Raw genomic sequence first — 128,145 nt, 5'->3', positions numbered from 1 at the left:
TTTTCGGTTGAAGGAGAAAGTTGGGATTTTGTATATCTTGTAATGTTTGCTTGAGGGGAATGTTTGCCTGAGGGGTTGCTTCAGGCAGCTGTTGTTGGATTGAACCAACCCAGGAAACCCACCCCCACTGGAACCCAACCAAATTCCTGCATTCGTCGCCCTTTGCTTCCTCCCCATCATCGCTGGCCTCTACCTCTCCCGCGTCCACCGGCACGGGCATCGACACTTCAGAATCCACACCCTCCACATCTCCTCTGTCTGATTCCATCTCCAAAACCCAATCAGCCATTCAATGCCGCCTTCAATGCAACAACCAATACAATATCCTAATTTTAATGCCCCTATACCCACTGGAGCTTCAAACTTACCTGAAGTTACATCTCCTATGGCTCCTGCCAGATCAAGAGAATGAAGGAAGAGAGAGAGAGAGAGCTGGGAGAGGGACGGAGAGAGAGAGAGAGAGAGAGAGGCGCGTAGAAGCAGAAAAGAAAATGACCCACGTATGGCCACGGCGGCGCCCTCCGGCTAGTTCACGCCGGACCCAAGCTGGGTCACTGGGTCTGGCCAGTCTCTTTCCTCTTTGTGCAATTTTTCGGGTGTATTTGTTTTAGGGGAAACCTCGTTAAGTAGCTCCAAACTTCCTCTCGTTTTGAAATGCTCTATTTGAACTTCAAAATCTCTTAATTTAGTCCTATAAATTTTCAATTGCTCTCAATTTAAACCCTTCCGTTAATTTTAACAGTTAAAATTTTTTTTAAAAAAAGACCAAAATGTCTTTGATTTTTTTTTTTTTTTTTTAAATAAAAAAAATTTTAGAAGTTAGAATTTTATACAAAAGTCAGGGGTATAAACTTCATGTGACGTTTAAAATCTGACGGAGGGGTCTAAATTGAAAGCAATTGAAAGTTCAGGAGACTAAATTGAGAGATTTTGAAATTTAAGAAAGGTATTTCAAAACGGGTGAAAATTTAAGGGTCCTTAGTGAAGTTTCCCCTTTGTTTTATAGTGTTTTGTGCAATTGTTTTGCTTTGTTTGAGGTGACAGCATATCATTGGATGCTGTAAAATAGTCTTTTTGCGCCTCATTCGGACCAAAGTTAAACTTATAAACATTCAAGACCGTTGAACTTACTATATTGAGTGAAAGCCCCTACTATACAATTAGTGCATAAAAAGGGTGTTTTGCAGCATCCACTCACAACAATTACATTTTAACAAAATAAGATCCAAAACACTAGATAATAGCCAACCCAAAAAACCAGACCCGGCGCTAGCAAAACCAACAATCAAACCACCGGCGTGACCCACAGCTGGGTCACGGCAGACCCAGCCAGACCCATAGCTAGGTCACCATAGCCGTGGGTCACCATCTCCGGCCAATCTTCGGCAGAAAACACCCATCTCTGGCCCATTTTTCTGCGAAACTCAGCCTCAAAATCAGATTTTAATGCCTCAAAACTCGATTATAATGCCTAAAAACTTATTTTTGGATTCAAAACTAAATCTTTGAGGGGAAGGTTAACTCTTTAAGGATTTTATCATCATAAAGGAACTCACTGAAGATGGAAGCTGCCTACTGTGACCTAGACATGGGTCACGGTGGTGTTTTAGCAGACCCAGCCACCTGGGTGGCTGGGTCTGGCCAGCCGTGACCCACGGCTGGGTCATGGTTGCATTTCTATGGCTGAGTCTTTCTTTCTCTCTCTCTCACAGCATCTCTCTTTTCTCTATCTTTCTCTGTTAAATGAAGAAGAAATGGAGGATAAGGAAGAAAAAAGGGGACTTGTCGGCAGATGAGTAAGGAAAAGGAAGAAGATGAAACCCTTAAAAAATCTAGTGTTTTAGGTTGTAGGTTAGTTTTGTGAATTTTTTGTGCTTTTGGTGAGGTGTCAATCTCCTATTGGGGGCTGCAAAAGTGGTGTTTTGCAGCCCATCTGCATAGGAGGTTTATTGACGTTTAATTCTTAGAATTGATGACTTAATCTAATACAAACTTAGCATCGGATAATTACATACCAAGGTATAATTATATTAATTACTAGTTTTCCTAATAAAGCTGTCTGATGTTTTTTTTTTTTTTTAAATATATCTGCAACAAAGATTAGTAGAGAGCGAGCAATTAAATATTAGTTCAAGTTACCTAATAGATTCTTTCTCATCTCGTCAGGCATGGGCCTATAGATATTTTTTAGTAGTTATTATCGTTATATTATGATTGCGATTAAAAGAAAATCCCTAATGCTATAATTTCTTATTAATTCTCTCCATAATTCGCGTGGGTGAAACATTTAAACCACAAGAGCTTTTCTCCCAATTCTTAATGGAATGCTGAAAGTGACACGTCCATTCGTAGTCCCCAAGTCAAAATGATAAACACAATGATAACTATTAACTAACAAAACAAACACGAATTGAGACACCTTGGAGTCCTTAATAGTTATCGTGATTGCAGCATTGGTTGGTATATTGTTTCTTATCTTCCTATATGCTCACCCATGAATGTAATTCTCTAGCTACCTAGTAAGAACAATATTTGTAGAAATCCAAATCCATGAGGGCAAGGCACCCATTTGCCCCTGGAAAGTCCCACGAAAGGGTCCCATATGCCCAGGGGCCAGAACATGTTCATCCCACAGCCTCCCTCTCTCTCTCTCTCTCTCTCTACCAGATTGCCCGAGTTGCAAGCCATCAAGATATTCTAAGTACATGGGATCCTAGTTCAACTAAATAGGTACTTTTCCATGAACATAAAAGAACCAAGTACGGGTAGAGACTAGAAACAACAATTATTTCAGTGGAGTAGGAACATCTAAAAAGCATAAAAAGACTCAAAATAATCCAAAATTAACCTGATCTATTGGCTTCATAACATGCAAGTCTTTAAAAAAAAATGCCGGAAAGTGATTTCTTTACTGTTAGAAGGGCCTAAGTGGACAAACACATCCATGCGCCTTCCAATAGCCACTTGATTGACAGCTTCTAGGTTAAGATAAACGACTGCCGCAAGTTCAGAATTGGGTTTCATGAGATGCAGAAGCACCAAATTGGATCAGACAACACTGACACTTCCAAAAACATCATTGTCTAAGCTTTCAGGGTTGCCTTAGAACACTTTCACCTTTTACTATTACCCTTTTATCTAATGAATTTTTTGGTCACCTAATCGAAACAAATTATAGCTGTCAAAACTTGTAAAGACAGGGATATGCAAACAACGCAGTATTACTACAAAATCTTTACTCTTTGGGAAACGTCATCAGCGGCAAGAGATTGAAGAAAGATAGACATTTAAGTTCTACAAAAATAGCAAAAAGAAGATACAGAGACATAAATCTTGTAAAGACAGGATGGGATATGCAAACAATGCAGAACCACTACAAAATCTTTACTCTTGAGAAACGTCATCAGCGCCAAGAGATTCAAGAAAGACATTTAAGTTCTACAAAAAGGGGATACAGAGACAGAAATACTGCACCAGAGAGAGAGAGAGAGAGAGCAGTACAAAGTTAATTCCTGAACTCTTTGGAGCACCGCTCAATCTCCTAGACCCACATTGAACAGGCTGTATAAAGGAATAATCAGAAGCAATTCCAAGCAGCACCAGCAGCCTCAGACCCACCTAGGGAGAAGAAACCTTATATCGACTACGGCAGAACTAGTAATCTTGCTTATTTGGGCAGTCCGATGCCCTGTGCCCAGACCGTCCACAATTAAAACAGGAACCTCCAAAGGAACCTCCAAAGCTTCTGTAATGCACATACATATAGTAGTGAGTTTTATTCGAACAACCACTATCTTGTATGACCTTTAACTTAAAACAGACAAACTTGATAATAAAAACACAACCGAAAAATAAACTCTTTAGAGGTCTTACTGGGTCTTAGCGGGGAAATAAAATAATCAATGGCCAACTCCACCCTTGTAGACAATGTCACCTCATAGTCAATGGAGCTTTGATTTATGAAGCAAAATACTAATTTGAATTCTCTTCTTGCTAATTAAATAACCAGCCACTTTAAAATATTTGAAGGTGATTGAGTTCTTAACAAATGAATTAAAAGAAAGGCAAGGAGAATTTTGAGAAAGGGTTCCATCATAGAAAACGAAATTCAAACTGGCAAACAGTAGACAAAATTGCAGGGACTAGTGCTGCTGGCTTGGTAACATAGAGAAGGTGAGCATGCAAGAGCATCTTTGCATACTCAATCTCTAAAGAAGAACATGAGATCTTCTGCCTCCTTTTCCCTCTTTAAACTATAGAGTTGTTAAGCTAAATATGTTACAATCTCAAATGTCCCATATGAAGCAAGTGCAATCTTAACCATGTATGTATATAAACTTTTGGGCACCTTTCCTTTACAAACTGGTGTTCAAGCATAAGTTCTACCTAAGGTTTGCATCATTTGCTATTGGACACAGCTTGACGACTGTAGGATTGAATGGGTTGTAGCTTTGTGGTCAAATCAGACAAGGGGAAACCTATAGGCTGGATTAAAATGCATTGGTACTATCTTTGGGCATAGTTTTAAATTATTGAATACTGATAAGTGAGTGGAGCTGCCAAAAGAGAAAGACCTATTATTGGATCAGTGTCGATAGAGTGGCGTGGACGTTGGCTGCAAAGTATGGTGGTATGTTACGACACCAAGTGTTTTACATAAGTTAAGTGCAATCTTAACCATGTGAATATAAGCTCTTGGGCACCCTCCCTTTACAAGTCGGTTTTGAGTTCTACCTAAAGTTCCTTTATATCACTTTCAAAGCTAGTTAACTTATGAGTTTCAAAAAGAGAGAAATTTTTAAGAGATATATACCTGTCCCGTGTTCTTGACTGTCTACCTCCAATTAGCCAATCATCCCCACTGCTTTTTGAAAACCGCGACCTGTTGTTGTCAGCTCTATAACTCCGACCACCACTCCTAAATAGACCATCATCACTAGCAGAATCTCGACCACCATCCCAACCTCGTGAGCTTCTAAAACCTTTCCGATCCCCAGATCCTCGTCTGTTATTCCGATCCCTGCCAGAAAATTTGCCATAGTAATCACTCGGAGGCCCATCATCTTGCAAAGCAGGCAACTGTCATTAAAAAAGAAAGGAGAAAGATTTATGTCTGTGTTAGTAGTTAATCCAGGGACAACCTAGAGAGAGAGAGGGTAAAGTACAAAAATACATGGGAAAACTTCAAATGGATCAAATCATAGCCAGTACAAACAACATATGGCATCATGCAGAAACAAGTTAAACTATAATGAGAAAGGGACCAAATCTATAATCAACCTTGGTGATCTTGGAAATAGTATTTCCAGGTGGTAGTTGCCTATTCAGCAATTCTTTTGCAGCCTCCTCTGGAAGATCAAAAACTGCTCCTTGAACCTGATATAAGCAAAGTCAACTACGTATACTAGAAAAAAAACAATGCATCAACAAAGAGATACTAGAGCAGAATAATCAACGCATATTGTAGATACAGACCTGTTCATCGGCAATTAAATGTATTTTTCCAACTTCATCAGCAGCTGCAGGATAAATATCTGAAAGAAAACCAGTGACAGATCTAGCAGACAGGTATCTACTAGAAGAAGCTGGATCTCGAGTCAACTGCAGTGTAACCCATCCCTGCAATACAAGTATCCAGTACAATGAATTATCAGACCCCAGTAGAAGGCACTAAATAACACTATTAAATTTGAAGGTTAATAAAAAAAAATTAATAATACACCTGACTGAAAAATCCTTTCAGAACAAATATTTTTTTTATAAGTCCTTTTAGCACAATACATATCTTTGCCTATAAAATTTCGGGGGGAACTTTACTTAACCCTTCCCAACTTTCATCATTTTTGCAATTTTCCTCATAAAGTTCAAAAACGCTCAATTTAGTATTTTTGAACTTTTAAAAATTAGTTATTTCACCCCTCCCATTAGGGTTTGTGGTTAAATTAGACAGTCAAAGAGTAAGATGACCATTACACCCTTGTAAACTTTATCAAATTACAAAATTACCCTTAAATTACAATTAATTTTTTTAAAAAAAATACAGAGGTATTTTGGAAAATTTTCGGGGGGGGGGGAAAGGGGGAGATTTGCAAAAGCGATGAAGTTCAGAGGGATTAAATGAAGTTTTTCATAAAATTTATATATTGACAAATTCACCATAGCTGAATTATGAAACTTCTAATATTGCAGGCAATGGCCCAAGGTCTTGGCACTCGAGGATTCAGCTGATTCCACTACTCAAGTAGGCACAAATTCTTTCACAAACATTTGGTTAAATTAATCATTATTTGAAGACAAAAATGAACCAACTACATTTCAACACTCAAGTACTATCTATTTCCCGGAGGACAAAATGCTGACAAAAAATTTTGAGGACTTGTAAGCTTTGAACTGAAAACATAACGCTCATCATTTAACTGCTATTATTGATGAGAGATCATTGATAACTTGTTAACTTCAAACCGAAAATAGAAGGCTTATCATTTACCTGCTCATGATTGATGAGAGACCGGGAGGAAGGAGGTCGGGAGAATCCACTCAATTGTGCTAGTGCAGCAGCAAGAGCACTTATTCCCTGTTCTTCAATCAATTTTTGAGCAGTTGGGGTGAAAAACGATACAGACTCCGCATGAACTCCACTAAGAGTAGCAACCACATGCTCAGCAGATGATTCCAAAACCTCTTCAATAGCTGGTGGGCTAACAAACTCGAACTTGCATCCCACATCACGCTCAAGGGATCTCACTGTTCTCCTCTGGCTACTTGTAAACATAAGAATGGCATTACCTTCTTTTCCTGCACGTCCAGTTCGACCAGAGCGGTGCACAAAAGTCTCCGGATCATTGGGAAGCTCATAGTGAATAATCTGGAGAATGGGATAAATAGTGAAAAAGAGACTTTCAATACGCCAAAAGAATTACCTGGACTGTAATACTAAAGAGAAGTGTAACGGGTTGCAAAGAACTTTCACTAGAAGCAAAATCTTAAAACTTGTAGGTGCAACAATGAATTACAAGGAGGGAAGATTTCCTATATGAAGCATGGCTCATGAATCAATAGAGTGAAATCTTTTGTTTTTTTTATAGGTAAATCAATGGACTGAAATCTCATGTTAGATTAATCTGAATTGTAATTTCAACCTCAGATGCAACTGAAGGAATGTAATTTGCAATTAATTTCCAATGGAAAATATCATTACTACATGAATTTAATTGTAGATCATAAAGCAATTCCACAAACTTACTAGATCAACATTGGGAATATCAAGCCCACGAGATGCAACATCAGTGGCTACAAGCACTGTGAATTTCCCTTGTCGAAAACCATTTAATGTTCTCTCCCTTTGATGCTGAGATATATCTCCATGCAATGCCTCAGAAGCAATGCTATTTGTTAATGCCATCGAGACTTCATCAGCATCACGTTTTGTCTGTGTGAAAACAATGGTCTTCCCACCCTTTGCATAAACCTGAAATTTATCAAAGTACAGAGCCGATTTTATAAGTTGAGAAGTTTACACAAGGGTAACATGAGTATTCTAAGTATCAGTACACCAAATACGAATAAAAGAAATATAGATACAACTTCACAGTTCACACACAAGTATGAGTGTATAGCCATGTCTCTTTAAGCATTCCTTAACATTACTGAACACATGCTAAAATAAGACTAGTATATGGCCCCCAACTCTTACCGTTATAAGGTCACTAAGAATGGTCCGCTTTGAAGTTGCAGTGGCTGATATAGCATAGAGCTTGATCCCTTCTGCGAGCTTTTCTTCTTGGTCCCCAACCTATGAAGCAGAAGAGAAAGGAATAAAAACAAGATTTGGAACTTATTCTATTCTAGCTTTAACATTGACATTAAACATGGATTGTGCCTTTGTACTTTTTGAATTCACGATTACTTATAAAGAAAAATGGACAGTCTTTTTTTAGTTCTTTTTTTTTTTAATATCGCAAAGAATCATCAGAAGTATGTCATACTAAACTACTTAATACCAGATGAAGAACCTTTGCGCTAGACATAAAGCCCAACAGGAAAAGGTCTCACATGCCATAAGTGAAATCTTTCACCTGGCTGCTAACTTTAACCGTAAAAAGAATCTTTTAGTGGAAGTAGAAAAAAGTGACAATGCAACTTGAAGCTTGCATCAAGCAGCCATGGCACAAGCTTAATGGACCTGACCCAAAAGTTCAGTCCAAATCAAGCTGAGTAGCATATCTCATACCTTCAACCAAACTGTGAAGCAGTGGGTAGGGTTTGAAACGTTTACCCCAAAAGAAAGAGTTAAGCTAATTCCGTAAAAAGAGAGAGGGAGAGAAAGAGAATAATGGCACACATGAACCAAATCATATTCCATATGCATGAGAGTGGTCATGTGAACTTTCATTTATTTATTTTTTTATCACTAAACATCTGGAATATGATTTTTTTTTTTTTTAGAAAAAAAAAAAAAAAATCAGTATGGTCTCTTATCAAAATATTTGTCAAGGCTCATCCATTACGGTATTTGAAAAAGAATGGCATGAACTACAAAATAGGTAAACCTCACACATATGTAAACAACATTGATTGAACACCCCTCAAAGGGTGCATTATAAGGAGATACTTATACGCCTAATCCCATGCGATTCTCTAATCAGGCAACTTGTGGAAACATGAAGGTTATGAAATTTATTCGGGAAATAAAAAAGAAAAGAGAAAAAGCCCAAGGAAATCAGTTTTACCAAATCAATGGTCAGTGGATTATTCAAATATTTTCGTGCCAGTTTCTTCACCCAACCAGGCATAGTTGCAGAGAAAAGCATACTCTGGCGCGCAGATGGAAGCTTCTGTAAAATTACTTCCACGTCGTCCTCAAAGCCAACAGCAAGCATCTGATCAGCTTCATCAAGGACCAAATATTGAACTTCCCCCAGTTTGAGGCTGTTACCATTTATCAGGTCAATTATTCGACCAGGAGTTCCAACAACCACATCCACTCCACGGGAAAGGGCACTCTGCTGCGTAACATAAGAAACCCCTCCGTAAACACAAACAGTATTTAAATAAGGTGCAGACTCTTTAATCTCTTTCTCCACTTGCTTTGCTAGCTCTCGTGTAGGTGCAAGAACCAAAAATCTAGGAAGACGACCAGGCCGCCTGCAAACATGACATACACCAAATGAACAAACAAATTTCAAAATGGTAGCTTGTAAAATATGTGATATAGCAAATACCTCTGAGAACCCCTTTGTTCGTCATCTTCAGTAAGGCGTTTGATAATTGGAATCCCAAAGGCTAATGTCTTCCCAGTCCCAGTCTTTGCACGAGCAATGAGATCTCGACCTTCTAGGGCGGGGACTAAAACAGCTCTCTGAATAATTTAAGGAGAAAATGAGTAAATCATAGGCACAACACACACACAGATAGAATTATTATGGAAAATTTAGAATCTAGGAAATGAAATAAGAAGAGGAAGTTTTATATGCGAAGCACACTATAGTAGACACAAATATCATACGACCAGCAAAAAGAATAGAGAGGGTATTCATCAGTTGATAGTCGTTGAGGATTATATGTGCTCTGTAAAGAACGGTAGCATGACATGAAAGCAACATTTTGCAGCAACTAACTTAACTCGGTTAGATAATCAAGGACGGTGCTCAACGGGTTGGAAAAAAAAAAAACTAAATTAACAAATTGCATACCAGAATATGACAAAGCGATAAGCAATTGCCCTAGCAGTACCGGGTCGCTAATAATCCAGAGAAGATGGGCCACTTGATTATATGTACACTCAGAAGATTTACCATTCCAACTAAAGTGGAGACCACTTGCAGTACTTATTCTAATATCTAATATACATAAATTGTGTCATTATTGAAGTAATAGAAACCTTATTAGCAGCCAAACTCATTGTAATTCAGGCAACACAAGGATAAGAATGAACTGCTTGAGTTTTCCAATCGCCAATGAATCATCCAGACCTAAAACACTAGAGAGAGAGAGAGAGAGAGAGAGAGAGAGAGAGAGAGAGAGAGAGGGTAAAGTACTTGTATGGGGAAGAGGTGAGTAATCCCACGCTTCTCGAGGGTATCGACAAGGCGGTGAGGCATGCCCAGTTTGGAAAGGGCGAGTTCGTCCTGGTCCGCAGAGGCAGCAGAAGATGGCTCGGCCTCAGAGTCATAATAGTCATCCAGAGAGTCTTCTGCGAAACCACCACCAAGGCCTTTGAATGCCTCTTCGCTGAGGACCGAAGAATTGGGGGTAGCAATTGCGGAGGGAAGGAAACCAAGGCTCTGCTGCTTGGAGCCACTCCTAAGAGTACCAGTGGAATGAAAAGAGAAGGTCTTTTGGCTGGTGTTATAGGCTTTCAGAACCTTATTGAAGTGAGACTTGTCGCATAGGGGTAAGGAGAGCAAAGGCGTGGTTGTTACTGCTGTCCTTCTATAGAGATCGAGTGTTGGAGTTTGGTAAATGGAAGAAACGCCTATGAAAGAGGCCATTTTTAAAGCAGAAGAAGATGAGCAGAAAATGCTTGCTCAAAGTACTAAAAGAAGAGAAACATAAAAATATGTTGGAGTCGAGGAGATACTGAGAAAATGAGTAGAGGCGGCGTGCAGATTTCTTTTACAGGGGGAGGGGATAGGGTGAGGAGCACAGAGAAAGAGAGAGGGAGATAAGGCCACACCCTTCTTCAAAATGTATGGCCTTTCAAACCTCCACCTCGGTTGCTACTTGGGGAGCTATGGCCTTTTCCCTTTTCTCTGAAAGAAAGACAAAAGATATTTCTTCTCGGGTGGACCCGAAAACCCGGAGTATGACGTCCAGTGGCAGCCAGGCCCGTCAAACTTCTAAGGGATTGAAAGGGGCCAACATTTAGGCCCATGAGGCCGGCTTGGAAACTTGAGGTAATTTCTTTTCTTTTTATTTATTAACTTTTTCGTATTTTACAGATCAAAATATGAATGAAATCGTGTTCTCCTTGTTTGTATCATTTCCTAGTTATGGATTATTTGTTTAAGCATTTTCCAACTGTATTCCATTCCGTTTACACCGAGACTATAACAGCCGCCATTATTGGCTGCCACTGAAGCCTCTCTGTCCTCGTTCTTGACTGTTCTCACCGTACAATTTCACACGCCGTTCAGATCCGCCGTCTTCGTTTTCTGGCCTCTTTCTACCTTGTTCCTATTTGAATTCCCGATCTCCAACCAGGTAAAGTTCGTTCTATTCCCAAATAAGTGGTTCCACGCCAATCATGTTACAATATGTTGCATTAACCGGAGATTGCGTCAATTCCTTTGATTTATTATCTTATAGTTCAAGAATCAAACTGATTGCTCCATTAGCGAAGACTTTTACTTTTTTATTTTTCATTTTCGGGGACGGCGGGGAATTATGGCCCGGAAGGATTAGGGATTTTACAATTTCGGCAAAGCCACTCCTTCACTTTGATTCGGTTATTCAAATACAATTATTCTAACACTAAAGAAGAAGCATTGTATCTTGTAGCCTATAGATACCGACCGAGGCTTTATCATAAATTCTCTTTTTCTCTCTGTGTCTGTATATATAATTTCGGAAAACAGCTCCTTTGACCCTTTTTTTTTTTTTTTTTTTTTCTCGTGTTATTGCGGGAATGAACTGACTTTTGTTGGAAAATTTGTTCAGACATGGTGGAAATGGTGGCAATCTATTTTAGCATTGTTGCGTTTATTTGCACGGTCGGAGCCATTTCTCTGGCTATTATGCACATCTACAGGCACCTTTTGAATTACACTGAACCTACTTATCAGCGATTTATTGTCCGCATCATCTTCATGGTTCCGGTGAGTGCATTGACGTGGTATTCTCGGAATTTTTATTAGCATTATGCATTTATATGTTGCTTCGAATTAAGGGTCTCTTGTAAACTCCCTGTACATAGGTTGTGCCCCTCTGCCCGTTGTTTGAATATACATTATTTATCAAAAAAAAAAAATGGATGCATTATTTGCTAGAGCTGCGATTTTGTTCTTCCCTGTCCTGAAAGCTTGCCTTGAAACTTTATACACTCATCAGATAGTGGTGTTAGAAGTGCCAAGTTAACATGATTTGAGCTTCCCACGCTGGGTACTTTGACATGGTGTTAGGGTCATTCATCTGTTCTTTTGCTATCATGTGGCTTGAGAGTATCTGATTGTGTGGGACTGCATGCTTTCTTTTCAATGCTTTCAATGATTAACAGAAGACACCTAGGGGTAAGAAAATACTCGACTTTCTAAAGTCAAGATCAAAATGGAAAAAAAAAATCCCAAACTCATTTGGTTAAAAGGCTTGCTTTCTTTGTAGGCAATACATTTAACTCCATTTTCATTTGAGTGAAAATTTGGAATTCTGGAAATCTGGTTTTTATTATTATTAAACTTGGAAGTTTTTTCTTATTGGTTGAGCATATCTACACATTTACAGCTATCTTGACTAACTTAGAAGGAACACATCATTGGCTTCTTCATCTCATTCATTATCTCCTCTGTAATGCATCTCACTTATGATATTTTCCATTTTGGTCTTTATTCATCTTTTCTTTTTCTCTCGCATTTTCCCATCCATTTCCCTTGATACTTGATGAAGACTACACTTTAAAGATGCTAATCTATATTGCATTTTATGTTTTTGCAGTATTCACTAACATCTTAATTTTGTTTTTCTGGACAGGTTTATGCATTAATGTCTTTCTTGTCCCTAGTTTTGCCCAAGGGCTCAATCTATTTTAATTCCATTCGGGAAGTGTAAGTTTGTCTGCATATGTATATAATTTTCATCTCTGCTAGTTTTACTGAAAACAATATGGTTCACGCCAATCTCTGGTTTATTATATATTTATGCTTTTGTCTACCCTTGTTTGGTTTGACTTTAGAAAATTAATGACTGTATTTCAAATGTCAACAATTTCATCCAGATAACGCACATACATAAGATGTACATAGATAATTTTTTGACAAGTAAAGATAAAAATTATGGTATTAAAGAATGTAATATGACATTTTGATAGTAGACAAAACAACAAGCATAGCTAGATACGTATAAGTGCCTTGGTGGCCTTTAAACTATTTAAATTGCAGCATTGAAATCTCTACTTGTGTTCCAATTTTCTGTTGAACTCAAATTCCTGCTGGGTCTTCTGGTTGTCTACATGCGTTCTTGAAATGCTTGTGAAGACATTTTACTGGGTCTTCTGGTTGTATAGATCAACAACATTTTCTTTAGTAATTACTAAAGCAAAGTTTCTTGCGACAAGAAGTTCAACAAAATCTTTTCTGAAGGAATGTGGTCAGTATAGTGGCAGAGGTGCTGGTGATTGTAGGGGTTATGGTGATGGTGACAGTTGCAGCAGTTGTTGTGCTACAGCAGTGGTGCCACTGCCATTGATGGAAATACAACCATGTGAGGGTTGATAAAATGACACCACGTTTGGTGCTATTTATTAGGAATTTGAGCCCTCCGAAATTCCCTCCTCTACTGCCCTTTGGGATTTTGAAGATTCCTTACCTTATCGAACTTTACATGAGAACCCTTAATTTATAAATCTTAAGTCCCTTGCCACCCATATAATATCTCTTCCAATTCTTTTAAGTGCGCCCTGCAAACAGCTCATGTGAAGTTCATCATATTGTTATTTGTGGGGGATTCACTACACTAGATGTAAATTTCTGCCAGTTCTGCTTTGTAGATTGTACTTTATCCAGTGATTTAATTAAAGCTTGTTTTTAAGTACACCAGTGTTGCTTTGCGACAAGAATAGAAACCAGGCAAAAAATTGTTTTCCCCTGAGTCTTCTTCTTCTTTTTTATAAGTAGTAATTGTTCTTTTTTCTTTTCCATTGTCTGGTTTTCTCTGTTTACAGGAGTGAATCAAAGTTGCTTTACTACAATAGAAAAAGGAACTTTTTGTATATCAGTGCCCGATTTTTTAATAGTTTTTTTTTTTTTTTTTTTTTTTGAGAAAAAATAGGGGATTATAAGGAGTTATCTATGTTCTGAAATAATCTTCATATGGTGAAATTCTATAATAATATAATGTTTTATTGTTTCAGCTATGAAGCATGGGTCATCTATAATTTCCTGTCATTGTGCCTGGGGTGGGTTGGTGGCCCAGGAGCTGTTGTGCTAAGTTTAAGTGGCAGGGTTCTGAAGCCATCATGGTATCTGATGACATGTTGCTTCCCTCCCGTACCACTGGATGGGTGAGTTTCTTTACACAACTCTCCACTTTCAATCATCCCATTGCGCGATACTTAATTACATACATGATTTTAGCTTCTCTACACTATATGAAAAGCCAGAGTATAACTCAACAGTTGCTGTGAATTTATAAGCAATTCTTTTACGGTCTTGTGAAGACAGTTGTTTATCTAAAGATTACATCCTTAGACATGTTTGATTAGCTCTCATTTCTGAAATTGTTAATGCAGGCGTTTTATACGTAGGTGCAAGCAGGGGTGTTTGCAGTTTGTGATTTTGAAGCCCGTTTTAGTTGCTGTTACTCTCATACTTTATGCAAAAGGAAAATATGAAGATGGAAATTTCAGTCCAAACCAATCATACCTATATCTCACTATCATCTATACAATCTCATACACGGTGGCTCTTTATGCTTTGGCATTGTTTTATTTGGCATGCAAAGATCTGCTTCAGCCATTCAATCCAGTTCCAAAGTTTATTTTAATTAAATCGGTTGTTTTCCTGACTTATTGGCAGGTACAGCTAGATACTTCCTTTGTTATTTTATGCATGTGTCCTAAAGCAACTTGGGAAAGGAGAATTCTGTAAACACTTAAATGATTTTAGTAGCATTTTTAGGACAGTTTCCCTTTGCATTTCTTTTGTTAATTAATTGCAGCATGGACATTTGGGACTATTTTGTGTTTCTTGTGAAAAAGAATGCTCGAATTGTCCAGCGTATGGTGTTATGCTGTAATGACTTCTCAGATTTTCCCCCCTTTTCTTATTTAAGGTGAAATTGTGGAAAATACTAATTTAAGCTTTTGTAAGTACTTTATTTAGGATTTCAGACATCACCACTTACGATGTATCTCATAAAGCAACTATTACTCTCTCTCTCTTTCTCTCTCTCTCTCTCACACACACACGCTCAAAGACAGGTTTTACAAAATGGAATTGCATGACACTATATATTTGGGAAAATTAATTAGAACTGTGGGCTTTTCCACCATCTTTCTGAATTTCTTGTTTGCATTTTAGGGTGTTTTGGTTTTCCTTGCTGCAAAGTCTGGATTCATCAAGGATGCAGAGGAAGCTGCCCAATTTCAAAATTTCATTATATGTGTTGAGATGCTTATTGCTGCTGTAGGCCACCTCTATGCATTTCCATACAAAGAGTATGCTGGTGCCAATATTGGTGTCTCCCGTGGTCTGACAGGAAGCCTTGCACATGCCTTAAAGTTAAATGACTTTTACCATGACACAGTCCACCAGGTAAGCTGTATTCTATTATTTCTGCCAATAGTGAAGGGCTTGGTATTCTACCTCTTATGGTGGGGGGAATTAATGTGAAGGTGGTTAGGTCTATACATTTCATTCTCTCTCTCTCTTCTTTTAAATGTGTTCCACATGCTTTGCCATAAGGTTTGTCCAAAAGCGTGCGTCAATAATGCTAATAAAATCTACATTGCTCATTGCCTGCCTCTCTTGGACAAGCATGCCTCTTTCTTTTTCTTCTTCTCTTTTTATTTTTATTTTTTAAAGGCTTTACTCTATCCATTCTGATGATCGTATTACCATTTTGTAGTTTGCTCCGACTTACCATGATTACGTTCTTTACAACCACAATGAGGGTGATGAGGGAACCAGGAAGTATCGGTCACGCACCTTTGTGCCAACTGGTCCCGAGATGGAGTCTGTAAGAAGAAACAAACATATTTTTGGAAACAAGTTGGATGATATACAGCTCTCCAGTCTCTCATCTTCTAGTACAAGCACTCCTAAAAATCCTGACTCTGTAACTGATTCTTCACAACCTGATGCGATGAGATCTTCCCTGCTTGTGGATGCCACAAATTCTTTTTCTGTACCGTATGATATGTCACTTATTGATTTGGATATGTCCGGTTACCCTTCAAAGGTTCCTGCCGCAACTGAAACTGGGACTAGGTGACAGCATGAAGAAAGTGCGAGAGGCAGGTAAGAAATGTCTTCTTAAAGGAAAGAAGGGGTTGAGAGAAATGTCAAATGCTGTTTATGATTTGAGAAAGCCTGAATGGCTTAATTGTGTGCTGATATTGGTGTCAATGTACCTCAAGAGTTTTGAAGCTTGCAGTTCGCCTCTCTCCCTGTCACAAACATTAGGCTTCCCACTAAATCGCCTTGAGTGGCCTGTTTGTCCATTGTGCATTGTAGATACAGAAGTTAAACATGAAATTAAACATTCAAGATTACTGTTCCCATCGGATTCCATACGGCTTAGCACTGGCGTTCTAAGTTGAGGCTTCGTTCGTCATTATTTTCTTTAGGGGTTTGCTGGTTTGGGTTTGGGTTTACAACCGATTGTATTGCCAATTATATTTCGCCATGTTGTAAAGCTCTCTCTCTCTCTCTGGCCTTCCTACTTGAAATCTACCACGTGTATTGTGCAGTCTTTTTGCGAATGGCTTGGCTCACATCAGCTTATTTTCACTTTTACATTGAGTTTTAAAATTATTATTGGATCAAAATTTAATTTTAATTCATTTTACATTGAATTATAAATTAAAAGCCGGTCAGGGAGTGGTGAGACTTGATGTGAGTAGCATTATTTGAACAAGAAAACCACTTTTTATGCATCTTAACACTATTTATGGTGGATAATCCCTAGTAATGTTACACTATTTAAGTTTCTCTGCTATTGTTTGCATTTTCAAAACATATAAAATTAGTTATTTTTTGTTAATGCTTTTTTTTTTTTTTTTATTCGAAAAAAATGTTTTGATAATAGTCATTGAGGTAAAGATAAAAATAGTTTGGAGTGTTTTGTATTTTGGGTTTGTTAAAGTTTTTGTTTTAAAAAGAGAAAATAAGAGGGAAAAAGAAAAAAGTTTTATCAAATAAAACCATATTTTTTAGGAAGGGGGGGAAGGGAAATTTCATTCTTTAATATTAGAATACATGGAATATTCAAGTACACGGAAAATCTGAAAGCAATATAAGTGGGGTCTTTTGCAATCATCCGAGGTTAAATCCATACGATCGATCATAACAAGGTACAATCCAAAATACTCTTATTCTCGAATTTGTTAAGATGATGGTATGAAGAAGTTTCTCAAATGGCCTGCACCAAAAATTCCTCCCAGCAACTTGGGAGGGGTAAAGTACCTATGTGTTGAGTTAGCTCAAAATTTTTTATTATTTTTTTCTGAAAACAGTTGATTAGCTAGAGAAGAAATCCTGGCTCCGAAATAATAAGGTAGTTCCTCTGTGACTCTTGGTGTAGAAAATCATGGAAAGCCTTATAAATGCGTTATTGACTCATGGAAAATCTCGTTTTTGAGGTCTTTATTTGAAATTTCTGGTTTTGACAACAATATATATGTTAAAGCTTCACAAAAATATAAATAAAATAAAAAAGTAAGGTGATTTCAATGCCGTAAAGAAAAAAGCGGCATGAACCGCGTAGAAATAGTTAAACTCGTAAGGTTGAACATCTATGCATAGTCTGATCTCATTCCCCCACGGCCCCCACCTACACCAATTGCAAAATATAGCACGCATGGTTTCTTCTCAGCCGAGAGGACCATGCATCTTGTGGGCCTAGAAACGGCCCATATGTAAGTGACCGTGGAGCCTACTAGATGACATCATATTGTCTAATCTAACCATGGGCCACAGATGAAGAAGATATAAAAAGAGACAAGAAGATAAGGGAATCACAAAAGGCACGTGACCAGATTATACCAAAATCCCACTAAATATGTTATAAGAAAGTAGACCAATAAAGTTCTTAAGGTAGACACTTTATGAGGTAGAAGTTACTAATTCGAATATGATATGCAAAAAAATATACCAATAAATAAAAAAGAAAGACAAAAAAGAAAAAAGAAAAAAAAAGGTAGACCAATAAGATGAAGAGAAAAAAAAAGAAAAGAAAAAGAAAAGGGAAAAGTCCACGTAACCCCCTCAAACTACCACTCAATTGCCAATGTCTCCCCCAAATTTTCAATTGTGACAATGTCCCCCCCAAACTACCAAAAATTGTCAATGTTTCCCCCAATGACAAAATTACCCTTAGTAAAATATAAACAAAAATACTAAAACTTCTAGAAAAAAACCTAAAACTAACCAAAAAAAAAAAATCCAAACTTGGCCAATTTTTTCTTTTTTAAAATCAATTTTATAAGAAAAAAATTAAAAAAATTTCGATTTTTCTTTTTTATATAAAAATTGAAAATTTTCGTTATTTTATTTTATTCTTGTTTTATAATTTTATTTCAATAAAAATTTACGTTTTAAAAAATAAAATTTTCACTTAATAAAATGAAATTTTTTGTTTTTTAAAACTAAAAAAATAAAAATAGTTTTTAAAAAAAATAAAAATTTCCGTTTTTAAAATTAAAATAAAATTTTTGTTTAAAAAAATATTATTTTTAAATTAAAATTTTTAGTTTTAAAAAAAAATCATTTTTTTTTAAAAATTTATAGGAATATTTTTGTTTTATTGAAAAATTTATAGGGGCATTTTTGTCTTATTGCTAGCCTTTGGGGGACATTGACAATGTTTTGGTAGTTTGGAGGGGACATTGTCACAATTGAAAGTTTGGAGGAGACATTGTCAATTGGGTGGTAGTTTGAGGAGGGTATGTGGACTTTACCCAAAAAAAAAAAAAAAAAAAAAAAAAAAAAAGGTCCTGACTCATGACTCATGAGTTTGGCTTCCTACTGCGGCGGCGCACACTTCTCGCTTGCAATACAAAGTAAAGCAAACACAATTAATTAAGCAAGGCAACGGAAAAGACAGGTGGGAAGAATTTCTACAGTTCAGACTTTCAGACCCCCAAATCCAGCCCCTCGATCTGCTTATATTTCTTCTTTTTTCACGAAACCGTTCCTTTTCTATTTATTACTGTTGCTCTCTCTCTCTCTGCCTTTGGCGGCCATTTTCAAGGGCATCATGAATCAGACTCATGTTGTGGGTCTAAACCCAATATTCAGGAACGAATCATTTGGGTACTACACAGCGGAGCAGAACTACATGATGATGGAGAAGAGACAACTGTTCCTTAGAAGCTATCAGTTCTGCAGAAAAAGGAGTCTCTCGGAGAGAATCAAGAGGTCCTTGGTCCGGGTGAAGAGGGTCATATGCCTGAGGCTACGATCCGCTTGTAGAATCAGGAAGTTGGTCTGTTCCAGGCTCAGATACGGTTTCTACTACCGAAGAAGAAGATTCCTGCGACTCCTTAACAACCAGAACAAAAAAAATAACTCCACATGCCTCTGGTAGACTTTTGTTTCATATTTATTTTTTCCCTTCTTCGTTGTCTTAAATTTGTTTTTCCTAGCTATGGTGAAGATTTGGGATTAATACCAAGTGCTTTACATGTTAGAATGTCTTGTCAGATTCGCCCCAGAATTTTTATAGTATTAACAAGTTGTTCTATATATATGATGATGATTCCCTGTTGTTAATTAGTGTATGCCTTATCAGACATAAACATGCGTAATTGACCATGTATACATGCATAATACCACCCAAAAAAAAAGAAAAGAAAAACAAGTGAACCAGCTACATGTATACATAGTACATGTAATTTCAGTGAGAATTCCGAAATATAATCAAACGGTTCTCTCTATTTTGGGTTTAGGTTCAGTTTTATGGTTTACTGGATTTGCACTTTGCACAGACAGCGAGGATTTTAACCTCTTGGGAGGGGGGGACTTTCGCTGTGAAGAGGGAAATTGGAATGGAAATTCATTCACTTGTTTGTTCAAAGTTTGAACGGTCAAGGGAGGGGAAGCCCGAAAAGTCAAGCATTTCAAACATCCAAGTCTGAATATATAATAGGCAAGTTTTAGAAAGTCACTGGGGATTCGTGACTATTACTTTGCCCGCTTGTTGAATTTGGATACGCACTATTCTTTTGACCAGGCTACTTTTTTTCTTCTTCTAGATTTGGGTGCTGGGCTCTTTCTTTCTTTCGGATTTGTCCTCACAGTACTTGGTTCTATGCATTTCTAACTCGCGAGCATTTCCAGTTTAGTGGTTGCCTTATACCTCGTATATATTGTATCCTATATATTTGCATGGGTGATGGGAAAAGCAAGGATACATTAAAATGCGTAAGGTAAGACCCACCTTAGATACCATCCAATCGTCGCCCTCTTTTCAAATTTTCTAGCAGACTACATGTCTGCTAAAAGAAAAAATAAAAAATAAAGAGGCAGACTACATGTCTGTAAAGAACAAGAGCTAGCTGCACCTACTTTCAAATGTTTGCGCAAGTTTCTTGACGGCCTCTTATAGATAGGTGTTCGTTCTCCACATATGCATATGTATCAATTTACGACCATGATAAGGTAATATGGTAACTCCACTAATTTGGAAACTACTTGTCCAAATAGAGGTTAGGTAATCTAAAATTTATTTAGACAAGTGTATTTTATATGGGCTCTTCAAACTCCAGCCACCTATCTGCACTAGATGATTCCATACAAGCTCAAGCTCTCTCACATTGAGCAACAAATTAATATGGTGTAAACATCAGAAGGATTATATATATATATATATATATATATATATATATATATCCATTACTCAGTTTCTATAACCACAAAAGGAGCATATAGATTCCACTATCCAGTGTTTCTATAACCATCCTAGTTAAAACTTTTTTTGACGAGCAATAATTTTACATTACAACCATCAAATAAAGTCGTTTTTTTTCTTCCCCCATTTGTGGGTCTTACCGTGGAGTCGCTTCATTCACGTTTACATCGCATGAAGTAATCGGAAATGGATCGTCATCAGGCACAGATCAGATTGAATGTAAGCTGAGTCAGCTTGATTGAATAATGAATATATTAGTATCTTAAGTTACATTTAGTAAACTGTATGGCTTAATTAAGGGTGTATCTTCCGTGTTAGATGCTGACAGATCATCTATGTAGAAACTCAAATGAATCATATTTTCCTTCCATACACAAGTCATCAACATGCATGGTCATCAACATGCATGGTATTGGGGTTGACCTTCGTCATGATGTCAAGAGTTCGTGGAAGTAACGCATCCAGAGGACGCTGCACGTACGTGCCCACACATGCCACCTAAAAGGTACGATTTTCGTTAAGCTCACGTTTGAATTTTGAGTGACAACTGCACAGTCTGCACTTGATAGTGACGACCGAGTCAGACGATGGATGTTTTGAATTGCCCATTGTTAAGGAACCAATAGAGTCTGTTTTATAGTTGTTCTTATCTTTTAGTATTATCCTTATAGTTGTTCTTATCTCTTCTCTTTAGTGTTCTAGTTGTATTTGTTTTACTTATTTTTATTGAATTGGGTCTCCTAGTCTGTATCAAGTTTGGGTTTATCAAACTTGATTACAATTGTAACTCTTTGCCTATATATACAATGAGAACGAAGCTGAGACTTCATTCCGCCAAAAGCAATTTTCTTTGCTTTCTTTCATGGTATCAGAGCCTTACGGTTCATACCCCTCTCAATAAGATCCTTGACCCTCTCAAATTTTTGGGCCTTCTTCAACGGAATCAGCTTCTTCTCCAGGCAAATTCGCAGCTCTTCTTGCTGCCCTCAGATCACCTTTTCTCTTGCCGCACCTGCTGTACTGCACCAACATTGCCGCACTGCACCAGATTGCCGCACCTACTTTCTTTCTTCTTGCTGCACCAAATTACAGCCTCATTGCTGTTCTTCTCCTTGCCGCACTAGACCATAGCCGCATCTCCTTGCCGTGTCCTTGATACTGCACTCATGCCGCAATCCAGCGACGCTGCTCTATCCTTCACAATGCCAAACATTGCGCATCTCTGTCAATCCAAGCTCGATGACAGCAACTATCTCGGATGGGTATTTCAATTTAAGCCCATCCTCAAAACTAACGGCTTGATGGGCATTGTTGATGGCTCTGAGCCATGCCCACCAAAGCTTATTCCATCTTCTCCGGACAAAACTACTCCTGATGTCCCAAATCCAGAATATATTCTCTGGGAAAAGAAAGACCAATGTATTCTTAGTTGGTTCATTGCAACCTTAACTGCTCCACTTGTGCCTACTATTTATGGGTGTAAAACCTCCAATCAAGTATGGAAAACCCTTGCCACTCGTTATGCTTCTCCATCAAGGTCTCACGTCACTCAATTGAGACGCCAACTTCAGACTCTCAGACAAGGTAATAATCCATGTGTTACCTTTATTCGAAGTGCAAAATCCTTGGCTGACCAGCTAGCTATCGCCGGCAGCCCCATCACCGATGATGACCTTGTATCCTACATCATTGGTGGATTAAGCTCCACCTACAATTCTTTTGTCATGACCTACTCCATGATAACAAAGAATACCACTATGTCTCTTGAAGAATTTCAGTCTGAATTACTTGGACACGAGCAACTCATTGAACATCAGGCTGCCATTGATGAACCACAATCCTTTGCCATGATTGCTCAAAAGCCAGGTTACAAACAGAGATTCAACAACCAAAGGAAACATTTCTCCAATTACAGAAATTCCTATCCCTCAAAGAAGACTTTCAACGGATCTCCTGGTATACTCCCAACCCCTGCTTTCTCCCAAGGAAAAACTATTACTGGAAGCACTAGCAACTACACTCCAAGAAGCAATTCTCCCAACAACTACACTCCAAAGAGAAATAACTACACTACAAGGAGAAATTCTCAACCTGGCATCCTCTCATCCAACAAACCTCTTTGTCAGATATGTGGCCGCTCCAATCATCAAGCATTGGACTGCTTTCATCGCATGGATTATTCATTCCAAGGACGACATCCACCATCTGAACTTGCTGCAATGGTTTCCCAATCCAACGATCTACAAGATGAAGATGAATGGCTTGCTGACAGTGGAGCCAATACTCACATCACTAATGACTTGGAAAATCTAACTCTGCAGCAACCATATCAGGGTAATGAGACAGTAGCAGTAGGTAATGGTAATGGACTTGGTATCTCCCACACTGGCTCTTCCTCTTTTCTTCGCTCAAATCAACTCCTACATCTTAAAAATATCTTACATTGTCCTGATGCTACAACAAATTTACTTTCAATAAATAAATTTTGTCGTGACAATAATTGCCATTTTAAACTAACTGATACCTATTTCTTGATTAAGGACAACCTCACAGGGAAGATCCTCCTACAAGGGGCAAGTGAAGATGGTCTCTACCCATTAAGGCTACAACACTTCACCAAAAATAAAGTCAGAGCATTTACTGCGCAAATTGGGATCAGGGTGTCTTCTTCAGTTTGGCACAACCGCTTAGGGCATCCAAGTCATCAAATCTTGCAGCATCTGCTTCACAACTACTACCTTCCTGTGTCTTCAGTTAAGTCGAGTCAATCTATTTGTGTTTCATGTCAATTAGGAAAGAGCAAAAAAATTACCCTTTATTGAGTCAAGTCGTATTACCACTGCTCCATTGGAGCTTATTCATAGTGATGTATGGATTTCTCCTTTATCTTCAATCAATGGAAGCAAATGTTATGTTATCTTTATTGATGATTTCTCTAGATACACCTGGCTATTTCCTCTAAAACTCAAATCAGATGTTTTTGAAACCTTTGTTAAATTCAAGTGCTTGATAGAAAATTTATTTTCCCTTAAAATTAAACAACTTCAAACAGATGGGGGTGGTGAATACACCTCTCATAACTTTACTAAATTTCTGTCAACACATGGTGTTCTTCATCGAGTCACATGTCCACATACATCTCAACAAAATGGAGTTTCAGAAAAAAAACATAGGCATATCATTGAATCTGGTCTTAGTCTCCTAGCTCAATCCCACCTTTCTTCTAAATACTGGGTTGAAGCTGTCAGTACTGCCGTGTATCTCATCAATAGATTGCCTACCCCTACTCTCCAAAATTCAAGTCCTTTCACCAAACTCTACAATAAGGAGCCAGACTACACCTTTTTAAAAACTTTTGGTTGTGCTTGTTATCCTCTCTTAAGACCCTATGCCAAACACAAATTGGAATTCAGAAGCAAACAATGCATCTTCCTTGGATATTGTACCCACCAAAAGGGTTACAAGTGCCTTGATCCCATCTCCAATCGTGTATATGTCTCTAGACATGTTATTTTTGATGAATTGGTGTTCCCTGCACAGAATAGAGCAGCATCTTCATCCCCTAACGGATCAGATCCTTCCCCTACAGGTATTGTTCTTGATCATTCTCATTTTTACTCTATGAATAATTCTGACTCTAATACTGTTCAGACCTCACCCCCAATCACCTTGTCTTCCCCAGCACAAGTACCTATTCTAAACACTCCCCTGACTACCCCTACTGCCGAATTACTACCACCTACCCCTGATCCTATCCCCCACCTAGATCAATCCTTACTTCAGCTTTTGCCTGCACCTACTGAACCAGCCTCTCCTCATATTGTCACAAGATCTATGACTGGAAACTCCAAACCTAAGTCTTTTCCCAACTATCAGCTATTCCTATCCTTAAAATCAACCAAGCATCCACTAAAATCCTTTCATGCTACACACTTGCCTTCTATCCCTACCACATTTGCTCAGGCTGTTTCTAACCCTAAATGGTTTGCTGCAATGGAAAGTGAACTTCAAGCTTTAGTTGACAATGGTACTTGGTCTCTCTGCCCTAGACCTTCACATCGAAACATCATCAAGAATAAGTGGGTTTTTCGGCTAAAGGAAAAATTAGATGGCACTATTGAAAGATACAAGGCAAGACCTCCAAGAATTTAGAGCAAAAGTTCTTCTTCAGCAAAGGGTTTATCAACCAGAACAAGTTGATAGGCAATTGTGCTAACGCTTTGAAGATACTTCTGAGAATCTGTGCCTTCTTGATGAACAGAAACACTATTCGTAGTTGAACAACACGAGCATGGGAGTAGGCAACATAGGATACATCAAGAATTTTTCCAGACTCCATGAGAAGTGGAGAGATCAATGATTTTTTTAGAGACTGAGCTTAATAACCAGCCAAGAATAAGCTGACCCTGACGTTGCCAAATGCCAATGGATGTAGTCAGGATTTTCTATAGAATCGGAGCCTCGAGAAATGATTTTGGGAGGACTGGGAATGGACCCATCGCAATAAACCGAGCACGCCATGACCACGAAGGTGAGGACTAATTTCGTTCAATTTGATGCTGAGAACAGCGGAGTGGGAGGCAGATGAGGGAATACGGGGGTGGTGAGCGTGTTATGGTGTTTTCGATTGTAGCAGAAGAGGAACTCATCTTTGAAGAGAATGGCAAGAAATCAGTGAAATATAACGTTGGATAGATGTTCGAAGAAATGCCAGGGAGACAGGTATGTTTTCTTTTTTTGGCTATATTATATTTTTGGGTAGGTTGGCAAAGTGTTCGATAAAATGCTTCAAAAAATAGTTCTGAAACCATTAAAAAAAACTTGAGCGAGAAAAATGTTTTTTCTATATATTTTATTGATGAACTCGTGATACACCATTTATACTTAGTTGAATGATTAATAAAAGAACAAGTTAATTGAGATTTACGAAGTTCATCTTTATTGAGGATCTGAGAGCCCTGTCTTTGAGGATTAGTTGACGAGGGCTGTTAGACATCTCAAAACTTTTTTTCCAAATTTCCTTTCCTAAATGTCTTTCTTAAATGATCTGAACCCCACATTCATTTAAGAAAAAAAAAAAAAAAAACACAACATAAATCTATTTATTTATTGAATAGACTAGATCATTTGGAAAAATGAATTTAGAAAAATGTGTTGTGATGTCTAGTATTATCCTTAGTTGACATGTATAAGAGGTTTTGAAGGGCTAATCTTTATCTCTAACAAAAGACACCTCTATTGGTGCTTATTGCAATTTTAAGCTTAGGTCAGGTTTGGAACCTAGCAATAGACCCAAAAATGAAATAACTATTCCATAGTTTGGTTGTGCTGCCATTGCTGGAAATAACTATTTCCATAGAATAGATTTTCTACTAGAATGAGGGGTAAGGAATAGCTATTCTCAAGGAATATAATAACCCTAAAAATAATTTTCTCAAAATACTACTTTTTTGTGGGCACAAAACAAACCATTCGTATTTGTCGTCTCTCCATCGCCTGACCTTACCCACCCAGCCACCACCTGACATCACCAATCACCAACCACCATCCACTACAATCCATTGTCGACCATCGTTCGACCTAGACTACCATCGGTAACCATATTCAACGATCCTTCGCCTTCACCAACTACCATCCGTAGTCATCTTCAGCAGCCCTCTGCCATCACCGACCATCGTCCACCGCTAGAGATGAGATAAAAGATCTTATTTTTAAAGAGATTTAATGGTTTCATTTGGCACCTTTATAGAAGATGGATAGATTCCTTAGATGTCAGAATTAGGTTCTTTAACAATTGTTCTACCTCACGATATGTATTTGATGCCCCTTTATCCATATATAGCGACTATGGTACCCAATTGAAAGACTCTTTGCATCACTGACCATTGTATGACACAGTCTTCGGTGCCCCTCCGTCGTTATTGGCCACCGTTCGCATTCATCTTCGATAGCCCTCAGTTGTTACCGACTATCGTTCACCGCTATCTCTAGCGGCACTCCATTGCCGCCCTCCTCCACCCATGGGGACATGCCAAATACGATTTTTTTTTTTTTGTGCTAAAAACAAGTAATGGTTTTTTGAGATAAGTATTTTTATAAGTAAGCGCATTTTTGGAAAAGACAAAAATTTCCTCTAAATTAGTTTGGAAAAAATTCCTTCAACATAGTTTAATAAGTGCCAAATGTCATCTCTCACATGTTTTCTTTAATATTTTAACAATTAGTTATTGTCATTCCACTAATTTAGGAACCCAAATATTAATTTTATAGAAACAAAAAAATGTTAAATGATACTTGTCACTTATTAGAGTAGGTTGAAGGAAATTTTCTCTAAACCAGTTTGGAGGAAATTTGTGTCCGAAAAGAAAATATGTAAGATATGACACTTGACACTTATTAGATTAGGTTGAAGGAAATTTTTGTTCATTAATGTTTGGGTTCTTAAATTAGTGAAATGACAATAAATGATTGTTAAAATATTAAAGAAAGGGAAATGCTAGAATGCAACATATTTCCCACAATTGGCCCATCTGATTCCTATGTGGCAATGAGCTCATGGCCCATTTGGATTAGTTTATTATTTATTTTTTTAAAAAAAATCAAAATCAAAATAAATAAAAAAAGTAATAAAAACATTCAAGGGGTGGCCAGCCACCCCACTTTAGCATAGGGGTGGCCCAAGGGCAAAATGAAAATTTGGTTGAAATCTTATTGGGGAAAGTTCACATACATTCCTCAAACTACCACCTAATTGACAATGTCTTTCCCAAAATTTTAATTGTGACAATGTCCTTTCTCATACTACCAAAAAATGTCAATATTCACCCCAATGACGAAATTACCCTAAGTAAAATAAAAACAAAAATATTAAAACTTCTAAAAAAAAAAACCTAAAACTAACAAAAAAAATATCCAAGCGGTGGCCAATTTTTTTTTAAAATCATTTTTATAAGAAAAAATTAAAAAAATTCATATATATATATATTTTAAAATAAAAATTTCCGTTTAAAGAAAATAAAAATTTTCCTCTCGGTTTTTAAAACAAAATTTAAAAAAAAAAATACTTTTTTTTTTTAAAATAAAAATTTCCGTTTTTAAAAAAAAAAAATTGTTTAAAAAAATTTTCATTTTTTCATTTTTTTTGAATTTATAGGGGTATTTTTGTCTTATTGAGAAATATATAGGGACATTTTTTTTCTTATTGCAAGTCTTGGGGGAACATTGACAATGTCTTGATAGTTTGGAAGGAATATTGTTACAATTGAAAGTTTGGAGGGACATTGTCAATTAGGTGATAGTTTGAGAGGGGTATATGGACTTTACTCAATCTTATTCTACTCTAGGTAAAAAATTTGGTCATTAGAGCATCTCCAGCAGTGTTTCTAAACTAGCTTTTTAGTTAAATTTAGTTATTTTGTTAACTTTTCTTGCTCCAACAGATACTGTAAAATAGAAGGTTTTCTTACTACTGCTACTGTGAATTTTCATATTTACAAGTTACTGTACCAACTTGTAAGTAATATTTTATTATATTTTCTCTTTCTTTCTATTTTTTTAATCTTTTCTCTCTCATTCTCTTTTTATAGGGAAGATAAGGAAATGATAAAAAACTAATAAAATAATATTTAATTAGAGTAGATAGTTAAAATAAATGTTCTTGTTGGAGTGTGTAGTAAAAACCTAGTAGCTAAAATAAAAAAAATTGTATTTTGAGTAATAAAATAAAAACTCTTGCTGAAGATGCTGTGTTGTCAACAAAGGAATAAATAGGAATGATCATTCAATTCTGGCTTATTGTATTAATTCTAATACTTATTCCCATTATTAGGTAATTATCATTTTAACGTACCAAAAGTAATTAATTTTTCTGTGAAAAGCCCCAACGTTCTGCAACGTCTTGCTATTGAGAACCCAACCAACATGGTTCTTGGACTGTCCTTTACAACTAACATTGTTGTTGGAGTCCTTCGTAATAGACACGGCCGGTCTTGTGAACCATGGATGTTGAAAAAGAGCATGGCCCATCTAATGATGTTCACCATATATGAACCTCAGCAAGTGTTCGACTAGTCAACACACAGAGATAGACCCCTAGCCTGAATTAAACAAATATGAGCCGCTGTGTGGGACAAATTAGACCAACAGTCCATACGCCTGACTTGATTACGGGACTAATCTCTGTCATATAAATAAAGAAACAAATAGATCTTTTTTTTTTTTTTTTTTGTGAATTGTGAAACAAATAGATCTGCTTTTGTGTAAAGGTCACAACCTCATACATTTGTTTTTTTAGCAAATGATTGGCCTTGATTTGTATTCTAGTATGGACTTCAATCATTGCACATGCCTCCTATATTCCTTTTATGATTTACTAACTACACTGTTACATTTAAGGAAATAAGTGAGCGAGAGAGAGAGAGAGAGAGAGAGAGAGAGAGAGAAGCAATCACTGAAGTGGTTATGCTCAGTGATGTTGGCCATGTGTTAAAAGTAGAAATTGGGGGCATCTCCATCTCTGTCTTCCTCTATGCTGAGTATATTGGGTTAAAATATAATGTCGGCCATGTGTTATAATGCATCCAAATGTAGGCGATCTCCATCTCTTCTGTTACTAGCTAGTTTGTGCCTGAAGGAGCATTAAAACCAAATTCTCCTATATAGTATGCACATCCATTATCTCCTGTTCTCAACTAGCTCTTCCTCTTTATATATACACATAGATTTGCGTATGGTATGCATAGCCACGCAGAAAGTCCTTGGAACTAACTCAATTTTCATCTCTTACCTCCAATTGGTCCTCACTTCCGCAGATGGGTTTCCAAGACTTACTTAGTAGACGCTTGAGATATTGTCGTTACAAGAAGCTAAACAATGCTGATGAAAAGGTGGCGAGGCCTAGAAGTTGTTGGGTGCAGAAAAGAAATGGACGGCTAAAGGGTCTTCGCTTATCACGGTCAAGGAAGATCATCTTGAAGGCGTTTTCTGTGATGGTATTGCCTATCAGGATTGCTAGGATCTACGCTGATATTGTCAACCGAGTGAACGACGGTGTATGTCCTGCGATCATCTTTCCCACTCAGTGGGGGCTTCCAGTTGTATCTCATCTCTCTGTACGTACGTAGGAAGACTGTCATTTCTTTTAATAAGAATTTGACCTACATTCGGTGACAACCTTCTGTTATAACCGAAACATTAATAATTTTCTCATCTATTGTCTATCTTTTCTACAGCACTACTTTTGAACAAAATAATATGAACACTGTATTCTCCACTACTCCAGGCTTGATTCCAAATTAAGACAGCGGTAACTAAGTCGAGACTTCGAATATGTTTAGGGAACTACAGCACCAAACAGGTTTCTATTTACCGAAAAGAAAGAGTGTGCCGTATCATGTGGTCCTGGTTGCTATATCATCTCTCTCTCTCTCTCTCTCTCTCTCTCTTAGAAACATGCAAGTAATTGCTTGTCTTATTTTACCGCCGGGATAAACGTTCACAACCTAAATAAGAAAACAAGCTTAATAGTTTGCCAAACCTCCATCTATTCGGTGAGTAATATTTGCATTGAAGTTGAACCTGTGCATAAGCCAATTGATCCTGACTAGCATCTCTAAAACATGCCAGTGGAACTTCTTAGAAATTGGATTCTTTAAGTATTTCCCGCTGGTTTCCTCAATTCTTCTCTCAAACTTCCAACTTGGGTAGCCAGTTATTCGTTTGAGAACAAAACTAACAGTTCAACAAGCCTCAACTCTTCTCCAAGTTTCAATAATCAAAGCGTAAATATATAGGGCCTCTAAACTGTGCATTCAGCGCACTGCATTTAAGAAATTGCAGGTCAGTTTGGCTAGGATCCTGGGCTTTATTTCATTGCTGATAACTCTTACTTTTTTACTGTAGTCTATAATAATCTGAGGGGAAAAAAATAATAAAAGCTCCCCCTCCCCATGTCACCGGCAAAGTAAGATACAACCCGTCCATTTTACTTATTTCTATCCGTCTCTCATTTTCCGGGTCTTCACTTGCTTTCTAGTGTCACGTAGAATTATCTTCCTTAAATTTGTCTCACTTTCCTCAATTCTTGTGTATAGGGTCTTCTGATACCTAGTTTTGTCACTCATTCTTCTCACCTCTCCTAGAGCATTACTTCTATCATTTCTGACACATTAACTTATATTCCTCCGTTAGAGGGCAGAAGCTAATGCATGAAAACTGAGAGAGCATAGTTCAATTGTATCAATTACATGCCAATACATGCTTTGGTGGTAGATGTCCAGGTTGTCCACTCTATAATTAGCAGCAATCATTAGGGAATGTGAAATAGGAGCCAATATAACAAACATTACACGTGCAAGGCCCAGTGAAATATGATGCTTGCAGGAATACAGGCTAATACGGTATGTTTAACAGATTACAGGAGACTAAATCATGTATACCCGGCCGCTATTGGCCCATCATGCATTCCCTTTATTGTAGTCCTAATAAACACATCTGTGGGTGTCGCTTTTTAGACAGGCTAATGCATAAGCTTAAGAAGGTCAATATTGAAGAAGCCCACCAAAGCTCCCTTAGAGGCAAACCCTGTCATGAATAGGGCACAAGAATCTTTGAGGCTGAACTGGGGCATGAAAAGGCGTCCCATCTTATACTTGACTCGGATCTTGTTTCCCTTCTTAGCCATGTGATGATGCCTTAATTGGTGGTGTTTAAGTTCTGCTCACACATCTCTGGCTCTTCCATGATCGTTGCAAGCTTGGTCTTGAGTATTTCCTTTATATCCTTCAGGCAGTCAGTTTGCAAACTTTTCCTGCTCGTGCAAGGCACCACCCACCACATTCTCCGATATGCGCTCCTCATTTTGTTGGAAAACTCTGGCCCTTATAATGAACCTGGTCTTCAATTCAAGTCACTAACTATATCTTTGTGCAATACATCTCTTTTGGGTCATTGGCAATGATTGTGTCTAGCATAATTAGCTAGGATGATTTCTAATGGCCTTCCCCTTATAAATATGCAGAGGGAAGAGGGATATAGGTATATAGGTTTGTATTAGTTGGAAAAGTAGTAGCTGGAGCCGGGGCCAGAGAGGCGGTGACTGACTTCAGAAAGCTAGTGCATTCCCCACTTTACAGCGACTGTTCAATTATAATGAGCCAACAAACCTGTATACATTGGAAGACATCATGAATAAGGTGTTACAGAAGTTCATTAGGAAGCGTTCTCTGATTTGCTTTCCGCATATAATGAATGAGCTTTAAAAAAATGCCTGCTACAGATTTCATGGTTGCCACCCTGTTACATGAAAGGCTATGATATCATTGATATTGATTTGAAAGGAAATGTTTCATAGAGAATGTGAAGTATATATATATATATATAAGCTTACAAAAGTATTAATCATTAAAACTTTAGGTCATGACTCATGCATATCATGGGGTAGAAAACAAGTAGGTTAGGAAATTGAAATCAGGTGCGCTCTTTACGTTTCTGGGTTCTACTTGTTGAAGTTCCAAGATATAGTTTGTTTGGACCAGGGCTAAGACCGAGTTCTGAGAAAAACTTGCACAAAATGACTGACCTGACCAAAGGTGTTCGCAGGTTGCAAGGCTTCTCATTGCTCTCCCAGATGGTGGCTTTTCAGTTTTCACGAAGCTACTGCAAGACTTTCGCTTTATTCTCATGATTCTTTTACTACTAACCAACTCTAAGTTGATGATCATCAAATTACAATTCCACCAACCACTATTTTGATTGAGAAGGAAAGCAAGGAAAAAAGTTATCATTCTCTGTAGTATAGAAAATATAATTTGCTTTAAATACTTTCTTACAGTTTCCTTAAAGAATTATATAGTTGAAGAACTCCATGATATTGGTATATTTGGTTAAGGCAACAATGAACTTCTGTTAAATCACCACTTATCCAAAAAATTTAAGTTGATAAGAAAATGTAAATTTAATTACTTAATCAACACTTCAACACTTTTCCTCACGTGTGGACTCAAACTCCCTTTTAATAGGTGATACTCAACGAGTGAAATATTTAATTTAAATGGGGGTAATTTGACGGAGTCAAGGTTCTATTCCAAAACCTTTGGTTCTGATACCATATTAAATTATCAGTTATCCTAAAAGCTTAAGTTGATAGGAAGAGTTAAATTTAATTACTTAATCAACACTTTAACACTTCTTCCTAGTCAATTCCAAGATTGGTGATTAGATGGATGTTAATGTCATGACTTCTTTATCTCTCAGTCACTCTTATGGCATGCATCCTGTAGTCTTCAAACGATGCTCCAAGAAAAGAATGGCAAAACTGAGTATGAAAGTTCCATTCTCTTAAACCGGTCCACATGCCTAATGGCTAATGCTAGAAGATCGGCTGTCTGCCTAATCGTTCATGATGTTATTATTATTATTCATTTTTTTTTTAAAAAAAGAAGCAATAATACATGATATTCAGGCTTAGTTTCTTTCGGCATAAAATGGTTTGATTTCCGCATTTTACCGTATTTAGTGCGACGTAAAATAATAGTCAACGAAAAATATTTTTCCTTTAACCGAAAATTCTTCTTTAATTTTCGGAAAATAACTTTGAACATCTCATTCTCAAATCAATGTACCTTGCCAAGACTCGCCTAGGACCCCGTCGGAACTTGATCGGGACCCGCCTGGGACATGCCCGGGACTTGATCAGAACTCGCCCAGGACTTACACGGGACCTGCCAAGGACTTGATTGGACTTGCCTAGGATCCGACTAGACCTGCCTGGGACCCCGTCGGGACTTGATTGGGACTCGTCAGGGACTTGACTGGAACTCGCCCGAGACTCGCTCGAGACTCGCTGGGACTTGATTTGGACTTAACTAGGACTCGCACGAGACTTGCCCAGGACCCGCATGGGACTTGCCCAAGACCCGCCTGGGACTTGATCGGGACTTGACCATAAATTTAGAGTTTAATGTGATTTAATATATATATATATATATAATTGTGATTTTCCATACGTGCTAAACACCGTAAAATATTTTTCAGGAAATCATTTTTAAGGAAAATATTTTCTGACAGAAACCATTTTACGTCGAAAGAAACGGAACCTCAATCTCAAAAAGATGCCTCGTGCATATCCGGATCGGGTTCATGGTGTTGCAAGCCATGCAATAACTTTAATTTAAACCATCTATTGTAAATGAACGATTCAGATTACTACGACAATATATAAGAGAGGGGGAAGAGAGTAAAGCTAGAGGGGGCAGTGCAGGCTGTGCAGTCACTTTTATGGCTAAATGAATGGTTCAACCACACCTAAAGATTACCTTTGGCTTTGAGGGTAGTTGAACTAGCATGTGGTCAAAAGAAATGTTTGAATTATGTGTGTGGCTTGCTCTTGTGCAAATTATCTTTTTCCCCTTTCTCTTATCAACTGTTGCAATCTAGGTTATTCATTTAAAATAAACAACTCTATTTAAGTTTATGTATTTCATGTATAAGGATGTAAATAAACAAAGCTTTTCATAAATAGCTTGAGCATGACTCGTATAAATTTAACTCGAGTTTAATTCATTTATTTAAGGAATCAAGCTTGAACACAAATTTAAGTTCATTTATTAAACGAGTCAAACTCATACAAGTTCGCATAACTTTATTTTTATTAGTTTTATAGTATTATTTAACTTTGTAATACGATCATCTTAAATATTTAAAAAGATAAAAAGATATTTAAAAAGATAAAAGGACTTCACTTCCTAATATATATATATATATAACTCGAATTATTGTAATTGTGAATGTTAAGATAGATATCTTTGTGTTTATGTGTAAATGGGTGTATTTATGTGTGTAATAAATTTAAATACATAGTATAAAATATATATATAGACTCGGTATTGAATTGTTTAAGATTTGAGTTAATTTATCTAATTGACTTAAATGATAAAATCTTAACAATAATTAATTAGCTAATTATTAGTATGAATTTTTTTTTAAAAAAATATTAATTGAGCAACTCGTTTGAATAAATAAATATATTGAAATTGAACATATTATTTAACTCGAGAGTAAATTGGGCGAGAGTCGACTCAAGTACAGGCTCACAGCCATAAAAGACCGTACATGATAGAATCTCAATCCAAAAGGTGCCCTTGGCCCACTACTTTAGTAGGACGGGAAGGGGAAAGAATAAATTAAAATACCGAATACATCAACTGACCAAAGGCCCGACTCCAAAACTAACACGTATGTCAAACACGTATCTGATTTCTGTGATCTATTAATTTTTTTTTTTTTTTGAAAATAACTTCTTCTATTAATTCATCAAAAAATAAACTGTGATCTATTAATTATAAAATAGAGATTTGCATATGAGTAAAATTTTTTGAATGAATAATTTAATTACGTTACAGTTGCCGCTGCGAGAGGGTTAGAGAGTTTTCCTGTGATCTCTTAAACTGTTCCCCGGACCCGGAGAAACTTCAAACCCAACCCCTATTTCCAATCATTTTCAACTGGGTTTTCTTCTAATTCTTGTCTAATCCCATCTTCTTGATCAAATCTTTTACAAATAATATATTATTTCTTATATTATCAGCGTGGGAGTTTTGCTGCAAGAACGTAAATCTGGACAACTAAAAATTGATGTCTGTATCTGATAAGGAGATCTTCAATGTTGGTGCCAGTGGTGGTGGGATCCATGTCAGAGAAGACGACGGAACGCAGCAGAGAGAGGATAGATATGTAAGTGGTGGTGGATGTACAAGGGATTTCGCAAAGGCAAAGCAGCTGATCTTACATGCCCTCACAAAAGCCGAGAAGCAACTCCTCAGAAGAAGGAATAAAAAGATCTCCTCTTCTTCTGCTTCTGCAAATGCCGGGACTTCAGGTAAGAGGTTTGGTTGTGTTGGTCGTCGTGGTAAAGGTTGTTACTTTTGTTTCACGCAACCCCAGACTTTGGAGTCACCAACTCACGCAAGCGACCCAAATGACCCAAACTTCACCTATGAGATGCTGAAAGCTTTCATAGAGAAGAATGATTTCTATTCCAAAGAAAGCAATACCCACTTAGATTTTGACCTCACCTCACATGGTGCAGAGTGAAGAAGTCGTGTTTAATAAATTCCTCCGTTATTGTTTTGTGCTTGTTGGGCGGTAGTGATTATTCAGAATATTATTAGTAGCTTTGAAGAAGTTTCAGGACATACAGATTATGAAAGACTTTTTTTTTTTGGGGGGGGGGGGAAGGGGGGCACTTTTCGCTGTCAAATGTTCACTGTTACAATGAGGAAGTGTCTCCTTGGTGTTTCAGCCATGTTCCATGTTTGCTGCAAGATTATACGACTACAAACTGGGGATGCGCCGTGCTCAAATGGTGGAGAACCGAGCTTGATTCATCCAATTGTTATTTTGGTTAAGAATTTCGGATGCAAGTTTTCGTTTCTTCTATGACTCATTTGGCAGTCCACATTATTGTTCTCTGAGGAAATTCAATCTTGTAATTGAACGTGGTAGTCAGTTTGTTACCTTGAGTACGAAGTATAGGTGCAGGTGCTTTATTTTGAAAGAGTGCATTGATCCATTACGGAAGTGGAACAGGTTTTCAAAACCATTGGATTCTTTCAATTTGTATAGCCTTTTTGTTTAATTGATTTATTTTCATAATGTATACTTTTCTTAAAATTATATAAATTTATCTTCTCATTTTCTGTACACTATATAAATCAAATTTGTATATCTTCTATGTTTTGTTCCTTGCTTCATGCCTCTTTCCTGCTAAATTAATGAGGCAGTACTCTGGAAATCCATGGCCAATGTCTCTTTGGTGGAGGACTAAATCCCTTGAACTGATTTTTAAGAGGTGTTTGAGTCTGAGTATATTATATTTTGTATGATAAAAGGGAGATGAGTCCTAACCCCCCCTCCCTCTTCCCAAGTTGGTCCCTTTGCTAAGTTCACAAGGGTCATTGTTGTTCAATATTTCGGTGATGTATAATAAAAATACCACTCACACTTTAGGTAGGACGCAACTGGACAAGCTGAACATAGACTCTAGGGAATAGGACCTTAAAGGTCTTAGGATCACACGGAGGAAAATTTTATTTGTTTTATGTTGAAGTATTTTTTTTAATGAAGTAGATTTATGTGGAAAAGTTGTTTAGAAAATGATTTGCCAATTACTTCTGAGAGATACTGAAGGCAAACTTGCGTTTGGTTGAACTAATAGTGTATTCTGGCAATGTATTATCTGCATCTAGGGAAGGTAGTCTTGCTCACATCTGTACAGAGATAACATCTGTGGTGTCTTTGATCTTTCCTTCCATTATTTATTGATATGTACCATTGTTTCCCATAATTGGAGGTATCTGTTGTCTTAAAATATATTTTGTAGCATTTTGGGTCAGATAATGCGACTCTTATTAGTGTACCTTGAGCGTTCCATTGTGTAGTGAATGGCAGATGTTAGGATGTGCCGTTTATTGTTGGCAGCCCATGCCACTCCACATGATATTGGAGAAATGCTAATCAATTACAATCTGCGGCATATTAGACAGCTTGTCTTGCGAATCTTTCCTAAACTTCCATTAATCTTGTTGTAAGCAGTAACTTTTGGAATGTCTTGCTAGTTTCATGGAATGTCCAATTCTTCTGATTTGTCAATCTTGATGGTTTTCGGCTACATGAGTTTTTAATATTTTACCAGGCTTCTGAGCCAATTTGCCATTATATTACTATAATACTTTGGTGAAGAAACCATATAATTTTCCCTGTTATCTATTCCTTGAGCATAAGTTTTGATATCGAAACAGTGAAAATTTACTTATTCTTCTTGGTTCTAGTGGTACTATTTGTAGTTGGTGGCAATTACATTTTTATGCCAAGTAACGGAAGAAACATCAAAGTTTCTATACAATTGACACTTTTCTCTCGTTTCTTATTCTTTCTTGATATGTAAATTGTATGTGGAAAGAATTAAGCCTATAACCTCTTAAATGGTAGCAAACCTAATTTCTGTTAAGAGACGCTAAGATTCATTCAAAGTTTCTGCAATAATCTAGTTTAGAACATGAGACGACTTCCATTGCTCAAATTCCTAGAAAAGCCTGATGAGAAATGAAATATTTTGTTTCTTCTGTTTCTTTCTCTAGCTAGTTCCTTGTAGTTGTTGCACATTCTGATAACTGGCTTATCTGAACACCTCAGTGGTTTCACTGCACATGTTAATTGCCAAGCAATGGCTGAGCCATTTTACTAACTGGACTACCATGATTATCAATATGATGTTGGAAACCTTATTTTCTGTCCTGAGAATTATTTTCCTAGTATGTGGCAGCATCGCTTGACATTTGAATAAGATGGAGAATATTTCCTATGCTAGCACTTTGTTAAGGCATGGGATAACTTGATCAGCAGAAATCTCTAAAAGCCCCATGAGAAATGAAGATTCTAAAGTCTACCCATAGTGGTTCTATTCTTTGCTCATCTTTTTAAAGATCATGTACAGCATGTATGCAATTATATGCCAGAAACATTTTTCAATAATGCTCCTGTCTATGTTTAAGATTCCCTTTACAAACCATACCTTCTGTTAATTCTGACAGCCCCAATGTGCCAATTTAGTTTGCATGACGATATTTTTGGTTTAGAAACTTGAGCTGGTTCGATTCTTACTACCAAAGTTTTAAGACAAGTTGGAGGCTTCTAAAAGAACTGACGGTGGCATGTGGTTAGGAAAATTCAGTTTAAGCCAATTATTTATGCATACCATAGCTGATCAAGAGAAGAAATCACATCATTCCTGATCTGAAAAGGTTCTTTTGACTGGTAGAAACTTTTGGAGGACAGTATTTTTGTTGATGGGGATGTGGAGATGAATTCAATTTCTGGAGCTAATTAACAAATTTTTTCTCAAGTAGAAGTGTGTTATGAGTTATGATTGAAAAATGGATTGAAGGATCCTAAAATTTCGTTTTTATGAGAGCTTAAAGACTCTGACTTGTATCTTTGATTTCTGTTTTAGAGGAATAATTCTTGTACAACTTAGCATGTTGGTTCTAATATATCATATAAGATTATATTTTTATATTTTATTCTCTTGGAAACGTTTGCCAGATGCTTTATCTTAAACCCATCTACCGCAAAGAAGAAAGAAACCACAGAGACTGGGGATGCCCTCAAGCGAAAAAGCAGCTTAGACTGCTCAGCACAGGATTTCTTTTTGATGTTTACTTGTTATTTAATATTTCTTTGTCCATGACTTTAAAACGATCATGAGATGCTTAGGGAAGTACTGTGAGCATAAAAAAAACTGTGTGGAATACTTTAAAGCATATGAAAAAGATATATTTATGCTCAAGAGACTACAGGCGAAAGGTAGGAGCTATGTAGAAATCATGTAACATGTAAAGCACAATATACAAAGGTAAAGTAGTAGTTTCTTGTAGAAAGGAGAAAGATCTGATTGGATGTCTACGTTTCTTGTAGAAAAATGCATAGAGTTGTGGAAATCCTTAATTGGCTGATTGTTAATCCCAAAGCAATTAGCTTAGTTAAAAAAAAAAAAAAAATGTTATATACTATGTTTTTATCGCACAATTATTCTATGATGTTAATATGACAATTATAATCAACTATTAGATTATTATTATTTTTTAACAATGATTAATCTAAAGTTATTTAATACTATTATATTAACATTGTAAGATAAAAATTTAATTTTTAGCATTGCTCAACGAAAAATTGTGCGTATAAGCTAATATGCCACTCACTTGTGTACTTTCTCCTACAGTTTTCCAAGGTGGTGAGAAGGTGACACCAAAACACAGGATCTGAATGCTATAGGCGCAACAAATGCTATAGAGACCATTTGCAGCCTGATTTTAATGTTGGAATCCAAGATGCATGTTGATGCGCTTCAATCTCTTCAGAAAATTGAACGCACAGGAAGCAGGCTTCCTCATGAATTCTAGGCTCTCAGAATTTATCCTACTTGCTTTAATTTCAGAAATGAAACGATATACCAGAAACATATTGTTGATTATGAGCCAAAGGAACCCCCACCCCCCCTTTTTTTTTCCTGAGCAAACCAAAGGATTGCGAACCATTATCTTCAAGCAGGTCGACCTAATTTAAATTAAAGGTTGTTAAATTAAGCCTTAAAAAACAGAAAAAAAAAAAAACAAAAAAACGAAAAAGAAAAAGAGATTTACTCACAATGGATCAAGCGAAAACATAAAAGTAATTGCTACGCCTATATTCATCGGTACGGGCACCAAATCTGGTGTCTGCGTCACATTCCCCCTTGATCCGGAAACTGACCCACCGCCACCTACACTAAAAGCACACATCGTCATTGCAAATACCCATTATCTTGTTCATTCAGTCTGACACACGATTGAGGCCAACACGTGACTCCCATAACTCACTCTCTTGTTGTTTACTTGGCATAATGTGTCCAAAAGCATGGGCCATCCCGCTACTGTACGCTCATCCTCACCCCCAAACAAACCCAACTGTCTCCTTCCTTTCATCTATCATCATGGGTGTGATCCCACTTCTAACTTTTTTCTGTTCATATGCATATATTTTAGTTGGACTCTTTTTTTTTAATGGGAACCGACTAAGCTAAAATAGAAAGTGATCTCAGTACTGTTAGAGCCAGGTACCAGTAGAAATTCGAGATCGTGCTATTTTATTTATGGATGCGATGAACGACCTCCATTATCCTTCTTTGGAAACGGAACCGCCCCCATAAAAATATGGTTTTCTTTTTCCCTTTCATGGTTTGTGACTCCCTTCTTCTCTTGGATCCATGTCTTGGAGAATGTTACATAAATAATTGTGAACCCATCAAGGAAGTTGTCTGTGAGTGTGTATATCTTTAAGAAACACTAATAATACTAGTCCTGGTGGTCCCTGCTAAGTGCAAAGTGCGAAGTGCTGGGATTAAAGGGAGGGCAGAGACAGTGGAGGCAGTGATCGAGATGTTGTGGGGTTTTCCATGAATGGGTCGGGGTTTCCTGGACACACTTTGGATTCCTTAAAACTTTCTCCAAGCTGTTTTCATATCAGTTTGGCCAGACTAGTTCTCACAGAATTGGCTATTGCTTCCTGCTGCTCAACCGATAACAAGGTTAGAATGTTTTCCATTTCTATGCTCTTTCTTGCTTTCTTTTTTTCTTTGTCTTTGTTATTTTGGGTGACAAATAATTCTTCCTCGGATGAACATCAACTTGGGATTTTTTTTTTCCAGAAAGTTTCGTTCTTAGAATTTCTTTGTAGGTCTCTAAATTTGGAAATTGTTGTTAGCCATAGCCCCTGTATGAGTTATTTTCATCTATCAATTTACCAGCTGTAGTACCGCTTCTCTTTTTTGACTTTTGTTTTAGCTGAACTAGAACTATCCTTAGCATATGATTCAAATGCTTACTTTATTAAAGTGTCATATAATTGGCTTCATAATTCATCAATAAAGTGGTGTCTTTTAAGCGATATGCAATTCTGTTGTTATTTGTTGATACTGTTTACTAGGTTGCTGTCACTAATGCATATATACTTCAAAGAATGAAGAATCAGCGTGGGGCATCTTTGTTTTTGTACTGTTTGCTAGGTAATGGAGATATACTTCATGCAGATCATCAAAGAGCATCTTTGCTTTACTACTAATGGAAAAGACGTACTACTATTGCTTAAGCTATGAAAAGACTTTCCCTTTATCTGTCATTGAGTTTCCTTATCTTGGATGCTTCATGTACAATTTTAACAATTGTGACTTTTGGGGCATCATGAAAGTATACTCATAAAAGTTCGCATGCTCTATTACTACTGGACGATGACCATGTGAACATGATTACAATAACAATGATCGCAACCATAACTATGTAATTATTTACCAGCATTAACATTCTGGTAATCCTTTTGATAGGTTTTATGGGGTGTGAGATTATTTTATTTCTTTTGTTTTATTTTTTCAGTTTGCGTAAATGTCTTCTTCAAGGCCCAGCCACTCGTCCAGCAATTCAGGGCGCTCGAGACACAGTGCTAGGATCATTGCGCAGACCACTGTCGATGCAAAGCTCCATGCAGATTTTGAGGAGTCGGGTGATTCTTTTGATTACTCAAGCTCAGTGAGGGTTACCGGTGCAGTTAGTGGAGATCAACAACCTAGGACTGACAAAGTAACAACAGCTTACCTCCATCACATACAGAAAGGCAAGCTTATCCAACCATTTGGTTGCTTGCTAGCCTTGGATGAGAAAACTTTCAAAGTCATTGCATACAGTGAGAATGCCCCTGAAATGCTGACTATGGTCAGCCATGCAGTCCCAAGCGTTGGGGACCACCCAGTTCTCGGCATTGGAACAGATGTGAGAACCATATTCACTGCCCCCAGTGCCTCTGCATTGCAAAAGGCCCTGGGGTTTTGGGAGGTTTCTCTCTTGAATCCCATCTTAGTCCATTGCAAGACATCTGGTAAGCCCTTTTATGCAATTGTCCATCGGGTAACGGGTAGTTTGATCATTGACTTTGAGCCAGTCAAGCCTTATGAAGTCCCCATGACTGCTGCCGGGGCCCTGCAATCATACAAGCTTGCAGCTAAAGCAATTACCCGATTGCAGTCATTGCCAAGTGGCAGCATGGAAAGGCTTTGTGATACAATGGTTCAAGAGGTTTTTGAACTAACTGGTTATGATAGGGTGATGGCATATAAATTTCATGATGATGATCATGGGGAAGTGGTCTCCGAGATCACAAAGCCAGGGCTAGAACCATATCTGGGTTTGCATTATCCAGCTACTGATATCCCTCAGGCCGCACGCTTCTTATTTATGAAGAATAAGGTCCGTATGATTGTTGATTGTCATGCAAGACATGTGAAAGTGCTTCAAGACGAGAAGCTTCCGTTTGATCCGACGTTGTGCGGTTCAAACTTAAGGGCACCACACAGTTGCCATTTGCAGTACATGGAGAATATGAATTCCATTGCTTCTCTAGTGATGGCAGTTGTAGTTAATGAGGGGGATGAAGAGGGAGACAGCTCTAATTCTGTGCAGCCACAAAAGAGAAAGAGACTCTGGGGTTTAGTAGTATGCCATAACACCACTCCGAGGTTTGTTCCATTCCCTCTTAGGTATGCCTGTGAATTTCTAGCTCAAGTATTTGCCATCCATGTGAATAAGGAATTGGAGTTAGAAAATCAAATTGTTGAGAAGAACATCTTGCGTACCCAAACACTATTGTGTGATTTGCTGATGCGAGATGCACCCTTGGGAATTGTGTCACAAAGCCCAAATATAATGGATCTTGTGAAGTGTGATGGAGCTGCTTTATTATACAAGAACAAGATATGGAGACTGGGTGTAACTCCAAGTGATTTCCAGCTGCATGACATAGCCTCATGGCTCTCAGAGTACCATATGGATTCAACAGGTTTAAGTACAGATAGCTTGTATGATGCAGGGTTCCCGGGGGCTCTTGCTCTTGGCGATGTAGTATGTGGAATGGCAGCTGTGAGGATAACTTCCAAGGACATGATTTTCTGGTTTCGATCCCACACTGCTGCAGAAATTCGATGGGGTGGTGCAAAGCATGAACCTGGTGAGAAGGATGATGGTACGAGGATGCACCCAAGATCGTCATTCAAGGCTTTCCTCGAAGTTGTGAAGACAAGGAGTTTACCCTGGAAGGACTATGAAATGGATGCAATCCATTCTCTGCAGCTTATCTTGAGGAATGCATTCAAAGATATTGAAACAACGAATATAAGTACCAATGCCATCCATATGAAGCTCAGTGACCTCAAAATTGAAGGGATGCAAGAACTGGAAGCAGTGACAAGTGAGATGGTCCGTTTAATTGAAACGGCCACAGTGCCAATTCTGGCAGTTGATGTGGATGGGCTGATTAATGGGTGGAACACAAAGATTGCTGATTTAACTGGCCTTCCTGTTGATAGAGCAATTGGAAAGCATTTGCTCACACTTGTGGAAGATTCTTCAACTGATACAGTCCAGAGGATGTTGTACTTGGCATTGCAGGGTATCTCCCTATCCATGTTTATATTCTAACTTCATTAAATTATCAATTTGTACTTGTAATATACATATGCATAAGCATGAGCGAGTATGTGCATGTGTGTGTGAGTGTGTGACCAGTCGGGCATGTGCATAATATCTTATCTAAATCCATGCATGTGCATCAAATTGATTGAAAAGAATGAGAGAACAGGAGACTCTCTGGTGCACTTGTACTGTTAAAAGATAGGAAACTGAGATTGGAGAATGAAAGGCAGGAGGGAGGTCAGTAAGATGAGATTTGTTTGCCATGCATGAAACAGATGGATTCAATAATTTTTTTTTTTTTTTTTAGCATTTATTGATAATGTTCTTTTACCTTATTGTGTGATCAGGCAATGAAGAGCAGAATATCCAATTTGAGATCAAAACACATGGGTCTAAGAGTGATTCTGGTCCCATCAGCTTAGTTGTGAATGCTTGTGCAAGTAGGGATCTTCGAGATACTGTTGTGGGTGTTTGTTTTGTGGCCCAAGATATCACTGGTCAGAAGATAGTTATGGACAAGTTTACTCGGATTGAAGGTGATTACAAAGCTATTGTACAAAACCCAAACCCTTTGATCCCCCCAATATTTGGTGCGGATGAATTTGGGTGGTGTTCTGAGTGGAATCCAGCAATGACGAAGTTAAGTGGGTGGACACGAGAAGAAGTTATAGATAAAATGCTTTTGGGAGAGGTTTTTGGGACACAAACAGCATGCTGCCGTCTCAAGAATCAAGAAGTTTTTGTAAACCTTGGAATTGTACTTAATAATGCCATGACTGGTCAGGAACCTGAAAAGGTCTCTTTCAGTTTCTTTGCTCGAAGTGGAAAGTATGTAGAATGCCTGCTATGTGTGAGTAAGAAATTGGACAGAGAGGGTGCAGTCACTGGAGTCTTTTGCTTCTTGCAGCTTGCTAGCCAAGAGCTGCAACAAGCACTTAATGTCCAGCGTTTATCAGAGCAAACTGCCTTGAAGAGATTGAAAGCATTGGCTTATATAAAAAGGCAGATACGGAATCCGCTGTCTGGGATTATATTTTCTCGGAAAATGATGGAGGGTACTGAGTTAGGATTTGAACAGAAAGAGCTTCTGCATACTAGTGCCCAATGCCAGCGCCAGCTCAGCAAGATTCTTGATGACTCAGATCTTGATAGCATAATTGATGGGTATGATTTTATTTATTTATTTATTTGGTTTTTATTTATTTATTATTTATTTATTTATTTTGGGGTGTAAATACATCATCCATTAAAAAAAAGGGGTTACAAGGAAGAAAACGTTTAAGAGGGGTGGGCTCCTCAAAAACAAACCCAAACAAAAGAAAGAACACCAAATCTGGAAACACCAAACAAGAAATGAGTGTGTTAATGATCCCAAAGGGGTCAAAAATGTCCCGGTCCTTTGTACTTTGGGCAAAAGGCAAGGAATAGACCGCATAAAGCAATTTAAGCACCAAAACAGCGGAGGGCAGGTGCATGACCATTGCGAAACTCTTCAACCCTACCTGAACCCCCAATGAAAGGGGATACGAGCAAGGGTATGACCCTCAAAAGACCTCTCAACCTTACCCTAACAGGTAGGGACATGATCCTTGCGAGACCCTTCAACCCTATCCGAATGGGTAGAGGCCATCAAGAAACCCTTCAAGAGAACCGGGGGAGGGGAGTGACTCACTCCGGAAACTAAGGTCTCCTCCACAGGATAAAACGACCAGATCCTAAGAGACCATAACTAACTAGTAACAAAAGAAGTACAGAAAAGCAGAAAATACATTAGAAAGACATAACAAAAACCAACAACAGCAAGTCACGGAGGATGGCGGAGACAGGCTGCGGCGGAGGAAGACGGGCTGTCTTGGGCATGCAAGCCACGTGTTGGCGCGTGGAGGCCTGAAGGAGATGCGGAGGAAGGCGGCAAGGAGAGGAGTGGCTAATGGGAGTGAAGGTGAGGCACGTCGGTGAGCGGGAGTGAAGGTGAGGCACGTCGGTGAGCGGCAGTGATGGTGAAGAGCAATGTAACACCCCACTTCAATGACACATAATATTGTCCGCTTTTGGCTTTCCCAAACCAGACTTCCCAGGAGGTCACCCATCCTAGTACTACTCCAGATAGAGCATGCTTAACTATAGAGTTCTGATGGGTTCATGTCCATCATGGCTTTAAAATGCGTTGTTGTCATTAAGGGTGTAGTATATATTCAAGCATATCTCCATATCCAGGCGATGTGGGACGTCACAATCACCCCCTCTTAGAACCCAGCGTCCCCGCTGGCGACCCTCATGGGATTAGCCCATTCTTGGCGTCCGTCCCAGCGAGTGCCCGCTAGCGACCTTTATGGGCTTGTGCACACTCCCCCCATCTCAGGCTGGGCTATGACTTTGATACCATTTGTAACACCCTGCTACAAATAGTATGATATTGTCCGCTTTGGGCCAAACCCATACGGTTTTATTATTAGGTTTATCCCCCAAAAAGGCCTCATACTATTTAGAGAGAGTAAATTCCATATAAACACCATCTTTTCCATACCTAGGCAATGTGGGACGTCACAATCACCCCCTCTTAGGACCGAACGTCCTCGTTGGCGACCCTCATGGGCTTGTGCATGCTCCCCCCATCTCAGGCTGGGCTATGGCTCTGATACCATTTGTAACACCCCACCTCAATGATACACAATATTGTCTGCTTTTGGCTCTCCCAAACTAAACTTCCCAGGAGGTCACCCATCCTAGTATTACTCCAGATAAAGCACGCTTAACTGCGGAGTTCTGATGGGATCATGTCCATCATGACTTTAAAACGCGTTGTTGTCATTAAGGGTGTAGTATACATTTAAGCACATCCCCATCTCTATACCCAAGTGATGTGAGACGTCACAATCACCCCCTCTTAGGACCCAGCGTCCCCGCTGGCGACCCTCATGGGATTAGCCCATTCTTGGCGTCCGTCCCAGCGAGTGCCCGCTACCGACCTTCATGGGCTTGTGCACGCTCCTCCCATCTCAGGCTGGGCTATGGCTTTGATACCATTTGTAACACCTCACCTCAATGACATACAATATTATCCGCTTTTGGCTCCCCTAAATCAGACTTCCCAGGAGGTCACTCATCCTGGTACTACTCTAGATAAAGTACGTTTAACCGCGGAGTTCTGATGAGATCATGTCCATCACGGCTTTAAAACGCGTTGTTATCATTAAGGGTGTAGTATATATTTAAGGACATCCCCATCTCCATACCTAGGCGATGTGGGACGTCACAAGCAAAGTCTGGCTTGAGTGTGCAAGCCACACGCCATCGAGTGGGGGCCCAGAGGAGACGTATAGAACAGCAGTGAAGAGCAGGGAGGCCGGTGGAGAAGATTGCGAGGCGCGTTTGGTGGCTGCACCGACGTGGAAAAGCAGATCTAGTTTTTGGGAAACTAGATCTGAAATACCCAGCTAATCCAAGGTAGAGGGCGGCGGTGAGGGGCTGTGAGTGGAGGCTGAGAACGGAAAAAAGGTGGAGGGCAGGAGTCGGCGCTGTGGTGAGACAAGGAAAGGCAAAAAACTGAGAGAAACAAGAGAAAACAAGGGAAAAAGGAAGAGAGAAACAAGAAGAGGAGAGGGGAGGAGGATGGAGACCATACCTCCTCCCCCGGAAGGCACTCCCAGAGGGAGGTGGAAAGTCTCTAGAAAGAGACGGAAGAGGAAAAACCTAAGGGTTTTCCATAAAATCTCTCTCGAGAAACAAAAGAGAGATTTTTGATCAAAGCTTTTTTAGGTTGGGTATGATTATATTTAATCTCTAAATAGTGACTTTTCTTCCCTTTGACATGTTTACAACTACATTCATTTCTCAAAAAAAAATTCTGTAATCTGCACTTTGTTCTGTATTGCTTGATGACAGTGGAGGAATAAATACCTTATACAAGGAAAACAATTAGATAATTTTTCCTGAAACATCCTTACGCTGCTACATTTAATTTCCCTGCAATGATCAGGGTTAGGTTCTTAGATTGACTACTATATCAATTCTGAATGCATTATTACTAGTATTGTAACACCTAGGGTGAGAAGAACTTCTGGTAAAATTATGCATCAGATTTTCTGTCTTTATACACCTAGAAGATTCTTGGTTTTAACACACACATTCTTTTGTAGAAGAGATGCTTGCTATTGCACAGAGGGAGTAACTCTATTTCTGCAGTTTTAATTCTTGTTATGATCTGTTGTAATCTAATATTTTTTCCCCTTTGTTTTATGAATTCTCTACAGCTACTTGGATCTCGAAATGGTTGAGTTTACACTGAATGAAGTACTGGTTGCCTCTATAAGTCAAGTCATGACAAAGAGCAATGGAAAGGGAATCCGAATGGTCAATGATGTGGCAAAGGAGATTGTGAACGAAACATTATATGGTGATAGCCTTAGGCTTCAACAGGTCTTAGCTGATTTCTTGTCGATATCAGTCAACTACACTGCAACTGGAGGCCAGCTCATTCTTGCAGCCAGTTTGACCAAAGATCAGTTGGGGCAATCTGTTCATCTTGCACATCTTGAGCTCAGGTACTAACGAATCGGGCACAAATTGACATAGGAGTTCATAAAATATATTTTTCACTTCAGTTGTGCTTGTGACTAGATGACAAGGACAAATACATGACCTTGTGAATAGATTAAACTTGTATTTACTTGCTTCTGACTTCTACGTTCACATGCACTGTTATAGTCTCTATTTATATTCATCCAAAATCATAGCCTCTTAATTCCTTGGATCAGGATAACACATTCAGGCGGAGGGGTGCCAGAAGCATTGCTGAACCAGATGTTTGGAAGTGATGGAGATGCATCTGAGGAGGGCATCAGCCTGTTCATTAGCAGAATGCTATTAAAACTCATGAATGGAGATGTACGGTATCTGAGGGAAGCAGGCAAATCAACCCTCATCATTTCTGTTGAACTTGCTGCAGCACATAAGTTGCAGCCCTGAAGGATTTTCAAGGAGAAAATGTTGTGCAATCTGTTATGTACAGTTGCAGGGGAACAGAAACTCAAAGCTGTATTTGACTTGCTATGTGATTTTCATTTATTTATTTATCTTCTTGGACATTTGTTTTGGTTCAACCTGTAAATGAGCAGGTGTTGTTATGTTTTATAATCTTCTTCACCATTGCATGGCAAATCTTAGATCGGTGTGATTTACTCTTTGGCGGATTTTTTCCGTGTTCCTTCTCGAGCAATCTGGCTTTGAGGAGAGCTAATAATTTACTGGCTTCAAATACAGCTTCGGTATGGAAAAACCTTCTGCATAAGGTCCAAGATGCTGAATTGGGTGGATGGATGGGTTGTTTCTGTAGTCATTTGGCTGGGGATTGAAAGAAAAGGCTTGCCTTTAACTTTGATTTAGAAGTTTCCATTTGTATAGAACTCGAGCACTCTGCACCAATTGTGCTTCCAAAGAGACTACCTGACCAGCATGGATTACCTTTCGTGGTCTTTACTAAATAATTTTGGTGTCCCATCCCAGCAAAATCTAAACGTTGCTTCTTGGACCCAGATTGGATTTTCCAAAGAGCTTGTTTATGTCAACCAAGTCAGTCCGATAAGTTCGGCGGATAGAAAGGCAATCTTCAAAACTGATATCTACAATTTAGGACTTCGGCTGCAGGGTAAGAGTTTTGTACTTTGGTCGAGATAGTAGCTCCTGTATCTAGAAGTAATGACTGTAAAAACGTGAGACAGACTACTGTGCTTGGTAATCCTTTGGGGGAGCAAACAAGCCAAATCAACGTATGCCTTATTGACCTTATTAATGGTTCTTATATACTTGTTATTTCCTTGCAGCTATACTCCATTGAATCATACATGTCAGAAAATAGGGCAGCTAAGAGTCTGTTTAAAATTACGGTTTTAAAAGGTAAAATTTGTTAGAAAGTGTTATTTCTGGAAATTGAGTACTTGGATTACATTGGTATCAAAGTGTGGGTTTATATGTTCAACTGTTCATAAGGGCAGGGGGTGGAACTAGAATGTTTTGTTTGGGGGGGGGGGGGGGGTTGAGGAGAGGGGCAAAAGTTAATTTTTAAAGGTATATATATAAAAAATTTGGGACCACCCCCCAAGCCAAGGAGTGGTTAGGCTTCTGCCTAAAGGGTAGCTCAATCAGTTAGAGACCACACCTCATGAAGCAGAGGTTACTAGTTCAAATCTAATTCCCTTTTCCCCACCTTGTTCGGATATAATTTATTTATTTTATTTAATTATTATTATTATTTTTTAAAAAGTGTTGGTTATGTACAAATTACCAAAGACATAGTTTATAAATAATCAAAATTAGTGTCTTGGACTGGTTCAGTAACCCCCCCTTTAGCTAAGGAAACTGATTATCTTCATATCAAATGAATTGGAGAGCATCAAGTTAGTGCATTTAGGAGGGCAAAATTGTCCACATTTTTTTTGACAAAATTTTTAGACAAATTTGCCCTCATAATTGCATTAACCGGGATCCTTCTCTTTTAGCCAAAGGGGGTTGTTGGACTATCATTCTATTTTTTATTTTTTATTTTATATATATATATATTATAAGTGACATGTGTTACAATATGATTGGTATTAATGTAGGCACATTAACAAATTTTGTCCTTTTATTTTTTTTATTTTTTTTTTATTGTATTGTAAGTGACACGTGTTACAATATGATTGGTATTAATGTAGGCACATTAACAAATTTTGTCAACTTTTTTAACTATGACTTTCTTTTTGGTTGCTTACCTCAAAGAGTGTTTTGTCACTCTTTAAAACACAACCATTTGTCTCGACCTCAAATCATAAGATCAATTTACCTACCATTTCTTTTATTTTTTATTTTTTATTTTTTTTAAATTTAATTTAATTTAATTTAAAAGAAGAAAGAGTGGTAATTCAATATACCACATTTGTATCTCATAATGCTGACATAATAATCATAACTAATTATTAACTTTTTTTTAGTAAGTATTAGAATTGCCATGTTGTCTTTAAGGGGTAATTCAATCGGCTGAAAACCACGCCTTATAAAGCGAATATCACTAATTCAAATTTTCTCTCCCCCCTCTTGTGTGGACATGTCAAAAAAAAAAAAAAAAAAAAATTGCAATGTTAATATTTTAGAATAATTACAAAATTGATATTCCATTGTTTCTTTTAGGGACTTGTGTATTACTTGCAAAGTTGGTATTCCATTGTTTCATTCAGGTGATACCTTTACTTCCGCACCAAACATGTGATCTCACATATTCAATGGTGGATTTGAATATGTGGTCTCACATATTCCATTTCTTATATTGAGATGGACAAGAGATAAGTAAAAGATACAAAACACACATTTCTCTCTTTCGGGTAAGTACCTGTTCTCTATTCATTAAATAAGACAAACTTCACAGAAAGTCACTTGAAATGGTTTAGGGGAAAAAAGAAAAAAAGAAAATACACGAGCAATGTCGAGTTTGACTCTTGCCTTTGAATTTCATATCCAAGGTCACATGCTGAAAGTCAAGAAATTAATCACGTTGCTTGCATCAAGAATCCCTTGGAGATGCCATGTGAAATTCATGGTTATAGTAAACCCTCACTTTACCGGGATACACTTCTGGCATTTTGCTTAGTCAGAGCCTCAAGAAGCCTGAACATCCAACGGTCAAGCATTCCTGTTGAGGTAAAAGTAAAAGAAAGTTGTAGATATCAAAACAATAAAGACGATACATAACACACCAGGAAGGAAACAAATGAATGAGAGAAGGCTCCCAAGCGCAAGGAAATGTTGAGACTTAAAGCAGGAAGTATCAAACTTCAAATGGCCTAGACTCCAGAAGATCAACTTATTGCAACTCCAATGAGTGGGAATCATAAGAATTTGGTTCTTTAGGTTCATTTTTTTTGACAAAAGTAGTCGGCCAAATAATTAGGATATTGTAGTCATAAACGTGGCAATTTAAGCAAGCTGAAGCCAAAAATTTCCCTCTTGCGCAAATTCAAAACAAGTAAGTAGGCCAATTATATTAAAAATTTCTGAACATTCCATAATTTTCTGTTCTTTGGCATTTCAAAGAAAACTTTTTTCCCATACTTGTCCCAATTGGATTAAACGTGCCTTCTGTTTTCCAAATAATGACTTTGGTGCAAATAAAAAAATAGAGATAGGACACAGACCCGTTAAAGCAAAAGTACCGCCTAACACTGCACAAAGCCGGGTGATAAAGTGCAGAAAACTGCGACGCTCTTCTCTGATGGTCACAGTAATAGGTGACAGATCATACAAGAAGTAGACAGCTGCAAATAATGGGACTCATAATCAATATCAAGAATTCACCCCCAGCCCAGTCTACACCCCACCCCACCCCACCCCAAAAAAGAAGGAAACATTGGAATGAATCACATAAACCAACCTGGCCATGTCCTATCGAACTCTTTCATGGGGGAAAAGTATTCCGTGACAGAGAATTGATTAGTTGGTAAAACTTCTTTTGAGAGATATCTATATTCAGTTGGAACAATCTGCATACATGGGAAGTATTGTTCACATAGAGTCAGAAGGAGAACACAAAATCATTATGGGAACTCAAAATAAGACTTTATTTGAGGCCTTAACCTAAGTGTAGCTGGCGAAGGCTGACATTGAAATGTAGACCACAGATCTACAGGTTAAGGTTAATCAAGAGAAAGCCAGTAGATTAATACCTTTATGTAATATTTGAATGTTCCACTTGTGTCATGCAATATCCGCACCGTCTCATCAAGTGGGTTGTGGATTCCTGGATACTTTGGGCCAAATGACAAATCATGAACAACATGACTGACATTCACATGTGTAGCTCCCTCAAAAATCTGTCAAGGTTAAAAAGAAGAAAGACAAGGTACCTGGTAAGTAGAAAGTAGAAGACAATGAACAAGTAAGGCAGGAATTATCCAAAGTGACTTCAGAAGAAAAATTCATTTAAGTTACTTCAGAAAATAAAAAAATAGTTTCTGAACAAATACAGTGCATGCTTGGCTTAGAATATAAGACTTTTCTATACATGCAAAATATCTAAGCATAACAGATCAGCTTGATGGTAAAAGTTTCTTGCTTCAATTTCTTTTTATCATGTTCAGCCAGGTACAAGGATACAAAGCAAGTTGTTTTCCATTTTCAAATTAATATGCCAAACCCCTTTTTGGTCTTTTGGTCATCACTCAATGTTGGTTCCAATTAAGAGGGATCTTGGAGGGATAACTGGGATACAGTCCTATCTTACACATTTTTTGCACGAAGCAACCACTTAAGTGGCATACAACACTCATGATGTATAGCGTCAAGAAAAAAGGAAACAGTGCTGGCAAGCGGGAAAACCCAACACAGGAAACAGCACAATGTTTTCCCCCTTTTTTCTTTGATAACTAATAAACAGCACAAAATGTTTATTGTTTCAATTATTTTTCACTTGGGTAAAGAATGTAGAGAAAAAATCCATCACTTCTACTGTAGTGATTAGCATGGTGGAATTACAAAACACATGTCCGAGTCAGTAATTTAAATGATTTGACAACTGGATATTTAAATGCAATTGGATGTATGTTTGACTAGCATACTACACAAAGGACACTTATATATAGGGGTGTAATCGAACTGCGTGGAGCAGAGTAATGAATATTTAAGATTGGTTTGTTTAATTTTGTTTCATGTTCAATCCCAGCTTGAGCTTTTCACTGAGATAATTTTTTTTTACAAGTACAAAAAAATTATATGTTCAAGCTTGGTTCATTTATTTTTCGAAAAGATTGAGATTGTTCACGAACTATTCAATTTGGTTATTCATTCCTCATATAAAGTAGATATTATAATCGTTTACACTTTTTCTTAAATCCATGCTAATTATTAGTGATTTAATAATTACTATGATTTTAATATTCAAATTTATTAGATAAACTAATTTTTTATTTATAAACTTATAAAAATTAACTTCACCAACCATGTACTAGTAATAAATCATATATAATATTTCATCATGAAATAAACTATTTATATAAAATCTTAATCTACAATTTTAAACAAATCAATCTCAAGTCAAACTATTTATATAAAATCTTAATCTACAATTTTAAACAAATCAATCTCAAGTCTTTATAAGTAGATTTTTAGTGTGCGCACACACATAATATATATATACACATCATTTGATTAATTAGATAAACTAATTTTTATTTCTAAACTTATAAAAATTAACTTCACTAACCTTGTACTAGCAATAAATCATATATAATTTTTTTTTTTTTTATCATGAAATAGTTATTTATCTTAAATCTAAATATGCAATTTTGGATATGCAATTTTGGATTATATATATATATGTGTGTGTGTGTGTGTGTGTTTACTTATCAAAAAAAAAATATTTGTATGTGTGTGTATCGCAATTGCAAGGATTAAGCTATATCTATCAAATTAGGAGAAAAAACCCATTTATCTTTTCAAATACTTAAAATATTCTTATCACAAAGTTAAACCAATAGTATAAAAAATAATAAAAATGAAGTTATACAAGCTTATATGGGTTAAGTTGAGTTTATACAAGCTTGACACATTCAATAAATGAGTCCAAATTTTTTTTTCAAGCTCAATCTGTTCAACAAACGAATTGAATTTGCATCAAGTTTATATGAGTTGAGATTGAGTTGTTCTCCACGACCTGCTTTCGTATCTTGATTAATGGTGGTCTGCATGGTTTCTTTGGTAGCTCTCAGGGCCTCTACCAAGGGAATTCTCTCTCGCCTCTCCTCTTTGTGATTGTCATGGAGGCTCTTAGTAGGATGCTTTCTATAGCTATGGTTGGAGGTTATTTATCTGGAAACATCCAAAACATTACCCCTAGAAAATCCCACCTTTTTGCAGATGATACACTTATTATGTGTGATGCAGATTGAGATCAAATCTATAATTTGGGTAACATTCTCCTGTGTTTTAAGGCAATTTCGGGCTTGAAGGTTAATCTACGAAAATCTATTTTAGTTGCGACAAGAGATGTACCACATCAGGAAGAGCTAGCCGATATTCCCAGTTTTAGCATCTCTTCTCTTCCCTTGATTTATTTGAAACTTCCACTAGGTGATTCTTTTAAGTCAAGAGCTAGTTGAGACGAGGTAGTTGAAAAAATGGAAAGAAGTTGGCTAGTTAGAAGAAGATTTACTTGTCTTGAGGTGGTCGCCTTACCCTAATCAAGAGTATGTTATCCAACTTACCTATGTACTTCTTATCCCCTTTTCGTTTACTAGTTGGTATAGCTAAGAGGTTGGAGCACCTTCAAATGGACTCTCTTTGGGATAGTCTAGGCGGTGAGCCCAAGTTTCACCTAGTGAACTCTGCTGCTCCTTAGTTCCTAGAGGAGGGTTGGTAGTTAAAAACCTTATGTTGTTCAATAAAGCTCTACTTGGTAAATGGCTTTGGAGATTTGTACAAGAGGAGACTTCTTTATGAAGACATGTGAATGTTGAGAACTATGAGGTCCAAAGTGGGGTTTGGTGTTTAGAGGAAGCCTGAGGGCCTTACGAGGTATGCCTTTGGAGGAATATTAGGAATGTTTGGGGGAATTTCTCCAACTTTGTCTCCATCAGGGTTGGGGATGGGTTCCATATTTGTTTTTGGCATGACGTTTGGTGTGGTGTAACTACTCTCAAATATGCATTCTCACAACTTTATTCGATAACACGTGAGATGGAGGTGTACTATGTAGCCATAACTTTATTCAATAACACGTGAGATGGGAGTATAGTATGTAGCATTACTCCCTAAAACAATACACAAGCTATCCTTGCTACACCATACTCGATACTCGGAAATCTGGACCTATTTGATCTGATTCTGTTGACAACTGTTACCTAAAAAAAATATACAAGCTATTTTGCAACATTAAAAAAAAGATATGCAAGCTACTACACTGTAATTTTATTTAACACTTTAAAATCCCTTTATATTGAAACGTTAATGAAAATATATCAGATACATCAGTGAATTTTTCTATAAAAAAAATGTTCAAGGATATATTTAACATGTTGATAACACCACCAACACCATTTTCTAATCGCCATATGGCACCTAAGTTTCAAGTGACAAGTTTTAGATCATTCACGAGAATTGCACCCTAAACAGGGACGCTTATATCATTTTAAGCTTTTATAAAAACCTAAACTCTTAGAGAATGCAAATCAACCTTCCACAAAAAGTTTTAAGGGCAAACATGTCCCTAAATAATAAATATGGAAAGAACAGCCACAAAAATCACTCAAATGACCACGTAAAGCACACACTTGTATTCCATTAATTTTGCTTAAGGACACGTTGACAGAAGGACAAAAACCCACAATTTGTAACCTTTGGGGTTCTTCATAGGGGGAAAAATGGAAAGTTTTGGGGTGATAAAATTAAAATGGCTCATTTTTCAAAATGGGTCATTGATCCATAATTACTCCCCCAAGAAGAAGATGATATTGTTGTTGAAATTTTTTTTGATAAGTATATCGTTGTTGAAAATTAAACTACACTTATGATCCAGTGAAATGAGATAAGCAAAAGACAAATACGATATTTTATGCAAACATTAGAACTATCAAAGATGCTCAACCTGTTCGCAGGAGATTTAGATTGAACTCTTGCACATATTTGTTATCTGTGCAGTGTTTTGATAATAAAAACCCTAAAATTTTTAAACAAAGCTATATACTTTAAAAAGCCCACCCATGAATTGGAGAGTCAATATCCCCAAAAAAGAATTTTCTGAAATTTCTGAACATGAGAAAAAAAAAATTAGTACAGTGAAAGGTTTGGTGCTCCACTTGGCAAATTCCTAAATATTAAATGGAATCAACTACCTTGTTCCTGATTGGATTGCTTTCTTAGTGTGGCATCTTATCTTTTTGTTCGCTGTCCACTGGTGATATTATAAATATAGATAGAGAAAGAGGCTAAGCTAAGCCTACGTAACGCTATGGGAACAGCTTTTTTTGCCCGCTTTCAGCTATGCTATATAGATGCGCTACCTTGTGAAAGAAAACATCATATGTAAGTAAGTAGCATCTAGAATAGGCAGCTAAGAAAAGAAAATCGAGTAGCCCAATCCTTAATGGAACACTCCCACCAAGTTTAAAGTTCAATGTGAACTGACCATTTGGGCAACATAAATATTTAACCCATGCACTGAAATGTGAAAGTTCCCAGCAACCCTTTGGACATCTAAGACCCCATAAACCTGAAAAAGAAGTAGAACAAAACATTAAGGTCTTTCTTTTTGTAAATTTAACCTTCAAGTTAATGGACTACCCTAGAATCCAAAACATTCAAAATTCTTAAGAAAGAATACCCGGCATCCTTCTCCATGAGCTATTGCTTGCTTCACCTTCTTGATCATATTTTCTGTAGCTTGATCAAAGCCATGAAGTTTCTGGTCTGCATCCTCATGCTGATCTTTGTCACCATCTGGCCAAATTTCTTTATTAAATATTAAACATTCAACTGAATAAGCACCCGTAGAAAAATGTCTAAAGGCACTCAGAAAAAACAAAAAGCTGAAAACCTTACGGACAAATTTTTTTTTTTAATTGTCTCAGCAATATTAAGACAAGTAGACAAAAGACAAAGTTCTAAGTCGGAATCTATGCTATAGGATAAATTTCTTTTAGACCAGAATATATATGTGCACCAGGTTACCATGCTTGTGCGCTGCATGCTCCTTTTCCACAAGATCAGACAAATATTCAGTGCCAATGATATGACCATAACTGTTCAAGCGCAGCTGCAACAACTCTAAAGATGTAAGCAGGACAATAAAAGATGAATATATTCAAAGGTATACCTGAAATAAATGCACATACACACATAGGCATCAGATATGTATTTGTATGTAACAGTCACTGTGTGTGTGTTGAGAGAGAGAGAGACAGACAGAGGCTACAAAAACATACAAGTAGCCTCTCATTTGCGATTAAAACTCACTGAAAACAATGACAAAACTTATAGAAGGCACAATGTAACTGTTTCACCATGGAAGTGTTGAAGCCTACATATTCATATGCATCTAAACAACCACCATCTTCCAGAAAAGTCACAAATATATACTTTACCCAACAGTTCCCAAAAGATTCCGTAATGAGAAAATTAGTAATAAACTTCATAGCTTTCCAAAAGTTTACTCCTATAAATCTATCAAATTTAGATTCAAGCAGGTACTCATTTGGGATGCACAGGCTCTATCAGAATTTTCAAAACTTGATGAGATCAAACTGGACCAAGAACTGGCCCATGGTTCAGCTGCCTCAGCCACCAAATTTTCCCAATCCCCTTACAATTATTTTGGCACCAAATTTTCAAGTTCTTTTATTGTTTCCTTTAACTGCATGCCCATTAATACAATATTCCAGTATTTTTACTTAGGTTTCATATTATTTTATTTCTTAGAATCAACTCAGGGACATCTCAGTGTTAGTGATTCAAAATGTCACAACCAACATATTCCCAATATACGCACATGCAGAACAAACAATAATGGATGAAAGATGATTATTTGAATGTGCACCATAACAGGATAAAAGAAAATTATTATAAAGAACATAGATTTTTTTTTTTCTTCTAATAAGTAAATCAATCTCTATGACTACATCTGGGGCTAAGGGTGCTACAGTAAGCTCCTATCGTTCTCGTGATACTTATCCTTTTTATACTAAATATTTGATTGAAATTCTTACTGCAAGGCGATATGGTGTGATCTGTTAGGGTGTCTAGATTGTTTAGTTGTTCAGTTGGTGTTATGGCTGATGCGAGAAGGTGGTCTGTGGAGTCTAAGAAGTTTGAGCTGCTGATAAAAAGTACAGGGGTGAGGATATTTGAAAGAAGCAGTAGGTTGCAAAAATCCATTTTTTTGAAAAAGGATGAGTTGATGTGGTTGGTGCGCATTGTGGAAGACTTGGTGGCAGGGGAAACGTCTGAGGTTTTTTGGGACCAATCCAGAGCAGGGTTTCCACGGATAATAGCGCAGAAATGTTCCAACAGGAATGAGCGTTTTCTGACGGTAGAAGAGTTTGATGGTAGGCAGAGAACATGTCCGATTATTGTACCAGAAGGACGAGTTGGACAAGGTTGGAAACGTTTCATCTCTGAGGTGCGTCTGGCTAAGTCCTCCCTGTGCGAGGTCAAGGAGGTCAGGGTAGAGAAGAAGTTTGAGGGGGCGGGAAGAAGGAGTTTTGCGGAAGTTTTGGGATCGTCATTGAAACCAGCAGATGATTGTTTTGTTGATTACTCCAAGCCGATTGCCAGGGTACCTAAATGGTTGAAGGAGGCCGCTGCAGTGAAGGACAAGCAATTCCATGCTCACACGAAGAAGGAGATGGGCTCGCACAAGGCAAGTATTAAGGCGAAGATTGGCGGGGGTGGCGTGGAGGGACCAAAGAAAAACCAATCTTCTGACGTGGTGGGATTGGGCAACCTGAAGGCAGGGGAGCCACGGGATGTTCGCAACTGGGCTCCGGCGAGCAGGATACCGCCTCCGGCAAGTAGTTTGAATTCCTCGGCAAAGCTGACAATATCGGAAATTGGAGCTGATCACGTGAAGGTATGGGAGGGGGTAGGTAGGCTCGAAGTGCAGCACTGGTTTCATGTGAAAACTGAACTAATTAATGCGAAGGAGTCGTTGAGTAGGCTGAGGGGAGAGATTGACGTGGGTCTAGATAGGATTGAATTTGTTATTAAATATCTGGGAGAGAAGAATGATTATTCATGGGCTGGAGGGGCGTGCGTCTGTGGTCTGGCAGGAGGGATTTCATCCAAGTAAGGGGAGGCCCAGCCCAAGAAGATGAATATGGAGGGTGATGATCTGGAGGGGAAGGATAGGTCTAAGAGGGGAGGCCAACGGCCCACAAAAAAGCTTAAGGGCAAAAAGAAAGTGGTGGCTGTGTATAGGCGAAGGAAGGTGGGCCTGGGTCTGGGTCAGACCAGCCCAAGCTCGTCAGGTCTTAACTGGGTAAGACCCACGGGGTCCTCTCACCCGTTAAGATCGATCGACTCGCCGGCAGGTGACCCAGGTGCGTCGACGTCGGCGGCGGTAGGGGCGCGCACAGAGGAGATATCGCCGGCTTCAGTGGAAGCTATTACTGATGGACCCGGAGTGTCTTTCGGCGGGGAGAGAACGTCGATTCAGGCCGGAAGTAGCTGTGGTACTCTGGAGGTCGTGCCAAACAAAGCCAGAGAGGCCGGAGGGAAGACTATTTCGTGTCAGACAACGCCGAAGAGGCCTCTTGTGGTGGTCGCTGGTGCCACAGAACTGGTCGGCGATAATCCTAGTGCTTCGGCGGTCGTGATTATGGATAGGGGGAAGTCTCTGTCAAACCAGACATCGCCGGAGGTGAATTTCTTGAGTGCCGCTGGTGAGATTCTCGAGTGGGTTGAGTCCGAGGAGGCGTCTGGAGCTGGAGGATCGCCGGGGAAGGTGGTTTTGGGTAGTGGGGACGCTGCCTTGCACCAGAGGATGCCGGTGATGCCAGATATAGTTAATGAGGGTATTCTGGTGCCATGGTCAGCCGGCGAAGTGATACAGGTTAACAGTCAGGCAAGTGAGGGTCTGGGTCATATGCAGGAACAAGGGGATAATGGCGGGTTGAATGGTTTTTGTTCCTATTGGGATGGTGATCCTTCTAATCTAGGATTCAGGTGCTCAGGCTTGACTGAGTCTCGAGGGGCTGGTCAGATGGTAGCTATGAGTTCTGGAGGGGAAGTCTGTGATGACGCTAGAAGAAAGGAAGATGGGAGGGTAGGAGCGGGTGGAACAGAGAGGCCTTCGCCTTTGAACAGTTATGATCCTAATTCAGGGGGTGAGGCAGGACACTCAGATTGGGTTATTCAGTGTGCCAATGAGATTTATCCGATCTTGGGGATTTCGTTTGTGGGTCATAAGCTGCAGCTGTTAGCATTGCTAAATTCCCTGGAAGAGGAGCGCCGAAATAATGGAATGGTAACTAATTCAAGTAGTGGCACTAAGGGGAAAAGGGAGATGAGGAATTTGGAGTGCTCGGTGAATTATGATGCTAGAAGTGGGAGCTCGACTCGGGGTAACAGGAAGGGGAGGGGGAATGTCGGAGTTTTATGAAGATAAGTATACTTTCTTGGAACGTAAGAGGGTTGAATAAGAGGGACAAACGCTTGAGGGTGAGTAATTTGCTTAGGGGTTGGAATGCAGATGTTGTTTGCCTTCAAGAAACCAAGATACGGAGTACGTCTAGAAACATTGTTCGCAGTTTATGGAGGCGAAATCATGTGGATTGGTGTTGTTTGGATTTGAGTGGAGCCTCGGGTGGAATTTTAATCATGTGGGATACTAGGGTGGTGAAGAAGATTGATGTCTGTATAGGGGAGTTTACCATGGCCGTGTCTTTCAAGAATGTGGTAGATCTCTCGGTGTGGGCATTTGCAGGAGTGTATGGTCCAAATCTTGATAGGGATAGAAGGTTCCTTTGGGACGAGTTGGCTGGTGTTCTTAGTTGGTGGAACTTGCCATGGTGTATAGGGGGAGATTTCAATGTTACTCGATTCCCTAGTGAAAGATCAGGAGGAGCTAGTCTGGATTCTGCTATGATGAGCTTCTCTGATTTCATTTCTGAACAAGGGCTTATGGACTTGCCTCTTGCAGGGGGTGCTTGCACTTGGTCAGTTTCTCAAGATCCTCCGCTATGGTCTAGGATCGATCGGTTTCTTGTTTCTTCAAGATTGGAAGCCTGGTTTCCTGGGGTGAGGCAGAAGAGGCTTCCTCGTCTTTGCTCGGATCACTTTCCAATCATTCTTGAGTTGGGGGAGGTATCCCAGGGGAAAAGGCCGTTCAGGTTTGAGAATATGTGGCTTAAGGCGGATGGGTTTGTTGCCTTAGTGAAACAATGGTGGGATTCTTATGAGTTCCAAGGTACGCCGAGCTTTGTTTTCGCTTGCAAGCTCAAGGCCCTGAAGCTGAATCTGAAGACTTGGAATGAGGAAGTGTTTGGAAACATTGAGAGGAATAAGAGGTTGCTTCTTGAAGATCTTCGGGTGTTTGATGAGCACGAAGAAAGTAGGGCTTTGATCGAGGAGGAGTTAGCGAGGAAGGCCGAGGTTGTGAGAGAATTAGAGAAGTGTACTCTTATGGAGGAGATAAGTTGGAGACAGAAATCTAGGGTGTGTTGGTTGAAGGAAGGGGACAAGTGCACCAAATTCTTTCATTCCATTGCCAACTCTAACAGAAGATTTAACTCGATAGAGACCTTGATGATTGGGGATAATCTTTCTTCGAATCAGGATGAGATTAGTGAGCATATTGTCGAATTCTATCAAAAGCTTTTTACTGAGCAACACAATTGGAGGCCCTTGGTCGATGGTATCTCTTTGGATTCCATTTCGGAGGAAGAGACTAGCTGGTTGGAGAGAGTTTTTGAAGAGGAAGAGGTTAAAAAGGTCGTGTTTAAGATGAATGGCAATAAGGCTTCGGGCCCCGATGGGTTTTCTTTGGCTTTCTTCCAAGCTTGTTGGGATGTGGTGAGGGAGGACATTATGAGGTGCTTAGTGCTTTCCATGCTGGAGGGATGTTTGTAAAGAGCCTAAACGCTTCTTTCATTTCGCTTATTCCGAAGATTCCTGGTGCCACCAATCTCAAAGATTTCCGCCCGATTAGCCTTGTGGGAGGTATGTATAAAATTATTGCCAAGGTTTTAGCAAACAGATTGAAGGTTGTGTTGGATAAGATTATTTCCAAGTCGCAAAATGCTTTCATCAAAGGTAGGCAGATTCTAGATCCCATCTTGATTGCTAATGAATGCCTTGGTAGTAGGCTGAGATCTGGGGAGCCAGGGGTCATTTGCAAAATGGATTTGGAAAAAGCTTATGATAATGTGAATTGGGGCTTCTTGATGTATGTGCTAAGGAGATGTGGTTTTGGAGGGGTATGGTGTTCTTGGATTCAACATTGCATTTCCTCGGTGCGGTTTTCGATTCTGGTAAATGGGTCTCCCAAAGGTTTTTTTAGCAGCTCCAGGGGTTTGAGACAAGGGGATCCTCTCTCTCCTTTACTGTTTGTGTTTGTGATGGAGGTATTGAGTAGGATGATTTCGGTAGCGGTTCAGAGGGGGCTGTTAGAAGGCTTCAAAATCGGCAACACTACAGTCTCACCTTTTATTTGCCGATGATACCTTGATTTTCTGCAATGCTAGGCCTGCCCAGTTACGTTACTTGCGGTGTTTGTTTCTGTGGTTTGAAGCTGCTTCAGGGTTGAAGGTTAATTTGGCTAAAACGATGCTTATTCCGGTGGGGACTGTGGAGCACGTGGATTTGCTAGCCGGTATTTTAGGATGTGAGGCGGTTACTTTGCCAGTGAAGTATCTTGGTCTCCCGTTGGGAGGCTCTTATAAGTCCAAGCATATTTGGGATGGAGTTATCGAGAAGATTGAACACCGGTTAGCCAGCTGGAAAAGGTTGTATTTGTCGAAAGGGGGTAGGGTCACCCTTATCAAGAGCACTCTTGCTAATTTGCCCACTTATTACTTGTCTCTTTTCCATATTCCGGTGAGTGTTGCTAGGCGCATTGAGAAGCTTCAATGCAATTTTCTATGGGGAAGGATAGGAGAAGAGTTCAAATACCACTTGGTGAAGTGGTCGCAGATTTGCACTCCGATCAAGGAAGGAGGGTTGGGTATTAGGAACTTATTGGTCTTCAACCGCGCTCTTTTAGGGAAGTGGTTGTGGCGTTATGGGTCGGAAAGAGATGCTTGGTGGAGAGTTGTGGTAGATGTGAAGTATGGAAGTTTATGGGGTGGGTGGTGTTCTGTTGAACCTGGAGGGACGTGTGGGGTGGGGTTATGGAAGAATATTAGGAAAGGGTGGGAAACTTTCAAAGGCTTTACGAGATTTGAAGTGGGGGATGGGACTAGGATTAGCTTTTGGCATGATTGGTGGTGTGGAGATTCAGCTCTCAAGATAGCCTTCCCGATCCTTTTTAGTATTGCATGTGTAAAGGATGCCTCAGTTGCGGATAACGTGGAGATGCTAGGTGGGTCCATTCAGTGGAATGTGAGTTTTTCCAGAGAGGCTCATGATTGGGAGGTGGAGGCCTTTGCATCCTTTTTCCAGGTGTTACATTCTACTAGAGTAAGAAGAGGGTCGGAAGATAAATTATGGTGGAACTCCTCCAAAAGAGGTACTTTCAAGGTCAAATCTCTCTTTTTCTCCATGGCATGTTCGGAAGGGAGGAGGTTTCCTTGGAAGAGCGTGTGGCGGACTCAGGCTCCCCTAAGGGCAGCGTTTTTTGTGTGGTCGGCAGCTTGGGGGAAAATTCTGACCTTAGATAATCTCAGAAAGCATAATGTGATTGTGGTGAACAGATGTTGGATGTGCAAGAAGAGTGAGGAGACGGTGGATTATCTTCTTCTTCATTGTGAGGTGGCGTCTGCTTTGTGGAGTGCCTTTTTTGACCGTTTTGGGTTATCATGGGTGATGCCTAGTCGGGTTTTCGAGTTGCTAGCCTGTTGGTGGTCTGCAGGAAGGGGGGGGGGGGGGGGGGAGTGCTGCAGTCTGGAAGATGGTGCCTATTTGCTTTTTTTGGTGTATATGGAGAGAGAGAAATAATAGGTGTTTCGAGGATGTGGAGAGGTCTTTTGAGGACACTTTAGCCTATTGTTTCCATACTCTCTATCTCTGGACTGTAGCATATGTTTTTCCAGTTTCGATTAACTATGATGATTTCCTTGTACGCTTTTCCCCTTCTAGTTAGATGTTCCTAGTTGTATACTTCCAGTGTACTTTGGGGCGCCTCACGCTTTTAATAATATCAGTTACTTACCTATCAAAAAAAAAAAAGTAAATCAATCTCAATAGAAAGTGAGAGACCCCTAAAAGAATTGGGGGGGGGGGGGGGGTGGAAACTAGAAAAATGCGGACTATTATATGCCACTGTCCATGTATAAAGAGATTTAAACATATTTTCTTTAGCTCTAAAACCGAAATCTCACGATTTTTAAAGCTTATTGCATTCCGCTCTCTAAATGAACCACATTAAGCATAAATGTGTCATCCTCCAAACTTCTAAGATCAGCTTCCCATCTTACCTCTCCAACTTGCCAACAACTCAATTACATTTCTAGGCAGGTCCCATTCTACACAAAAAAGACAAAAAATCAAAACCCATATTAAAAGAGAGTTTAGGCCCACACATGAAGGAAAGTGTTATATAAGTTAAATTATTAAATTCATCCGTTCCTATCAGCTTAAGCTTTTGCAATAAGTGATAATTTAACATGTAAGCCTTCTCTAAGTCCAATTTACGCAACACACCAGGTTCCCCTAATCTAATTCGACTATTAAGACATTCAATAGGTACTAAAACTAAATCCAAAATTTGCTTCCCCCTGATGAACGCATTTTGAGAACTAGAAATAATCTTCTCCAACACTATATTCAGCCTGTTCACTAGAACCTAAAGAGACTTTTTATAAACACCACCCACTAACTAATAGGAGAGAAGTCCTTAATATCCACGACACCGGCTTTTTTGGGGATACAAGAAATAAAAGTTGCATTGAAGCTCTTCTCAAACTTCCCTCGGGTATGAAACTCCTAGAAAACTTCCACGATATCCTCTTAAATGACCTCCCAACAAGTTTGAATAACACCATGTGAAAGAAAGGTCATCCACTTTTGGCCACCAGCTGAATTGTTCTGAATAACGCTAATTGTAGAAGAGCACAATATGGTGTAGAGTGGCAAGAGAACTTTGGTTGCACAATTCCCTTTTTTTGGTGTAGAGTGGATTATGCCTAGAAAGGTTATAAAGTTATTGGCTAGTTGGAGAGGTCAAGTGGGAGCCAGAATATTGTATAAGTTTGGAAGATGGCTCTTTTGTACTTAATGTGGCGCATTTGGAGAAAATAGATAGCGAGATTTTGGTGGTAAAATGAAAATTTGTGATGCTCAAATCCCTTTATGCATGGATGGCGTCATATAATAGTCCTCACTTTTCTAGTTAGAATGAATTTTTGGATTTTTGTTCATCTTTTACTCCATTATAGGGAATCTCTCATGTATATTTCTTGTGTACACGGGTTGCGTCTCTCTAAGTTTTCTAGTGAGATTAATTTACTTTTTTTCTTTTTTCTTTTTTCTTTTTTCTTTTTAATTTTTTAATTTTTAATTTTTTTATAAAAAAAATACTGCAAAATATGCTCTCTAATTTCAGTAGAATCTGAAGACAATAACCCATTAAAAACTAAAGAATCCGCGTTGTTGTTTCTTCTATTCAAATTTGGCACCCAGTAGAAAAATTTAGTGTTCTTTCCTTTCTCTTTCAGCCAAAGAGGCCTTGACTTCTGCTTCCAACTCGCTTTTTGAGGAGAATAAACCTCTCCAAGTCAATATAAATTTCTTCCTTTCTCAACGTTTCATCCTTCGATAAGGGGCCTTTCCTCTGCAATAATATCGAGGGGGGATCCCCGAAAACTATGGGACTTCCACCATGTTTTCACCAGATCCACAAAGCCCTTTGACTTCACCTTGTTAAGGCACATATTGTACCGTTCACAAACACTAAGCAACTAGGAGAGAAAACGTGATAGAATTGATATCATCCAAGGAGTCCAGATAACAGGTCCTAGTTTAGTTCTATTGTAACTAGAGTTCCTAGTTCTTGAGTAACTAGTATTCCTTTTTTTTTTTTTTTTTTAGTTCTATTGTATCTAATCGTGGTCAATAGATGTTGCTTGTGCAAATCGGATGGGGAGACCATCAATTATCTTCTTCTTCTTCACTGTGATATTGCCTGTGATTTTTTTTTTTTTTTTGATAAGTAATAACTAATCTTATTAAAAGCGTAAGGCTACACAGGGAGTATACAACAGGGATCACATAACTAGAAAAGAAAAAGAACACAAAGAAATCATCAAAGCTAATCGACAACAGGGATAAAAACGCTATAGTCCAAAGATACAAAGTATGAAAACACGAGAATAAAATGTCCTTCGAAGACCTCTCCAAGTCCACAAAGCACCTATTGTTCTCTTCCTCCATAAACACCAAAAAAGGCATGTAAAAACCATCTTCCAAACTGTGGCACTCCCCCTCCTTCGAAAAGACCACCAATAGGCGAACAACTTGAACACCTGTCTAGGCATCACCCAAGACATCCTAAAACAACCAAAAATGGAACTCCCCAAAGCAGAAGCTACCTCACAATGAAGAAGAAGATGGTCCACCGTCTCCTCACTTCTCTTACACATGCAACATCTTTTCGTCACAATAACGTGCCTCTTCCTTAGATTGTCTAAGGTCAGAATTTCGCCCAGAGCTGGTGACCACATAAAGAAAATTGCTCTTGGAGGAGCCTGCGTTCGCCACACACTCTTCCAAGGGAATCTCCTTCCTTCAGTGCAAGCTATGGAGTAAAAGAGGGACTTGACCTTGAAAATGCCTCCTTTTGAAGAGCTCCACCACAATCCATCTTCACACCCTCGTCTCACTCTGGTTGAATGCAACACCTGGAGAAAGGAGGCAAAGACTTCTGCCTCCCAATCATGTGCCTCTCTAGAAAAACTCATATTCCACTAATTGGAACCACCCAATACCTCCATATTAGCCGCAACCGAGGCATCCTTCGCACAAGCAATGCCAAATAAAACTGGAAAAGCTACCTTGAGAACCGTATCTCCACTCCACAAATCATGCCAAAAGCTAATCCGAGTCCCATTCCCCGCCACAAGTCTCGTAAGGCCTTTGAGAGTATCCCACCCTTTCCTGATATTCTTCCACAACCCCACCCCAAAAGCTCCTCTAGGCTCCAAAGAACACCACCCACCAAGCATCACTCTTCGTCCCATAGCGCCACAACCATTTCCCTAGAAGAGCGTGATTAAACACCTTTAAATCTCTAATAACCAGCCCTCCCCCCTTAATTGGAGTGCAAACCTTCAACCATTTCACTAAATGGTACTTGAACTCTTCACCCTTTTTTTTTTCTTTGATAAGTAATGAGAATATAATTGAAAAAAGCGCAGAGGGGCGCAACCCTAATGCAACAGATATATACAATAGAAACCCCTACGGAATATACAAAGAGCACATACTCAAGAACTCATCTAAAGTCGGGACCACGCTCTGATGATGAGCCAACACCCACAAGTGTAGCATAGAGACCATATTCTTCCTCATCCCATCCACTGAACACTCCTTATCCTCAAATGTTAGAGCATTCCTCTCCCGCCAAACACACCACGTGATACATAAAGGAACCATCCTCCAAATGGCTTTAGAAATAACCCTACCCCCCACCTGATTCCAACAAGACAACAAGTTAATGAACCGTTGAGGCATGACCCATTCAATACCGAACAAGGTAAAAACATAGTTCCATAACCGAGTAGCCACTTCACAATGAATCAACAAATGATCTACAGACTCCCCATTCTTCTTACACATACAACACCATTCCACTACCACAATTCTCCGCTTTCGCAAAAATTGTCATGTGTCAGAATTTTACCGAGAGCCGCAGTCCACCCAAAAATTGCTACTCTCGAAGGCACTTTAGAGCGCCAAATACTCTTCCATGGAAACCCCCCACAATCTGGAATGGACAAGGCCTTATAGAACGATTTCACCTCAAACGTACCCTTTTTAGATAAGGACCATCGAATACGGTCCGCATTACCATAAGAAACCTTACAAGAGTATAGCAATTTAAAGAAAGATGAGACCCCATCTAATTCCCAATCTTGGGCGCAGCGCACACAAAGGACATTCCACTCAGCCCTCCAATTCCTCCAACTAAAATTATCCTCCACCCACGCGTCCTTATACCTCGCAATACCAAACAAGGAAGGGAAAGCATGCTTCAACGGTTGATCATCACACCAACCCATACTTGAACTCTTCACCTATCCCGGCCCATAAAAAAATTGTGTTGTAACTTCTCGATGTGGTTAGCAACACTCACCGGGATAGGAAAAAGAGACAAGTAATAAGTGGGCAAATTAGCAAGGGTGCTCTTGATAAGGGTGACCCTACCGCCCTTTGACGAATACAACATTTTCCAATTGGCCAACTGATGTTCTAATTTCTCGATAACGCCATCCCAAATATGCTTGGCCTTATAAAAGGCTCCCAACAGAAGACCAAGGTACTTTATTGGCAAAGTAGCAACCCCACAACCTAAAATACCGGCTAGCATTCCCACTTGATCCACATTCCCCACCGGAATTAACACTAACTTAGCCAAGTTAACCTTCAAATCGGAAGCTACTTCAAATAGCAAAACACACAGTACGCAAATAACATAACTGGCCGGGCATAGCATTGCAAAAAATCAACGTGTCATCGACAAACAGAAGATGAGAGAAAAGCCTCCATCACAAAAACAAACAACAAAGGAGAAATGGGGTCCCCTTGTCTTAGGCTCCTGGAACTACTAAAGAACCCATTAAGAGAGCCATTGACCAGAATCGAAAACCGCACCAAAGAGATGCAATGTTCTATCCATGAGCACCAAGTCCCCCCAAAACCACACCTCCTCCTCAGCAAGTACAACAAAAAATCCCAGTTCACACGATCATATGCTTTTTCTAGATCCATTTTGCAAATGACCCCTGGCTTCCTAGATCTCAACCTACTATCAAGACATTCATTAGAAATCAAAATAGGGTCTAGAATTTGCCTACCTTTGATGAAAGCACTTTGTGACTTGGAGATTATCTTATCCAAAACTGTCTTCAATCTGTTTGCTAAAACCTTAGCAATGATTTTGTAGATACCCCCCACAAGGCTAATCCGGCGGAAGTCTTTGAGATTGATAGCACCATTAATCTTTGGAATAAGCGAAATGAAAGCAGCATTGAGGCTCTTTTCAAACATCCCACCACCATAAAAATCCCTAAACACCTTCATAATATCCTCCCTTAGAACCTCCTAGCAAGCTTGGAAGAAAGCCATAGAAAACCCATCGAGGTTCGACGCCTTATTTCTATTCATCTTTGACACTACCTTTCTCACCACTTCCTCTTCAAAGTCTCTCTCCAACCAACCAACCTTCACCTCCGAAATGGAATCAAAGGGAATACCATCTACCATAGGCCTCCCCCTGCATTGCTTGGGAAAGAGCTTTTGATAGAGCTCAAGAATGTGCTCACTGATCTCCTCCTGATTGGAAGAAGGGCTGTCTCCAATCATAAGGGTGTCCATAGAATTGTGCCTTCTATTAGAGTTGGCTATGGAGTGAAAAAAATTTATTGCATTTATCTCATTCTTTTAACCACATCACCCTCGATTTCTGCCTCCAACTCACCTCCTCCATAAGAGTACGCCTCTCTAACTCTCGAACAAGCTTAGCCTTCCTCATTAACTCATTCTCATCCAAGGCCCTACTTTCTTCATGAACATCAAACACTCGGAGATCTTCAAGAAGGATCCTCTTATTCCTACCTATATTGCCAAACAACTCCTCATTCCGTGTCTTCAAATTCATCTTCAAAGCCTTGAGCTTGCAAGCAAAAACAAAGCTAGGCGTACCTTGGAACACATAAGAATCCCACCACTGTTTCACTAGGGGCACAAACCCTTCCGCTTTGAGCCTCATGTTCTCGAATTTAAACGGCCTTTTTCCCCCTTGCCCGTGAATTATGGTATGCTATTTTTAGTCGCTTTGGGCTATCTTGGGTTATGCCTAGTAGTGTGGTGAATTTTTTTGCTTGTAAGTTGACGGGAGGTAGTTCTCGGAGTGCTATTGTGTGGAAAACGGTCCTCTTCGCCTTATGTGGTGCCTATGGAGGGAAAGAAATGTGAGAAGCTTTGAGGATCTTGAGAGGACTTTGGAGGAGCTCAAATCCTTTTTCTTCTTTTCTCTTTTCACTTGGACAACTGTTTGTTTAGCTCCTTTAGTGATTAGTTTTTCCGATTTTCTTGTTCTCTTTTCTTCTTCTAATTAGGCGTTCTCTTGTGTACTTCCCACGTACTAGGAGTGTGCCCGCTGCGCTTTTTGGTATACACAACATTACTTATCAAAAAAGTATTATAAATATCACTGTAAGCCCCTAGCATACTAATCGATTAAAAAAAAAAAAATGATTCCCTTTAGTCAATACATACCACCTGCTTCTACAAAGAAAAAAAAAGAAACGATGTTTGAATTAATATTACAATCCTTGTATTTCTTTTGCACGACCACCAACACCACCAATTCTATTATTATTTTGGATTTAAACCTTTTTATTCTCTCACATGAAAGGCATTTGATGCTTAAATCCACCAATAAGTTGCAAAGTGATCATGTTTGAATACATGGAAACATGAGAAGAATTTCATGCTTAGATAAAGTACATCGTACCATCAAATACTAGTAACAATAAACAAATAGACCCATAGACTACATTGACAATGTCTTGATAAAGATGGACAAAATGATTGAAATCACGTCTGATTGTAGTCTCATAGGAAGGGTAAATAGAGTGGATATGATGACTCTACTTTTCGAAGCTGAAACTATCTGAACAAAAATTCTATCTCATTTCCCATATTTTGATGGACAAACAGGAGGATTCCTCCCCAATGGGTCAACTCCAAATTATCCAGTTCCTTCATAGTAACTTTCTTTGCGTGGTTGATGTCGATAGAACTTTTACAGTAAAAAAACTAGACGTTTGAAATTGGGAACCTAATCATTTTAGTGTTTTAAGTCCTTGAAGAAGCAAATGGATCTTGTCAATCACTCCATCTTTCCTTAACTTAATCCACATAGATTCAGAGGCATGTTTGCTGCGCACTTGGTATTTATGTAGTGGAAGCTGAGTTTACCAAATGAGCCAGCAAATTATGAAGGAAGTTATGTCGTTCCTGATTCTCAGGGAATGAAGCAAATTATTCAAAGTCTAAACAGCCTGGGGAAGAAAATGCAAATAGTTCATCCTTCACCAAAAGTCTTACAAAAAATTAATTCAATACATCATTTCTTGTTTTTAATTTTTGTTTTTCCATTTTGGGATAGGCAAACGAAACTCACGCACCTACTTGGATTAAACAAATGAATTGACCCTTTACCCTTATTCATGGAAAGAGGAGTTGCCATTTGATCCAGAGAACACTGGCCTCCAAATCTCAAAAAACTACTATCAAGATAGTGCAATGCATTTATTAATGTCTTAAAAGTTACAACATTAAGATCCTTTGGATAAAGAAAAATATTCATAAAAAAAAGTGGAAAAAAGGGATAGAACCCTAATACACAGCAAATACTGCAAGACATTATGTTGACTTAGGGTTTGTTTGAGATTGCATTTGAGAGGCTTAAAAGTGCTTTTAACACTCAAAAAGTCTGTTTAAAGAAAAAAATACTCGTTTGGTAAAAAAATTAAAAACGCTTTTAAGGATCTAAAAAGCAAAAAAATGACCAAAAAACACTTTTGGCAAAAGCTTAAAACTGAAGCTTTTGCCTAAAAGCTCTTTTTGACTTAAAAGCTCTATTTCTCAAACGCAATTCCAAATAGGCTCTTAATCTGCAAAGAAAAACTTCTGAAAGTAGGAAATTGTCTTACTTTCCAAATGTTTGTATCAAGATCCACTTCATGCTTGCCTGACATATCAATTGCGTCAACACTTAAAACTGCATGCAGAAACATAAAGCCAACACTCAAGGATGGAAAAAAAAATGTAAACAAACTGGCGTTTACTTAAGAGATAAAAGAAAGAAATAGGCTAACCATCACAGGGCAAAGAAGGAAATGTCATATTTATGTGGATTGGAAGAGTTTCTCCACGTTTTAAATCAACAGACATCTGCCGAAACACGGAGAACATCAGTTAGATGACCCACATGCTCATAAAGTTTATACCATCACACCAAAAGGATCACTTGTTATCTAATTACTTGGTTGATTCACTGGGGATAAAAATAGTTAAACTGATCAAAATATCATATTATTTTCACTCAGGCATACTACTATTAACAGATTGTAATATGCTTCATGCCGTACTCCACTAAGAGAAACATCATTCTTTGGAAGCATATTGAGACCAACTATAATCCTTGATCAATTTAACTTTATGAACCGATTTTTTCTTTTTCATCTTGTGCATTTAAATAACTAACCCTCACCATGATCAACTCGATTGTTCATTTCTTTGCTGGCACAGCAGATTTACGGGCCTAAATGCTAGTCATTTCAAAATCTAGTGAACTGAAATGAAGAGCACCAGAGAAAGAGGAAGAGGCAGCAAAATAAATAAAATACAAACCTGATGAACAGTATATGTGGTAATATAATATCTCAGCTCGTGCAGGAATAATATGGCCATTATCACTAGACCCACGACGGAGACTAAAAAAACCAAAGAAGAAAAAAAAAACGATCAGGTTACCATTGCAATCAGCAGCTCTTGAAATAAAATTAAAAAGAAAAATGAGAGTTCATCACCTAGTGCGCCAGATTGAGTTTTCTGCAGCAAGTGGTCCTCTGCACGAGGAAACGCATCAAGGCTCTTTATAGCTTGTTTCACACCCATCTCTCCCTTTCTGTACCTCAATGACCAACATACAACATTTAAAAATTAAATTCTAACAATTTCGATCACAAACAAGACCGAGTTTCAGTTAATGCTCAAGATTTCTCCGCTCGGCTATTTTGTGCTTGTGGGAGTAAAATTAAAATTCAGGATTTTCTCAAAATATATTTTGATTAGTTTTTGATCGAATCCATACGGAAAAGATCTATTTCATATACAAATTATACAATATCTACTAAACAGGGTGTAGTTGGGTAATATATCAAAATTGGATTGCAAACATGAATTATTAAAATAACAATACGGATGATATCGTAATTAAGAAAAATAGGCACCTTATGAGGATGAGGGTGACCAGTTGATGAATCGTCCGAGAAAAGACTCGCTTGATAGAGAGGGTTTCGCGATTTGAAGAACGGAAAATGGACTTTTCGCCGTTGGGAAAGAAAAGAGGCTATGTGATTCGAATAAGGTCGGATTTGAATATTATTTTTGTTTAATTTTTTTTATTTATTTTATATATATACTTTTGGGAAAGAATTCATATCTTTCAAATTAAATTACCATCCAAACGATAATGGGACACAGTTTTCCTAAAAAATGTAACCTAAACAATAAAAAATTATTAATATCTCGACAAAAATACTCTTGATAAAATATATATATATATATATATATATATATATTTTAAAAACTATTTTTTTTTTTAAATCAATGTGTGAAATTTTGTTGAATTCATTTAAAAACATTTTGGGTCATTTTTGTCTTTTTGTTGGCCTTAAGGGCATTGCCAATTTTTTAATACTTTAAGAGACATTGTCGCAATTAAAAGTTAAAAAAAAAAATTGTCAATTGAGTAATAATTTAAGAGAAAAATGCGAACTCATTGTCGCAATTTTTTTGTTGGCCTTGATATTATCCAGCCTTTTGTCTTGTTTATTTGAGTTTGTTAATTTGGGTGCATATGCTATTAATAAAGGGATACATTTTATTTTTATAATTTTTATATAAATTGAATTGGAGAAAGTTGTTCCAACCCGATTTAAAAGAAAATTGTCCCATACATCCTAGTCAATAGGTGAACCCAATCTAAATGGCAATGGGGGCAGAAGTAATGCTATTTGTTTGTTTTTATTTTTTATTTTTTTCTGAGCAAATATGGGAAAATAGGGGAGGGAAAACAACATCAACACGCTGGACAACCTAACAATAAGCCCCAAAATATCCTCATTAGAGTAGGTAAACAGAAAATAAAAAAGAAATGTATCAAATAAATAACGTGACCCTATAGCTTATTGGTACAACCAATAAGCCTGGCCACCTAAAGAGGTGGCTTATGAAGGTGCACCATAAATGGTACAACTGAGAGAACTGTTGCAGCACCCGAAGGATAGCCGCCGCCGCCACCACCACAACAATAACAACCTTCAAGAGCAGGAATCGGCTGGACAACTCCTTTGAGCACAAATTCACAACTCCTTTGAGCACAAATTCATTAAAAGAATGAGTCAAGCTTGAACGCAACTGTAGGCCTGCAATGACTCAAGTCCAAAACACGTGAACCTATGCAAAATGCTCCTAGCAGTATGATATGTAAGCAACTTACACCATGCTATTCCCCTCACTATCTCGTATTAAAAAAATAAAAAAATAAAAAAGAAGGGGGAAATTTGGACGAAATTAGATGGGAAGATCAATTAGATGCAAGAGGACATCACAAGGAGTTTTAAGACAATTCTTGTACCACAATTCAAGTTTGATACAAGCTTAAAAAAAGAGTTAAACCAGATAAAAGCAAGAATATATTCATTTTAAGAATTATAAACAAGCCTGAAACTTGGAGCGAATGAATTTCCTCTGCTCTCAAAATTGCATTGTCACTGTAAAGATTACTTCATATGACAAGACAAAGGATCTGTAGGACGGTCAGTTGAAAGTTTTCTGTTTGAAATATACAGATTGGCAGGATCTGCTATTCAAGCAAGTGGGTCACTCATCGGCAATGTGGTGGGAATACTTGTCTCCTCTTCCAGTGTTGAGTTACTCATAGATGTTGCTCGGATACTTGCCTCTGAAGCAATTGCATCTGGATCACTCACTGATGATGATCCAGGGGCTCCATTGTCTGAATCGGGTTTACTTGATTCTGACTGCAGGGAAGCACTCAATGGTCCCAGAGTGGATTCTGACTGAAGTGGAGCACTCACTGGTGCTGAGGTGGATTCCGACTGGAGTGGAGCATTCACTGGTGCTGATGTGGACTCTGACTGGAGTGGAGCGCTCACTGGTGTGGTAGAGGGAGGTGCTTCTAATAGCAATTGCTTGTCTGATTCCTGTTGTGAACTCTGATTAGCAGGGGCTGGTTTTTTCTGAACAGAAATAGAAACAGAGAGAGATGTCATCCCAGGAGGAAGAATTTCAATGGGCGGTTTCTTCCCTGCTTCTCCCAAACTTGAAAGCTTGGGTTCCTCAAGGGAAGCCAGAAAGGCAGCTGCAGCATCTGTCTTTGTCGATGGAGTGTGCTCAACCTCCTTCTGCAGTATTTTGTTCCAAGCTTGAACCAAATTCTTCAACGTTGGTCTTCCATGGGCCTAGAGAAATTTTCATAATGTCAGGCAAAAATACCAAAGTTAGGGTTAAACCGTCTATATTAGTGACTCATCGTACATGGGGCATATACGATTCAGACCAAGTGGAGGGAAAAAAAAAAGAGAGTTCATACATGTGCATGAAGCACAGCCTCGGCAAGCATCCCCGTATCCTGCCATGCCTTTTCCATAAGAGCATTGTCTCCCAAAACTGCAGCTGAAAATGCTGCTTCACGTCCCAAACCAACTGAGATCAGATTGTTTATCAAACCCTGCAGTACAATCATGACATCACTTTTAAAGTAAGAATACGGTAATAAAAAAGCTCATCATGAAGAGTAATATACTATTCATTCAACACCATTACTTTAGACATAACATTGTGGCATTGATGGTCATTGAAAACAAAAAATATCTTCAGATGAACCGTAAAAACTGCAATATGACCAGTGGTCCAGTGGACATTACTCAATTACTATAAATCAGGTAACAACAAAATTTGAGCTGTCTTATGAGAGAAGAGCTGTGGATGTCACATGAACCCATCATCGTTTTACATGGCAAAAGCAAGAAATTCACCAACGGGTGGAGGTCGAGAAAGGGACCCACATAAAGGTAGAAACAAAATAATATCCTTAAGCTTAACTAAGATTGTTTTTTTCTCCTTGATAGCTCTTTCATTATCCTCACAAAACACTAAAGATGCCACTTTTCAAATGACCTTGATGTTTCTGCTCTGATCCTTGATCAATCACTCCTAAAGCAGGTTCTTCACCAAACTAGGCACAACCAAAGAAAGTCAAACAAAGATAAAAAGAATATCCAAAGCTGCTGTTGTCCAATGTTTCTTCGTTGTATTATACACAATCAAGCCATATCCAAGAATCATTCCCATTTGTGCTTACTGCCTTTCTTGATGACCTGAACCACTCAAGATTTTGACTAAAGCTGAAAGGATATCAAGCCATCATGGAGCAAGGACACCTAAGCTCCAGTATGGATCACTATGATGGATTTCTCATTTCAGAAACTGATCCCACACTTGGATTGATTCGTCCTACCACACATGATCCTGAATGTTTTTCCTAGCCTCAATTTTTGCAGGTTCCTTGCACAATTTCTCCCACTTAAGATATTTACGAACCTGTAACTTTGCCTTATAACCGTGTAGGCCTATTTCTGACCTCAATTGGCACCCCATTGTTCATTCAAATCACACAACACATACAGAGGCATAACCTCGTTAGAGATAAACAAAATAACAAAATGACTTTGTTAACTGCGATTATGTAAGGATTTAATTAGTATAACCATCACATCTATTCATGGAAGAACAGACATGAACAATATGAAACATATAAATGTTTTCTTTTTAAGTACATCAAACAAGGACTACAATAAAAAACAACAAAAAAGGGTTGGGCAACCCAACAATAAGCCCCCCCCCCCCCCCCCCCCAAAAACAAGAAAGCAGAGAAACCATAAATAAAGAGGGAATGCATCGAATAAATGACGTGGCCCTATGCATTCTTGGTACGAATACCAAGAATTTTGGTCGCCAAGAAAGGCGGTTAAACAAGGCATGGGCAAGGGCATGACTGCCACAAGACCCTTTAACCCTATGCAAATTCCCAGAGTAGGGGACGTAATTAGGGGCATGACCCTTAAGATACCCTTCAATCCTACCGAATACCTGTTGGGTAACAACTACAAATAAACTTAGAAAATGGGAAAAAGATAAGAGAATAAAAAACCACAAAGTTAAAGGGGGAATAAAAAGCAGTAAAAAAAGCAAATAAACCCACAAAACGGCAGTGCAAGTGGAGGAAGAGACGAAGGAAGGCCGGCACGTGCAAGTCACTCGTCGACGCGTGAAGACCGTGTGCCGGCAGTGGCGACCAGAAGGCAGGGACCGTCGCAGGAGACCAGAAACAACAGCCGTATGCAGTGGAGGTGAGGAGAGGAGGTGTCACGTGCCTTGTAGGGCTGTCCACGCAGCGGCGCATGGTGGCTGGACAAAGAAGAGGCTGGCAGCAACGGAAAGAGGAGAGACCCAGGAGCATGGTGGAGTGGCACCTGAAGTGAATAGATCTCGTTTTGAAAAAACCAAATCCAAAGGAGGCTAGAGGATCTGGCAAGGGCTGAACTGTGAAAAAAAAGTGTAAAATGGAAAGGGAGAACAGGAGAAGAGGGTAGAGGAAGAGACAACGGTGAAACAGTGATAGTCTTTGGTGTCTTCAGAGAAAGAGAGAGAGAGAGAGAGAGGAAGTTAAATGTTGTTATGTTGCTAAAGAAAGAAATGCACCTAATGGGTCTCAACCACAACTCACCTTCTCCCTGTTCTATAGTGGGAGGAGGTGCCATTTGAATTAGAACTCATAGGCAGTATGCAACAAATAAATGTTACAATACTTTAGCATGCATCACCATGTAAAATAAAGCTCAATGACAAACTATGCAAGAGAAGCACAAGTGAACAAGACAGCATACACTCAGCCGTGTCAATTCTCCATGATTAGCAAGACGCAAAGCTAGTCCTCTTAACTCATAACCCTGTAAAGCTCCTTTTACAGAACCTGCAGCAGCTAACCTCTTAAGAGCTTCACGAGCAATTTCACCTTGTGCAGTTGCATCTGCAGCATCAATAAGATCCAAAAACTCCTTTGCAAATTTCACTATTCCTTGAACAGCATCTACAACATTTTCTTTCTTAGCTGTTAAACTGAGAATGTCATTCAAATCAAGCCCAGTAGAATCTTGTCCTATATCCCTGCTGTTGCTCATTGTAAGGAGGCACTGAAGAGCTCTTTTCAAATCGTTGCTCTGCATTGACAGATCAAACTCCAACCTACAAAACATTAAATAAATTTATATATGCTTATAAAAAGAAAACTTTCCCTATGGATGTCAGTTTGAAATGCTTTTTCTCCCCGCGGCAAATCCCCCCAACAAAAAAAAAACAAGAAAAAGAAAAAAGATAATACGGGTAAGACGCAAATCAAAACAAGGTAGTTTTTCCCACTCATCCAAAGTTATGAAAGGAATCCACTACTGGAAAATTTTTTCCAGAAGCTACAGTGTAGAATAACCAAAAGTTATAAGGAATGGCATATAAAGTAAACAATAAAAAAGTGCAAAGTGGATTCACCCTCTATAGCAATTTTCGATGAGAATCCGTGGATCATAACACAAGAAGATATACGGTCTTTCTGCACTTAAAATGGTGCATAGCCAGTTTAGAACCAATGAGCTTTATGTTTTTATAAGGATACATAAGCGTCCAACACATGTACAAGGTGCCTGACACATCAACCATATTTAAAGATGCATGTACAAGGTGCATAACCGTTAACACAAGCGGTTGTGGTTAACGGTTATTGCCTCTAACTGCTAATCGCAATCGCCTTAGGCAGATATTGAATTTTCGTAACCACAACCACTGCACCTTAGGCAGTTAATAGTTTTAAAATAACCACCGGTTAGCAATTATTGAAACTCATAACCGCACCGCATAACCACTTTTTAGAAATGGGCCTTTTGTGCCTATTTTGATGTTTAGGGCCCCTTTCTTGAGTCTCTTTTTAGGGCTTGTTTTAGATGGTTTTGGCCTTTTTTTCTTTTAAAAAAAAATAATAATTAGAAGGCTGCAAAATGTAACCAAGTTCAAGATTATTATTATTATTATTATTATGAATAAAGATCAATTTCATTAAACTCCAAAACAAAAACATTATATCAAACAAGCCAAAATGACGTTTTGTGTATGATTATTATTATTTTTATATATAATATATATAAGGGTAGGCGGTTATTACTGCTCTTCGCAAATCCAGCATACCCTTGGTTGGGATGGGTAGGCCTGCCACTTCACTTTCAGTTAGGCCCGGGCCAAGTCAATGGGGGGACCCGTTGGGCTCCTAACTGCCTCCGCTTCCCCTAAAACTGCTAACCACCCTGCCCTAGGTTGTTCGATTTTTTCCAACGGCCTACAATGCGGTTAGCGGTTATTAGTTATTATTAGATGGTTAATAATTGCCAGCTTGTACACCCCTATATTACAGGTATCTTTCTTTTCCAACATTGATAAAGTGTGCTTGATATTGACAGAAATGTTGTTCCACAATTTGAAGTAACATAAGCAACAATAGACAATGTGATCTAAATCAGTGAGAGAATAATATTTTGTGTGGCACACCTCTTAGATATTCCAGGCAAGTGAAGTGCTTCAGTAGCATATCCCATCCCTAGCATAAATTGTGCTAAATCATCATGATGCTCTCTGCCGAGCTTACTTGCCCTGCTCAAGTACATTCATAGTGTAGGTATATTTATAGTGACATATATTGAAAAACAGAGAGAGGATAATAGTAATAACAACAACAATGGAAACAATAATGACTATAGCAATAATAACAATACCATTTCACTGCACTAACAGCATCTCCATAGGCAGCAAGACACCGGCAGCGAATACCTGGATGGCTAAGGGATAAGGCATGTGCACACATGTACCTAACAAAGCAAACTCACATGTCATATATACCATTCTTGTCTCCATAAATAAATAAATAAACTGTAAAGAGATCACTGCATAAATGTGGCATGACTCTGGTAACTTAGAAAATTAAAAGGTCCTTTACGGACTGCTTGACCCCCTTTCTTTATAAATAAAAGACAACATCAAAGCTCAAAACTTCTTATGTGAGTAAGAATTGGTGGTTGCTGTCACAGAACAGAATGAAGAATAAAAGTTTGTCTAGTTGATTTAGTAACAAACTCCCCTTTAAGGGAGAATTGTCGGAGAACTGGTCTAGCAACTGGAAACGATGTAGTTGTTTTTCTAGCCTAGCCCTTATGGCTGAAAAAGTATCGCACTTGGAAATGGAATCATACACAGTTGTTGAATGAAACAACCTCTATAACTATGCACAAAAGCAAAACTAGAAACTCCTATGGTGCGTTCACTCTAACAAGCAGCCTAGACATACAAAAACATGCAAGTAATTATGTATCCTTGCAACATATAATAGTGACATTGGATGAATGGATTAAGAGAGAGGCAACAACTTATGTAAGAAGAACATTATAGTGACGGATTGGTGTTGTATCTGCAAGAAGAGTGGTGAATCTATTGATTATCTACTATTGCATTGTGAAGTTGCTATAGAAGTTTGGAATATGGTTTGTCAGCTGTTTGGTGCTAAGTGGATGATGCCGAGTAGGTTGAAAGAATGTTTGGGAAGTTGGAAAGGATAAAGGGGTAATCGTACAGTTTTGCAAATCTAGAGAATGGCTCCTTTATGTGTAATGTAGTGCTTATAGAGAGAAAGGAATGCACGGAGTTTTGAGGACCGTGAACTTGGAATTACAGAGTTGAAGAAAAGGGTGCTTCAAACACTTTTCTCATGGAGAGTTTTGTGGCATTCTTCGCAAGTTTCAACGATTGCGTAATTCCTAGATTTATGTGCGTCATTTTCAAATTAAAAGCTTGTATGTATGAGCTCTTTTTGTGTACTTCTTCTGTATATGGGTTGTACCCCTTGCGCTTTTAATAAATTGATATTGCAGAGAGGCAAGAGATAGTAGGCAATTAAGTTTGAGAATTCGTAAAAAAGACGAGCAAGTAATGCATATAACAAGCTACTAGCCCGCTTTTGCCTCTTATAAAAGAAGCTATTCGGCCCTTCACCGAGCAAGCCACGTACACTCCTCACATATTTGGACCTTTGGGTTTTGAGTTGTTTTCTCTTTCCTACTCTTTATACTCCATCTCTTGATAGTGAAATTTTTTTCCTGGTCATCTCCGCATATAGATGTAGACTTGCTTAGCCGAACTACGTAAATCTTAGTACCCTGTGTGATTGCCTTATTTTATTATGTTCCTTTCTATTTCTTTGTGATCTGAAAAATTATTTGCCACAACAAATTGGTATCGGAGATTAGGTCATTTTTTGCAGGTTGGCTACTACAAAATTCGAAGTAGAAAAGTTTGATGGTCAAAATAGTTTTAGCCTTTGGTGCATCAAGATGCGCGCTTTGTCGCAACAAGGCTTGGCAAAGATTTTGGATGTGGAGTCTTGAGTGAAGTTGCCAATGAAGAAAATGCCATTGGACTATGACGGAAGCTAGAAAGTTTGTACATGAGGAAGAGTCTCACTAACAGATTGTATTTGAAGCAACTATTATGTACTCTCTAGATGAAGGAAGATGTAACACCCTAGACCTCCTAGGGTAATTTTATGATGTTGATTGCTGTTTTACTTATCAAAAAAAAATGACGTTGATTGCTGTTTTAGTTTTTTTATTTGTTGTTTTAGTAGCTGTTTCCTTGATTATCTCTTTAAATTTTGTGGGTTTAATAGAGAGGGGTATGTGAGAGTTGAAAAAGACTTGTAAAAAGACAAGAAATTCAATAATTTTGAAGTCTAAATCATGAGTAACTTGAATTGCATCAAGTCATCTCACCGTGGGGCCCATGTCTTTTAAAGAAAACTTGTTTTTCTTCATCATGTCACATGCGGCTTATAACAAACTACTAGCTGACTTTGCCTCTTATAAAAGAAGCTTTTTGGTCTTTCATGGCACATGTAAGAACAAGAGAGAACAAGTTGCACAAACTCCTCACATATTTAACAAATTCTTGTGTTAAATTTCTCTTTTAGGTGAGAATGAGTTTTTGGTGCATTGGGGCTTTGAATTTTGAGTGGTTTTCTCTTTACAGCTTTATGTACTCCATCTTTTGATAGTGGAATTTCTTCTTGGCCGTCTTTACCTGTGAATATAGGCTTGTTAAGTCCAACCACGTAAATCTTGGTGTCATGTATAATTACTAATTTTATTATGTTCTTTTTTGTTTCTTTGCAATTCAAAAAATTATTTGTCACAACAAGGGCCAGGCATGAATTTGTGAAAAATTCTGTTTTTTAACGTCACGGGGCTTGAAGACTCGCACACTAGATCTCGGGAGAAGGCCAAGAAACCACAACCAAAACCACAAGATGATGCATAATGGAGAACCTCCACAGGATATTTTTGTAATATCTTATTTATGTCCCTTAACATTAGAAAGTTTCCAGTTTGCTATACTTTTAGTAGTCAATGGCAATTCCATAACTTCAAGAGCTTTGGACACGAGCTGTAACCCACATGTCTTACTTTGGATCAAGTTTTGTTATTTGGTCCTTATTGTGGTATTTAGTATCAGATTCAAAGAAAATTGTTCAAAGCATCATATATTTAGTTCAGTTTCATAAATTCATGCATGGGACTATGCTGAACCCACCTATTGTAATGACAGAGGGAATGTGCTAGCCACTTCTACACAATTAGTCCAAAAGGACTAGTCAAGCTGTAATTGAAACTCCATAAAATCACTTATAAAGCCTTGTCTCACCTAGTAAGTAACCAATGGGAGGCTTTCACCCATGAGCTTCTTTATAATCCTCCCATCAACGTTAGACAATTCATCTTTTCAAAATGAGACTAACTTTCTGAAGTGTCACATGCCTATGGTACTAGGGTATTGTTTTACTAGATGAAAGCAGAAATAGGGTATGAAATATGCTTGTATTATATACTTGCCAAGGAAAGTTGAAACCAACTTATATGCGATGAAGATACATTATATACTAGTTCTAACTAAAACCTCAGGATCCTGGGTTGGATATTGAAACATTAAAATTGTTTTAGTTAAAAAAAGAAGAAGAAAGATATTCAAACATTGAGAGAGGGGGGGGGGGGGGGGGGGGGGGGGGGTTGTTAATTACCTATCAATTAGCCAGAGAACTCCATCTCTGACACCCACCACAACCAGAGGTCCAACTGGTCGTTTCTGCTCTGTCGGGAAACGAGTAACAGCCACAGATACCCCTCCACCACCAACAGCTATCTCATTAACCTTTCTGTCTTCCATTTCCTTTGGCATTGCTGAATCATCCCCATCAACTTTAGATTGTTTTGGCAAAGTTAAGAAAGGTGGAACAGAAGGAGCATGCTGAAAAGAAGCTAATCGCACCACCTGAAAATGGGAGAATAGTTTTGACTAAAAGCAAAAAAAAGAAAAAACAGAGTTCTATTCTCGCATTTAAACACATAAGACTTTCAGACCAGTCACCTAAGTTCAACATACCTAAGCTCCAAAAAAGTAAAAAGATAACAATAAGAGATGGACTTGCTTGATTCGGGCATGGATTAAACTATGAATGAACAAGTAATGTGACTAAATGGATCTTTGGCCAATTAAAATCTACAGTTCATTATAACTTTACTGAAACCTATGGCAGATGAAACTCCAAAATATTAAATATGCCCGTGGTCATACATTTCCTGAGTCCTCCCACTTCAACTACAGGTTTGGTTTAGCATTCCTATTTCCTATTTGAGTCCTCCCACTTCCTATTTAGTAAAACTTCACATATTAAACAAATAAAAAAATGTCATATTAAAATCCAAAAGCTAGTCTCCAGAAACACACAAGAAATATCCAAGGTATTTTGGTAGCATATTTAGAGCTAAGCAAAGGTGCCCAATCCTTCTAGGAAACTGAAAGGAAAAATAAAATTTTCCATCTACTCCAATCAACAGTCCACAAACTACATAAACAGAAAAATAAAAGGCTAAAGAATTTCTCAACCTGTAGCATTGGGGGCCTCAAAGATGCTCTTTCTTGTGCAACAGATTGGGGACCCTCCACAGTGATTAGTGCTAACTCTCCATGTTCAGCAATGGCTCTTGCTTGTACTTCTTTCAGTTTCATCTCCTCTTTTGTTTTTCTTGTTTCTATGTCTATAGGCGCTACTCCAGCATCTGCAAAAACACATCTGGAAAGCACAGCACAGCCATTAGATAGAGAATAGTTACTTATCCATTTTCATCTCCTGTGGTTAGTGTTCATCAGCAGTAGTAGAGGTGGTGGTGACAAATAACTGACGAATATCAGTACAATGTAGTGAAAAAGCTATGATATTGCTACTGCTCCATAATTTTTTTTTTCCCCCTTTTCCTGTGGTTAAAAGCAAGAAGATCCATTGAAAACCCGAAAAAAAAAAAGAAAAAAAAAAGAAGGGAAAACATAAATGTATAGAATTTATCTCAAAGGAATAAGAGAATAAAGAGGGAAAACAGAAAAAGAGACAAAATACTCTACTGAGAAGCCAAATAAGAGAGGTGAGCAGTCAAATCTCAAAAGATATCATGATGTGAACCATTAGTGGCAAACCATGGAAAAGTACTGTGCTTCAAATCCTCAATGACGCAGTGCAAGGAGGGGGTAATAAGAGTTAAGCAACGTTAATGAAAACAAAGACACCGAAACATGTCTTTTATTCAGTAAACGATAATGAAAACAAATATCAAAGTATGCCTTTTATTGGTTAATTCTAAGAGCACTAGAAATCCTAAAACAATTAAATAAGGACCTATAATCCTTATAGAAGCTTTATAAAATATTCTGGATAGGACACAGCTCACACTAGGACAACTCACTAGGGACACCTCATTATGTTTCTAGAATAGGGACACATCATATTGTTCAGACAGAAAATATATCAAAAGACTAAAAGGAAAACCCTAGCCTCTATGTTTTCTGTCCAATCTCGTTCAACCAGTAATGCATCTCCATTCAAACTTTTTTCCACTCAATTCTAGCTGCATGACTTGTGCAATTGACCCTCCGAAGTGTCCTACATCACTCAAACATCCATCCATATAATCAGAAACACCGAAACACGAATATTAAAATACTTTTATAACCAGAAATAAAGAGATTGTAAAAAGAAAGATAAATCCAATTAATTTGATTAATTATGGTCAAACACAAAACTGACAGACTATATACATGTAGGGATTGTTATGGACAATCAATTGCTCTTTTGGAGAAGGGTCATTTAAATACAATGTCAATACACAGAATTTAGTCACTTAAATACAATGCCAAGAAGTCTCAATAAATAAATTTATATTTTTTTTATTTATTTATTGCAGACACCCCTTCTATGAAACAGAAATGTGGACTATATACCCCTTTTTAGTATTCAAGTCCCTGACCGGGGTAAAGCTGACATAAAAATGAACCTAGTCATGATGCTTTTTCATCTTTCCATATTTCTGCAATTATAATTATAATTAATGCCGGAGTTATATCAGATCAAAAGCAAAAAAAAAAAAAAAAAAATATCACCACACTGTCAAAGAAACCAAGAAGCTAGGACATACATAAATTGTGGATCAGAAACAATATCTTACTCAATGGTAGTAGGCGTAGCCACAAAGAGCTGTCTTCGATGCCAAACAGCACTGGTGGCATAGGGAATTGCAACGTCGCCCAGGTATCTATATTGGGGGCGCAAAGAAGATATGACAATGTATTGCTGATACGCAAAAGCACAATATTCAACAGTTTGGTCCCATGCAGTCCACTCTGGCTGTGGCAGAAGACCACCCACAGGTTGAAAAGTTTCCCAACTGCAAACATAAGAGTTTTTTTTTTTGGATAAGTAATGATGATGAGTTGAAAAGTTTTTTTTTTTTGGATAAGTAACTGCAAACATAAGAGTAGTTAAACACAAAATAAATGTCTGATAGTGCATGGTTTATTAGATACTTTTTATGAACGTCAACCAAGTATCATAAGTAAATTGCTCCCTGTTATTCAACAGAAAATAAGAGCTTTGTTTTTGGCTTGTCTAGATAGATGTAGGCAAAAGAGAGATTTTTCGTCATTGTGGATCACTTAGACACATGCAATAATTTGCAGGAATAGCGTATACTATAGTAAAATACATTAATACATGATATGCACAAGAGGCAGTTGCTTCTTAATCATAAATACTTGCACAAATAGCTACATTAAATAGAAATCGTCTTGTTGTGATTTACAAACATAAAATAAAATACAAATCAAATCCTCTAAAGATTATATTCGACCATGCATAAAAACTAATATATGCATTATATAGTAGTAAACATCATTTGGCAATCTACATACAAAAATAATTTGATCTGGTCTTGGAAGCTGAGAGATGTGAAAATATACAGGGAGATTTGAGTGCAGCGGAAGATGGGGAGGGTACAGTGAATGGGGGTTAGAGGGGCCTGACTACTAGAAGGTTATTCTCGTAGCCTCAAACTATATGACCTAATGGAAAATGATGTTATTGGGCTTACATGATAGAATACTTAGTGCCCTTCCAAACATAACTCAATAAAAAAAAAAAATCACCGAGGTTTCTATGTTGCAAAAAAATGAAATCATAATAACTTCCATCTTAATAGAATAACAAAAAATCAAAATCATTAGAAACATTTATTTTGACTAAGCACATCAGCAACGACAATTAACTCGAAGGAAAATTGAAAACTAAAAACAATTGAATAAATCAGGTCATAATAACCTGCTAAACTACAGCTTTGAGAGATCAGTCTAGATGCCAAGGTGATTTTAGAAGGGTGACTGAAGTGGACAGCCTGATGGGCTAGATTGAGCATATGAACGACTCTAATATATTGGCTTCAAACTTAACATGTCCTTAAATTCTGTAAGTTAGAACATGACAAGAGATGCCATTCATTTACAGATGTCAGGCCATCTGGATGTACTTTATCAATCAAGCTCTCTAATATTCAATAACTTCATAAAGACTGAAGAGCATAAACGGTAATGGATAAAAACCAATATTGGTGTCCATTCATTCACATTCATTTACAGATGTGAAGCTAATAACAAGTTAGTAAGTGAAATAGCTATTGTTCTCACCTGTAGAGTTGAAAATTTGCTGCTGCCTCAGCTGGTGATTTATTAGAAGAAAATCCATCATCGAAAGTAGTAAAAGAAGAAGGACCACTACTTCCAAAACCTGATAAGGGCATTGACTGAATTGTTGAAATAGCTGTTGCAGCAACAGCACTGATTCTCCTAGATGTTCGATAGGCAACACCAAGTAGTGCGCCCCCATGCAAGCCAATGACCTACAAAAAGATAATTTTTGAGTTACACAGGAACCCTTACAACAAAAGAAAGCTGAAAAACGCACCCTATGTACAAAATTTCTGAGGGAGAAACTTCAAAGAGAAACCTATATATAAAGTTAACATATATAGCAAAAGACGCATGTTCTTTTCACTGTTTAAGAACATGAAATTTGAAATTATTCCATCCCAAAACAACTGTCTTGCTTCCAATTGCATGGGTTTGAACTAAGAAGAATTACCACAATCTTCCTAAATGCCCTGAACCCTTTTAAAGATGGGCAAATTTTAATGAGTATCTTTCTTTTTTCTTTTCCAAATATTAAGTTTCACATAGGAAAGGAAATCAAATCCTAGAATAATATCAAATCATATCAGCCACATATCTTCAACACTTCCCTTCAAGCTGAGGCAAAGATATCTCACATGTCTAGTTTGCACAAGGTTGAATGAAGAACACTATTGGATACTCATTTTGTTAAAATATCCGCAAGTTGCACCCCTATCTTCACATAAGACGTACAAATCATCCCTACACACAATTTTCCCTTTTATAAAATGTCTATCAATTTCAATGGGTTTAGTTCGATCATGTTGAACTGGATTATGAGTGATATTAATTGCGGCTTTATTGTCGTAGTATAGGCTCATAAGCTCCTTACAACCATATCCAAGTTTTTTTAGTAGAATCTTCAACCATAATAACTCACATATCCATGGGCAATGGCTTGAGAATTCAGCTGCAGCACTAGATCTAGGGCTGTCAAAAATTACTGGGGAACCGGAACCGGAACTGAAAAACCAGGAAACCGGAAACCGGGGAGCCGGTTCCAGTTCTGGTTGGGAAAAATCAAAAACCAAGTACCCCGGTTCCGGTACCCGGTTTTTGGCACCCGATTTTTACCGGGAATACCGGAACCGGGTGCATATATATAATAATAATTTTTTTTTTAATATTTTTATATATATTAAATTAATATATCTTATCCTTAAAGCTATAAACAAGTGCTGGGAATAGTGGAATTTTGTTTGATGCTTAATTTACCATTTTGACCTTCATTATTTCATTAATTTACAATTCCTTTCTTTCTTTTCCTACAAACGCCCCACCACTTATTTTATTTTAATTTAGTTTTTCCCTTTTATCTCTCTACCAGCAATATTCAACCACTTCCCCACCCAGGCACCTACTAGCTTCTTTTTTTTTTTTTTTTTTTTTTTTTCTATCTTCTTGGTAGTTTCTTTTAGGTGAAATAGAAAACAAAAGAAAAAGAAGAAAAAAGAGAGAGAAGAGCATTCGGCAGAGGAGAGAAAAAATGAGGTTTTTTCTCATAATCACATCCGTTAGAGATTGGAGGATCATTTGTGATCCGATCTTGATGCAATTTTAGTATGTTGTTCCCGACGACGAGATCTACTTATTGACTGGTGTCGATCGTTGGAATCCTTCTCCAGCTACTTGCTTGCTCATACCCACTTCGTTAGATCTTTCTTTGTTCTACCTAAATGAATTTGTTTTTGTTTTGGTTTGGGTATGGATTTGTTTGATTATCTACAATTGGTGGTTGTTTTGTCAAAAAAAAAATGATTTAAGCCAAAAAACAATTTAAAGAAAAAAAAAAACGGTTACCGGACTGGGTGCAAACCGGAACCGGGACCTGGTTCCCGGTTCCGGTCCCCGGTTTTGGCTAAAAACCAGGAAACCGGACCGGGTTGACACCCCTAACTAGATCTAGCAACCACTAACCTTTTTATTGTATACTTCTTATATGTTAGGGTTGCTGCCTTTTGCGCTTTGAATGAATATACATTACTTATGAAAACAAAGATCTAGCAACCACTAAATGTTTCTTACTATGCTAGGTAACTAGATTTCCTACCACAAGAGCGCAGTGTTTTGAAGTAGATCGTTGATTTGATACTGACCTAGTCCAATCTGCTTCTGTATAACCTTATACTTTTACATGATTATGTCAGGCAAAGAAGAGTCCCTTACCTGGTGTGTGACAAGTATATTAATTGCTAACCAACCATTGGTACTTGCCTTTATCCACCAGAGGGCTTTCATCACTTTTTATCCTACTCTATTGGAATGTAAACGGCCTTACATCTGAGCATTCATGTTTCCTTGAGTAGATCAAGAACATATTTTCGCTGGAAGATGAAGATACCATGTCTCAATCTTGGTGGAGGAGAAGTTTGGAAGTGTTTGGGGAGGGTGGTGCTCATTGGAGCCGGGTAGATCTTTTGGGGTGGGGTTATGGAATATCATTTGGAAAGGTTGGGACACCTTCAAAAGGTTTATTCGGTTTGAGGTGGGGGTTGGGACTAGGGTTAGATTCTGGCATGATTTGTGGTGTGGTAATACAGCTCTCAAGATTGCCTTCCCAAGCTTATTCAACATTGCTTGTGCCAAGGACGCCTCGGTTGCAGATCACTTGGAGGTGCTGGAAGGCTCTAATTAGTGGAATGTTAGTTTTGCGAGAGAGGCTCATGATTGGGAGGTGGATGTTTTGGCCTCCTTTGTTCAGGTGTTACATTCTGCTAGAGTGAGTCGAGGGTGTGAAGATAGGTTGTGGTGGAACTCTTCCAAAAGAGGCTGCTTTAAGGTCAAACTCTTATACACCTCACTGGCTTGCACGGAAGGGAGGGGTTTTCCTTGGAAGAGTGTGGCGAAGACAAGCGCCACCGAGGGCAAGCTTCTTTGTATGGTGGGTGGCTTTGGGCAAAATTCTGACCCTAAATAAGCTCAGGAAGCGACAGGTGACACGGTCAGCATTGCTAAAGCTAAAGTAGTCAAAGAAATGTTGCACTACTTATCAGATACCATGCGAGGAAGCATGGGGTTGTCTAGGGCCTGGACAGTGGAGTCTAAGGAGTTTGTGTAGATCGTGAAGGATGGAGATACGGTGTTGAAACTACAAGAGCGTTGCAGAGGTAAGACTCGTTGGATAAGGTTGGATTGGAAAGAAGCGGTGTGGTTAGTGAATAGCTTTGATGAGTTGATGGCGGTGGAGGATTCAAGGGTATTTTGGAATGCATCTATTCATAGTTTTCCACGTACATTAGCCCAGAAATGTTTCAATAGGCACAGGAGCTTTCTGGTTTTAGAAGTGTTTGATGGTATTGAGAGGCAAGGTAGAGTCATGGTGCCTGAAGGTTGGCACAGGAAGGGCTGGGACCAGCTTCAGTCAGAGTTGCGGATTGCTATTGATTTTGTGCAACCATTCGTTGGGGAAGCGAGGAGGGCAGTGACAGGGAACTAGAGAAGGAGCTTCACAGAGGTCTTGCTTTCCTCACTGAAGCAGGTAGAGGAACCGTTTGGGTCTTTTGCAGAACCAATTGCGAGAGTTCCCAAATGGCTATTAGGAGGTGATACAGGGATCAGCAAATCGTCCGGGCCAAGCTTTCTTGCTGACTGCCATGCTGGTCATGAGGTTCCTTGGCTGTTTCGGCGAAGGGTCTGACGAGTAGGTATGCGTTGGTCAGTGGAGCCAGTTGTGGGGTGCTGCAGAAGAAGGCTTCAAGTTACGAGGAGAAAGCATGTGAGGAGCATGCTTCTGGAACATTTGGTAAGGGTTGCGTGTGTGCGGAAGAGAAGGAAAAGCTGAAGATTTCCCTGTTAAAGTTACAGGAGGAAATCAGGAATTGTCTTGAAGGTATAGGAGCTAGATGCACGTGCAGTTGTGGGTTTGGTTCTTGTGGGCCAAAAGAGTTTGTGGAGAAGCCTCTGGTGGCCCCACAGATTAGTGGATTGCTGAAGATTCAGCCCATGGGCCAAACCAAGAAGACGACAGGTCAGAAGTCCATTTTGGAGCAGGCCTCTGTTGCGGGACGTGGACCCAATAAGATTCTAAAATGGTATAGAAGGAAGGTAGCGGGTAAGGCGGGGGATATGGGTGCTTCGTTGTCCAACTCTGGGCAGAGTTCAGACTTGATTTTCATGAGATCAGATTTTTCGGCTCTCTCTGGGTCGCCGACAGAGGCGCCGACGATGGTAACTCTGACAGAGAAGGGGACGACGAAGGTGGTTGCGGTAGGGGAAGGAGTTCTGGGCGCCGATAGAGTTGATGGGCTGTCTCCGGCGACCGGAACAGTCGCACAAGCGCCAGTGTCGACAAGGGTGAGTGACTCAGGCCTGGGTATTCTGGGTAGGGAGCCGACGCTTCCTCCGGCAGGTGATCGTAGAGAGATATTGACTGGTGCTGTTCTGTCGGTACCTCCTGGGGTTGCTGCCGAAGCTCGTGCGAAGCTAGAGAAGCCAATTATGTTGGGGTAGACGATAGTTTCAATAGAAGGGGGGAATTCTGGAAGGGAGTTTGACAAGGGGGAGGGAGGGGGCTCAGGCCAGTTGATGAATTTCAGGCTGGGCCAGCCGGCGAAGCTGTCGGGTAAGGAGGGGTGTGATTTGCAGGGCGAGCTTCCTCCGGGCATTGAAAGATGGGAGTGGCCGGCTATGAGTCAGATGATGACGGGAAAGGATTTGGGGGAAGGTAATGGTACTGGACAGAAGATGCTTGATATGCTGGGGGAGATTCCTCCGGGTCTGGAGAAGTGGGATCTGCCAGAAGTGGACATCTCTGCGAGGTGGAAAGGGACTTTGGTCAGTGCTTGTGATGAGACTTTTAGCTCTTTGGGAGAAGTTTATTTTGGGGGTAAGGATCTTAGTTCGCAGGGTGAGTCGTTAGTTTCAGATTCCTTAGCTTTGGTTCCTTTTGAGGATCAGGAGCCTATCTCGGTGGAGTATGTTACTCAATTCAGCAAGCTTGTGGGTGTCTCTTATGATGGAGAAGATGGGAAGTTGTCGGAGGCTTTTGGGTTCATTATGGCTGATAATGAGGGCATTGGTAGGGATGAGGGAGAGGTGTTGAAAGAGGGAGCGGCCGTGGATATTCATATAGGAAGAAGAGGTAAAAGAGAGCTCAATAACCTTAATTCCTCCGTTAATTATGAGGTGCACAGTGGAAGCTCTTTGAGGGACAGCAAAAAGGGGAGGGCTAATCGGACTAATTAATGAAGCCGAAGATCCTTTCTTGGAATGTGAGGGGTTTGAATGCAAGGGATAAAAGGCTAAGGGTTAGAAATGTTCTTAGAAGTTGGAAGGTGGATATAGTGTGTTTTCAAGAGACAAAGGTGGACTTTGTCACGAACAATTTTGTGAGGAGTTTGTGGGGGTGCCCTTATGCGGATTGGTGCTATGTCCCTTCTAGAGGGGCCTCGGGTGGTATTTTGGTGTTGTGGGATAGAAGAGTAGTTACGAAGGTTGAGGTGGCTTTGGGCAGTTTTGTGGCGGCTTGCTCTTTTAGAAACGTCGACGATGGTTTTGTTTGGGCTTTTGCGGGGGTGTATGGCCCTAATAGAGACAACGTCAGGCGTCTCCTATGGGAGGAATTGGTGGGTCTTATGAGTTGGTGGGATTTGCCTTGGTGTATAGGTGGGGATTTCAATGCTACTCTGTTTCCTAGTGAAAGATCCGGGGGGGCTTTTTCTCGGTCCGCGATGAGGGATTTTGCAGATTTCATATCGGAGCAGGGTCTCATGGATTTCCCGCTAGCTGGGGGGGTTTCTACTTGGTCTAACAACCATTCGTGGTCATGGCTAGACCGATTCCTTGTCTCTCCGGAATGGGAAGCTCGTTACCCTAGTATGCGTCAAAAGAGGTTGCTTCGGGTGTGCTCGGATCATGCACCTATTATTCTTGATTGTAGCTGCATTTTGGGAGGTAAAAGACCTTTCAAGTTTGAGAATATGTGGCTTAAAGCGGAGGGTTTTGTGGACAAAGTGAGAAGTTGGTGGGAGTCTTACCACTTCCAGGGTACTCCGAGCTTTATTTTGGCAAAAAAGATGCAAGCTCTTAAGGGGGATATTAAGAGATGGAATGATTAGGAATTTGGCAATGTGGGGGGGAGTATTAAGGCTCTTGAGAGGGAGGAGGAAGAGAGAGGGTTATCTGTTGAAGAGATGGAGAGGAAGAGGTTGTTAGCCAGGGAGTTGGAGAATTTTCTCTTACATGAAGAAATTAGTTGGAGGCAAAAATCAAGGATTCGTTGGTTGAAAGAGGAAGACAAATGTACGAAATTCTTCCATCAGATTGCTAATGCAAACAGAAGACATAATTCTATTGAGTCTCTGAATGTGGGTGGCTCTATTTCTTCAGATCAAGGGGTCATTAGCAATCATGTTACTAACTTCTACGAGTCTCTTTTTTCAGAGAGCCTCAACTGGAGACCAAGGCTGGACGATCTTGATTTTGATATGTTGAATGTCGGTGAGGCCTCTAGGTTGGAAGCTCCTTTCGAGGAGAGGGAAGTGTGGTAGGTGGTGAAAGGTATGGATAGGGACAAGGCGCCAGGACCGGATGGCTTTTTTCCAGGATTGCTGGGATGTGATTAAGAAGGATATCATGGCGGTTTTTGCGGAGTTCCATGAGCGAGGTAAATTTGAAAAAAGCCTTAATGCTACATTCATCTCTCTTATTCCGAAGATTCATGGAGCTTCCAATATTAAGGATTTTCGCCCGATTAGCCTTGTGGGAGGGACATATAAGATTGTTGCAAAGGTCTTAGCTAACAGAATGAAGAAAGTGATGGATAGGGTCATCTCTAAACCCCAGAATGCTTTTGTTAAAGGTAGGCAAATCTTGGACTCAGTTCTTATTGCCAATGAATGCTTGGATAGCCGAATTAGATCAGGGGAACCCGACTTGTTGTGCAAATTAGATATGGAAAAGGCCTATGATCATATGAATTGGAAGTTTCTACTTTACTTACTGAGAAGGTGCGGTTTTGGAGAGAAATGGTGTTCCTGGATTGAACATTGCATTTCGTCTATGCGATTCTCGGTTTTGATTAATGGATCTTCTTCCGGATTCTTTGGTAGCTCAAGGGGAGTGAGGCAAGGAGACCCTCTTTCTCCTTTCTTGTTTGTTCTAGTCATGGAGGCGTTTAGTAGGATGATCAATGCCTCGATTAACAGGGGTCTCATCTCTGGTTTTTCTATGGGAAGAAGAGAGTCGGATCAGGTTATTGTCTCTCACCTTCTCTTTGCTGATGACACTTTGGTTTTTTGTGGGGCAGACCCTAATCAAGTTAGAAACATTGGCGCTTTACTTGTTTGCTTTGAAGCCATTTCTGGGTTAAAGGTGAATCTGGCAAAATCTGTCTTGGTCCCTGTTGGTAGTATGAATGATACAGGCACTCTGGCTGGCATTCTCGGCTGTGGCTCAACTCCTTTTCCTCTAAAGTACTTGGGTCTCCCTTTGGGGGCCCCGTTCAAGGCCAGTTGGGAGGATTTGTTGGAGAAGTATGCCAGAAGGTTGGCTCCTTGGAAACGCTTGTATTTTTTCTAGGGGGGGGGGGGAGGATTATGCTCATCAAGAGCACCTTATCCAATCTTCCCACTTATTTCTTGTCCCTGTTTCCTATTTCGGCTTCCGTGGCGAAGCGTATGGAGAAGATTCAACGTGATTTCTTATGGGGTGGGATCAATGATGAGTTTAAGTTCCATCTGGTTAGTTGGAACAAGGTATGCTCTCCGATCTCTGAGGGAGGTTTAGGGATCTAGAATATGCGTTTGATGAATAAAGCTTTGTTGGGGAAATGTTGTGGAGATTTGCTCATGAGAAAGAGGCATGGTGGAGAAAGATTCTGGTGGCAAAGTATGGTGCGGTTTGGGGTGGTTGGCGTTCTAGGGTTCCCAGTGGTTCGTATGGGGTGGGGTTATGGAAGTACATAAGTAGGGGGTGGAGGTTGTTTCATTGTCACATTAGATTGGTTCCTGGATTTGGGTCCAATATCAGGTTTTGGGAGGATATTTGGTGCGGTGACATGCCTCTCAAGGATGCTTTTCCTGGACTTTTCAATATTGCCTCCAACAAGGAAGCGTCTATTGCGGATAACAGGGAGTGTACAAATGGTTCTGTGCAGTGGAATGTTTCCTTCATTCGTAGGATTCATGATTGAGAAGTGGAGATCTTGGCCTCTTTTTACACTCTCTTGTATTCGCACTTGATGCATGGGGTAGGGGATGATCGGATGTGGTGGATCTCTTCTCGTAAAGGTATTTTTGAGGTTAGATCTTTTTACAGGATCCTTGCTTCTAAAGATCTCTCCCCTTTCCCTTGGAGGAGTTTATGGCGCACCAAGGCTCCTTCGAAAGTGGCTTTTTTTGCTTGGACGGCCGTGCTTGGGAAGACTCTAACCTTGGATAATGTTCGGAAGAGAGGTATTGTTGTGATAAACCGTTGTTGCATGTGAATCGGATGGGGAGTCAGTTGACCATCTCTTTCTTCATTGTGGGGTCGCGCGTATCTTGTGGAATGCCGTTTTCTCTCGGTTTGGTTTATGCTGGGTGATGCCTGGAAGCGTTAGGGGGTTGTATGATTCTTGGTGGGCGGGTGGCAAAGCTCGCAGTGCTGTTGTGTGGAAGATGATTCCTCTTTGCCTTATGTGGTGCATCTGGATTGAGAGAAATGCTAGATGTTTCGAGGACTTGTCTAGGAACATGGAGGATCTCACTCACTTTTTCTTGTACACCCTATTCACTTGGACTGCTGGTTGGCTAGCACCCTTAGTGATTAGTTTCCTTGATTTCCTTTTTATGTTCTCTTCTTCTTTTTCTCCCTCTTAGTCGCTCTCTTGTATACTTCCTGTGTACTAGGGTTGCGTCCCTCTGTGCTTTGATAATGCATTTTTACTTATAAAAAAAAAAAGATATTATATGTGCAAAAGGAGTGAGGAGACGGTGGATCATCTTCTTCTTCATTATGAGGTTGCCTATGCCCTATTGTGTACTTTTTTTGGTTGGTTTGGGTTGTCTTGGGTGATGCCGCGACGGATTTTGGATCTTCTCGCCTGTTGGTGGTCCTCGGGGAGGAGGGGGAGTGCTGCGGTTTGGAAGATGGTGCCCATTTGCTTTTTCTGGTGTTTATGGAGAGAAAGGAATAGAAGGTGTTTTGAGGATTTAGAGGGGACTTTGGAAGACATCTTAGCCTCTTGTTTTCATACGTTGTATCTCTGGACTGTGGTGCATGTCTTTCCGGTGTCGATTACTTATGATGATTTTCTTTTTCGCTTTTCTTCTTCTCGTTAGGTGATTCCGTTGTATACTCTCAGTGTACTTTGGGGTGCCTATACGCTTCAATAAAACTTTTTATTACCTATCAAAAAAAAAAAAAAACCATGTCTCAATCTTGCAACTTCAATGCCCAAAAAATATTTTAAATGGCTCAAACATTTTTTCTCAAGAGTGAACAACATGTCGTTTGGAACAACTTGATACGACTTGTCGTTCTTCATTCCACCTTAGACCTAGCGTTTTCTCACTTCCAGAACCACCGGTGCAACTACCAAAAAACATGTCAAAGCCACTGAAACTTTTTTTTTTGTCAACAAACACCTAGAACTAGACAAATAACCAAGAAAACTCTATCTAGATCGATTGATTCAATCAAAACAATCCAAATCGCACGTCATATCTGTGGACCTCCTCCACCATTCCCGATGCACAAAGCTGGCAGAAAAACTTCATGTACACATTAGAACACCATGATTCTCCCAAAAACACCTCAGATGTTGCCACCAATCCTTCTTACCCGCATAAAATTCCCCTTCGCACAACCTGGGCCAATCGAAAATGAGAAGTTTTGATTTGGCACAGGTTTGTTGTTGACGTTGGTGGCACATAATCACTCGAAACACATGCATTCCAAAAGAATCTCTAACATGGGTCTTCTATGGCCACCAGCACAGGCTGAACTTGAGTCTGCCGACACAGCCATGAAACCAACAAACAACCCAAAGAAGCAAAAACCAACCACACCCGCTCTGGTACCAAGATGAAAGATAAGGAAGAGTTCTTATCATTTCTCCATTATTCAAAGATACATCTACACTTGTTTATATAGAGAAGCAACACACCCTAATGTGAAATTACAATAAATGAGAAAATGTATGGAAAGAAAATCAAATATGGAAATCAAATCCTCAATAATATTAAATTATGTCAGCCACATATCTTCAACAATTACTTAACATGATGCAATTGTCTAAGTGTATCAAATGTCCAATCAAATAATGGAAAATAGATCTTACACAATAAGAAAATATACCAGAAGAACTCTTCCATGACCCACTAGATAAGTGTTGGATATTGTGGATATATCCAAAACTACTAAGTTAATATTTTATAAAAGGCAATCATCTCCCTACCATGAAAAGTTCAAAACGTCGGAAGGGGAAAAACCTAAAACATTCTGGAACACAGACGCACAAATAATAATTGATTGAAAAGCTAAAAATTGCAAAAGAGACCTACCGGTTCACTGCGACCACCTATAGACCTCATTAATATATTTGATGTCCCATCATCCAACAAGATACGGACTTGGACAGAGGCTGCAGCAGCAGCAGAAGAAGCTGCTGCTGCAGCTTGCGCTGCAGCTGCAGCAGCTTCTTTTGCTTTTCTTGATGAACCACCCTTAGGAATTATGGGAATTCTAGGAGGCAATGCAGATTCCAATATAGCAAACCTGTCACGACATGTATCCCAAGCAAGAAGCCTTGCACTGCCTGAATCAACAATTGACCAGTCACTAACCTTGTAGATAGAGAAGTAAGGAATATCAGGCCATACAATTGCAAGATACCTGCAACCAAATTGTGTGGTAAGAAAACAGCTATAATACTATGAGATTACACCACCTCCACATCAATAGATCTGGGAAAAAGAAAAAAAAGCAATGCAACACTGACAAATCCCCACTGGCATTTCTAATGCAGAGAATGAGACATATATAGACCTGGTTTTTTAGTAAATAAACGAAGTATCATTAAAAGCGCAAAAGGCGGAACCCAAGTACTCGAGGAGTATACAAAAAAAATACCTAAGTAGAAAAAGAAAACAAGTTGAGAAAGTCATGAAAACAAAACAAATTAAAATCTAAAGCAGCTATCTAGTGGCAAAGAGTATCCAAGAAAAAAAGACTTTAGTTCTACCACTGTCTTCTCGCAATTATTATTATTATTTTTTTTGATAAATAAGTGATTCATTTAAAAGGGCAGAGGGGTGCAACCCTAATACACAGGAAGTATATAAAGAAAGACCCCACTAAAGGCAGAAAGAAGAACATAAAGATAAAAATTGAGACACATTAGAAAATTGAGGCACACTAAAAGCATCAACCCAATGGAACAGAGTTTGAAAAAACAACTTTTTGAGCTCTTCTATTGACCTTTCTTGATCTTCAAAACATCTTCCATTCCGCTCTCGCCAAATAATCCACATGACACACAGTGGTGCAATTCGCCATACCTCCTTAGCTAAAATATTGCCTCGCTGACCGCGCCAACAAGCTAACAAGTCTACCACTCCTCTAGGCATGACCCAATTAACAGCAAAAAGAGAGAAAACCATTCTTGCAATTATTATTATTTTTTTGATAATTAATGTGAATATTATTGAAAAAGTGCAGAGGGGCACAACCCTAGTGCAAATATATATACAAGAGAACCCCTACAGAATATACAAAGAGAACATATTCAAGAACTCTTCTATAGTCGGGACATCAATACGGTGGTGAACCAATACCCACAAATATAGCATAGAGATCATATTCTTCCTCACCCTATCCACCGAACACTCCTTATTCTCAAAAGTTCGTGCATTCCTCTCCCGCCATAAACACCAAGTGACGCACAAAGGAACCATCCTCCAGATAACTTTAGAGAGATCCCTACCCCCCACTTGATTCCAGCAAGCAAGCAAGTCGAGGAACCTTTGTGGCATAACCCACTCAATACCAAACAAAGTAAAGATATATCTTAGGCGCTCTCTGTGTATACTTCCCGTGTATGTGGGTTGCGCCTCTCTGCGCTCTTTTTATATATCATCATTACTTATCAAAAAAAAAAAGTAAAGATATAGTGCCATAGCTGAGTGGCCACTTCACAATGGATCAATAAATGATCTACGGATTCCCCATTCTTCTTACACATACAACACCATTCCACTACCACAATACTCCTCTTTCGCAAATTGTCATGTGTCAGAATTTTGCCAAGAGCCGCAATCCACCCAAAAAATGACACTCGCGGCGGTACCTTAAAACGCCAAATACTCTTCCATGGAAACGCCTCAAAAGCTGGAATGGACAAGGCCTTATAGAACGACTTCACCTCAAACATACCTTTCTTAGATGGGGACCAACGAATCCGATCTACATTACCATGAGAAATCTTACAAGAGTAAAGCAGTTCAAAGAAAGATGATATCAAATCCAACTCCCAATCCTAGACAGAACGCACAAAGATGACATTCCACTCAACAACCCTATTCCTCCACTTAAAATTATCGGTCACCCACGCTTCTTTGTACCTTGCAATACTAAACAAGGAAGGGAAATCATGCTTCAACGGCTGATTATCACACCACGTATCATGCCAGAAGAGAACTTTCGATCCTAGCCCCACCTCAAACCTCACACCTTTTGCAAAAGTATCCCATCCTTGTCTAATATGCTTCCACAAACCCACACCATAAGGCCCCGACACCTCCTTCAAACACCACCCACCATCCTGATCTTCATACTTAGCTTTGATTATCTTATACCAAAGCGCCTTGCTCCCTGTCGCATATCTCCATAGCCATTTCCCCAAAAGAGCTTGGTTGAACTTATGCACATTTCGAATGCCAAGACCGCTGGCCCTTAAAGGACGGCAAATTTGGTTCCAGTTAACAAGATGCAATTTTTGTTCATCTCCCATTCCTCCCCACAAAAAATCTCTTTGAATCTTCTCAATCCTATTGGCCACACTCATAGGAACCGGAAACAAGGATAAGTAATAAGTCGGAAGATTAGACAACGTACTCTTTTAAAACATCTATTATTTTTCTCCCTCCAAAGACACCACAAAAGGCAAGAACTCCCACATAGCTACACATTGAAGACCACCTCCCAACCCTTTCCACAAGTGAAAAGGTCTACTACTCTTCTAGGCATAACCCCAGACAACTGAATATAGCACTAGCGATTTCAAAATGGAGAAGAAGATGATCCACAATGTCTCCACTTCATTTGCACACACAACACCATTCAACCACAATGACATATCTTTTCTTGAGGTTGTCCATGGTTAGGATTTTCCCTAAGGCAGCTGTCCAAGCAAAAAATGCAGCTCTCAAGGGGAACATTATGCTGCCAAATACTCACCAGTCACCAATGGGAAGGGGGCGGTCTCATGAGGTACAAGGATGATATAGAAAGACCTTACATCAAACATCCCTCTCTTGGAAGGTACTCAACGTAACTTGTCTTCACTTCCATGTCTCAACCTAAGAGAAAAATGAATTAAAAAAACCAAAGTAAAGACATTCACTTCCTAGTCATGAGTTGATCTAATAAAAGCTTATATTCCATTGGTGAGAACCACTAGATAACCGAAAAAGATTAGTTAAGTGCATGATCTCCGCACCCCAAGTCATGCCAAAATCTTAGAACTATCACCCATCTCAAACCTGGTATGACCAGAAAACTCTCCCACCCCCTCCTGATATTTTTCCATAACCCTACCCCATTTCATAACCCCACCCCATACAACCCATGAACCTCATTAGAACGCCACTCACCCCATGAGCTACCATGCTTAGTGTCAACTACGATTCTCCATAAGGCCACTCTCTCATGCACAAAGCGCCCAAGCCACTTCCCCAACATGACACGGTTAAACAAAAGCAAGTTTTGAACCCCCAACCCCCTGTGAAATTTGAACTCATCACCTAGCCCACCCCACAAGAAATCTTATGGTAGCTTTTCTATGCAATTGGCAACACAATAGAAAGGGGAAAGAGACATAAAATATGTAGGCAAATTGGATAGGGTACTCTTGATTAAAGTAATCCTTCCATCCTTAGACAAGTACACCACTTTCCAATTTGCCAAATGACGCTCAATCTTCTCAATAACAACATCTCAAATAGACATGGCCTTAAAGGGAGCTCCCAACAGAAGGCCAAGATACTTCAAGGGTAAAGAAGACACCCCACAACCTAGAATATTGGCCAACCCAACAACATTATAGACATCACCCACGAGAACCAAATCTGACTTGGCCAGATTAACTTTCAAACCGCATACAACTTAAAAGCATAAGTGTAAGGCATGCACATAATGGATGTGATTTGGGTTAGCTCCGCAAAAAATCAAAGTATCTGCAAATAGAAGATGAGAGATATGAAGCATATCAAAGTTCCTAGACCCCACAAAAAAGCCTGAAAGAAAGCCCCCACCTACAGTAGCAAAAGTCATTTTACTAAGAGCCTCCATAACAATGACAAAGGGCAAAGAGGAGGATTTCCCTGTCTCAGACCACACGAGCTACTAAAGAAACCGGAAGGAGAAGCATTCACCAAGATGGAAAAATGCATTGAAGAAATACAATGCGCTATCCAATTACGTCATTTCTCCCCAAAACCACATTTCCTCAACAAGTACAAAAGAAACTCCCAGCTAACATCAATATCCAATTTGCAAAGCACACTGGGAACACCATATCTAATCTCGCTATCCAAGCATTTATTAGCTATACGGATGAAGTAAAGAGACATGGTTAATAAAATATAGTTACTCTGGCTGCTTAAATTATAAAAAGAAAGCTTAATCCCCTCCCCCCCAACCTAAAAAGAAAAACACTACAAAGTGGAAACAATGAAATAATGAGTGAGTTCAACGCAATTGCAAGTACGTGTCCAATATCATCTCCTAGATAGCTTCAGAATTGACAGATTTGAAAACCAACATCAACAAAGTTAAAGCAGTAGTCAGAAGCAACTTACTTCCCCGAGCTGCTTACAGAAAGAACTGAATATGAATCATGTGGAACGGGAGTGCTAATGTGCTTTTTAACCTGTTTGACAGGTAATGGTTCAAACAAGTCTCCCTTAAACCTTCCTGTTTCTGATAAGGAGCTATTATTTCCAAGAGATGGATTTGCTGTGTTGGACAACTGAAAATTTAGTAGCTTTAATTCTCTTTCAACTACATACACAGCAGAATGCTCCCGGCTTCCTGATGGTGTTGGCAGGGAAGCTACAGCTGGAAGAGATCTGGCATCAAACTCACTGATAATAACACCAATATTGGTTCCAGTAGCAACAAGGTGTGGCTGCAAAGGATGTGCCACCATACAATATACCTGCAGACAACTGATAAATTGTCAACACTGCCATATTCAAGAATGAACAAATTATTTCAAATTGCACATAACAAAGGTGGAGTCCAGCAATGTTGAGAAGCCAGACAGTAGAAAATAAATCGTATTAATGTTTGATCTTGTTATCTGGTAAGAAGTATATAGTCCATATTTCATGTCTTAAAAGATTTGTTTGTCTCCCAGTGTACCTTGGGGCGCCTTTACGCTTTTTAATAAAACTTCTTATTACTTATCAAAAAAAAAAAAAAGATTTGTTTGTCAAATTTGTTAAGAAAATTACTCTATCCCACAAAAGATAGGAGTTTGCAAATAGCACGTATTTTAATGAGTTAAAATAAAAGTAGCATACGAAAAATGCCTAAGATCAAGGGATGGACACAGTTAATACTAAACACACATGGGTCACCTTAAAGTGTCTTATGAAGATACTTAGGCTATTCTATTTTATTAAAATGCATTCCATTTGTAAAATCTCATCTAGTATGGGACGAAGAGAGTAACATTTAATTAAAAGCAAGTCTTGCAAAGTAGTCTGGAGATAAGGCTGGGCCAAGGGGTTTTTTGAAGCTTCTTTTATGGTTCCAATGGAATTATTTCATAAAAATTTGTAAGGAGCATTCATATGTGACCTGTTCTTAAAATGAGTGGATTGGTACCATGCCTCAATGAGTGGTGGATCTCTTGGCTTTTTGGAGAGTGCAATTTGGTAGACATCATAGCATAGTAGTGTGGAAGACGATTCAATCTTGCTTAACGTGGTGTCTTTGGAGAAAAAGCATCGATCAAAGTTTTGAATATTGTAAGAGGACGGAGGCGAAATTAAAGGCCTTTGTCTTCAAAACCCTTTTCTACTGGATGGCTGCCTATAACTGTTTTCATATTTCTAGTGTCCATGATTTCCTTGATCTTGTAAGTTTCTCTTAATAGGTGTCTCTCTTGTATACTTCCCGTGTAATTGGGGTTAGGACCCTTCGCGTTTTAATGAAATTCAATTACATTAAAAAAAAGAAAAGAAGAGTGGGTTGATTTTCTCCAAATTGCTTGAACAATTTAAGAACAATATCCATGGATAATTCATGACGGTAAAGGGAAACAAAGTGAAATAATAGACGCACTATTTACTCTCAACTCTAGAATTGGATCATTTTAAAAGATATGCCTCATGGTATTGTAAATGTGGTCTAGGGTTCACCAGGGAAGATTCCTAGCCAATAACTGGGACCAATATTGTTCATATGTCCTTTTGTTACTCTGTTTTGAGCGTAATTTTATACTTCAATAACTTCATGAGAGTCAAGGGTCAAGGGTCTGCCAAATGAAATGAATTAACAACTTTGAGGAAAATGTCAGATGTAAAGGTGGTGGAACATGTCAGCAAACAGGTGCCCAGATGTGGAAAGCAGATGATTGAGGGTCATAGTCCTAGCAATATCCACCACCTTTTTCTTCCCAACTACAGCTCCAACTTGATGTAGGAGCAGTAACGTAAAGTACTGTTACAGCGTAATGATTGTTACAGTGCTAGTCATGCTATTCAAGCTAGGGTTTCTAAGTACTTATGTCTTGATTTTCTTTCAATTCTGCATGAAGCACCATGTATGAATATTGTTTGCCAGAAAACATTTTTTTTTTGATAAATAATCAAATATCATTAAACCCCATAAATTATCACATGTTATACCATCAACTAGGAAAAAGATCTTCTAGATAAGGACTACAAAATATGTATCTTATGTATAGTAGTAAACCCCATAAATGATACTGATTTATAGATGATGGTACATTTATCATTCAAGAATAATTACAAACAAGCATAAAATGGAAGCCTAAGCCAGTGATGGAAAATAAGTGAATTTACACAACTTGGTGTGAAATAACCAACCTTAAGATAGAAGAGGAAGTTTCAACAGCCAGAGTGGAACAGAGAATCTACTCCCAGAGGCTGTAACTCTCGGGTTTCAAGAAAATTTAAAAAACACAATGGTCGTTGTCTGTGTAATACAAGAATTAAAGCTACAAAGGACTTTTCTGTAGGGAACACTTTTAATGGTCTTGAGTTGAATTTTCCATGAAGTCCGTGTTCTTAAGAACACCGTATGACAAAGGTAAAACCGTTACACAGCATCTATTGTGATTCCTTCCTAGATTTAATTGCTATTATAATTTACTGAAGGCCACCCTGTAAGTCTCCTTTGTAATCTATTTCTTCAATAAGAAATGATTACTTCCCCATCAGTTTTGATAGGGTGCAGTCTTATTATACTTTATCCCATAATACTTTATCCCATATTATAGATAGACAAATAGATTAATAGGGCCTCATTCATTTTCAATGGTTTGAATAAAATATTTATAAATCCAAACCATCCAAATGGATCTATATAATATATAGGCTAGAATAGTTCAAATTTACTTGAGTTGGTGAAGCAAAATGATAAATATCTTTATATATGTACAGTTTAAAAACTACATTTTTTTTTATAAGTAATAATGATATAAAACAGTTTAAAAACTACATTGTTTTCGTTTTTCTAATTTCTTAGAATTTCTTGATATGTGTACTTCTTAATTGGGTGTTTCTCTCGTATACTTCCCGAGTACTTGGGATGCGCACTTTTGCACTTCTTTATGAGATTGGATTACTTATAAAAAAATTGCATTTATTTTTTAACTAAAACTTCTAATTTATAATTTTTACTTCATTATCTTTTATATAAGATAATCTCAGGTTCAGTGAGACTGGCTTCTAACATGAGCACGTTTTCCTCCAATGATTCCTCAAAAACTGATCGAGGCTTTCTTGAGGAATTAAACCAGGAATAAGCCCTCTAGTTAAAGTTATACAAGCAAACGCCCAAGAAAAAGATGCATACCCTAAGTTTCTTGTTAGGTGCAAGTACTTGTGGAGGGACTAGTGAGGAAAGTTCACACAATGGCCTCGTGAGGGCTGAATAAGTGGGGTGTTCAATGGCCCTGCCAAAAGTCCAAAAAATAGCTCTGATAAATAATTAAAGCAGAAAAAGGCATGTAGTCTTTAGATCAAAATTCTTTTGGATCGCTGTGCAGATCCTGTTCCATAATCCACCAAACTAAAAAACCACGAAAATAACAAACTGATAGAAAATTGCAAAGGAAAAGGGTAATAAAAAAAATTGGTATACCATATATGGGAATCTTTCACACAAGTTAAAATATCAAGGTTTGGAGCTCGAGGGTGACACCAAGATGCCACACTATGGCAAGCCAGTTTCGGAACAGGTTTAATACGCCGCAACTCCTGAGAAACGAAAGGGAACCATAAAAAAATAAATAAATAGAAAACAAAACAAAAGATAACATGCCAAAGCTTCAACAGAATTCTAATAAAAAGAAATGCATTTTACAGAACTTGAATACTCTAAAGAGTTAATACAATACCTTAAAAGAGATTGTGTCCCATATTGCTAATGTCTTGTCTGCACCAATTGTAATAAGCTGTGGAGCACCTCCAATCACTCTAGAGAGCTCAACTGCCACAACCCCACCATCATGCGCCTAGAAATCATAATTGTATTAGAAACTATGTCTCTTCATTTGTCTGGTTCAAAGAAATGAAAAACATACTAAATCTATGCCTCACAACCCAGATAAAATTTTCATGTATCACTTTCCTACAAATTATGCACATATATAGGAAATAAAAATAAAGATAAGAGAATACTTAGGAAGGAAAGTTAATATAGTCATTTAACTCTCCTTTTGATACTTTATAGTTCAGGTGGTGTTATAAAAAAATGTCATATGTTTTTAAATCACCATGTTAGAGCATTCACATCCGGCTTAACAAATTTTATCAAAATTTTAGCTAATGAATCGCATTTTTTCTATTTTGGCAACCCACTTTTCTAAAGCACCTACATCCCACTCTTTATTTTAACTATCCCCTTTCACTATTTCATTTAAAATATTCTTTTTTATCCACTTTCACTATTCCCAAAGATGAGAGAGAATCAGATTTATTTTTTTATTAGTATATCTTATGCATTGTTGAGCTATAGTGCTCTACAAATTTTCTAAGCACTGTAGCAGCTAGCCATTTTCTTAGCTAAAATAGCTAGCCGGATGGGGCTACTTGTTCCCCAATTTTTCTAACAGGGGCTGCCTATGAGAATGCTCTTAAGCATTTTTAGATTGGTGTCAGACCCTGACACTGCCAATGTTTATAAATAGTTATTATGCAAACAACATTGAACAGGCCCAAATCAGAGAGGAAAAATAATTAATGTATGAAGAGCCATATTAAATAATAACAATTCACCACAATAAAAGGATAATGAGAGGAGACAGAATGCTACTTTTAAGCTTAGCTTGGGTACAAGTTCTCGAGAATCTTGACCCTGGTCTGCACTCCAGAGTATGAGTAAACCATCACTAGCACCCGAGATCAGAAGAGCCTATGTCAAAAGTAAACACAATTACAAATTGTATAAGATGTAAAAGCACAAATAAGCAAGCATGCATACACTCACATATACATTCAGTACAAATTCATGATATAAATTCACAAGTTGCCACCAACATATGCACAAGCATATACATGCACTTGTAAAGTGGCATGTATTAATTTGACTGGAACAAAAACTGCAACCAAATTAGATACAGATCACCACTACCCCCTTGGACTGCCCCCAACTTCAACAATTCGTCCAATGTATGTCATCTAGCTTCTTAAATACTTGCTTTAAATATAATGTATTTCCCTCCCCTTTTATTCTTCTCCTGCTTTCTATGGGGACCCCATGCCCTTCTAAAATTTTTTTTTGATAAGTAAAAAGATGAATTAAAGAGCGCAGAGGGGCGCAACCCTAGTACACAGGGAGTATACAAGAGAGCGACTAAGAGGAAGAAAAAAAAGAAGAGAACATAAAAAGAAAGTCAGGGAAGTTAATCACTAAAGGCGCTAGCCAGTCAGCAGTCCAAGTGAAAAGAGTGTACAAGAAAAAGTGGACAAAGTCCTCTATGTTCCTAAATGAGTCATCGAAACATCTAGCATTTTTCTCACTCCAGATGCACCACATGAGACAAAGAGGGACTATCTTCCACACAACAGCACTACGAGACTTGCCACCCGCCCACCAAGAAGCATACAACTCCCTGATACAACCAGGCATCACCCAACACAAACCAAACCGAGTGAAAACGACATTCCACAAGATACGCGTAACCCCACAATGAAGAAAGAGATGATCAACTGACTCCCCATCTGATTCACACATGCAACAACGATTTACCACTACAATACCTCTCTTCTGAACATTATCCAATGTTAGTCTTCCCAAGCACGGCCGTCCAAGCAAAGAAAGCCACTCTTGAAGGAACCTTAGTGCGCCAAATACTTTTTCATGGGAAAGGGATGGGATTTGTAGAAGCAAGGATCCTGTAATAAGATCTTACCTCAAATTTTCCTTTACGAGAAGAGATCCACCACATCCTATCCTCCCCTACCCCACTCATCCTTCTAAATTTATCTTTCTTAATGACAAGGTTTGTTATAAAAAAAAAAAACAAAGTAGAGAGGAAAGGGTTAAATTTGGAAACTCTTAGATGTGGGAAGACCACCTTTAAGACCTTCTGGAATGAAAATGAGGAACACTGCAAAAGCAACTTCTGCATATAATCTCAGATATATGTAACTCCCTAATGTGTGCTTGGAATGAGATGGAGCTTATACAAGAGTTATGTGCTGTTGTATTTTCTTTCTTAGATCGCATTACAGGTATAGGAAGGCTTGAATAGTTGATTCTTATTTTTTTGACTTTTTCAATCTCTGGGATTTAGACTGCAATTTATTTTGTCTTCCACAATTTCTCCAACTTTTCCTTTGTTCCTTAAAGGTTTTCTCTTGGATTCAGCATCTTTTTGGCAATCTCAATAGTTTTTTACTCAAGTAAAAGAAACAGTATATATATGTACCTACTTGTGTGTGTGTGTGTCATACGAAAGTAATGTGCCGATGTCAAGAAACATTAAACTTCACAAGTCCGTAACTATCTTTCCAAAACCTTCCAACTCAAACATGGCAAAGATCTTTACAACCAAGGATTTTGCCTCCGTTTGCTGTTAGAATGAAGAATTGTCTCCACGAGGAGACTGCAGGATCAAATGAACTTAGAAATTAAGAGATAATCAAATCTGATGAAGGTCCAGAGGTGCAACATCATTACTTATGACTTCCCCTCAAACCCGGTATTATAAGACAACTGCAGGTAGATCATGACAAGAGTTTTACAGTAAAGCTAGCTGAAAGATAAATATAAAGAGCTGTAAATTCAACTTTGGGAACTAAAGTTTTACCTCACCAGAAGAAGCCATGAAGGTCATCAAACAAGAAATTGATCCTTTATGACCTCCAGTGTACCTTCGCACAAGCTGCAAGAAACTAGTGTTATCACAAAGTGTTCATATGAAACACTTGTACTAAAAATGATTGACCAACAACTTGACAAACCGCCAACCTTCCAAGTTATCATTGAAAGAACTCTTATGATACCATCTGATCCACCAAAAGCGACAAGGGGACCATCACCACCCGCAGATCTAGAAAGGAACTCCATACTACAACAGCCAAGAAAAAGAAAAGGGCAACAAATTATATGATGCCCACAAAAATGATTTCAGGTTTTAACTGATTCCTTTACAGGTATTCTATTGTTTGATTCAACATCTCCATTCCAAAGCAGACTCTTTCACTACTGCGTTGAATCAACACTCAAAAATTACTTCAAGGTCTCAAAAATCCACTTAACAAAGTAATTACCACCGGGTAGCAAGGGCAAGAAGGTTCGAAAGTGAAGGTAATGTTGGCACAGTTTGCTATAACTAAAATATGTGTCAATATTCCGAAGATTTCTTTATGGTATATTTGAATTTTGCAGTTAAACTGATAACCACCTGATAGTAGTCAAGCAATCGACTAATACAAAAAAAGAAAAAACATCCAAAGCATGCCTCTTAGAACTATTTGAATGAAAATGGAGGCCACTTCACAAACTGCAAGTGTCAGTTGATCAACATTTCTGCGCTCTATAATGAATGATGACAAGATTGACTGAAGCCAAGACAAATGGGTTACAAGCAGCAGTGCCCCTTACATATTGGAACATGATATAGGCAAGTACCTCTATTAGCATGAGGAGAAAATAGAGAAAGGAGAGGCTATATATATGTGTGTGTGTGTGTTGGTGTGTGTGTTGTAACATTCAATTAAAAGACCAAAATACCCCTGTAACAAATTCCTGTCACCAATATATTATTTTAACCTAAGAGTTTGCTTGGGATTACGGTTTTAAAAAGTGCAATTTTCAAAAATAGCATCCCAAAACACAGTTTATAAAAGTGCAATTTTTAAAATAGCACTCCGCGTTTGATAAAATTTGTAAAAAAAATACTTTTTCTGTCAATCAAGTGTTTGGATAACATTAGCAGAAAAGTGTGGTTTCATGTACAAATTACCAGCAAGGACATTGTATATAACACTAAAACAACTAACAGTTGTGTATACTTTATAAGCCTAGAGGAGATTAGTGGATTGGTTATGAAAGGTAGCAAAAGTTTTAGAGAAACTGTCAGATATAAGTGGCGACCACAGTCTGTGGTCCTTAAAGATCATTCTTTTATCTACCGCAAACTACTGAAATGGTGGCAGGCCTTTGGTCAGAGTATTGTATAAACTAATATAACACAACAAAAAGTCTCAACCATATGATATTCATTTTTTTGGAGCAAGATGCATGCATTTTCAGCTTGGCAAGCATAACATGCATTGTTTTTTGACGAGAACATAACATGCACTGTATATGGAAAGAAAGAGTCAGTAAAATGGAAACTAATATTTTTATTTATGAATAATAATTTATTAAAAAAGCGTAAGGCACCCCTAAGTACACAAGGGGTATACATAGAGGCTCCAACCCAGGCCCTCAAACCCAAATCCCACAAACCCTCAAGGTATTGAGATTTATAGATTATAAGGTATTGAGATTTATGAGTACTCTGAGAATTGAGTAGAAGAAAGATTGGTTGCTTCACGTCAAAATTGCATACAAATTTGACCAATACAACATCAATAAAAACAAAAATACTCAATTATTGAAATTGGCATTAATTGAGACCCTCACCCTGACACACGCATTTTTTTTGTTATAGGTAATCAAGGAAATATGTTAAAAAAGCATAAGGTGTATAAGAACACTCAATTGTAGTGTAAATTTTTTTTTGATAAGTAATGTTGTATATAACAAAAAGCGTAAGGCGCCTCTCAGTACATACGAAGTATACACAGGAAAACCAAAGCTAGCCCCCAAAAGCCCCCCATAAGAGAACCCTAAAACCCAAAGAAACCCTAAGCCCGCAAAACGGACCCCTAAAACCCCAAATAAACCCTAAACCCACACAACAATCCTAAACCTGCAAAGCTGTCCTGCCTTTACCCCGATTAGAGCACCTATCTCTAGCCTCAAAATTAATGGAGCATTCCAAATTTTTTAGCTCTCTCTTCCCCTTAGATTTTGAAGCAAAAACCCCATCTTCACAATACTGATCCTCTTCAATAACCGAAAAAAGATCCTTAAGTCTTTTTTCGTCCCCCCAAAAGTCAACCCCATAATGGGAGCGGCTCCCATCGCATTAAGCACCACCTCGGAATAGCCCTCCGCCCCCACCAACGGAGTGGCCGGCGCCGCCACAGCCTTAGCATCAACTTATTGTTTAGCTACGCACCTATATCGACCTTTCCATTTTGAGAATACCTTTGCTGACTTGAAATCAGAAGGATATATAGGTGCTCCACACTCACACATCATAGGACGAGAGAGGCGAAGTCTCGCACCCAGCTCAGCCACCCTTGAGGAAGAACCACCAAAAGACTCTGGGGAACCTTCCATCGAGATGGTATGAGTGACCTAAAAACTGCAATAAGAAAGTTCCATATTTAGTGGCAACTGGACCACTGAAAAGTCTTCCTTAACGGCCAAAATCGACGAAGACACAACCTTCTCATTAGGCGAAGAACGAGCAAGTGAGGAAGCGGTACTTGGTCCAAAAAACCCCCACCGGAGATAGCCACTGGGATCGATAGAGAAATCACCGGCGTGTCAAAGGCAGATTCCATGCGCCTAAGAAGGCCACCCTGTACTACTGCCGACGCTAACTCCGGAGAGACAACCCCACGACCCACTATGGTACCCGAAAACAACCCCTCGTCCAAATCTTTCAACAACATTGTGGGGAGAACACGCCCACAAGGAATCCAGATCTAAAGGAAGACCCAACAAGGACCCAAAGTTGGGCTTCAAGTCTGAATTTGGGCCTTCACAGCCCGAATTTGGACGTGAACCCGGGTTTGGACTGATTTTCGAATCGGAACCTGAAACAGAACCTGAATCCGTATTTAGATTCAAACCCGGATCCCCCAACATATCAATTGCATACCATCCAGCAGACCTTCAAGCACCCCATCTAGGATCCGATCCAGCTCCACACGAAAAAAACCCTAGGAACTTCTTCACCCAGCAATTGACGAAAAAACCCTTCATCTTATTCCTTCGCAATGTTGATACAGCCGCCACCAGCGAGACACCATTCTTCTTCTTCTTCGGTAGGATCTACAGGACCAAGTCACTGGCTCCTCCAATTCATAGCAATCCACCGCTATACACGGCTCATCTCTGCCGCTCCCCTTCACAAGGCTGGCCGAAACCAAGAACACGTCGAGAAGGCACGAGGACAAACACTGTAGATCTTTTCTCACCACTACACCTGATGCTCTTCATATCACTTCTACAAACGAACGCCCAGAAGAAAACCACGTCAAAGAGGAAACCTTAGGAGCCAGCGATCTAGACCTTTCAATTTATGTTGCTATCATCTGATGTAGCTCACCCGCAAACCGACGCCAACCCCGCCCATTCTGGCCCTTTGGGATCCAGATGATCCCTTTCCTACCACCCTCTTCGTAGACGACAACCTCCAAAAACCTACCTGCCTTGTTTCCATCCCCACGAACCATCAACGCCTTCTTTGCCTCGCGATAAGACTTGACAAATTCTTCCTTCACCAGAGACTGAACCGCCTCTTCCACCGTAGCCACCAACCAGGTAGAACATCGATGACCCACAAGAATGACCCCTATGAAGCCCTTCCTTTTTTCCTCCCGACGAAAATCTGAAAACCCTTCCTTCGCCAAAAAGTAGAAGGATTTTGCTTCAACGGAGAAGCGTTGTTCCATTAGAACCATGGATACATAGGCACATGCAGAGAGGATCAATGCACACAGCTGAACCCTAGCGTGTAGCGCTACCACATGCCACCGCTAAGGCAGAGAGACAAGGAAAAGTGAGAAATGTGAAGAGAGAGAAGAGAGCGTATTTTTTAAGAGCAATGCATCAAACTAGTAGTGTAAATTGATTCCACTCACTTGCCACATTGTGTGGTTTGTATTGATATTTACACTAAATTATACTAGAGTTACACTTGATAACTACTTCCTAGGATCACAATTATCATAGTGATAATAACGTGATCTAATACTATGATAATATTATGATAATCCCCTTTGTCTTTTATGGTGTATATGGAAGGAAAGGAATGCTAGATGCTTCAAGGATTTGACGAGGAACCTTGAAGACCTTGTTAATTTCTTTTTGTACACTCTTTTCACTTGGACGGCAGGCTGGCTTGCACCCTTAGTAATCAATTTTTTGATTTTCTTTTTATGTTCTCCTCTTCTTTCTCCCCTTCTTAGTCGCTCTTTTGTATACTTCTTGTGTACTTGGGTTGCGCCCCTCTGCGCTCTTCTAATGCATTATTATTTATCAAAAAAAAAAAAAAAAAACATGGCTTTCTTTGTGTGGACGGCGACGGTAGGAAAAATCCTCACTTTGGACAACTTACAGAAAAGGAATGTCATGGTGATGGAGTGGTGTTATATGTGTAAACACTGTGGAGAGTCCATTGACCATCTACTCCTACATTGTGAGATTGCAACTGAGATATGAAATGTATTCTTTCAACTCTTTGGAGTGAGTTGGGTTATGCCGCGAAAGGTGAGTGGTATCTTGGAAAGTTGGATGGGTCAATTGGGTAATAGGCATGCTTTGCATATATGGATAATCATCCCATTATGTGTGATGTGGTGTTTATGGCGGGAACGGAATGCACGCAGCTTTGAGGATAATGAGAGCAGCATTATTGAATTGAGGAAGTTGGCGTTACATACTTTGTTCTCTTGGAGCGGGACTTGGTCGAACTCGCATGAGTCCACCTTTTCTGATTTCTTAGAACTATATAAATCTTTTTCTAATCAGTAGGGGTTTCCCTATATACTTCTTGTATGTATGGGTTGCGCCCCTCTGCGCATTTGATAATATACTTATTACTTATAAAAATAAAAATAAAAATGATAGAATTCTAGCTTACTTTTTATCCTTATCTCTTCTACCTATTCTATGGACATTGAGATCATTATGAGCTGGAGTTCTCACAAGATTAGGATTCCTATGAGCTGCAGAGTCCAACTCTGCTTCCAGTTTATCATGTGCTTTAACATTCTTGTCACCAACATATTCTTTTAATCCTAAGAAGCTCTTCTAATAGAACAGAGCTAAAGGAATATGAAGCTTGTCTTTAATCATCTCCTGTCTGCAAATGTATTACTTGGTAGATCCAATTTCAACCAAAAAATTATAAAGTGCAACTACTTTAAGATAAAATGATGACTTACCATAGAAGAGACTTGTTGTCCAGATCTTGCTTTGGTACATCACGTCCACGCATTGTCACCAAGTCCAAGAAGATGGCTTTATTCTCACAACAGATGACAAGAAAATGTCTTCCTTTTGTTGAGGGCGCCGGCGAAGTAAAAGTAGAGGTGACTTGATTGACGGCTGATGGAGCCTCTGCCGCCGCAGAGCGGTTGCGCCAGAGTTGCCAAAAGCGTACATCATCATCGTAAAAATTCACCTGCTTAACACTTTAAGGAACCATGTGCCCAAATGGTGGATTCTCACATTTTAATAAGAAGAACCACTTGATTCATGAAAAGTCAAAGTAGTTAGAAAACAACAAAAATAAACAGATGCAGGAGTTCATTACCTGCCTCCTCGCATGGCTTCTGTGGGTTTTCCTTTAGGCTCTACACCAAAAAGAACATAAATAGTAAGTAGATATCAATTTTATTCTTTTCTAACAAAAAATATAATTACATAGATATAAGAGGTCGATCACCAATAATATATCAATAGGTATTTCAGTAATAAATAACACAATAAGAAATACCTTCAATAAATAACAAGATATGATTTTATTTTATTTTTTTGTTCAAAAGTTAGAATAATTTGTTTATAGAAAAATAACAACTTTAACTCGTTCAAAATCCTCTTACAGTCATTTCCTGCTGCGGTTTGGGTGGCAAACAGTGTCCCTCTCCTTGTACCCTTGAATCCACAAGTACCAACGAAGGACCAAGAAATTACCCGACCTCATACATATGTAATAGTCACAATGGCATTGTTGAAACTTGCTTGAACATGAATAACTCCTTTTGGTATTCTAAGCGCACTCTTATGTAAACCAATATGCCCATTCCTACATGAACCAATTCTTGGTACAGGTTTTTTCCATATTTTATCATCCTTTATTTCTCTTATTATGATTTATTATATTATTGTATTATTTTTATTTATATATTATTTGTTCTGAAAACTTCTGTCATTCATTTCCCTCCATAGACACCACAAAAGGCATGAAGACATCATCTTCCACACAGCAGCACTCCGAGCACTTTTGATAGTCCACCAACATGCACTATTGAAAGGCTCGTTATGCTCATTACTAATCTTGTTGAATGATAAGCGCTAAAATATTCATATTTTCAGCCTTTATCTTACATGTTTTAATCCTTTGGTTTTAGTTAATTAGATCATTTTACTTCCTTTTTGTGTTTTTGTTGTTTTTACAGGCTTTTGGAAGAAAGTGAAGTAAAACTGGGTGATTTAGGCTCAAAAAGAGAACACAGGAAAATTGGAGTTTCCTGGTACTGCGATCAATCGCAGAGTATCTGCGATCGAGCGCAATACCAGAGGAGATGCTGAACAAGCCAAGCCAGAAGCGATCGAGCGCAGGCAGTAGAGGCATAGATCGCAGACGTGCGATCGAGCACATACGGGCTGCGATCGAGCGCACCCGTGCGCAGGAGGCATTCCAAGTGGCAGCTACAATGTACCTATTTCCATAATAGGGTTTTTCCAACTCCAAATTGTAATAGGATTGAAACCTGCGAAAACCCTAGGTTTTACTACTTTAACAAGGACTTCTAAAGCCTATAAATAGACCTCTTAGCCTCTAGGAATAGGTGTGGAGAAAAGAGGCACAAGATCTGGAAAGGAACTGAAGGCTACATCAAGAGGAGTTTGGGTTTTTCTTCTCTTCCACCCTTTTATTTTTGTTATGAAGTTTATATTTTTATTAGGGCTAGATTGAAGCTCTAATCATGTCTTTTTATGATTGCAATATTGGCGCCTTTGCTACAATTATATTTTGGTATTTTTAACTTGATTAATACCTATTATTTTGTATTCCTCATATGTGTCTGTCTGGCCAACATATGCATGTGGTATAGACTAGTTAGTTAAATCAATTGGGATGATCGAGTCCTGGGTTTAATAAGAGTAACAAAAGATATCCACACCGGATTCTTGGGTTAATCAACATGGGGAACCAGGAGTAGACACCCATGCCCTAGGCCTCGTGTGTTTGTCGATTTCCACAGATTTATGCTTTCTTAAAGAACAACTTAGTAGACACCCATGCTAAATCCTTTAAGAAAGAAAAGAATTAGAGTAGACACACATGCCTAATTCGTTGCTTAGGGAAATCAATAACTTAAAGAGTAGACAACCATACCCTTAGGTTGGCAAACATTAATTATACCGATATAATTGGCGCATTGGCATATTGTTATCTTAATTAGTCTGATTAGTGGTGAATATCAAAACCCTAATCTTTTTTTAGTTTTGTTTTTCTTTATTTCTTTATTTTAACTCAATCGTGACAATTGAGTTTTATCTCTTAATTAAATAGGAAATTACTTCTAAACATAATTTACCAATCCTCGTGAGAATGATCTCGTATTTGCCTGCTATACTATTGTTTTGATCTTGTGCACTTGCGAGTTAAAACGTACAATTATTTATCTATTAATTTAGGTATATTTTTGCACAACATTGAAGAGATCAAATATAACCAAGAATTTTACCTACGATATATGATCCTTTCTTGAACAAACCCTAACACAGACAAATCAAAAAATTATGTTTGCTCATGTTTCTTCGAGGAAGAGGCAAAACATAGTACTCATCTACGTATAACCCAAGACAATCCGAATCGACTGAAGAATACATCCCATAAGGCACCAAAAGCCTCACAATGGAGAAGTAGATGTACCACGGACTCTCCATTCCTTTTACACATACAACACCTATCAACCGCGATGACATGTCGTTTCCTCATATTATCTGTAGTAAGGATCTTTTATAGGGCCGCCAACCAAGCAAAAAAGGGCACCCTCAAAGGAACCTTAGTTTGCCAAACACTATTCCAAGGGAAGCGTAAGCCATCATTGCAAGCAACCTGTAGAAGAATCTAACAACGAACAAACCTCTTTTTGAGGAGACTCACCAAAGCTTGTTTTCACATTCTTGTCTCACTCTAGCTAAATACAATACCTTGAAGAAAGAGGCAAAGACATCTACTTCCCAATCATGAGCCGCTCTAGCAAAGCTGGCATTCCACTGCGTGGATCCACCTGACAACTCCAAGTGAGCCATAACAAAAGCATCTTTCGCACACACAATGCCAAATAAATCTGTAAAGGCTTCCTTAAGAGCCATATTCCCATTTGAAATGAACCTTGGAGCCATCTCTTACCTCAAATTTGGCATGGCTAGAAAACTTCCCCCAATCTCTCTTAATATTCTTTCATAAACCCACCCCATACGTTCCAAGATGCTCATTAGAACACCACTCACCCCACAAATTGCCAAAATTAGAGTCTACCACATTTTTCTACCAAGCCTCTCTATCATGCACATAACACCATAGCCACTTTCGTAAGAGAGCTCGATTGAATATTAGCAAGTTCCGGGCCCCCAACCCTCCTTTGGAGATTGGAGAACAAACCATAGACCAACTTAGCAGGTGATATTTGAACTCTTTACCTAGCTCACCCGATAGGAAATCACGTAGAAACTTCTCAATACTGTTTGCAACACCCACAAGAAGGGGAAAGAGGGACATGAAGCATGTCAGTCAATTGGAAAATGTACTCTCTTTAAGTGTAACCCTACCACCCTCAGACAAATACATCATTTTTCAACTGGCCAAGCGATCTCTTTCCTCCTTGATCTTTCTAGGTGTTTTTCCTGTATAATGTGTATTTGGGCTGTGTCCTTTGCAGGTGGTTTTCAATTTCCATCAAACCAACAAGTGTAAGAATGGTACTAACTTAACTAAAATCCACTCAAAGTATTAGCTTCGTGATAATTCTAGAAAGTTAATGATTGAACAACTCAAAACAAGCAACTTCAGCTCTCTACCAATGAGATCAAACTAACGTTCACTCAAGGGTAAAGAAAAACAGTAGGAGATTATCCCATAATACGAGACCCATTCAATAAGAGTCATAAGACACAAATAAAGTCATGATAAGAAGAAAAAGATTGTTATACCTGATTCACCCTCAGCAAGCTTCTCCAGCTTGGCACCAACCAAACGACGCTCGTCAACACCGCCAGCTTTAAGCTCATAAATTACCTGTGAATTTAAACAGTACAAACTAAAATGAAACCGTGTAATCTTGATTCGTATGTTAAAAAAGAAAAAAGAAAAAAATATGAACAAACAGAAAAAGGGCAGGGAAGAAATTAGAGAAAAAACAAAATGCAAAAATTAACAAAACGATCTACCTGGCGGTGTTCCCAATTCCAAACAGAGACGTGATCTGATGCATCCGCCGTTACCAGCCATGGATGTGTCGGATGCAACTGAATCTTAATTATTTTATCGTTAGTCGGCCGGAACGCTCTCAACCGCAGCATTTTCTTCCCTTTTTTTCTTAAATTCCGATATAGCTTTTTATTGGCGGATCCGTAAAACACTCAAGAGCAGCAATGTGGTCCGATCAGATTCAGATCGGCAGCTTCCGATGGAACTTCAATTTGCCATCTGAGTTTGATAAAAGCGCGTTCATTTTCAGACGAGCACGAGGCAAAGAGGAAAAACAAAGGAAATAAAGGAAAACCCGTTTCGTCTCATTTTAAAATGGGAGGATATCCCGACTCCCGTCCAAAGCACTTAGGTACAGAAAATGGTTATTTTATTTAAAAAAAGTAAATACTCTCGTCAAACTACCATCCAACTTTCAATTGTGATGTCTTCAAGAGATAGCTTAATCGGTTGAAAACACGCTTAATGAAGTAGAAGTCATTAGTTTGAATCATTCTCCCCTCTCTTATATAGACATGTAAAAAAATAAAAAAAACTTTCAATTGTGACAATTTTTTTGCCCCCAAGCAACCAAAACATTGTCAATATCTCCTCAAATGATAAAACTAACCTTAGTTTTGTTAGTTTGTGCTATTTTATTTCTTTTATGTGTTTTCTGTGTTTTTGTAGGCTGTTGGAAGAAAATGAAGCATTCTTGGAAATATCGAACTTAAAGGACAAAATTGAAAAAATCTAGAGGTTTTGACAGTGCGATCGATCGCAGGGGACCTATGATCGAGCGCATTTCCAGAGAGGTCTACCTGAGCAATCAAGGCGTGCGTTCGTGCGCACAAGAGGAGACTCGATCGCAGATGTGCGATCGATCGCACCCGTGCGTTGAAGAATTTCAGATGCTGCGGCCAGACTTCTTTTGCTTTCCATATTAAGGTTTTTCTAGTCCTAGTTGCACTAGAACTAAACCCTACGAGTTTACTAGGGTTTCTAGGATTTCTAGAGTATTCCTAAGCTTATAAATAGACCTCTAAGCCTCACAATTCGATATTCCATCTTTAGACACAACTCTTGGGGAGAGGAATTGGAGGTTACTTCAATGAGTCATTTTTTGTTCTTTCTTTCCCTTTTCTTTTTAGTTTTATTTTAGTTATGTATAACTAATACTTTAGTAGGGCTAGATTGAAGCCCTAATTATGTTTATTTAATATTTCAATATTGACGCCTTTGTGATAATCATATTGTGATGTTTAACTTGATTAATTCATGTTTTATTGAATTCCTCATATGTGTGTGATTGTCCATTATATGCATGTGTTATAGATTAGTTATTTAAGTTAATTTGGATGATCGAGTCCTGGACTTAATAGAGTAATAAAAGAACCTCACCACGGGTTTTTGGGTTAATCAATATGGGGAACCGGGAGTAGACACCTATGCCCTAAGCCTCATGTATTTGTCGATTTTCACAGATTTATGCTTTTTTAAAGAACAACTTAGTAGACACTCATGCTAAATCCTTTAAGAAAGAAAATAATTAGAGTAGACACCCATGCCGAATTTGTTGCTTAGAGAGATCAATAGCTTAAGGAGTAGACACTCATACTCTTAGGTTGGCAAACATTAGGTATTCATAATATGATTAGAGCATTGACATATTGTTATATTATTTTAGTATGATTAGTGGTGGATATCAAAGCCTTACCTTTTATTTATCTTTATTTTCTTTCAATATATCAATATCAATTTTGTGGCAAAGTTGATATTTTAATCAATTCTAAGCGAAATCAACAATCTCTATGGGAACGATCTCGTAGTATTTGGCACAACAACGGATTTCTGCCATTTTCCCTACCCGACCTGCACCCTGTGGGTTCAGAAAAATCCAACTCGCTACCCGAACAAAATGACTACTATCCATATGGATTCGGGTGTTGTAGGGCGGGTATTGTAGGTTGTGTGAGGTGAGTCGGATTCGTCATTGAACTCCATGAACGAACATGCATAAAGCTCAAGATTAACCCAGGTCCCAAAGATTATGAGAAAAAAAAAATCAAAAATCAAAAATCAATACCGAAAAGAAGTTGAAGATTAATCCAAAAGATTAAGAGAAAAATATAGAAAAAAGACCAAAAAATCAATACAAAAAAAAAAAAAAAAAAAACTCAAGATTAACCTAGAAGATTTAAGAGATAAATATACGAAAAAACCCAAAAATCAATACCCAAAAAAGCTCAAGATTAACCTAGAAGATCAAGAGGAAAAGATTAAAGAGAGAAAGCGAGACAGCAACGAGAGTGAGAGTTCGATACCCAAAGATTTCAGTCAACATGAAGAGAGCTCACAAAGTAGTGGTATGAGCTTTGTTGGTCCACGAAGACGGAGATAGAGACTTTGCGAGACAGAGCAGAGAATGAGGGAAGAGAGAAGAGAGGAAAAAAGAAAAGAAAAGAGAGGTATTGAGGGGGGAGGTGGCTAGGCTAGAGAAAGAGATGAAAACTAGTGTTTGCTTTTCATTTTATTTGCTTATGCGGGGCGGCAGGGTGGGGTGGGTCGAGTACCCGTGGGGAAAAAAATTATATACCCACAACCCGCCCCGGCCTGCACAGGTTGGATAAAATCCAACCCGAATCTGCAAAAAAACCATAAAAATCCGACCTAGGTGGGGCAGGTTGGGTGGGTTTTTGCCAGCCCTAGTAGCACATATATAAAGTAGATAGTTTATAAGAAACATTTATGAGTGCTAAGTTCCGCATAACTTATTTAATAGGTAAAATTGGAAATATTCCCGTAATTCTTTCATTATGGCAACAAGCAAAAGATATGGCCCGATTTTAAAAAACACCTGTACTATTAAATTAACCTTCAATGGCGTCTCCATTTGTTTCTGCTCTCAAGATTGTTTCTCTTTCATCATTCTCTCGTTGTTTTCTACCTCGTAATGATCCTACCACCTTTTCTTCATCGCCATCACCATCGTCCAAACACACGAGAAACTCTTTCAACTACTCCTTTCTCCGTTCATATCGATTTTCATTAAGGTTGTTTCGGCCAAAACTCATACATTTGGAATTTTTTTTTTCCTCCCTCCATAAAGAAAGCATGAATGAACTTTTGCATTTTTGTGACCTAGAATGACTAAAAATTCGAATTTCTTTTTTTGTCTATCTCAAAAAGTCCAATATTAATCTCATTAAGGTTGTTTTGGCCAAAAATCAAACATTCGGATTTTTTCTTATTTTCCTTCCTCTGAAAAGAAAACATGCTACTGTAAGCATGAAGGAACTTTCCAATTTTTGTGACCCGGAACAACTGAAAATTCGATTTTCTTTTTTTGTCAAGCTCATAATGTCTGATATTTATCTCAATCAGGTAGTTTCAGTCGAAAATCAGACATTCAAATTTTTTTTTTTCCTTCATTCGAAAAGAATGCATGCTATCGTACACACGAATGAACTTCCGCAATTTCAAGACCCAGAACGACCGAAAGTTTGATTTTTTTTTTTTTTTTTGTCTAGATCATAAAGTACAATATTTATCTCATTAAGGTTGTTTCGGCCAAAAATTAGACATTTGGATTTTTTCTTGATTTCCTCCTTTGGAAAAGAAAGCATGCTACCATAAACATGAAAGAACTTTTGCATTTTCGTGACCTATAACGACTGAAAATTCGAATTTCTTTTTTTTGTGTAACTTAAAAAGTACAATATCTATTTCATTAAGGTTGTTTCGGCCGAAAATTAGACATTAGGATTTTTCCTTCTTTTCCTACCTCCGAAAAAAAAGCATGCTACTATAAGCATGAAGGAACTTTCGAATTTTCAAGACCTGAAACGACTGAAAATTCTAGTTTAGCTCAGAAAGTTTGATATTTATCTCATTCAAATTGTTTCGGCTGAAAATCAAACATTTGAATTTTGTTCTTGTTTTCCTCCCTCCGAAAAGAACGTATGCTATCGTACGCATGAATGAACTTCCGCATTTTCGTGATTTAGAATGACTGAAAATTTGAAGTTCTTTTCTTGTCTAGCTCAAAAAGTCCGATATAAATCTCATTAAGGTTGTTTCAGCCGAAAATCAGACATTCAAATTTTTCTTGTTTTTCCCCCTCCGAAAAGAAAGCATGCTACCATAAACAAGAATGAACTTTCGCATTTTCGTGACCCAGAGCGATTGAAAATTCGAATTTCTTTTTTTGTCTAGCTTAGAAAGTCTGATATTTATTTCATTAAGGTTGTTTTGGATGAAAATCAGACATTCGGATTTTATTATTATTATTTTTTATTTTCCTCCCTTCGAGAAGAACGCGTGCTACCATAAGCATGAATGAACTTTACATTTTCGTGACCTAAATCGACTAAAAATTCAAATTTCTTTTTTTGTCTAACACAGAAAGTCTAATATTTATCTTATTAAGGTTGTTTCGGCAAAAAAATTTTAGGGTTTAGGGATGTGGTCACCCTAAAACTGCTCAAAACAAGATTCTACAAGCACTAAAAACCGGATTCTAGAACCGCTCAAAACCGGTTAACCCCGAATAATCCGGTTTTGAGCGTATTTAGAAACCACTTTTGGAAACTAGTTTTAGAAACCGGTCTCAGAGTCCACAAATCAAACCCCAAAAGAAACCCCAAATGAAACCATAAATGAAACCCTAAATGAAACCCCAAATGAAACCACAAATGAAACCACTATTGAAACCCCAAATGAAACCCCGAATGAAAAACTCAATGAAACCCAAAATGAAACCACGAATGAAACCCTAAATGAAACCCCAAAATGAAACCCCGAATGAAAATTAGACATTCGGGGTTTTTGGAGAGTTTTCGTGTTTAGGGCACCAAGGCATGCAATGGCACCCACCGAGGCACCGAAGCAAACCTGTGATTTTAAGCTTGAGACACCTTCAAAATGTCTTATAATGAAGTTATAAACACACTTTGAGCAATTGGCATGGGCAAAAAAAAAAAAAAAAATTGCACGGTGTCGATTCGTTTTGGCATGCCATGGCACACATCAAGGCATATCATGGCATCTTTCGAGGCACCGAAGCAAACCTGTGTTTTGAAGCTGGGGACACCTTCCAAATGTCTTATAATGAAGTTATAAACACACCTTGGGCAATCGGCACAGGCCAAAAAAAAGTTTGCACGATGTCGACTCGTTGCGGTATGCCATGGCACACACAAAGGCATCCACTGAGACACCACAGCAAACCTATGATTTGAAACTTGAGACACCTTCCAAATGTCTCATAATGAAGTTATAAATACACTTTGGGCAATTGGCATGGGCCAAAAAAAAAAGTTTGCACAGTGTTGACTCGTTTTGGCATGCCATGACACACACCAAGGCATGCCATGGCACCCACCGAGGCATTGAAGCAAATCTATGATTTGAAGTTTGGGACACCTTTCAAATGTCTTATAATGAAGTTATAAACACAATTTGGGCAATTTTCATGGGCAAAAAAAAAGGTTGCATGGTGTCGACTTGTGATTTGAAGCTTTTGAAACCTTCCAAATGTCTTATAATGAAGTTATAAACACACTTTAGGCAATTGGCATGGGCAAAAAAAAAAAAGTTTGTACGGTGTCGACTCCTTTTGGCATTGCATGGCACATACCAAGGCATGCTCTGGCACCCACCAAGGCACCGAAGCAGACCTGTGATTTGAAGCTTTGGACATCTTCCAAATGTCTTATAATGATGTTATAAACACACTTTGGGCAAATGGCACGGGCACAAAAAAACATTTGCACGATGTCGACTCATTTTGACATGCATACCATGGCACCAACCGAGGCACCGAAGCAAACCTGTGCTTTGAAACTTGGGACACCTTCCAAATGTCTTATAATGATGTTATAAACACACTTTGGGCAATTGGCTCGGGCAAAAACAATGTTTGCACGGTGTCGACTTGTTTTGGCATGCCATGGCACACACCAAGGCATGCATGCAATGGCACCCATTGAGGCACCGAAGCAAACTTGTGATTTGAAGCTTGGGACACCTTCCAAATTTCTTATAATGAAGTTATAAACACACTTTGGGCAATTGGCACGAGCAAAAAAAAGTTTGCATGGTGTCGACTCATTTTGGCGTGCCATGGCACTCACCGAGGCAACGAAGCAAACCTATGATTTGAAGCTTGGGACACTTCCAAATGTCTTATATTGAAGTTATAAATACACTTTGGACAATTGGCACGACCAAAAAAAAAAAGGTTTGCATGGTGTCGACTCGTTTTGGCATGCCATGGCACACAACAAGGCATGCCAAGGCATGCTACGTAAGCATGATTGAACTTCTGCATTTTCGTGATGCAGAATGACTAAAAATTCGAATTTCTTTTTAAGTCTAGCTTAGAAAGTTTGATATTTATCATATTCAGGTTTTTTCGATCGAAAATCATTAATTCAAATTTTTTATTGTTTTCCTCCCTCTTAAAAGAACACATGCTGCCATAAGCATGAATAAATTTTCGCATTTTTCTAACATAGAACAACTGAAAGTTTGATTTTTTTTTTTTAGCTTACAAAGTCTGATATTTATTTCATATAGGTTGGTTCAGCCGAAAATCAGACATTTGAGTTTTTTCTTGTTTTCTTCCCTTCGAAAAGAACATAAGCTACCGTAAGCATAAATGAACTTTTGCATTTTTACAATTTCGTGACCCAAATATTGATGTTAAGACCCTAAATAAAACCGCCGAAGCCTTAAAACCCCATTGAAATCTCAAATGAAATCTCGTTGAAATCCCAAATAAAACCCATTGAAACCCCAAATGAAACCCCATTCAAACCCCAAATGAACTTTTGTATTTTCGTGACCCGGAAAGGCTGAAAATTTGCATGTCTTGTTCTTGTCTATTTTAGAAAGTCCGATATTTATCTCATTCAGGTTGGTTTGGCGAAAATTAGACATTCAAATTTTTTCATGTTTTTCTCCCTTCGAAAAGAACGCATGCTACGATAAGCATGAATGAACTTTCGTATTTTCATGACCCGGAACAGTAGAAAATTCGCACGTCCATTTTTTGTCTAGCTTAGAAAGTCCGATATTTATCTCATTCAGATTGGTTCGAGCGAAAGTCTGACATTCGAATTTTTTCATATTTTCCTCCCTCTGAAAAGAATGCATGCTACCACAAGCATGAATAAACTTTCCCATTTTTCTAACCCAGAACGAATAAAAGTTCGAATTTTTATTTTTTTTGTCTAGCTTATAAAGTCCGATATTTATTTCATATAGGTTGGTTTGGCCAAAAATTAGACATTCGGATTTTTTCTTGTTTTCCTACATTCGAAAAGAACGCATGCTACCGTAAGCATAAATGAACTTTTGCATTTTTGCATTTTCATAACCCAAATATCAAAGTTGAAACCACAAAACCCAGTTGAAATCTCAAGTGAAACCTTGTTGAAACCCCAAATGAAAACCCGTTGAAACCACAAATGAACTTTTGTGTTTTCGTGACCTGAAATGCCTAAAAATTTGCATGTGTTTTTTTTTTTTAGCTCAGAAAGTCTGATATTTACCTCATTCAGGTTAGTTCGGAGAAAAATGAGACATTCGATTTTTTTTTTTCGTGTTTTCCTCCTGTGAAAATAACGCATGCAACCATAAGCATAAATAAACTTTCGCATTTTTTTGACACAGAACAACAAAAAGTTCGATTTTTTTGACTAGCTTACAAAGTCCGACATTTATTTCACATAGGTTGGTTCTGCCGAAAATCAGACATTCGAATTTTTTCTTGTTCTCCTCCCCTCGAAAAGAACGTATGTTACCGTAAGCATGAATGAACTTTCATATTTTCATAACTTGGAACGGCTGAAAATTCGCATGTCTTTTCTTTTTTTGTATAGCTCAGAAAGTCTGATATTTATATCATTCAGGTTGGTTCAGCTAAAAATCAGACATTCGATTTTTTTCTTGTTTTTCTCCCTATTAAAAGAACGCACGCTATCATAAGCATGAATAAACTTTCGCATTTTTCTAACCCAGAATGATAGAAAGTTTGATTTTTTTTTTTTTTTTTTTTTTGTCTAGCTTACAAAGTGCGATATTTATTTCACATAGGTTGGTTCGGCCGAAAATCAGACATTCGAAGTTTTTTCTTGTTTTCCTCCCTTCGAAAAGAACGCATGCTACCATAAGTATAAATGAACTTTTGCATTTTCATAACCCAAATATCAACGTTTAAACCCCAAATATCACCGTTGAAACCTTAAAACCCTGTTGAAAATTTTCAAATGAAACGTCGATGAAACACCAAATGAAACCGATCCAAACCCCAAATGAAACCCCGTTGAAACCCCAAATAAACTTTTGTCTTTTCATGACCCAGAACGGCTGAAAATTCGAATGTCTTTTTGTTTTTTTGTCTAGCTCAGAAAGTGCAATATTTATCTTATACAGGTTAGTTCGGCCGAAAATCAGACATTTAAATTTTTTTCTTACTTTCCTCTTTGTGAAAAGAATGCATGCGACCATAAGCATGAATAAAGTTTCGCATTTTTCTGACCCAGAATGATTAAAATTTCAATTTTTTTTTACTAGGTCAAAAAGTCCGATATTTATTTCGTATAGGTTGGTTCGGCTGAAAATCAGACATTCGAATTTTTTCTTGTTTTCCTCCCTTCGAAAAGAATGCATACTACCGTAAGAATAAATGAACTTTTGCATTTTTGCATTTCCGTACCTAAATATCAAGACGTTGAAACCCCAAATATCACCACTGAAACCTCAAAACACCGTTGAAATCTAAAGTGAAACCTTGTTGAAACCTCAAATGAAATCCATTGAAACTCCAAATGAAAGAATGTTGAAACCCCAACTGAACTTTCGTATTTTTTTGACCTAGAATTGCAAGAAAATAGGCATGTCTTTTTCTTTGTCTAGCTCAGAAAGTCTGATATTTATTTCATTCAGGTTGGTTTGGGCGAAAATTAGACATTCAAATTTTTTCATGTCTTCCTCCATCTGAAGAGAACGCATGCGACC

General features: G+C 38.6%; 7 protein-coding genes and 1 long non-coding RNA gene across 9 annotated transcripts; 5 read left to right on the top strand and 3 right to left on the bottom strand.

Moving 5' to 3' along the window:
- Nucleotides 1-3,269: 3,269 nt before the first annotated feature.
- Nucleotides 3,270-10,724, bottom strand: EMB1138 (DEAD box RNA helicase (RH3)). The gene is made up of 10 exons (XM_059600220.2): nucleotides 10,038-10,724; nucleotides 9,222-9,358; nucleotides 8,730-9,144; nucleotides 7,694-7,792; nucleotides 7,244-7,468; nucleotides 6,488-6,865; nucleotides 5,476-5,619; nucleotides 5,281-5,376; nucleotides 4,814-5,079; nucleotides 3,270-3,745 (listed from the first exon to the last, which is right to left on the bottom strand). Exons 1-10 carry the CDS (start codon nucleotides 10,488-10,490, stop codon nucleotides 3,655-3,657), a joined length of 2,304 nt encoding a protein of 767 aa, XP_059456203.2. The 5' UTR covers nucleotides 10,491-10,724; the 3' UTR covers nucleotides 3,270-3,654.
- A 236-nt stretch (nucleotides 10,725-10,960) lies between these two features.
- LOC132187342 (uncharacterized) lies at nucleotides 10,961-16,430 on the top strand. Its single transcript, XM_059601630.2, has 7 exons — nucleotides 10,961-11,202; nucleotides 11,659-11,816; nucleotides 12,685-12,758; nucleotides 14,063-14,212; nucleotides 14,441-14,726; nucleotides 15,231-15,464; nucleotides 15,778-16,430. The coding sequence occupies exons 2-7, from the start codon at nucleotides 11,661-11,663 to the stop codon at nucleotides 16,141-16,143; spliced, it is 1,266 nt and encodes a 421-aa protein (XP_059457613.1). The 5' UTR covers nucleotides 10,961-11,202; nucleotides 11,659-11,660; the 3' UTR covers nucleotides 16,144-16,430.
- Nucleotides 16,431-18,943: 2,513 nt separating this feature from the next.
- On the top strand, nucleotides 18,944-19,646 carry LOC148584754 (uncharacterized). Its single transcript, XM_088517898.1, has one exon. It carries the CDS (start codon nucleotides 19,129-19,131, stop codon nucleotides 19,456-19,458), a length of 330 nt encoding a protein of 109 aa, XP_088374024.1. The 5' UTR covers nucleotides 18,944-19,128; the 3' UTR covers nucleotides 19,459-19,646.
- A 1,534-nt stretch (nucleotides 19,647-21,180) lies between these two features.
- On the top strand, nucleotides 21,181-29,680 carry LOC132188493 (uncharacterized). Its single transcript, XR_015912704.1, has 3 exons — nucleotides 21,181-21,286; nucleotides 25,043-25,503; nucleotides 29,592-29,680. It is a non-coding gene; the product is annotated as an uncharacterized LOC132188493 (long non-coding RNA).
- A 5,468-nt stretch (nucleotides 29,681-35,148) lies between these two features.
- On the top strand, nucleotides 35,149-35,994 carry LOC132188255 (uncharacterized). Its single transcript, XM_059602673.2, has one exon. It carries the CDS (start codon nucleotides 35,413-35,415, stop codon nucleotides 35,869-35,871), a length of 459 nt encoding a protein of 152 aa, XP_059458656.2. The 5' UTR covers nucleotides 35,149-35,412; the 3' UTR covers nucleotides 35,872-35,994.
- A 4,247-nt stretch (nucleotides 35,995-40,241) lies between these two features.
- On the top strand, nucleotides 40,242-48,974 carry PHYA (phytochrome A). Its single transcript, XM_059600176.2, has 5 exons — nucleotides 40,242-40,900; nucleotides 41,742-43,806; nucleotides 44,177-44,993; nucleotides 48,083-48,373; nucleotides 48,587-48,974. The coding sequence occupies exons 2-5, from the start codon at nucleotides 41,751-41,753 to the stop codon at nucleotides 48,795-48,797; spliced, it is 3,375 nt and encodes a 1,124-aa protein (XP_059456159.2). The 5' UTR covers nucleotides 40,242-40,900; nucleotides 41,742-41,750; the 3' UTR covers nucleotides 48,798-48,974.
- Nucleotides 48,975-51,150: 2,176 nt separating this feature from the next.
- Nucleotides 51,151-73,817, bottom strand: LOC132186177 (Endoplasmic reticulum vesicle transporter protein). 2 transcript variants are annotated; one of them, XM_059600019.2, is made up of 12 exons: nucleotides 73,682-73,817; nucleotides 73,259-73,362; nucleotides 73,080-73,162; nucleotides 72,545-72,620; nucleotides 72,380-72,447; nucleotides 57,519-57,603; nucleotides 57,172-57,287; nucleotides 56,977-57,060; nucleotides 52,523-52,669; nucleotides 52,231-52,339; nucleotides 51,995-52,114; nucleotides 51,151-51,492 (listed from the first exon to the last, which is right to left on the bottom strand). In XM_059600019.2, the coding sequence occupies exons 2-12, from the start codon at nucleotides 73,344-73,346 to the stop codon at nucleotides 51,419-51,421; spliced, it is 1,050 nt and encodes a 349-aa protein (XP_059456002.2). In that variant the 5' UTR covers nucleotides 73,347-73,362; nucleotides 73,682-73,817; the 3' UTR covers nucleotides 51,151-51,418. The 2 variants fall into 2 exon arrangements, with proteins under 2 accessions (XP_059456002.2, XP_059456001.2); XM_059600018.2 differs by having other exon boundaries at nucleotides 73,259-73,356.
- Nucleotides 73,818-75,026: 1,209 nt separating this feature from the next.
- Nucleotides 75,027-119,459, bottom strand: LOC132186287 (Transducin/WD40 repeat-like superfamily protein). The gene is made up of 21 exons (XM_059600180.2): nucleotides 119,103-119,459; nucleotides 118,866-118,950; nucleotides 115,234-115,273; nucleotides 114,863-115,111; nucleotides 109,599-109,698; nucleotides 109,438-109,512; nucleotides 107,439-107,537; nucleotides 106,522-106,638; nucleotides 106,266-106,381; nucleotides 105,978-106,077; nucleotides 102,728-103,086; nucleotides 98,213-98,543; nucleotides 87,687-87,898; nucleotides 86,177-86,395; nucleotides 84,567-84,753; nucleotides 83,701-83,951; nucleotides 80,354-80,446; nucleotides 80,130-80,231; nucleotides 78,425-78,782; nucleotides 76,069-76,206; nucleotides 75,027-75,937 (listed from the first exon to the last, which is right to left on the bottom strand). The coding sequence occupies exons 1-21, from the start codon at nucleotides 119,232-119,234 to the stop codon at nucleotides 75,323-75,325; spliced, it is 3,978 nt and encodes a 1,325-aa protein (XP_059456163.2). The 5' UTR covers nucleotides 119,235-119,459; the 3' UTR covers nucleotides 75,027-75,322.
- Nucleotides 119,460-128,145: the final 8,686 nt, after the last annotated feature.

The sequence above is a fragment of the Corylus avellana genome, chromosome 6, assembly GCF_965113065.1.
Source record: "Corylus avellana chromosome 6, dhCorAvel1.hap1.2, whole genome shotgun sequence".
Classification (NCBI taxonomy): Eukaryota; Viridiplantae; Streptophyta; class Magnoliopsida; order Fagales; family Betulaceae; genus Corylus; species Corylus avellana.
Note: the sequence above shows the minus strand (reverse complement) of the source record. Positions and strands in the feature narration are given on the sequence as shown.

Excerpts from the sequence above, each read along its gene's own strand:
- LOC132186287 (XM_059600180.2), bottom strand. The coding sequence starts at position 119,234 with ATGCTGCGGTTGAGAGCGTTCCGGCCGACTAACGATAAAATAATTAAG. Across the intron at positions 80,447-83,700 it reads GTTCTCTGGCTAATTGATAG|GTACATGTGTGCACATGCCT; the intron begins GTAATTAACAAC and ends TTGCTTTGTTAG. Across the intron at positions 76,207-78,424 it reads GAGAATTGACACGGCTGAGT|GGTTTGATAAACAATCTGAT; the intron begins GTATGCTGTCTT and ends ATTGTACTGCAG.
- LOC132188255 (XM_059602673.2), top strand. The coding sequence starts at position 35,413 with ATGTCTGTATCTGATAAGGAGATCTTCAATGTTGGTGCCAGTGGTGGT.
- LOC132186177 (XM_059600019.2), bottom strand. The coding sequence starts at position 73,346 with ATGGGTGTGAAACAAGCTATAAAGAGCCTTGATGCGTTTCCTCGTGCA. Across the intron at positions 57,061-57,171 it reads CTCATGGAGAAGGATGCCGG|GTTTATGGGGTCTTAGATGT; the intron begins GTATTCTTTCTT and ends CTTCTTTTTCAG. Across the intron at positions 51,493-51,994 it reads CGGTACTTTTGCTTTAACGG|GAATGCTTGACCGTTGGATG; the intron begins GTCTGTGTCCTA and ends TTACCTCAACAG.
- LOC148584754 (XM_088517898.1), top strand. The coding sequence starts at position 19,129 with ATGAATCAGACTCATGTTGTGGGTCTAAACCCAATATTCAGGAACGAA.
- EMB1138 (XM_059600220.2), bottom strand. The coding sequence starts at position 10,490 with ATGGCCTCTTTCATAGGCGTTTCTTCCATTTACCAAACTCCAACACTC. Across the intron at positions 7,469-7,693 it reads TTCTTAGTGACCTTATAACG|GTTTATGCAAAGGGTGGGAA; the intron begins GTAAGAGTTGGG and ends GATAAATTTCAG. Across the intron at positions 6,866-7,243 it reads ATATTCCCAATGTTGATCTA|ATTATTCACTATGAGCTTCC; the intron begins GTAAGTTTGTGG and ends CCCATTCTCCAG.
- PHYA (XM_059600176.2), top strand. The coding sequence starts at position 41,751 with ATGTCTTCTTCAAGGCCCAGCCACTCGTCCAGCAATTCAGGGCGCTCG. Across the intron at positions 43,807-44,176 it reads GTTGTACTTGGCATTGCAGG|GCAATGAAGAGCAGAATATC; the intron begins GTATCTCCCTAT and ends TTGTGTGATCAG. Across the intron at positions 44,994-48,082 it reads CTTGATAGCATAATTGATGG|CTACTTGGATCTCGAAATGG; the intron begins GTATGATTTTAT and ends AATTCTCTACAG.
- LOC132187342 (XM_059601630.2), top strand. The coding sequence starts at position 11,661 with ATGGTGGAAATGGTGGCAATCTATTTTAGCATTGTTGCGTTTATTTGC. Across the intron at positions 14,213-14,440 it reads CCTCCCGTACCACTGGATGG|GCGTTTTATACGTAGGTGCA; the intron begins GTGAGTTTCTTT and ends TTGTTAATGCAG. Across the intron at positions 14,727-15,230 it reads TTTTCCTGACTTATTGGCAG|GGTGTTTTGGTTTTCCTTGC; the intron begins GTACAGCTAGAT and ends TTTGCATTTTAG.